This window comes from Chanodichthys erythropterus, chromosome 8 (genome assembly GCF_024489055.1).
Source record: "Chanodichthys erythropterus isolate Z2021 chromosome 8, ASM2448905v1, whole genome shotgun sequence".
In the NCBI taxonomy this organism is placed as follows: Eukaryota; Metazoa; Chordata; class Actinopteri; order Cypriniformes; family Xenocyprididae; genus Chanodichthys; species Chanodichthys erythropterus.
In genome coordinates, this window is record NC_090228.1 from 30816541 (window position 1) to 30960719 (window position 144179).

A 144179-nucleotide genomic window follows, 5' to 3' on the forward strand; every position below is an offset into this window, starting at 1 on the left:
CTAGTGGGCTATGGCTAACACTAGGTGATTACGCTGGTGGATTGCTAGTAATAAATCGTTCCGTTTAGTAATACTATGCAATAGGTTAAGTAATCTAGTGAAAAACAAGAAAGTTATATTATGTGAATAGGAATAAAGAGAAGGATTTAGGATAAACTCCACGAAGCTCCGAGCGTAGGTCAGACAGCAGGCAGGCAGCAGCGTTGACTCCAGTCTTCAGTGTTCAGTGACACAGTTTCACTATCGCAGTCACAGTATTTGTTGTGATACCATGTAAACTTAATGAAACTAATGTTGATGCCACATTTTGGAATATCATTTGTAATATATTTATTTGTATTTCCTAAAGTACCTGATCGTAAGCATATGGTGTTTATCTAATGCGTGCTTAACGACGCCATTTGACCAGCGCAATTTTATTGTAACTGCGTCATCAGTTTATATCACTGTGTTGCAAATGTAAAACAACATTTATAAGAACCGTGACTTATATATGCAAAGATGTATATCTTATTTCAACAATGTTATATAATATTGTAACATATATTGTATTTCTACCTTTTTATATTTGTAGGAAACCGCACACACACAGAGACCCATATTTGTATACTTCTGTCAACCGGATTAAAGTTTTTTTCTTTGGACCTCTGGACTGTTGCACCTCTTTTTAATGGAAGAGCATGGCTGGAAAGTGAAAGCCAGTTTAACGTACACAATATCTGTCACAAGGTGCTTCGACAGATTGGAGTTGCTATTTATCGCAGTAGATAGGACCTTTGAACCAGAAAGATACACCTTACATTTGACTAAAAGGTTCTTGTCTTTATGCTCAACTAAAGTGAAATAATGAGCATATTTCCGCTTTGAGAAACTCGTCTTGCTCTCGCCTTGACTCGCCATGACTGCCGGACATACTTGAATAAACGGAAATACGCCCACAGTGCGTCTTCATGTTTACAGTGGTTTGCATCCACCAATCCTACTACAATGCGTCGCTGCTGTAAACAGGTTAGGCTGTAGGCTACACTTCAGCCAAAATTAATTAATTTAAAAAAGTAACGTACAACGCACCTTACGGTAACAGAGTTAATTTATTTAAAAAGTAATGCGTTACAGTATTAGTTACTGTCAAAAGTAACTGCGTTACTGCTTTGAAATTCAGTATGCTGTCTTGGAGAAAAAAACAGGGTGTTGGGAAGAAAACAGAAAAGAAAATATCTGGAGCTGAATTGAATATCGCACCAATTTTGTTATTGGCTGTTATGTGGTGTGGGGCTAAGCTTCTGATTAGTATTTCTAACTCTAATAAGAGCTAAACCTCTGATCTAAATGAACAACTTTGACACCTAAACTTTCTCTTTATCTTATCGAGATTGTGGTCAGTCCTTAAAAGGCGAGTGGACAAGCAGGTCTTTGTGATCAGGTCTGAGCACTAATAAAGCAAGAATGGATCAGTCAGGATTTGACCCAGACGCTGATATCCAGCATGCCGGTGTGAATTGAAGAGGTTATGAAGAAGCAGGATCAACACTGTAAATATTGATGATCATGTTTTTGCCAATAAAAGCCTTTACAACTTACAAAGTGCTTATTGTTTTCTAGTATAGAAACATGAGGAAAAAATAATCAACAACTACAAAAAAGGTTTAAGAAAGAACATAAATGTTGTTCATGTATGTTGAACGTTAAGAAGCTCTCCAGGCCGTGTTGAATAAAACTAGAAACTTTCATCATGTAAGTGTCTTCATTGAGAAATAATAATACTCAGTTTTCCACCACAAAGAAAGAAGTAGATATTATATATAGATATCCAGCATTTGTTGTGTGTGATTCGGCTGAAGAAAGGTTTGTTTTAAGCTTTTAAAATATTTGAATCAATTCAAACTGTTCAGGCATTAACTGTTCGTTTTATCGAGAATCGTTAAATAAATGTTTGATTATTGAATGTAACAATGTTTTATCTAACATTTATTTGATGTGCTAAAAACATATGCATTTATATGATGCATTTATATGATGTGCAACATAACATTTATTGATGTGCTAAAAAATAATTGAACATTTTATTTTGTGAGTAAAGCTCATCCACACAGAATACATACAGAGTAACAAAAAAGACGCATCTCATTCTCTCTCTATATCGTGAATCAGATGATCATAAACATAAATTCTGTCACTGGCATGTAGTGATGAGAGAAACTGATCTTTTGAAGTTCAAGAGTCAACTGAATCAATCGAATGATTCAATCACAGAATGATTCACTGTTTGAAAGCGCTCGAATCTTCTTAAACACCAACGACTCCTGCTGGTCAAACTGTGTAAATACAACGAGAACAAACAGACGTGTACAATGATAACTTATGCAAAACAATTACTTATTTTTCACGAAAGAGTAATCTAGTAAATGTAATCTACAAATAAATAAATCTAGCGTAAATGTCTTAATATAAAGTTACTATGTAATTTATTGTATTAGTTTTGTAGTGCTAGTTTTGAGTGTTTTTAGTCTAATCAGATCGTCTCGGTTACAAAGGTAACCCTCGTTCCCCGAAGGAGGGAACGGAGACGTACGTCGGACAGACCGACGAATAGGAATCTCGCTAGAGAGGCCAATCTACTTCGAGTGTAACTAAAACGAGCCAATGCACATTGGCATGCAATCATATGCATCAGCTGCTCGCCTCGCAGCGCGGGTATATAATGAGCAGCAGGTGCGTTGCATCTTCAGGTTTTCGCTGAGGAGCCGAACCGGATAGGCGGCAGCATCAGCGGGGTACAGCGACTGTGGCGACGGGACGTACGTCTCCGTTCCCTCCTTCAGGGAACGAGGGTTACCTTTGTAACCGAGACGTTCCCATTCAGTCGGTCACGTTCGACGTACGTCGGACAGACCGACGAATAGGAATCCCTACCAAAGCGCCACAGGAGCTGCCCCCTTCCAGCACTCTGTTGTAAGCCACCTGAACCCCCTTGCCTGAGGATGGTGGGACAGGGCTAACACAGAGAGAGTCGATCACTGCTGTTCCCCAAAACCCATTCAGTGAGACTATTGGATAACGCTGGGAAAGCGTACCCTTTCGCTGGGAAAGGAACGCTGCGGAAGCCACATCCTTCCCCGAAGGAGTTATGTGGAGAAGTACATATGGACTAACCCTGTAGGGCTGTGCTACATATGGAAGAGCTGGGGTGACTCTAACCCAATGAAGGGTAGGTTCTCCCAGAGGGAAAGACACGGGCTTCGTTTAGGAGCAACCGTGGAACCAACCATATGGGATCCCCGTAGGGTCACACATATGGAACCCAGCCTAAACCCGGTTCTCAAGGATACAACGGAGTATAGGCCAGGCGCCAGACGCTCCGCCACGTCGGCTGCCAAAGGGATATCGGAGGACTCGACAGGGTCTGCCTTGTAGGGACTCTCTGGAGAAAAGAAGCGCATGTAGCGCAGCAAGCCGACACTAAGCCGGGGCCTCTCCGTGCCTCTGACCTGTGGCGAGAACACGGGAGGAGACCGGCTCAACACGAAGGCTATAGTATCTAGCGAACGTGTAGGTGTCGCCCAGCCCGCAGCTCTACAAATGTCTGTCAGCGAGGCGCCACGAGCCAGCGCCCAGGAGGATGCGACACCTCTCGTGGAGTGAGCATGCAACCTGAGCGGGCAGGGCACGCCCTGAGCTTGGTAAGTCAGGGCGATGGCATCCACTATCCAGTGGGCCATCCTCTGCTTGGAGACAGCCTTTCCTTCTGCTGGCCTCCATAACAGACAAAGAGCTGGTCTGAGGTCCTGAGGCTTTGGGTTCTGTCTATGTACAGTCGCAAAGCGCGAACTGGACAGAGTAAAGCCAGGGCTGGGTCTGCCTCCTCCGAGGGCAGCGCTTGCAGGCTCACCACCTGGTCCCTGAAGGGAGTGGTAGGAACCTTGGGCACATAGCCAGGCCGGGGTCTTAGTACCACGTGGCTATCACCCGGCCCGAACTCCAGGCACGATTCGTCGACCGAAAATGACTGCAGGTCCCCTACCCTCTTGATGGAGGCCAATGCAACCAGCAGCAAAGTCTTCATAAACAGAATCTTTAAGTCTGCCGATTGCAAAGGCTCAAAGGGAGCAATCTGAAGTGCTCTTAGCACCAGAGCGAGGTCCCAAGAGGGTATGGAGGGGGGACGAGGAGGATTTAACCGTCTCGCCCCCCTAAGGAACCTGACGACCAGGTCGTGCTGACCAACAGATTTGCCATCTATGTGGTCTTGGTAAGCGGAGATAGCAGCAGTATGGACTTTGAGGGTGGAGGGGGACAGCCTACGCTCCAACCCTTGCTGCAAGAAGGAAAGCACAACTCCAATCAAGCATCTTCGGGGGTCTTCTCAGCGAGAAGAGCACCACTCGACGAACAGGTTCCACTTCGAGGCGTAAGCACGTCTCGTAGACAGTGCACGTGCCGAAGCGATGGTGTTAAGTACCTCAGGGGGTAAGTCACCTAGAACCTCCGCGTCCCGTCAGGGACCAGACATGGAGTTTCCAGAGGTCTGGACGCGGGTGCCAAAGAGTGCCCCGTCTCTGAGAAAGCAGATCCTTCCTCAGAGGAATGGGCCAGGGAGGGGCTGTCGCGAGGACTGAGAGTTCTGGGAACCAGGTCCGGTTGGGCCAGTAGGGCGCAACTAAGAGGACCTGCTCCTCGTCCTCCATGACTTTGCACAGGGTCTGTGCAAGTAGGCTCACTGGGGGAAACGCATATTTGTGAAGGCCCCGGGGCCAGCTGAGTGCCAGTGCGTCTGTCCCGAGTGTTCCCTCGGACAGGGGGTAAAACAACTGGCAGTGGGAGGTTTCCGGTGAGGCAAACAGGTCTACCTGAGCCTCTCCGAACTCTCTCCAGATCAGCTGGACCACCTGGGGGTGGAGTCGCCACTCTCCTGGCAGCTCAGCTCGTGATAGCTCGTCGGCCACATGGCTGAGCAGACCAGGGACAAGAATGGCACGAAGCGACCTCAGATGCTTCTGACTCCAGAGGAGGAGATGGCGGGCGAGTTGCGACCTGCGACAGGAGCGTAGACCACCTTGACGGTTGATGTACGCAACGGTCGCAGTGTTGTCCGTACGGACCAGTACATGCTTGCCCCGTAGCGGCCCTTTGAGGCGGCTCAGAGCAAGACGTACTGCCAGCAACTCGAGGCAATTGATGTGCCAATGCAGATGGGGTCCCGTCCAAACCCCTGACACTGCATGCCCGTTGTACGTGGCACCCCAGCCGGTGGCAGAAGCATCTGTGAATACCACAGCATGCTGGGACACTTGTTCTAGGGGCACTCCTGCCCGGAGAAACAAAGGGTCGAACCACGGACTGAAGGCTTGGCGGCACTCCTGAGTGATTGGCACCCGGAACGTGCCGCGTTGCCACGCCCATCTCGGGACTCGGCCGTGAAGCCAGTGTTGAAGCAGTCTCATATGAAGCAGACCGAGCGGGGTTACTGCCGCCGCGGCCGCCATATGTCCCAGGAGCCTCTGAAAGAATATCAGTGGGACCGCTGTCCAGCCATTGAACGTATTCAGGCAGTTCAACACCGACTGAGCACGTTCCTCTGTGAGGCGTGCTATCTGTTCGACCGAATCCAGCTCCATACCGAGAAAAGAGATCCTCTGCACAGGGGAGAGTTTGCTCTTTTCCCAGTTGACCTGAAGACCCAACTGGCTGAGGTGACTGAGCACCAAGTCCCTGTGTTCGCACAACCGATCCCGAGACTGTGCTAGAATGAGCCAGTCGTCTAGATAGTTGAGAATGCGAACACCCTGTTCTCTCATGGGAACGAGGGCTCCCTCCACGACTACCGTGAAGACGCGGGGAGACAGGGCCAGCCCGAAGGGTAGGACTCTGTACTGATATGCTCGACCTTCGAACGCGAATCTCAGGAATGGCCTGTGTCGCGGAAGAATCGAAACGTGGAAGTACGCGTCCTTCAGGTCGATCGCTGCAAACCAATCTCGGGGACGGATGCACTCGAAAATGCGTTTCTGCGTGAGCATTTTGAACGGTAGCTTGTGGAGGCTCCGATTCAAAACTCGCAGGTCCAAGATCGGTCGTAACCTGCTGCTTTTCTTGGGTACAATGAAGTAGGGGCTGTAGAACCCCGACCTCAAATCGGCTGGAGGGACCGGCTCTATCGCGTCCTCCGCCAGTAGGACTGTGATCTCCGCACACAAAACAGGGGCAACGACATCTTTCACTGTAGTGAAGAGGACGTCCCTGAACTTGGGGGGAGCCGGGCGAGCTGAATCGCATAGCCGAGCCTGATGGTCCAAAGGAGCCAGCGAGACGGACTGGGGAGCGCTAACCAGGCTCGCAGAGACCGTACAAGCGGGACCAAAGGGACCAGCGGCGTACCCGCAGCAGGGCAGCGAGGTGGAACACAGGGACGCGGCTCGGGGGGCTCTCTTTGTGAGGGGCCCGAAGCGGCATCACAGTGTAGTAGGCAACACTTCCTGGTTCCACGGATGGACAGAGGGAGCAGTCGAGGCTTTGGCTGCCCGCTGCTCGCTGCTGTCCGCTGGCGACAGAAGAGGGGGATGAGAGTGGTGAGGTTTTTCTCCTCCCACTGCTCTCCAACCCTCTTCAGACCTGGAAATGGAGGAACTGCTCTTTTAAATTTGGGTACCACTGCCTCTTGGGTCAGTGGTGGAACAGAAACAAACCCAATAAAAGGATTTACCACCCGGCCCTCCTCCAGGGGTGGAAGAGCAGCCCCACCCATCTCTGGGTCGCCCGTCTCAGGGGTGATTCTCACCAACCACTTAAACAGCTGCAGAGACGGGAGGCGTCATCTCCCCGCAATGGACACAGCAGAGCCTGCTGGGCCGGAGTTTCTTGCAGGGGACGACACCCTTGGCGACGAGCAGACTGAGGGGCGGCCCAAGAGGAACTCAATGGTTTGTCATGGGAAGCTCCCTAATCCGCTACTAACTGAGGAGAACCGCTGGGCTCAGTCCTCGACAGTGTCACCGAAAAGGCCACCTCGTAAGATGGGAGCATTGAGAAAGCATTTAGCTTGACAACCTCTCGCACCTCACAAGGTAAGCCAGGGGGCACTTCTGGACCACTGAGGTGGATGTCGTCTGGCTGAGGGCCTGCGCCGTGACTTTGATCACGGTTAGTCAACAAGCGCAGCTCAACCCCAGCACAGAACTACCCTCATGCAAAAAGAGTGCCTTGGCCTCACATGCAGGGTGGGTGTGGTCTGTGTACAGCCACCCCATCCAAGAGGGTAGTGAGAGAGGAAAAACTTATGCAGATTTTGGCACTTTTGGCATTCCATATTTATGGCACCAATATACCCCCATACTGCCAAGTTTTCCATGCACATCTGGAAGACCCAGGAAAGCATGCCTGTAAACTCCGAATCTGAGTCAGCATAAGCACACACCATTACAGTGGGCAGCGTCACCCTCATTTCCAGAGCATAACAGCACTCTCTCCGATGCTGCAATCGACGTCTGTCCCTCAGCTGGAGCTCTGAATGAAATGCTAGGTTCCCCTATGAGAAGGACCAGCAATCCAATCCAGAAACTGCACAGCTTGCAATGCGCTAGAGAGGGAGGGGCCCTAGGGGGTTGGTTCCCCGAAGGAACCCCTCAACCTCATGTCACCCAAGCCATATCAGCAAAGTAGACCTCTTCTGGTGCACCAGAGAGGGCGCTACAATGGAGATTATGCAAGGGAACCGCGCATCTAGAGCGCCGAGCGAGCGCTGGGTTGCCGTGACAACCTGCGCTGCAGCCCGGCAGCTCGACGGCACACGACATGCAGAGGAGCAAGAGGTTTGCTCTCGTTGATCTCCACGATCTCCCAGAGTGTCGGGCAGACCCGCGGCTGTGCTTTTACACACAAGCTGCAGCTGGCCAACAACAGAGGGGACTCAAGCTTCCCGGAGAAAGAAGAGTCACGACCGGCGTGTCGACGTGATCATGTTCTCATATGAAAACATGAAACACCCGCGAACATCGTTTCAGCACGCGCCCAGACATGTGAAACAGTGATCGTGGCCGTCAGTGAGGACAGGAACGACCGCATCCAGAAAAACAAGTAGGATGTCATCTTTAAAAAGACGCAAATCTACTTCTGTAAGCTCTTTCAGGGACTTTACTCTTTTAAAAGTGCTGAAGCACGCAGAGGAACGGCCGCCGCAACACAGACAGGGATTGTGTGCAGCCTGTCGTGTGTTCTCTCTCTCTGTTTGAAGGCGCTCACTCTTACCAGCCGTAAAAACGGCTTTTCAGCGCTCAAGAGCGCACCATACCGGCCGTGAGAACAGCCTTCTGACGCTGTCAAACAGCTATTTGCTCAAAAACGGCAAACGAAACAAAAACAGAAAAAGAGAGGACTTCGACCCCGCTGCTGTGCTGTTCGCCTGCACTCGAAAAAAAAAGAGAAGTTCAACCAAAAAGCTTGACTCGTCTTCTAGCAGACACTCGCTTGCAGAGAACAGGAACAAACACCGTTCGGCTCCGAAGCGAAAAGCTGAAGATGCAACGCACCTGCTGCTCATTATATACCCGCGCTGCGAGGCGAGCAGCTGATGCATATGATTGCATGCCAATGTGCATTGGCTCGTTTTAGTTACACTCGAAGTAGATTGGCCTCTCTAGCGAGATTTCTATTCGTCGGTCTGTCCGACGTACGTCGAACGTGACCGACTGAATGGGAACATTTAAGTCCATTAACTTTCACTTTGACTCTCTCACCAGTGGACTGAACTACTGAACTAGATCAGATTGAGATGGACTCAGATTTAATTTTTGAATTAAAAAAAAAAAAAAAATATTTAAGTGTCCAAACAGGAAAAACTCCTGATGAAGCGACAGAGATCCACGTGACACACTATTATAAAGATGGCGTTTATTAAAAAGGAGAGTGAAGACGAGATGTCGTTTATTAAAGAGGAGAGTGAAGATGTGAAGATTGAAGAAACATTCAGAGTCAAACATGAAGAAACTGAGGAACAAACAGGTTGGTTTCATTCTCAAAGTTGAACTCAGTCATTTGATCCTTATTAAAATGTCTAGATCTACAGAAATTTCCTGCCGACTATCAAGTTTATGGTCAACGAATGGCTTTTCTATGTTACGTGATAGTGTTTCCAATTCCAACACTAATTGAACTGTGTTGAACTGTGAAAACTGAAAGGTGACATCTTTGTTCAACTTTCTTTTCATAATATAAATAAATGCATAGCCTAGGCCCATTTGCTTAAATCCTGTAAGATCGTGAATAAAAATGAAAATATTAACATTAAAATCTAAAAATTAAAATTACTGGTAATAATTGGTTATGATGAAAGTTTTACTATCCTGTCCATCAAAATGATGGACAGTGCGAAAGCCGAACGCAACCTGTTTCTAACGTAACACAATCCACCGTGCCATCTGCAGATGCCAACTAAACTCTATCATGCAAAAAGGAAGCCATGTGTGAAGATGGTCCAGAAGCGCCGTCGTGTCCTGTGGGCCAAGGCTCATTTAAAATGGACTGTTTCAAAGTGGAAAAGTGTTCTATGGTCATACGAGTCCAAATTTGACATTCTTGTTGGAAATCACAGATGCCGTGTTCTCCAGGATAAAGAGGAGGGAGACCTTCCAGCGTTTTATCAGCATTCAGTTTAAAAGCCAGCATCCCTGATGGTATGGGGGTGCATAAGTGCATACGGTATGGACAGCTTGCATGTTTTGGAAGGCACTATGAATGCTTGAAGGTATATAAAGATTTTAGAGTAAAATAGGCATCGTCTGGAGGGGAGCATATTTCAAGGAAGGCCTTGTGTATTTCCTCAGAACAATGCAAAACCACATACTGCAGCTATTACAACTGCACAGCTTCGTTGTAGAAGAATCCAGGTGCTGAATTGGCCTGACTGCTGTCCAGATCTTTAACCTATAGAGAAAAATAACTCAAAGACGACCCTGAACTCTTCAGCAGCTGAAAAACTATATCAAGCAAGAATGGGACCAAATTTCAACACTAAAACTCCAGAAACTCATAACCTGATTTTGAAAAGAAGAGGAGATGCTACTCCATGGTAAACATGGCCCCATCCCAACTATTTTTAGATCTGTAGCAGGCATCACATTTGAAATTAGCACTTTTTGTGCATAAAATTTTAAAGTTTCTTAGTTTAAACATTCATGTTATCTATGTTGTATTATGAATAAAATGGCAAAGTACTGTGATAAGAAAGTCTTTTAGTTGAGTACACAGTTTTACCTGGAAATAAATCCTGTCCAAAGATAAGTGATCATCACTTATGCCAAGATTACACTACAGGATTTTAAGCTCGGGCTGTGATCAGGGGAAAATCAGTGAGTGATGGGCGCTCACCAATCTTTATGTGTGAACTACTCAATGACACGTCGCTGATGCCAGACGTACATCTAGCATGGTAAATATCTGGAGCTGTCAGCTGACCTGACATCCTGTGGGTGTCACATGTCGTGACACAACAGCCAATGAAATATACACTGATGTTTATGGAAGCAGCAATAACAATCCATTCAAACATAATTTTGCCTATGTTTATTTATATATAGTACATATACCTTGTGTAAGTAACACTCTATTGTTCTCCCAGTGCTGTATGTAGCCTATAAATCCAACTGACAGGACTCTCTGAACTGATGCACAAACTAACAATGCGGTGCCCATGTCATGTTATAGATTAAGATCAAGGTCATTATATAGGTTTTTAAATGACAAAACATTCACTTATAAATATTTGAGAATCAGAATTTCAGATAGTTGAAGGCATGGTGAGAAAAGCGATGGACTACATCTGTCATACAGTGTGGCTGCAGTGTGTCACGTGACAAGCATGATGCGTCGTTATGGAAAACGTTCTAATGGTCGCCTTAACTCTGGGAGGTCAGGCAGAATATTTTAAACTTATGTGTTAAAGGGTTCATCTAATTTAAATTTAATTTAATTCAGAATTTAATTTCTTCCCAATGTCCATTTTCAAATCAAGTTGTTGTCTGACTGTTGTTGGTTGTTGTCAAGTTATTGTCAGCTTGTGAAGTGTGTAACCTCCTGTTGCGGTTCTTTTACGAAGTGACTCCACAGCAGGTCATGTAGTCTGAACAGCACAGCGATCTGCCAACATTTAAAGTCCTGTGGTGTAAACTTGGCATTACCTGACATTCCAAAGTGTTTGAAGTTTCTGGCAGAGCCAGGAGATCCACATGCCCAGGAGTAGTTGGCCACGGAGAAGAGGCTGAGGAGGAACAGAGGGGCTGACGGGTGACAGCTGAGACTGGGCAGACGGACAGGCTGTGGTCTGACAGGCATTAGTTGATCTGAAGATGAAAAATCGGGTGGGTTTAGAATGGGGCAGGGAGTTATCCTCTTCAAATTCAAAGTAACTGTCCATAGAGTCCAACAGAACTCACTCAAAGTGGCGGCAGTGTGGACAGGGCTCCAATCCATTCCCTCAATGTCCACTAAATCTCCTACAGCAATGGATGTTGTTGCCGCCTCACACACCAGGTCTGACTCAGTGTGGTGTTTCATCTCCAGGGTGATTGCCAGTGCTGCCATCCTCACAGGCTCCACCATCGTGGCAGGCAGAAACTCCCCATCTGCAGTGGGTTCATCTCCGTGCCTTGGGGTAATGCTTGGCGGGAATATGAGTTCGGTGAAATGGACGCTGGTGAGAACAGAACAGTGAACAGTGAAATGACATGTGGCCAAGTATGGTGACCCATACTCAGAATTTGTGCTCTACATTTAACCCATCCAAGTGCACACACACACACACCATGAACACACACCCGGAGCAGTGGGCAGCCATTGCTGCGGCACCCGGGGAGCAGTTGGGGGTCTCACCTCAGTCGTGGTATTGAGGGTGGAGAGAGCGCTGGATATTCACTCCCCTCACCAACAATCCCTGTCGAACCTGAGACACGAACCCATGACCTTTGGGTTACAAGTCCGACTCTCTATCCATTAGGCCATGACTGCCCCCTGGACTGTGGATAGAGACTCTCCAGACAGCGTAGGATGGCCTCCCTCCATGTTCCTTCTGACAGGTCTGGAAAGGCTCTTGCGAGGTAATAGTTTGCTCCAGTTGGGCAAGTTGACAGAAATGCAGCGAATATTCCATCAGTGAAAGCCAGTAATAAACACAGTCACTGGCCACTTTGGCTGGTTGAATTTTATATTTAATATAGGTCTATACATTTTTCATTTGTAGTCTTTTAAAAATGCATCTGAAATAATAAACAAAGTATAATAGTGTTGTCAAAAACATATTTTTGATATCTGAAATGCTTCTAATACTCGTTTCCCGCAGAACAGATACGCAATACCAGCTGCACTTTCTTGCTCTCATCTCTCCGACCCACTTGATTCATTTGCTCTGGATGAATATTGTTGGTGCTAATTTCAGCATATGTTGCGCAGATTGCACTTAAATTGTCTTATTCCCACAGATTTTGTATTCTCACCCAAAGTGCATGCACAGTATAATGGGTCCATGCATCAGGTCTTAAAGTTACAGCAGCCCTAATATAGCTGCCAAATTATGGAGATATTGGAATCATGAGATAATAACAGAAATTAATCGATCAAAAAGTTGCTTAAGCTGAACAATGACTTTCTTCTAGAGGTTCTGTACAGCCAAAACAATCTTTGTTGCATTCATTTTTTATTATTACTGTAAAGCTGCTTTGAAACAATCCATATTGTAAAAAACACTATGTAAATGAAGGTAACTTGACTTAAGTCGACATACTTGTTCTTGGTTTCGATGCCTTAAATGTATTAATATCTTGATGTCTGTTTTTATGTGCCATTAAGCTAAGGTTAACTTGTATTTGTCCCTTATAAATCTGATGGCACTGAAAGTGGAGAATGAAGAACTAATTGAAATGAAAGAGAAAGATCGTTATGGGAAACATTATATCATAACTGGAGAAAAATATTTTAGTTGCTCACAGACTAAAAGCATTTCCTCAGAAAAAAATCACTCAAACTTTTAACTGGAAAACGACACATGAAAGTTCACAACGGAGCAAAGTCATTAGATGTAATCAGTGTGGAAAGAGTTTCTCAAAAAATCATAGCCTTAAAAGGCATGTAAAAATTCACACTGGAGGGAAGCCTTTTACCTGCCAGCAGTGTGGAAAGAGCTTCAAGGATAAAGGACACCTTAAAGGCCACATGAGGACTCACACTGGAGAGAAGCCTTTCACCTGCCAACAGTGTGGAAAGAGCTTTGCTGAAAAAGGACACCTTAGATCCCACATGAGTATTCACTCTGGAGAGAAGCCTTACACCTGCAAACTGTGTGGAAAGAACTTCACTGATAAAGGAAACCTTCAGGTCCACATGAGAATTCACACTGGAGAGAAGGCGTTCACGTGTGATCAGTGTGGAAAGAGTTTCACTCAAAAAATACATCTTAATGGCCACATGAGAATTCACACTGGAGAGAAACCTTTCACCTGCAAATTGTGTGGAAAGAGCTTTACTGATATTGGAATCCTTAAAGTTCACATGAGAATTCACACTGGAGAGAAGCCCTTCCCCTGCCAAGAGTGTGGAATGAATTTCACTCAAAAAGGAAATCTTAAAGTCCACATGAGAATTCACACTGGAGAGGAGCTTTTCAGCTGCCAACAGTGTGGGAAGAGCTTCACAACAGAAATAAACCTTGGGTATCACATGAACATTCACACTGGAGAGAAGCCATTCACATGTGATCAGTGTGGAAAGAGTTTCAAACATAAAGTAACCCTAATGGCCACTTGAGAATTCACTCATGAAGTGTTGAAAATTTTTCAGTTTAAACTTACACCTAAAATGTGCCAGAACACATCAAGCCGAAGCTGACGAACTAGTAGCGACGAAAGCAGACTGCGGGGTTGGCTCACGGTGGCAGCGCCTGTGTCCAAAGTTGGCCTGACACACCAAACCAACGCTAGACAGCCGACGGCCATGTAGCACGTCCATTATGCACCTGCGTAAGATGAAATGCCTTTCCGTACCAGCAGGTGGCAGTAGCTGAACAGCCAAACAGAATGATCAGATGAACCGACGCTGATTCAACATGCCGAATCAGCTGAAAACAAGCAGATGAAGACCAACTTCAGCCGACGGTGCGGAACACACTGAGAAAACTGAGTCGGCCGACGAAAAAAAGCTGCCCGACGGCAGACCGTCGGCTTGGTGTGTTCCTGCCTTAAGGTGCCAGTGTGTTCTGCTGGATTTTTTTGTTTCACATAGCAGCAAAATCGACTCAAAATAATCTGGCATTTATGGTCATAGAGATAAAAGATGTAATACTTCATGTGAAAATGTAAAGGGTCTTCATTTAAGTCCGCTTACAATCTAAACAAAACATTGTGCTATTGTAAAATAAAGAAAAACAGTAAATAAACGAAGATCAGCAAACAGATAACCAACTTAAATAAACAGGGGTGTGTTTCCCAAAGCAAACTATGGTCACAAGTTCCATCGTTACCAATACAGTTCAGTGGGACTTATGACCATGGTTCACCAACAATGCTTTCGGGAAACGCACCCCAGATCGTCAGAAGAGGGCCATGCCAAAATAACAAACTAAAAAAGGTCTTCCTAGAAAGATAAATTCCCTAACAAAAGAAAACAAAATTAAAGTCTGTTATCTTAATTCTCTCCCATAAACAGAAGAAAAAATTAGGAGTGGGTAAACCCAAATCTCCCTACACGGTTTAACAGTTCAAAACTCGCACAGAGTCATGGAAACATCGTTGAACTTACAAAACGGATTTTATAGATAAACATTTGCTCAACAGCAATTACAGGTGCTGGTCATATAATTAGAATATCGTGAAAAAGTTCATTTTTTTATTGTAAATTATTTTTAAAAATGAAACTTTCATATATTCTAGATTCCCTACATGTAAAGTAAAACATTTCAAAAGTTTTTTTTTTTTTTTTTTTTTTTTAATTTGATGATTAGAGCGTACAGCTAATGAAAGTCCAAAATCCAGTATCTCAAAATATTAGAATATTTCCTAAGATGGATGGATTTTCAAAACAGAAAAGTTCAAGCTCTTTAAAGTAATGCACTCAATACTTGATTGGCAGCACATATTACAGCAAATGACTTGCTCCTAGCACAAATTACAGCATCAGTGAAGTGTGGCATGGAAGTGATCAGCCTGTGGCACTGCTGAGGCACTATTGAGCCTTCAGATCATCTGTATATTGTTGGATCGACTGTTTCTCATCTTTCTCTTGAAAATATCCCATAGATTTAGGGGTCAGGCATGTTGGCTGGCCAATAAAACACAGTAATATCATGGTCAGCAAACCACTTGGAAGTGGTTTTTGCACTGTGGGCAGGTGCTAAAGTCCTGCTGGAAAAGGAAATCAGCATCTCCATAAAGCTTGTCAGCAGATGGAAGCATAAAGTGCTCCAAAATCTCCTGGAAGATGGCTGCATTGACTTTGCACTTGATAAAACACAATGGACCAACACCAGCAGATGTCACGGCCCCCGAAATCATTACTAACTTCAGAAACTTCCCACTAGACTTCAAGCAGTCTTCCTTCAGACTCTGGGACCATGATTTCAACATGAAATGCAAAATTTACTTTTATCTGAAAAGAGGACTTTCGACCACTGTTCACTGTCCAGTTCTTGTTCTCCTTAGCCCAGGTAAGATGCTTTTGACGTTGTTTCTGTTTCAAAAGTGGCTTGGTAGTCCTTTTCCTGAAGATGTCTGAGTGTGGTGACTCTTGATGCGCTGACTCCGGCTTCATTCGACTCATTGTGAAGCTCTCCCAAGTGTCTGAATCGGCTTTACTTGACAGTATTCTCAAGCGTGTGGTCATCCCTGTTGCTTGTTCACCTTTGCCTACCCAATTTCTTCCTTCTAGTCAACTTTGCATTTAATATGCTTTGATACATCACTCTGTAAACAGCCACCACATTCAGTAATGACCATCTGTGACTTACTCTCTTTGTGGAGGGTGTCAATGATTGTCTCCTGGACCATTGCCATGTCAGCAGTCTTCCCCATTAGTGTGGTTTCAAAGAACAAGAGATACCTGGAATTTATAATGTAGGGATGGTCATTTAATGAAACTCAAATGTAAATATTCTAATATTTTGAGATACTGGATTTTGGACTTTCATTAGCTGTACGCTCTAATCAACAAATTTAAAAAAAAAAAAAAAAACTTTTGAAATGTTTTACTTTACATGTAGGGAATCTAGTATAAATGAAAGTTTCATTTTTAAAAATAATTTACAATAAAAAAATGAACTTTTCCACGATATTCTAATCATATTATCAGCACCTGTAAAACAACACTCTGGGATAGCAGAAAAGGGACTCCTCCTGAACTCTCTAGAGAAACCACACTCCCATTAATTACTGTGGGATCAGCTGTGGATGGTTAGGAGTCCTGCATGACAAAGAGAAAGAGAGAGGGCAAAAAACATTTCACCAACACAACATACACAATAGCAAGTACGTCACTGGGCGTAATAAGGATCAAAGTACACAACGCATAATCAAGAAAGATAATAACAATGCAGAAACTCCACCCTCTTACAACATATACCAGGAACTGACTGATTGATTATTTCACAGCTTTCAGTCTTTTTTGACTTCTGAGATGTTTGTTTCTGAACATACAGAAGATCTTTGTGATTCTCATGGTTATTTGTTTTTGAAACCATTGTTCAGAAAGTGAAAGTAAAGTTTGCAGATTGCTGGAGCTCAAGCTGTGAATATGGATTTACTACATGTATCTGTAGAAGAACTTTCTTGTCCTGTGTGTCATGAAGTCTTCAAGGATCCTGTTCTTCTGTCATGTAGTCACAGTTTCTGTAAAGAGTGTTTTCAACAGTTCTGGACAACCAAGAGTAATCAGGAGAGTCCTGTCTGCAGGAGATTGTCAAGACATGAACCTCCATGTAATCTTGTGTTAAAAAACTTGTGTGAGTCGTTCCTGAAGGAGAGAAATGACAGGGGTTCATCAGGATCTGAGGAGATCTGCAGTTTACACAGTGAGAAACTCAAACTCTTCTGTCTGGAGGACAAACAGCCTGCGTGTGTAGTGTGCTTTACTTAAAAAAAACATGTCAATCACACATTCAGACCCATCAGCGAAGCTGCTCTCTTTTTCAAGGTAAAACAGTGTCATGGTTTGATGGGTTTTATGTTGCCTGGATGGTGACTGTATCTCATGGCGATGTCTGTAAAAGTACATTTGCTTGGCTCCTCTGTGATGAAACTCGTGCGTTCAGGTGATGAATTATTCACGGTGGTGGAGCGAGTCTGTGGTACGAACCTGTAAATGTGCAGACATTTTGGATGGGAGGTTATTTAAACATTTATACACAAATAAGGAATTTTTAAACTGATCCTGAATTGAACTGGAAGCCAATGGAGCGCATGTAAAATGGGAGTGACATGATTGTATTTATGACTATTCTTTAGAAATTTGGCTGCAGCATTTTGCACCAGTTGAAGTCAAGCAACCTGTGTCTTTGAGATACCGTAGAGCAGAGAATTGCAGTAGTACAACCGCATAGTTATAAAATCGTGGATAACTATCTCAAGAGACTTTTCAGATAAAAAAATGTTTATTTTAGCAAGTGAGCAAGCTTAAAAAACTTGAAGCAACAACAGTGGAGACATGTTTTTCTAATGTTAGCTGGCTACCTAAGAGAACACCAAGATCACGTACACAGTTTGAATTAAAAGCAGACAGGTTACCCAGGGCGGTATTATTAAACTAGAATTTATCAGACCAAAAACAATAATCTCCATCTTGGAGTCATTGAGAGGTAAAAAGTTATTGGCTAGCCAGAGTTTAACCTCGTCGAGACAGGAAAATAGAGTATTTAAAGCAGAAGCTACTTCAGGACGTGAAAAAAAAAGATGCTGTATTTTTAACGCAATTTATTTATTTGAAATTAACATGTTTTTTTTGTTTTTTTTTACACATTATATCTGTCTTTATTTATATAGCACAATATTATACAACTGTAGTTTACCCAATGTGCTATCTAAAAGAATGCCTTTCTTTATCTCTGTATTAGGTTGGAGTTGAAAGTTTATTATGTATAGTGTCCATGAACAAATTTGCATTTTAATTTCACACATAAAAGTGCAATAGATCCTGTGCAAATCCAGAGCAAATAATTAGGTTAAACACAAAAAAGGTAAGAAAACAGTTTCTCCTCTGCCATAGTTGCCATATTCAAATTCTATTCAAGCAACACCTTGGCATAAATGTAATTGAAATTTGCATGGCTAATGGGGCAAAGAATAGTTAGGAATTTAAACCAACTTCCAAATAAATTGAATAAATAAACAAAAAATTACTAATTATAATAAATGTAATCATATTTTTTAAAAGGGCAGATTTATTTGGCTCTTACACATCACGTTCAGTTTTATATATTTTTATTTTGTTAAATACTAGGAGGAGCTCAATACAGCTGTAACGAGGTGAGGTGAGTGATCTGCTCCTGTCTCTGGTCTCTCTGGTTCTGATCCAAAGCCACTGCAGTTCTGACTCCTGAATGTTCTTCCAGAGTCGAGATCTCAGAGCCGGATCCACAGATGGCTTCTGGAGCTTTGATTCATGTGCCGTGTTACTTGGGCAACCTGCCGTTCAGAGTCTGGAAGAAGATGCAGGACATCGTCCAAAACAGTGAGTCTGGAGATGATATCTGCTGTTACACATATTGCAAGAACTATTGCACAATTTTAGCATTGTGTGTTAAGTATCCAAATGATCTACTACATTTGTCAAAATGATTAGTAATGCATCTGTTGCACTAAATGCATCTGTTGAAACCACATATGCAAATTTTACTCCTCTCAACAATGCTAAAAAATAAATGTGTGAGAGCCAGGTGCTGATGGCCAGTTGGCTGTATCCAGAACACTGAGATCATTAAGTATTTCACTTTCAAACGAGAGGTGCTTCTCCATGTTGTTGATCATACTTTGTAGGAAATGCTTTGTATTGATTGGTGTGAGCTTTGGACTCCATGGGAACCGATCCAAAATGTCCCTGTAAGTACCTCCTCTGGTTTCTCTTCTGGGGTGTCTTTGAATGATGCCAGCGCTCCAGAAGCTGGTCTGCTCTCAAGAATGTGATTGAATGGGCCTGGAGTTGCTGAGACAAGTTTGCATGTTCAGACAACATCGTACATGAGTCCAAGGTCACACAGGTATTCCTTGCTTTGCATACGACATGCCAGGACTCTGTAAGTTTGTCTCTCTTGGCTGTTTCTTCTTTGGTTTCCTGCAGCATTTTTGAAGTGCCTGTTGAGCATTACGTACGACCTCCACCCAGCTTTTACAGAATGGAAGCTTGCTGGTCACCCATAAAACTCTGCCAATTTTCCTGACTTAAGCCCACTTTATGCTCTGCTTCCAGAAGCTCCCATGAATTTTTATTGGACTGACTGTAGAGATTGTGGATCTGAATACAGCATCTGTCTCAGCCAACACAGTCTCTGACACAGCTCTCACCAAATTTCCAAGTAAATCCTGTCCACCCTTTTCAGTAAGCACCTGGAGCCGTATTCACAAAACATCTTAAGGCTAAAAGTAGCTCTTAACTTGCCGATTTAGGAGAAACTCTTAAAAATAATGGGCGTGTCAGTCCTAATTTTAGGAGTCCTACATTTTTGCTCTAAGAGTATTTCACAAAGCATTTTAGCGCTAAAAGTAGCTCCTAAATCTGTGAAATGTTAGGAGTAGTCAAGATGACTCCTAAATCACTAAGACCAAATCACAAAACAGTCCTAATCCACCCAAAGACACTGATTAGAAAGAATGTTAGAATGTGTTTCTCCCAAACTTTGTTTATAAAACATCATTTGTCGCTTGAATTCTGCATTCTGTTGAGATGCAGACATCCAAGAGGTGGACAATTAACTGTATATACTAGTATAATTAGTGACACTTAGCCTACACTTTAAAAACTTTACGGCAAAATTTTATTTTGACTATGGCAACATTTTTATTTAAAAAAAAAATTATTTGAATAGGGCAACATTTGTATTTTAAAACTTTTATTTTAATGTGGAAACATGACACCTCATTCTACAATATTTCTATGATTACATCACTGACTCCTCCCCCATCAGCCAATCGCTGTGTGTAAACTCCATAGCAACAAAGTCAACCCCGCCCTTACTCTTAGCTTAAGACTTCAGTCTATTCCTTAGTAAAAGTTTGTCTCAGCAGCTTTGTGAATAGGTTTTAAGAGAAAACTCTTAGCTAAGAACTTTTACTGCTATTTAGGAGAACTCTTAGTGGTAAGATAAAATGTTTTGTGAATACGGCCCCAGGGCTATTTCATGTGCCCTGGATGTCTCATGTCGTCATATCTTGTTCCTCAAAGAAGCCAGAAATGTTGATATGTTTGCTTTTGAGGACTGGATCACCCACTCCTCAGATATGGACACTCTTTTTTCTGAGGATGCCAGTTGATTTTGTTGTGCTTCAAACAGCACAACCTGGAAGTAAACAAAACCATAAATAATTAGCATCATCATACAAGCAGCAGCAGCGTAGCAGATCTATTCCGCAAAGACCAACATTGTTTTACCCATTACCATGCCAAGCACTCAGAGTTGTCATGACAGAATTATAGTAGTAACAACGTTTCAGCTCATCTCATTGTGATTCTTTGGTATGAACTCTCCTTAAGGGTGCGTTCACACTTGTAGTTTGCTTCGTTTGGGTCATTTGGTCCGGACCAAAAAAGAAAAAAATTAGTCCTGGTCCGATTAGATTGGCAATTTTATCACTGAACCAAAAGATACTGAACCTAAAGGCATAGGGATTCATTCACAACCTGATGGGATTTATGATGTATTGCTTTTTTTAAGACGGAACTTGCCGAACATGAAAAACAATGCTGTGTGATGAGATAAATGCGCTCGTTGTTTGTGCGTAGCCTGCATATGATGGTATTTTGGCAAGCTGGGAACTCGTGAAGAGCTTATAAAATGTCTAAAGGAGTCAAAACCATGGCGGGAATCCCTCGGTCACACACATGATCTGCCTTGAGGAGACTCGCGTCTGATGCATGTTATGGGCAAACGTGAAACTATGACAAGAAAAACCGGTATGCGTGAGGATTCTGTCCTTTTTAGGGTCTCATCTTCCTGTTTTTGGTTCGTTTACATGTCTTTGGTCCGTGTTGCGTTCATATATCATTCGAACCGCACCAGAGTTCATTTGGAAGCGGACCGAGACCCATCTTTTCAGCAGTCTCGGTCTGCTTGTTTGGTGCGCACCAGGGTTCGGATGGCAGCGTTCACACATGCTCAAATGAACCGCACTAACCGAGCAATCGCACCAGAGTTCATTTTAATCATATCAAACATGACAAGTGTGAACGCACCATAAAAGCTCCCCAAACACACCTCAACACTGTTTCAAAAATATTGCTTCCAGCGCTCCCTGAAGTGAGACGCTACCGTGCAATTACCATTTTTAGTTCCTCCATTTCTAGCGTGAAGAACATTTTAATAATTTAGCAATAGGTTCTTCTTGTTATCATAATACTATTAAAGAACCTTTAATTTTTAAGGTGGAACAGTTACAGTTATACAGTAGCTCTCTACAGTTCTGTTTAGTTTTGTTTTTTTGCCAGAATGAAAGCATGTTCATTATGTCTCAACAGCGCCTGTGATTCTGGATCTAAACACTGCAAATCCATTTCTTGTCCTGTCTGATGTAGCGTCTGGACCAATCAGCCACACAATTATTCATGGTATTCAATGAATTACCCATAAACTCACTCTCACTATCAAAGTTCTCTGAACTCATCCCCCTAAAACTGCAACCAACATCCCAAGTGTAGCTAGCACACAGGCACAACTAGGTGTCCTGTTACAGTTATATGGTACTTTTATGATCCATAAGAATGCTGTAGAGACTAGTGACTCATCCTTCCTGAGAAGGACAAATAAACTCTCTTAATCCTACGTATTCTCTATATAACCACTTGGGAAATGTATAAACATGTATCCAAGTTTCCCATCTCATGACTTTCCTTTTATAGGCTTTATTCTATGTATTAATTCTCTCTTTTGAACTATTTTGGTATTAATGTTCCATAGTTGCAAATGTATAGTTGACTGAGATCACATTGGCAGCATGTTTGGTATCTACGGACTCCAACTTTAATTTCCTATTTGGTAATTTATGTTACATGTTACTAACTCTGTGACACATTAGTATTATAAGAATTTAGAGGGTTCTTTTCTCATTCATCCAATCCAGTGTCTTATGCTAATATCTTGCTACAGAACAAAGACTCGTAAAACTTCCCTCCGAGGGGGCAACTCCTTATTGGCTCAGACACCTTAAGAGGGTGTGACCTCTTCACCTCTTATATTCATGGATCACAAGATAAAACCTCTCTCTTCCTGCTCTTCCTCCTCTTCTTCTCTTTTGCTGATGAATGCTGACGTCAAGATGCTTTAAGAAGCTAGAAGCTTCTAAGGAACCCCAAGCTTGTGCCAGGCCTCGGCCTAGACCTTCCATTCACCAAAGATCCTCTGAATCCAGCCGGTTCTCTTTCGTCAAGAAAATATCAGCAAAGATTCAACAGGAGCCTCCACAAATTGCATCAGGACAGTTTTAATTCAACTTGGAGAGACATGCAAGTATCAAACTTAGTCTCATTATCGGATACATTGAGTATCCTTACCCCTTTTAAAGAAGGGCCTGTTAAAACTAAACTGATGGTTTGCTCAAGGCTGTTGATCTGCTGAATGTCCAACAATGCTGTAACTTCTTGCTTCCTGTACTCTGCTTTCTCTCTCTCTCTTGGTAAACTGTATGCATGTATGTGTGTGAATGTTAGAGTAGTTTAAGTGTTTAGTCTAGTTAATAAAGTCTTGTTCATGTCACACGTAAGGTTGTCCGTGTTTTGCGCTCATGTACGGGAGTCCCTATTCATGTCGGTCCTGACTACAGGCTTTTAGTAGAATAAGATTGTTATTTCCTATAACCTGGAAATGAACATTTCTTAGTTAATAAACAATTAACACTGTGTGTTCATTGAACAACAGGTTAATTGATTGTAATATTAATTTTATTACATTAAGTTAATTTTATTGACTGATTAAAATATTAATAATTAATTATAACTAGTTATGATTAATTATTCATATTTATTTTGAGCTAATTTGCTACAAATGGTGGAGAATTCGGGGCATGAATAAACAAAGGTTATGAGCTTAAACCACTGTCAATTTAAAAGTGTGCATTTGATAATTCCAGTCAGAATATGTCAGACGATGCGCATTTTGGTCACTAATTGCTGGCTTGTTAGATGCTGATAAAGTGATGGCTTGAATTGACATCTCTACTGTAACTGAAAGAGTCTACTCTTGACACATTTTAGCATATGTTCAAATGGTATCAGTGTAAAGTTAATCTGATTTTAGCGAAGAAATCCTAATCTCAGTATTAGAGCGTAAGCCTGTGTTGACGAAGGAATCTCAGCTCAGCGGCATGTAAACTGTACCAGAATTGATTATTCTGCTTTGGTTGGAGAAATACCAATTGCAGTATTGCTTAACCTGTTTCTGATGAATGAATCTCAGTACAGTGTTATATAAATGTAGATTTGGGTAATGCTCCACTGTTATAGTTAAGATTGATGTCATTCATCTAAACTTTGCCTGCACCTACAAGCATAGCTATCTTTTGACCAAAACTGTGTTTCACTCGCTGAAAGGAATATCAGTATTCATGCACAAGACGGACTTAACTATATATGCTTAAACAAGCTTTGACTTACAGCAAACTGTGTAATTACCCTTTAAACAAGTACAAGACGTTGTTTAAAGTAGAGAGAAGAGTTTACATGAGTAAAATTTGCAAATGGCAAAACATATTTGCATTTTACTGAATGTAAAATCAAGTTTTTGAAAATCTGAAAGTATAAGCGTCACATTTTAACTCTATACGTAACTTGTTTGAAATGAGCAGACAGTCTCAATAAACTGTTTGAATTGCTCAGATGTGCATTGGTTCCCATGACAACGACTTGTCACAGGAAGTGCTAACTCATCACCCTGTGATGCCATATTGTAAACAAACCAGGCTAGGTGGCTAAGCTAACCTCACCTAACAGCCCTGCACCTCAGGCTAAGCTAAATAATAGCTTCTACAGTTAGTGGTTAGCATCATTTATGTGAAGCCTTTAACTACAGCTTGTGTGTATGCAGTGTGAACTGATCTAAACCCATTCTGCTGTTTTAGTCACTTCTTTAAATCTTTTTATTGATTTTAATTATAATAGCAGTCAGCTATTAATTTTTACTAGTATTATTTCTTTCATCTTTGTGATTTACTTACATCTTCCTTTTTTTCTTCTGTGGTTTAATTTCCCAATATAACCACAAGCAACTAGACATACTCTCCTTCTTGATTTTGTTTATTTACAACAGTTGCTTCAATTTTATGAGCCAGTTACAAAGGAATCTGAATGATTGCTATGGCATAATTTTGAGCACCACTAATAAGCACAATCTAATAGGAAAGCTCTCCTCTTCCTCTCTCTTTCTCTTTTCCATTTGTTCAGAGGTCAAGCCTGTTGTGAGCCATCAGTAAGAAATACTAAGAAATAATTTGACCACAAGAACCATCTTAAGTCATTTATTAAACCTAGCTGTATTTTATACACCTGGCTGCTCACTGTGCCTTTAGCCCTAAATTCTGTTTGATCTTGCAGTAGTCTCTTGCCCTTACTCTCACCACAAGCGTGCCTAAATGTTGCAGATGCTCAGCCTAACTGCCCAGATGGCAGACCAAAAGGACTGGCTATGTGTCGTGAGGAACACCCTCCTAACCAGTGCTGCTGAGCAATTACGGCACCAGAGCCAAAAGCAACTGGACAAAGATGGAAGAGAAGTAAAGGCAGATGACTCAAACCAGAGGTGTGATCACAATGATCTGACTGAAGTCAACTTTTTCTTGGCCCACATCCTCGCTGTTTTGAAACAGGAGGTGGACAACCTCAAACTCCAGATCACAGAGACTCACAAGGAGCTGATGCATGCTAAAAGCCACATAGACCAGCTAGAGATGGAGGCTCGGGACAGACACAAGGACCTGACAGAATAGAGACACAGAAGAAAAGAGAACTGAGACTCTCTTACCTGCAGCAAACAGAACCACTGCAGGAGAAACGTCTCACTTCACCGCATGGAGTCAGCAGAAGAACCTCCCCCAGCCAAGCACAGAGGTACAGAGGGGGAGGCCAAAGCCTTCTGCTTGACACCTTATCAGCCATTTTCCTGAAATCCTCTGCAGCTGCAGAAGGAGAAGGATTAATTCAGACAGACCCAGGTACCAGACCTACCACAGGGAGAAGCCAGGGATGGGAGCATCCTCTTCCTGCAGACACAGCAGGATCTCCAACAGCAGGCAGCACAAGGACGACTGGACACGCCTGCATCGGACCTGCAGGAGCTTCTAACGCTAGTAAGATAGCTCCTTGAACAGTTCTTACCTGAGGAGTACTCAGAAGTAGAAGCTTCTGACCACTCACACAACACCAGCTCAGAGACCTGAGCTTGTCTACTGTCTACATCAACCGCAATGGAACGACCACCACTCCAAGAGACACATACAACCAGAGCCCATCACAGCCTTCCAGCCTTGTGTGCCAGTGGTGTGTCTGATCTCTCTACACCTTCAACGTCGTTCGCTGTTGTCCATAGAAAGAACAACAACGATCGAAAGGGGGGGATGTAGCGTCTGGACCAATCAGCCACACAATTATTCATGGTATTCAATGAATTACCCATAAACTCACTCTCACTATCAAAGTTCTCTGAACTCATCCCCCTAAAACTGCAACCAACATCCCAAGTGTAGCTAGCACACAGGCACAACTAGGTGTCCTGTTACAGTTATATGGTACTTTTATGATCCATAAGAATGCTGTAGAGACTAGTGACTCATCCTTCCTGAGAAGGACAAATAAACTCTCTTAATCCTACGTATTCTCTATATAACCACTTGGGAAATGTATAAACATGTATCCAAGTTTCCCATCTCATGACTTTCCTTTTATAGGCTTTATTCTATGTATTAATTCTCTCTTTTGAACTATTTTGGTATTAATGTTCCATAGTTGCAAATGTATAGTTGACTGAGATCACATTGGCAGCATGTTTGGTATCTACGGACTCCAACTTTCATTTCCTATTTGGTAATTTATGTCACATGTTACTAACTCTGTGACACATTAGTATTATAAGAATCTAGAAGGTTATTCTCTCATTCATCCAATCCAGTGTCTTATGCTAATATCTTGCTACAGAACAAAGACTCGTAAAACTTCCCTCCGAGGGGGCAACTCCTTATTGGCTCAGACACCTTAAGAGGGTGTGACCTCTTCACCTCTTATATTCATGGATCACAAGATAAAACCTCTCTCTTCCTGCTCTTCCTCCTCTTCTTCTCTTTTGCTGATGAATGCTGACGTCAAGATGCTTTAAGAAGCTAGAAGCTTCTAAGGAACCCCAAGCTTGTGCCAGGCCTCGGCCTAGACCTTCCATTCACCAAAGATCCTCTGAATCCAGCCGGTTCTCTTTCGTCAAGAAAATATCAGCAAAGATTCAACAGGAGCCTCCACAAATTGCATCAGGACAGTTTTAATTCAACTTGGAGAGACATGCAAGTATCAAACTTAGTCTCATTATCGGATACATTGAGTATCCTTACCCCTTTTAAAGAAGGGCGTGTTAGAACTAAACTGATGGTTTGCTCAAGGCTGTTGATCTGCTGAATGTCCAACAATGCTGTAACTTCTTGCTTCCTGTACTCTGCTTTAGCTCTCTCTCTTGGTAAACTGTATGCATGTATGTGTGTGAATGTTAGAGTAGTTTAAGTGTTTAGTCTAGTTAATAAAGTCTTGTTCATGTCACACGTAAGGTTGTCCGTGTTTTGCGCTCATGTACGGGAGTCCCTATTCATGTCGGTCCTGACTACAGGCTTTTAGTAGAATAAGATTGTTATTTCCTATAACCTGGAAATGAACATTTCTTAGTTAATAAACAATTAACACTGTGTGTTCATTGAACAACAGGTTAATTGATTGTAATATTAATTTTATTACATTAAGTTAATTTTATTGACTGATTAAAATATTAATAATTAATTATAACTAGTTATGATTAATTATTCATATTTATTTTGAGCTAATTTGCTACACTGATGATCTGGCTAGTCTGAGAGACAGTGAGAACAAACAACCACTTCCTGATAATCCAGAGAGATTTGACCATTATTCCTGTGTTCTGGGTTCAGAGGGGTTTAATTCAGGAACACATTGCTGGGATGTGGAGGTTAAAGGCTGTTCACGCTGGGGTCTTGGAGTAACTACAGCAACAAACCAAAGGAAGGGACGTGATTTCTTTAACACCAATGCCTGGAGTGTGCAGTACAACGTGTTTACAAAGTCTGGCTTTCCTGTTAAACAGAAGCTTGATTGTGTGAGAGTTGATCTGGACTATGACAGAGGAACGCTGTCATTCTCTGATCCTGTAACTAACACACATCTACACACATTCACAACCACCTTCACTCACACAGTTTTTCCTTTCTTTTGCTGTAATGACACATTTACCTGTCTGAGGATTTTACCAGTTAAACTGACTGTAATAGCAGAAAATCACTGATGTATCTAATCCTGCTGATGAAAACAGTTATGTAAAAATATGAGTTAAAATCTGCAAAGGGTTAATAATGGAACAACAGATAAAAATTACAATAAAAACAAATCTATGCATGAAATCCAGTCATTTTCTGGTTAAAAAAAAATAAATTGATTTTCAAAAGTCAACAAATTTGCATCAGCTGAACGTAACATTTTTGATATGTCAGTCTCTGGGTAACGTAATTTAAGCCATGAAATAATCTTAATTTTGTAAAATAAGTATAATGAGATTAAAATGTGAGTGAACAAGAAATAAAGAAAGATTGAGACAATGTAACAAAAGTTTATTATAATATGTAAACCATATATTTTATTATTCATATGAGCAAAATTCAAATTATTGCTTGGAAATAGCACTTCAGAAGTTAGTCATTTATCATTAAAATAAGAAAAAAGAGGGAGTTCATCACTTGCAGGATCATAAAGTTTATCATCTTCTTCAGCCGGCAGCTGCTATCATAACAAAACATTCTCTCCCCAGCCCAGTGCTCTTCCTCCTGTCATGACGCAATCCACCACACATTACAGTATTATTGCGAATATCTCACACATGTGACCAAAAAACAAATAAGGTTCTTTTTCAGTGGATGATGGATAAGCAGGTGCACATGCATGTTGTGAGCTTAAAAAATTAGAGTTCAATCTTTTCAGAATGTCATCCTCCTCATCAACAATGCAATAGATGAGAGTATTCACCTGATTTCCCTCTGTAGACGAATATGGAGGAACAGTTTCTATCCAGCAGCCATCAGAATGTTAAATGGGTCAAACATTCATTGACCCTGACATCATTCTAATATACCTTATACATTCATATACATTCAGTCTTACACCACAGTCACTGATGACACTATATAACTATATTGTTATATTGCACCTATTATATATTTCGCTGTTTGTATATTTGTAATTTATGTGTTTCTTCTACTTATGTACGTATATTTTATTCCTTTCTTTTAATGGCATTCATGGTGGAAAGCAAAGTAAGTTTTTATTGTACTGGGAGCTGTGCATGTGACAGTAAAGACTTTGGACTTTGAACTTTATCTTGTCCCAGCACCTGACTCAGAATGTGTGGCGCAATGTCATTAATGCCAGAGCTCAGAGAAGCCTCCGCAGACAGTGCTGCCTGTCTATTTCTGTATGTCATTTTGTCTCTTAACTATATATTTCAGTGTGGTCCATCTGTTTTTGTTTATTTGTCTTTTTTAATGTTGTTTGTCTCTTTTTACCTGTAATTTCGCAATCATTCTACTAAATGGCATGTCAGAACTGTTGGGTCTTTTAACGACAGATAGTGAATCTCTGCATAGTTTCACTTCCTTGTTGTTTGTCTCTTGAAAAACTGGTACTGGTTTACAGGTTTACGTTTAGAAGAAAAAAACCTTCCCTCAGGTCTCTATGAAAGGAGCTTCAGAACTTCTGATCAAGACGCCAGTTCAGGGGAGGAACAAGAAACATCGGCACGGTTACATGGTTAGTAAATACTACTTCATAAAATATTTATAGATATAGATTTAAATGAAATGTATACATTCAAATCGATTCAAGACTTATCAGACAGCTTTGAGACTGCGCATATCTGTTTTAAGGTTGTTAAAAACTTTTAAATTTAAATTTACAAAACATAACTTTCTGATGTTTCATACGTCTCTCGGCTCAGGTGACTGTATCTTTGTTTATATGAACATTCATCTCACAACCTTTATTTCAACTAATTCAGTTGTGAAGGTATATTTTCATAATTTTGCCTGTCTACAGTCAAGTCACCTTTATTTATATAGTGCTTTTTACAATGCAGATTGTGTCAAAGCAGCTTTACAGTGATAACTGTATAGTTTTGACTGCGTAGCAGCTCTTAAAGAATAGTGTCAATGCAGGCATATCAAAGCACTGTTGATTATCAAATGTGAAATGTAACATACAGTAACATTCTGTGTCAGAATTTCTCAAAATATCTAGCATACACAATAATACTTAAGAGTTCTAAAAAAGGCTTTTAGAACTCTTTAATACGCATAAATGCTCCGATTTTGTTGAAAAAATGAGAAATCAGGTGATCTTGACTATGTATTATTGATGACATAATCATAATGTACTAATCTGATTTACTGATCTCATGCAGTATTTAATATTTTATTATATAAGTGATATTTTATTAATTTTGCTGTCACGGTTGATGAATCCACTGTCTCATTCTGGTGTCTGTGTGTTTGTGTGGGTGTGTCTGGTTGATTGTTTCGTGTGGGCGTTGCCGCTGATTGTTTGATCAGCGGCAGCTGTGTGCAATTACCATATACCTATTTTACGCCTTGTCTTTCGTCTCGTGTTTGTCAGATCGTTGTTTGGAGTGCTGGTGTTGTGTCCTGTGCTCTCTCGTGTTTGTTTGTTCCCCGGAGTGGATTATCTCGTCGTTGTTTCCTGTTCCTGTTCTTCGTTGGACTCTCATGTTGGATTGCACTCACGGACTCACGGGCTCACGGCACCTTCTCACCTCACCACTGGATTCCCGCTGCCCATCGAAGTCCCTGCGTCACCACTCTCCTGCTGTTGTCTTCTTCGTTTGCTGACATACTCTGGTGTGAAGCTCTATAAAGAGAGTAACTTGCAATTGCATCTGTCATTCTTTCCGTGACATTTTGCATTGTTCATTATAGTAGCTTGAGATCCAGAAGTGTTGTGAGAATTATTATTTTTTTTAAATTAACTTTTCAGGCACATAAATCTCAGCAATGGTGACAATAAACAACAAAAAAAAAAACGTTATGCCACAATTCATTCTGGGAACCAGTAAAGTACAAAACTGCCTTTTCTGGCCCCAAATGCCCCACTGCTTTACATGTTGTGCAGCTCAAACTTGATTTTTCCATTACAAGCCAGGGGTAGTAGGTCTGTCTATCTCTGAATTGAGCTTCTGTTCAGTTGTGCATACCATTTCTGACCTGTCGCTACATGTCCCAAACTCTTTTCCATTGCAAGCACTCTCCTCTCCCTCCAAATACAACCTGCAGTTTACCTCCTCTTGCTGTTGAACCTGGCTAGCTGGTGCTGTGGGGTGCATTTCCCAAAAGCAACTATAGTTGCAAGTTCTGTCATTACCAACAGAGATCAATGGAACTTGTGACAATATTTGGCTAACAATGTTTTTGAGAAATGCCCCCCTGCTCGGTTAACTGTGCCAGTAACCTCTTGCACCTTAACTCTCTTTGACATTTTGCTGTGCACAATTCTGATCTCTACTTCCAATTTTTTGGCTTTTTTCTGCATATGTGATGTTCACAGTGTTTTCTCTACTTGATTCCCATTTATAAAGAGAACAATCTAAACAAGTGTTTCCCAACCACATTCCTGGAGACCCCCCAACACTGCACATTTTGCTTGTCTCCCTAATCAAACAAACCTGATTCAGACCAGCAGCTTATTAGTAGAGACTCCAAGACCTGAAATGCATGTGTGTGCAGTGTTGGGGACCTCCAGGAACATGTTTGGGACACACCGATATAAACTAATAAAGAATGTGAAATTTGCTTGCAAATTTTCACATGAATTATATAAACTCAGCAAAAAAAAGAAACGTCCTCTGACTTTCAACTGTTTTTACTTTCAGTAAACTTAATGTGTAAATATTTGTATGAACACTAAAAGAGTCAACACCATAAGACATAAACTAAAAATGTTTGACAATGTGTCCCTGAATGAAGGGAGGCTCAAAATCAAAAGTACCAGTCAGTATCTGGTGTGGCCACCAGCTGCTTGAAGTACTGCAATGCATCTCCTCCTCATGGACTGGACCAGATTTGTCAGTTCTTGCTGTGAGATGTTACCCCACTCTTCCACCAAGGCACCTGCAAGTTCCTGGACATTTCTGGGGGGAATGGCCCTAGCCCTCACCCTGCGATCCAACAGGTCCCAGACGTGCTCAATGGGATTGAGATCCGGGCTCTTCGCTGGCCATGGCAGAACATTGACATTGCTGTCATGCAGAAACTCACGCACAGAACGAGCAGTATGGCTGGTGGCATTGCCCTGCTGGAGGATCATGTCCGGATGAGCATGCATAAAGGGTACCACAGGAGGGAGGAGGATGTCTTCCCTGTACCGCAAGGCATTGAGATGTGATATACCGCCCCAGACCATGACGGACCCCCCACCTCCAAATCGATCCCGCTCCAGGGTACAGGCCTCGGTGTAACGCTCATTCCTTCGACGATAAACACGAATCCGTCCATCTCCCCTGGTGAGACAAAACCGTGACTCATCAGTGAAGAGCACTTTTTGCCACTCCTGTCTGGTCCAGTGAAGGTGGGTTTGTGCCCATAGGCGGCGTTGTTGCTGGTGATGTCTGGTAAGGACCTGCCTTACAACAGGCCTACAAGCCCTCAGTCCAGCCTCTCTCAGCCTATTGCGGACAGTCTGAGCACTGATGGAGGGATTGTGTGTTCCTGGTGTGACTCGGGCATCCTGTACCTGTCACGCAGGTGTGATATTCAGATGTACCGATCCTGTGCAGGTGTTGTTACACGTGGTCTTCCACTGCGAGGATGATCAGCTGTCCTTCCTGTCTCCCTGTAGCGCTGTCTCAGGCGTCTCACAGTGCGGACATGGCAATTTATTGCCCTAGCCACATCAGCAGTCCTCATGCCTCCCTGCAGCATGCCTAATGCACGTTCACGCAGATGAGCAGGGACCCTGGGCATCTTTCTTTGGGTGTTTTTCACAGTCGGTAGACAAGTCTCTTTAGTGTCCTGCGTTTTTAGAACTGTGACCTTAAATGCCTACTTTTTGTAAGCTGTTAAGGTCTTAACGACCATTCCACAGGTGCATGTTAATTAATTGATTATGGTTAATTGAACTTGCATGGAAAACATTGTTTAAACCCCTTACAATGAAGATCTGTAAAGTTATTTGGATTTTTACAACATTATTGTTGAAATGCACAGTCCTGAAAAACGGACGTTTCTTTTTTTGCTGAGTATATATTATTTTAATTCTATGTTATTACTTTCATTATTAAATCATGTGAGGTACCAGATTAGAGGTCCACATGTTAAGAGTGAACTACTTCAGATCTTTCTTTTTTTTTTTCTGCAGCTGTTAATCAGTGAAGGGCGATGGCGTCTGTTGAAGAACTGCTTGAGAAATCACTGAATGAACTGGTAAAAGCTGAACTGAAGAAGTTTCAGTGGCACTTGAAGAATGATCATGATTGTATATCACAGTGTGAAATGGAGAATGCAGATAGGTTAAAAACTGTGGATAAGATGGTGGCTTGTTTTGGCCGAAAAGAAGCTGTGAAGATCACAGTGGAGATCCTGAGGAAGATGAACCAGAATAATCTGGCTGAGCAGCTGGAGAACAATCACAAGCAAGGTAACGTTTAATTCACTGTGACTGTGATGGTTTGACTATTTGCTTTGCTGATGTGTTTGTGTGAGTAATGTATCACAGTGAATGATGCTCTCTCTCTCTCTCTCTCTCTCTCTCTCTCTCATACACACACAGTACTACAGGTTGATGGCAGTATGAAGGCATCTATCTCTGTTGGAGCTGATTCAAAACAGAGCTTGGGTAAATTATAATCACTGCCTGTACATGGAAACAAGAGAAAATATAGCAGTAAGCAGCAGATACAGGGCCATGCCAAACTTTTAATGACTGAGCAGCATGGCTTAAACATGATCTGAGTTAAATGGTATTAGGAATGGTAATAGGAATAAAAAAATAAATTAAAAAAAGTTATTCAGAAATTTTAAAATGTAAACCAAATTTTTAGGGATGAGCGATATACCATCAACTGGCAGTGATTTTGGATTATCTCTATTGTGGTTACACTTATGTGAAATTTTAGTGCTGTGCCTTCATGAAGGTTTATTGCATGAGTTTTTATGCCTAACAAGTAATTTTTAAACCGTTCAAGCGCAATAAGCTGTGAATAAGAACTTTATTCAATACTCTCGCTCTGTCTGAGAGCTGAGATCATTTTTACTTGTAGTATTAGGCTAGTACTTTTGCTGGGATATCAAAATTCATGTTGAAAAGTATGAAATTTCAATGGTATCAAAAATCATAACCTTATTTCAAGCTGAAATAACTATATTTAGAACTATATATCATTAGCATGAAATAAAATTACTAAAATGATTATGATATATATGATATAGGTATTCATGTGACTTGACATGAGTCAAGGTATATTCATGACCATACATGTTGTCAATTTAAGCATAATCTGTGTAAGATTGTGCATGTAAAGTCAAGTAAAATCAAGTCACCTTTATTTATACAGCGCTTTTTACAATGCAGATTGTGTCAAAGCAGCTTTACAGTGATAACTGGTATATAACTTTGGCTGCACAGCAGCTCTTAAAGAAAAGGGTGTCAGTATCCATCTTAAGTAAATTCAGTATTGATTCATTCCGATGTAAGAAACAATAGTTATTAATTTAGTTAATTTATCTATAACACTGTTGAAGTATGAGAGTGATTAATTTCAATGTAGTAAAAGCACAGAGTTCAAGTTATCACATATGTGCGGTTGTTATGTTTTTGGTAATAGAAATCAAAGACCAGGTTAGAATTTATCTAAAGATTTTATTACAATTTTATTAAAATTGATAACTTACTCTTTGCTGACTTTTTTCCTCTTTCTCAAAGGCTCAGCTGCAAATCATAGTAAGGCTGCTCTTCATGAGATTAGCTTCCGTCTGAAGAACAAATTAAAACTGGACTACACACGGATATTGGTTGGTAATTCACAGACGGGTCATCAGAAAAACCTGAACAATATCTACACTGATTTATATGTGGTGGAGAATGAGACTGGAGGGAGAGTGAATGAACACGAGGTGATACAGATCGAATTGAATCTCAAACAATTTGATGCGAAAGACACACCGATCCAATGCAATAACATTTTCAGAGTCCATAATGGTCAACAAAACAGAAAGGTGCTAATGATGGGGATCGCAGGGGTGGGAAAAACAGTCTCTGTCAATAAATTTATCCTTGACTGGGCTGAAGGAAAAGAAAATCAGGATATATCCTTCATTTTTCCTCTGCCGTTCCGTGAGCTAAACCTGATTACAGAGAACTGCAGTCTAATGGGACTGCTTCACAAATACTTCTTTAGTGGTACTGAAGAGCTGGCCTCGATTCCTGAAGATGATGGTAAAGTCTTGTTCATCTTTGATGGGCTGGATGAATGTCGCTTCCCTTTGAGATTTAAAGAGGGTGACATAATTACAGATGTTCACAAAATAACAACAGTAAGTAAGATAATAACAGACCTTATCAAGAGACATCTGGTTCCCTCTGCTCTCATCTGGATCACATCCAGACCAGCAGCAGCCAGTCTGATACCCCGAAACTACCTTGATCAAGTGACAGAGGTGCGCGGATTTAATGATGAGCAGAAAGAGCAATACTTTAATAGAAACAGCAGTTCTGAGGTTGCTGGAAACATCATCCGTCATATGAGGAAATCCAAGAGCCTGTACATCATGTGCCACATCCCTGTCTTCTGCTGGATCTCTCTCACTGTTCTTCAGCCTCTACTGGCTCAAAAGAGTAATGAAAAAACTCCCACAACTCTCACAGGGTTGTACACAAGCTTCTTAATTTCTCACCTGCAACAGATGAAAGAAAAATACTGTTATGATCCTGAACCTAAAGCCAATACAATGTCTTTTGATCAGATAATATTGATGCTTGGGAAACTGGCCTTTCAACAGCTGGAGAAAGGACATCTGATTTTCTACAAAGAAGATCTTGAGGAATGTGGACTAGATGTCAGTGAAGGGTTGGTGTTCTCTGGGTTATGCACTCAAATCTTTCAGGAGGAAAAGGCTTTTGCAGTAAGAAGTGTTTTCAGCTTTGTACATCTCAGTGTCCAGGAATTCCTTGCTGCTCTTTATGTGTTTTTGATTTGCAAAGACAAGAAAATGAACCCATTTCTTGAATCCTGGAGAGAAAAACTTAAATGGTATTTCTCCAAAAAGTCACAGTTTCAGCTTCATAAAGCTGCAGTCAACAAGGCTTTACAAAGCGAGAATGGACACCTGGACCTTTTCCTCCGGTTCCTTCTGGGTCTCTCACTGGAGTCCAATCAGAGTGACCTGAAGGAACTACTACCAAAACTGGAACTCAAAACAGAGAATGTTGAAGACACTGTTGAGTATATCAATAAGAAAATAAAGAAGGAGAAATCAGTAGAGAGGACCATCAATCTCTTCTACTGTCTGAGTGAAATGAAAGATGACTTTGTGGAGGAAATTCAGGAGAATCTGAGCTCAGGAAATCTTTCAGCACAGTATCTCTCCTCTGCTCAGTGGTCTCGTCTGGTGTTTGTGCTCCAGATGTCAGAAGAGACTCAAGAGATGTTTGAACTGCAGAAATACAGAAGATCTGATGAGGCACTGATGAGACTGATGCCAGTGATCAAAAATACTAGAAGAGCACTGTAAGAGTCTTCTTTGCATTCATTTATATATACTGTTAGTCATTTTAATTAGGCCTTGATTTTACTTGTTGGCAAAGAGTGTTCAGAAAAATGTACATAAATGTGTGTGATGATGTATAAAAATTGTTTTGAAGTTTTATGAAAAGAAAATTGTTTTAGCTTTGAGTACATCACTACAGTTACTCCAGACTATAAACGCATTACTGTTGTTGTTGTTGTTGTTGTTGTTGTTTGTTTTGTTCTCTACACAGGCTACAGTGCTGTAATCTCACTGCTCAGTCCTGTGAAAGTTTGTCTTCAGTTTTACAATCCTCAAACTCTGTTCTGATAGAGCTGGACCTGAGTAACAATGACCTGCAGGATTCTGGAGTGAAGCTTCTTTCTGAAGGACTGAAGAGTCCAAACTGTAAACTGGAGATACTGAGGTAAATGATTTTCCATAAAATAATCTGGGCTGCAAAATGTTTGCAAATGCAAATGTTACATTTTCTTTTTTTTGTGATTAACTTTTTATTATAATTTTAGCCGCATCATAAACATTATGACAGATTCAATAAACTATATACAAACAGATGCCATGAAAATTACCAAATGTTGCATTTTCAAATACATTTATTTATACACAAATTTTTTGGCCATAATAACAATAATGTAAACAGAGAGCAGGGCTCAACGCTAAGGCCAGTGGTTTATTTTTACTTGCCCTGCCAAAATTTTCACTGGCTCACAACAAAAAAAAATAATAATAAAGTAAAAGACAAGAAAATGGACCTATAAAATAAGCATAGTTATTGTTTTTGTTGTCTTTGTTACATTTAACCTCAATAAATAGGGTTATGACACCAAAAGCTACAAGATTAACTCACTTATATTTTAAATATTGTTAGGCAAATAAACAGTAAGGAATAAAATAGTAACAAATAATCAAATTACAAGTAATAGCACAAATAAATACAACAGAACAAACATACATGAAATAATGGTGCTTTTCAAGTTTTTCATGTAGGTTTAAACAGGAGATTTTCAGGTACAGAAATTGTAATCTAATGTATAACTATATAACTACAGAATAGATTAAACTTTATTAAAGTTAATCAGTCAAGAGCAGTTACAGATGCATAAAAATGTTTTTAATGTTGAAAATATAAAATGTTAAATATTTAATATTAATATTTGAAATAATTTCAAAAATGAAGACACTTTAAATGTGAAATTAAACCCGCCAGTAGGTGGCAGCGAATCACTGTTAATGAGTGAATCATTGAGATTCAACCGTTTCAAACATTCTGGGAAAGAATGTCTACATAGGTATTCCATTGTATTGTTCATTGTGTTTTTCCCTTTAGTTAAATCACATTTAATGATTGTTGTGTTATAAATGTCTCTCAAATTGTGTTCTCATTCTATACCCCATGTGCATAATATGTGGAGATATATTAGCTAATGAGTCAATGAGCTATGAGCTAATTGAGTCAACAATTGGTTCAACAGCAACTGTTGAAAGCCTCCACGCAGCTGCACTGAGAGCAAAGCTGTAACTAACAAGATAGGCCTGATTTATCTTTCTCATGAAACTTAAACTGATCGTGCACTACTGTCTTCCAATATTTCTTCAGCAAAAAAATGTTGACTTCTCGCATGTCTCCCTCATAACAGTTCTCTATTCTTTTCTTCTCTTTGCCTCTCTGGCTGTCATACAGGAAACAGAAAAACCTATCAAAATAATAGTCCCTTAGAGAAAATGCCTCACTTTAAAGATTTCTACATCAGATGGACTTTTTCTTGAGTATCAACTTCAAGGACTTTATTGACCTAAGACTGTTTTGAAATTCAAGTAGTGTTTCGTAAATATATATTGGAATGCTGGACATAGCTAAGCCCAGTGTAGAGCCTACACACAACTTTTTTATATCCAGGTAGAGCAACTGGCCGCTAGTGTCTAGTTACAATGTAGAAATACTTTGTTCATGTTCTTAAATTGATTTCTACTTTACTAAAATATAAATGTTAATACATCACTACATTTAGGAAAATAAATGAATAATTCGGTATTACTCAATTTTTGCATTTGCACAGATGCTTTTGTTACTGAAACTGAAAAAACAAAAACAACAACAACAACAACAAAACTCCACAAAGCAAACTGCACAGGTCACTGTATGAAAGCCAATGTAATTATATGTGGACTGTTGCTGTGTTTGCAGGTTGTCTGGATGTATGGTGACAGAGAAAGGCTGTGATTATTTGTCTTCAGCTCTGAGTTCAAACCCCTCACACCTGAGAGAGCTGGATCTGAGCTACAATCACCCAGGAGATTCAGGAGTCAAGCTGCTCTCTGAAAAACTGGACAAACTCAAGTATGTTGAGCATGAAGAGGCGTGTGTGTGTGTGTGTGTGTGTGTGTGTGTGTGTGTGTGTGTGTGTGTGTGTGTGTGTGTGTGTGTGTTTACTGATTGTATCAGATGTGCCAAATGTGAGACTGTGTGTGTGTGTGTTTTCTAGTGTGGATCATGGAGGAGAATTCCGAATTATAGCAGGACTACACAAATGTAAGTATATATATATATATATACACACACACACACACACACACACACACACACACACACACACACCTTTAGTGATTTTTATTGTGTTATAAATGTCAGTCTTCTTGGTTTCAGATGCCTGTGATCTAACACAGGAGCCAAACTCTTACACACACACCTACACAAATGTTTGTTTCACCATATTAGTTAGGACGTTGCATTGACTTCCACTGATTTTATATTAGTTTAATGATATTTTCTATTGCCTAACCCAACCCCTACCCCTTAGTCACCCATCACAGAAACATGTGCAAAACACTAGCTTTAAATAAAAACATGTTTTGGTTGATTTATAAGTCTTTTTAACTAGCAAAGACCAGTAAAAATGTCCCCACAATTCAGTATGTCACTATAAAAGTGAGGACATTTGGCCCCTACAATTATAGCCAAACTTGAACACTCACAGACACACAGCTTTAGTGATTATTGTTGTGTTATAAATGTCTTTGTTCTTGTGTTCTGGATCAAAACACAGCAAATATTCATCTCATTTTGTCTAAGAAGAACAGAAAGGTGACATTTGTGAAGGAGAAGCAGTCATATCCTGATCATCCAGAGAGATTTGATTTGCGTCATCAGGTTCTGTGTAGAGAGAGTCTGTCTGGACGCTGTTACTGGGAAGCTGAATGGATTGGAGATGCTGATATATCAGTGACATATAAAGGAATCAGCAGGAAAGGAAGGAATGTAAACTGTTGTTTTGGATTCAATGAAAACTCCTGGAGTCTGAACTGCTCTAATTCCGAATTCACTGTCTGCCACAATAGTAAGGAAACCAAGTGTGTCCCTTCAGGCTCCTCAAACAGAGTTGGAGTGTATGTGGACGTGTCAGCCGGCATTCTGTCTTTCTACAGCGTCTCTGGCACACACACACTCACGCACTTACACACATCCACCTTCACATTCACTGAACCTCTCTATGCTGGATTTGGAGTTTCTGATAATTCCTCAGTGTCTCTGTGTGAGATTTAAAAGCCTGTGAGCAAGAACAGAGAAATCACACACACCTGACTGAAAAAAAAAAAAACACTCTATTTACTGTTTACTCTCAATTACATAGCATGCTTTATATCTGCATGCACTCAGGCTAGGTTTTTGTCTATTTACTCTTAGTGACTGTGTAATTATGTGAAGGGGGTTTGTTCTTTAGTTAAAGATCCAGAATTGTGTATAATATAACGTGTATGTTTTTATTATTATTGAATTGTCTAGTCTCATAAGAGTAGTGCAGCTTGATGGTACGTTCAAGCTAGTAATGGAAGAAATTGAGCTTTACAAATCTCTGAATGAACTAAATCAATAGCTTTTTTTATATGATTGTTTTCAAGGCACTCATATTTTGGGTCACTTTTATAATGTAGGTTCAGTTTTAATAAACATGCATGTATAACATGGGTGGGGAATGTTGATCCTGGTTTAGCTCCAACCATAATTAAACACACCTGAAACTAATGTGAAAGCTCTCAAAAGCAAACATTACATTAATAAATGAACAGTCGTTTTGTAAATGTCATATGATGCAGATGTGTTTTTGTAACATTTGCACTGACTTGGCCAGTAAATGTTGCCAGGGCAATGGTGTTTTGAGCACTTTCAAACAGTGACTCATCTTACAAAGCAATTTGTTCCGTTGATTTAGAATAAAAAAAATTGTAATGTTTCTCGTAATACACTTAGATACACCGTGGGATTACAAATTTAAGAATCTGTTCAAGATCTACTGCACTGCAAAAAATGATTCCGCATTTTAGTTTGTTCAATGTAATTTTGTAAGTTGATACAACTTGTAGTTTCTGAATTTGTTCGTTCAACTTAACATGTTAGGTTTTTACTATCTCAACTAGTCTGTAAGTTCACTGAACTAGAGTATGTGTCGCCTCAATTTAAAAACATATGCTGAACCATTAAGGTATAAGTTCTCATTATTTATCGCGAGATCACATGAAGCGCGAAAAAGGTCTCGTTCGTTCATCGGCATTGCTGGCATAGACTGGCAGCTGGAGAGTTTGTCGGCACGCGGCAGATTTATCTTCCAAGCTATGCAATATCGCGTTCATTATCCCAGATGAATCGCCTTCGATCTACGGCTCTGTCTATTAAATGCCGCTCCATTTGAAAGCAGGTGATGGCGATTTAGCGGTAATCACGGAACCGGCTTTACTGACTAGATGGGCATGATCATATCGTTAGATATAACGCCCAGCCCTAACAAGAAGCATGTGCTGTCATGTTTTTGGAAACATGCGATGGAGAAAACTATTTAATAAATAAAATGGTATGAAACACTAGCAATGATTCATAAAACTGAGCTGAAACCACTGAAATCACTTGGATTACTTTAAGGATGTGTTTTCTGGACCTTGAAAGTGCTAGTTGCGTAGGCTGTCAAAGGAGGGACAGAAAGCTCACAAATTTCATTAAGGGTGCTTTCACATTAGCACTTTTGGTGCGCACCCGGGTTCAATTGACGTCAGAGTTCGGTACGTTTGGATGATGTGAACACGGTCTTCTGAACTCGGGTGCGCACCCACGAACCGTACCCGAGTCCGCTTAAAAAGGGTGGTCTGGGGTGCGGTTCAAGTGAACTCCGGTACGGTTCGCTTCTGATATGAATGCAAACGTACCAAATTGCGGAAGTGAACCGCTATTAACGCCGTATTATTTGATAAAAATGTGAGTTTGTGTGTGTTTCACTCACTTTCCCGATGAGCGTGAGTCACGTGCTGCAAACAGAGAGCTGTAGCGTAGCTTTTCTCATTTCTGCTCGTCTTCAGCATTGTACATTCGCGGCAGATAGACGCAAGAGCCGTTATGAACAAAACCAACGGTTCAAAAACAAAAATATAAAAGTGAGGAGAGCAACGTTATGCATTTTGCCGCCTTCTCCTCTGCCATCGTTACTAAGCAACGTAGTAAACAGCTACTGGTTTGATGACGCAAACGAACCGTGGGTCGGACCCAAATAATATAATGTGAACACAGTCCAGTGGGCGCAGGGGGAGGGGGGAGCAATCGAACTCGGGTTCGGCCCAGGCAATCGAACCAAGTGTGAAAGCACCCTAAAAGTATCTTAATTCGCCTTCCAACAAAGGCAAGTCTTAATGGGTATTGGATGGCATGAGAGTGATCAATTAACAATGGTATTACCATTTTTTGTGTGAACTGAGACTTTTTTTTTTTATACATGAATACACTTTCCATGCATTTTCACCATTAAAATGTATGAAATTGCAATACCTTTTTATTTGACAGATTGTTTTATTTTGAAATTAAATTATTTTTCTGTAATGTATAATGTAGTTTTGAGTTTGTATTTGAAAATATTCAGAATTGTTTCGAATTTCTACTAAGAGAAGTTTACGCTATATTTTACAGTTAAAAAGTTTTTACAAAAAAATTCATTGTAATCCTTTGAATGTTAACTGAGTTTGCCCTTAACAGTTATTGAATTGTAAGGGAAAATAAAATCGTTTGTATGGAAAAATCTAATTATTTGGTTGAATATGCTGTTGCAAGTTGAGAGAAAATTTTAGTTGAATGAACATAAATTTTAGTACAGATAACTTGAAAATTTAAGTTATCGTATTTCAACTAATCTTTACAAGTCCAGGTTAGTTGAAATAAGTTGTTGGGCCAACTATTTTAACTGTGTCAACTAAATTTTTTAAGTTGAACATACTTAGTAGATTAAGTCAATAAAACTTAACTGAGTCAAAGCAAAAAGATAACTAAAAAATATAAGTTGAGTGAACAAATTTTTTTTTACAGTGCATGTAATATCTCTATGTGCCATGAATGGTTTGGTTATGTAATGTCATCAAAAGACTGCATTATCTTACACTTCATTGACTCTTCATATCAGCAATATTTACAGATCATACAACCCTGATCTTATTTACTTAAATACTCGATCTGTAACCTGTGTGTTGTTCCCAATTTTCTGGTATGTTTACAATTTGTTACGGAGCTCTCTTTGCAAGTTTGGCGGAGAGAAGATTTGTGTTGTATGATAATGGGTGATGTTCGTATGAATTATAGATGCTTTTTTTCTGATCATTCTCAGACATATCAAGACAGAAAAAAAGTCATTTTATTTTGTCTCAACAATTCTTCCTGCTGTAATGAATGACTACTAGCTCATTCAGTGTTCAGTCAGGTGGTCCCTGTGTTAATTTTTCCAGCTGGAATGTTAAATGTTTAAACACAATTAAACACAGCAAAGTGTTGTCACATTTAGAACATTTAGATACACATACAGTATTGGCTTTTTGCAGGAGACCTACTGATCATGCCCCACTAACACTTTCTTACCAGTTTTAAGATAGGATGTTTAGCTCCAGATGCTGGAGATTTAATCCCCTGCTTCTATTTAATAAGAAGTTTTATGATTTGTTAAAAAACAATTACATATCTTTTTGGAGTTAAACTCCATTCCTGAAACTTCACCTTCCTTAACTTGGGAAGCTATGAAAGCATATGCTCTAGGTCAAATTATTTCTTACTCAGCTGGTGTAAAGAGACAACGAAGAAAGAAACTTGAATAATTATCTCTTGAAAATCTTCAGCTAGACTCAAATTATGCAACTTCTTCAGATCCAGGAACTTACAAGAAGAGACTCAAATTTCAAACTGACTTTAATATGTTATCAATTTACCAGGCTGAGAAGTTATTGCTGAAAGCTGAACATACATTTTTGAACACAGTGACAAGCCAAGTAAACTCGTAGCTCTTCAGTTAAAAGAAAGTCAGCTCAAAAATGTATTTAACAGATTAGGTCTTCTGACTGCAATTTGATTACTGATCCATTAAGTATTACCACACATTTTAAGGACCATTACTCTTTGCTTTTATGAGTAGATCTCTTATGGAATGTTTTATTTCAACCGTTGCTCATACCTTTCATTTCAGATGCAATGAGAGAAGAGTTAGATACACATTTTTCCACAGAAGAGATAGTGCAAGCTATCCAGAGCATGCAGAATGGCAAGACTCGACAGGTTCCCTGACAATTTTTTTTTTAAGGTTTTCTCTCAAATCCTTAAAACCCCACTCCTTAACATGCTATTTGACTCCATTGACAAGGGCTGCCTGCCTTTAACTCTGTCAGTCTTGTATGTCTTTGATCTTAGAAAAAGACAAAGATTCACTTGATTGTGGCTCTTACAGGCCAGTCAGTCTTTTAAATGTGGATGTAAAGATATTGGCTAAAATGCTTGCAAAACATCTAGGGCCTGTTTTACCTACTATCATAAACAATGACCAAACTTGTTTTATTAAATAATAGATTATTAATAGATTATTTTTTCATAATATAAGAAGAGCATTGAATATCATTTATTCTTCAAACTCACAAAGCCTTCGATCAGGTATAATGGGATAACCTCTACTAAGTTGGTTTTGGTAACATTCAACATATTGGTAACGTATCCTAGAATAAACTTTTTTATTCCCTTTTAATATTTGTGGTCCATCCCAATGGAGTATCTTCTTCTAACTTCCTCTTTAAATGTGGTACAAGACAAGGCTGCCCACTTTTGCCTTTGCTTTTTGCGAAACCTTGGCAATAGCCAATTGCACTGAGCAGGCCTGTTCACAAAATTTCATTATACACTGATGATGTATTGTTTTATTTTTCAGACCTGGCTGTTCCTTTGCCTGAAATTTTGAGAATTATAAACTCCTTTAGTAACTTCTCTGGTTATAAATTGAATATTAACAAAAAAGTGAGCAATATCCAATAAATTTCCCAATTTCCAATTTACCAGCAGGTGCTTCAGTGTTAAAAGTTGCTCTTCATAGTTTATATATTTAGGAGTAATAATTAAACACACGTGCTTAAATCTTTTCAAGGTCAACTTTACTGCACTCAGTAGAAGCCGTCCAGTAGAAGTGGTGAGTGAGTGGTCAGATGGGCAGCTGGAGGAGTGGCCAGGTGGATGGCTGGATCGAGGCGATCTGTGACTTGTGAAGGCATAAACTTACTCTCCTCGAATATGTCTGGAATATAAGGCCAAATTCCACTGCACTTGAATCCAGCTTGAATATTCTTTGGTGTAGCTGCAGATGAAAATGTTATCCTCGCTGACCTGGTATGTCATACATTGTCATGTTCTTTTCTGGATTCATTCTCATCCAGCAATCACTTGCACTGTTTACCATCCTCGTGAGTGGGCCATATACACTCCTTTTAAGGGGTTGGTGTTTATAACTCTGACATTCCACCTGAAAGTGTTATTATATTGTAAACTGCTTTAGTTTTAAGTAATATCCATCCATCTTTTGGCAGAGAGGGATGGTGAACTTTTAGAATGCTGAGCAGGGCTGATAATGTAACCAGAGAAATGCCAAACTCAATGGTCCAGTCAGCAAGATTAAACATTAAGTCATCTATAGCTGTGCATGACTCTGTATGATTCATTTCCTCCCCATCAGATGCAAATCTATCTTTTAGAATCTGCTTATTCTGTCCAAAGGTGAGTTTGGAAATAGAGGTAGTTGTTCATTTATTAATGGGAAGAATTGAACTGAGAGAAAGAATTAAAGAGGGCTTAATAAAAGAATGGCAGAGAGGGTAGAAAATGTAATTATGGGTAGACAATATTCTATACAACCTGAAGTTAGTAAAAGATGTTTCTGTCCTTTTTTGTCCCTTAGGGACTCAGTTAAATTGTGTAGACTGAGGTTGGGGCACTGTGGGTTAAACTACTCTTTGTACATTGTAGGATTTCTGGCTTGTGTGAATGTGGGAGTCTTAAGACAGTAGGGCATGATTTCCTGGAATGTAGAAAGTATGGAGCAGAAAGAAAGGTATTCTTTTTAAACTTGCAGGATTTTGAGTTTGGGCTTTTTCTGTTACATATTTGTTTCGACACATTGACAAGCATAAACTGATCTCCAAGGCAGTTCTTGCATGATACAGGACTGTATATAAGAATTTAGTTCAAACATTGACCTGTGGAGGGCAGTAATTCTCTTCACGGCATCTACACTTCTGGAATTCTACAAGAAGAAGAAGAAGAACACAGAACCAGGAAGCAGGAATTACATGAGTTCAGGGAAAGTGAAACTGAAGTGTAGTTGATCTGTTGTGTGTTCGTGTCTCTGTGTTCATGCAGTAAAATGGCAGAAGCCAGATTTTCTCAGGATGAGTTCATGTGTTCAGTGTGTCTGGATCTCCTGAAGGATCCAGTGACCACTTCCTGTGGACACAGTTACTGTAAGATATGTATTACTGGCTTCTGGGATCAGGAGGATCAGAAGAGAGTCTACAGCTGCCCTCAGTGCAGACAGACCTTCTGTCCAAGACCTGCTTTAGCTAAAAACACCATGCTGGCTGAAGTGGTGGAGAAACTGAAGAAGATTAAACTTCCTGCTGACTGTTACGCTGGAGCTGGAGATGTGCAGTGTGACGTCTGTACTGGAAGAAAACTCAAAGCCATCAAGTTCTGTCTGGTGTGTCTGGAGTCTTACTGTCAGAATCACCTTGAACAACATGAGAGTTGGTTTAAAGGAAAGAGACACAATCTGACTGAAGCCACTGGACGACTGCAGGAGATGATCTGCCCGACACATGACATGATCCTTGAGGTTTTCTGTCGCACTGACCAGAAGTGTATATGTGTGCTTTGTATGGATGAACATAAAAACCACGACACTGTATCAGCTGCAGCACAGAGGACAGAGAAACAGGTATGAAATATCATCTAGACACTGATGAAATAATGTTGACATTATTCATATTTTCACCCATATGATCAGGTAACATCATTCACACTGCAGATGTTTAAAGGTGCCCTAGAATTGAAAATTGAATTGACCTCGGGATAGTTAAATAATTAGAGTTCAGCACATGAAAATGACATACAGTGAGTCTCAAACACCATTGTTTCCTCCTTCTTATGTTAATTTGATATGTGCAAAAGACCTCTGAAGAACAAGTGAATCTCAACATAACACCGACTGTGGCACAACAGTTGAGATCTTTAATATGTACATCCCCCAATATTTGCATATGCCAGCCCATGTTCAAGGCATTAGACAAGCCAGTATTAATGTCTGGATCTGTGCACAGCTGAATCATCAGACTTTATACAGGTAATCAAGCAAGGACAATAGCGAGAAATGGCAGATGGAGCAATAATAACTGACATGATGCTAATGTTGCTAATGTACTGTTAAATGTGGTTAAAGTTGCTATCATTTATTACTGTATTCACGGAGATAAGAGCCGTCATTATTTTCATTATTAAACACTTGCAGTCTGTATTAGGGGTGTCCTCGATGGATTTACATAGTCGAATCCGATTCGAATCAGATTGCCTATATTCGACTGATAGTCGAATCATATATGTTGGAGGGGGGGGGGATTTGAGCTTGAAAAACAGCAGTCCACTAGAGAGTGCGCACGGACTTTGAAAGGGCCGCGCGCTGAACTGTGCACGAGATGGAGCGGGACACGGAAAATGAAGTAGGCCTAAGGCCTATAGCCTACCCGCGGGCGCGGCTTAAGACAACTTTTATTTTCTTTCACGCACAGCACAGAGAAACGTCTTTCTAATAAACCGACCAAACTGCCTGTCAAGTGATAGACGAAACTGACAATGATTTTATCTTTTTTAAACAAATGAAAGGCAATGTGGATAAACATTCACAGCCACGATGTACAGAACACCACACAAAGATATAGAAGAAAACGAATAAAAACATTTTGGATCAATAAACCTTAAAATATATATAAAAATAACTGCAGAAAATTACATCAAAATCAAATTACATCGGCTAAACTGTCTGTGCAAGCAAGCTTTAACTCTACAGTGCAACACTGATGCACCAAAAAATTAAATTCATTTAATAAAAAAAAATTATATATATATATTTTTTTATCAAACATTAATTTACAGAATTGAATTAGAACAGAAATATGATCGAGTCAAACTGCAAAATGCCTGAAGTGCAGGGGAACATATATTCAAAACACAAGCCACAAATAATTAAATTAGATAACCCAGAGTGATCAATAAATAAATTAAAGAAATTATTAAAATAACGAAAGTATAGCTAGAATTGTCAACTTTGTCTTTTTAACTGCAGAGACAATAAACGCTGAACTGGATTGGCAGTCTTTTTAGCTAAACATTCAAAAATCTAATTACATCCGTCTAAAATAGTTTGAAATCATTTGTAGCTACCCTACCTGATTGAGAGAGAAAAATCCAGTCTTTCACGCGATCTGCCTGTGTCCGCTTGAGTCTTTTCAAAAAGTGCACTATAGTCAGCTCATTGGCCGGCAGAAGCACGCCGCAGTGTTTGTTGTTGTTGAGTTCTAGGACATGAGCTGTTGGCACAACTTGCATCATACGTTTTTTTGATCATCTTTTACCATTTCAAAGTGCATCCAATTGTACACTTTATCCCAGACATTGTTAAAGATTTAATCCCTGCCGCAAAGATGCTCCTCTGCCGGGCACGGATGACGGAAGTGAAACTTAAATCGGTCACAGGGGTGGTTGGATTTATTCACGCACATTAAAAATATTTATTAAAAGCTTCTTTCTTTTCACATTTTTATTTATGGTATTAACATAATAGGCTGTATGTTAACCTATTGGGAAAGAACCGGTATGTCTATGTAAAATCAATCAGATATTGAGCACTCCCATATCTCGTCTCATAACACCTCTGCGACGATTCGACTGTGAGATTGGTAGTCGAATCAGGCTCCTCCTATCGAAGATTAGAATCGTCGACTATTCAGGGTCACCCTTAGTCTGTATAATTCATAAATACAACTTCATTCTTTATAAATCTCTTCAACAGTGTATAATGTTAGCTTTAGCCCGTTAGCTGCAGCATACTATCAAACTCATTCAGAATCAAATGTAAACATCCAAATAAATACTATACTTATGCGATTAGACATGCTGCATGACGAACACTTTGTAAAGATCCATTTTGGGGGTTATATTAGCTGTGTTAACTTTGTTTATGCGATGTATTATAGAGTCTTGAGCTTGGGGGCGGGAGCGTGAAGATTTAAAGGGGACACGCGCTGAATAGGCGCATTTTTAATTATGCCCCAAAATAGGCAGTTAAAAAATTGAATAATAAAAAAATCTATGGGGTATTTTGAGCTGAAACTTCACAGACACATTCAGGGGACACCTTAGACTTATATTACATCTTGTGAAATAGTTTTCTAGGGCACCTTTAACAGCATCTGTGCTCCACATTGAACTTAACAGAAAATTTTTTGAAATGCACCGTAAACATTTATCAACACAAACGTCTTTACAAAAAATCTCTTCACATGATGATAGTATAATGTGACATTTGCTGTTATTGGTTTGTGCTGCAGAAGCAGCTGAAGAAGACACAGAAGTCATTCCAGCAGAGGATCCAGCAGAGAGAGAAAGATCTTCAGCAGCTGAGAGAGGCTGTGGAGTCTCATAAGGTGAGTCTGGAGAAGAAGAGAAGTTTGAGAAGTCTCAGTCAGGACTCACTGAAGCCACTGTGTGATTGTGATGTGTGTCCTAACAGCGCTCTGCACAGACAGCAGTGGAGGACAGTGAGAGGATCTTCACTGAGCTCATCCGCTCCATCGAGAGAAGCTGCTCTGAGGCCACACAGCGGATCAGAGATCAGGAAAAGACTGCAGTGAGTCGAGCTGAAGGACGACTGGAGCGACTGGAGCAGGAGATCAATGATCTGAGGAGGAGAAACGCTGAGCTGGAGCAGCTTTCACACACACAGGATCACATCCATTTCCTGCAGGTAAGAGAGATCTAGAAGAACAGGATCATAGTGGACTTGAGCAAGAGACTCACAGAGAAAATTTTAATGAGAGCAGAATGAGCCTTTGACTGAAGTGTTGATCTGTGTGTTCAGTTATTATATAATCAGTCATTCTCATCTAATAATCTTCTTTTGAAAGAGATGCACTTACAAATGCAGTTCAGGTCAGGAAATCTGATTAAGAAAAACTCCTTCTGTATGATATATTTAGCTGCCAAACTCCACTAGCGCAACCAACTGTTTAAAACTTCAAACAGATTTAAGTCTTTCTGATTTCTTAAAAAATGGTAAAATCAGTGGGCGTGATGGTACCAATTTTGAGTAATGATCACCATTGTTGCCTCAGATGATCTTCAGACCTTAAATTTAGATGTATTTTCATAATTATTTGCCTTAACACATAGATGAGTTTGACCATGAAGACCGCAAACATGAAGCGAGGCTGTATATTAGCAATGCTTCAACATACCGAAACTGCACAAAACGTCTTGGGTTACGAGTGTAACCCTTGTTCCCTGAGTAAGGGAACGAGACGCTACGTCATTGACGTGATGGGAATCCTCTGCATTTTTGTGTTCGTGAAGCACTATTGTATCCAACCAATGAGAGAACGTGACGTCAGAGGCGGGCGACGTCGCGGACCGGAACCTATAAAGCATGCCCAGAAACAAAGAACGCTAGCTTCTGTGATATGTCTGAAGTAAGCGCTCCAGGCATGCTGGAGGTACGGCAACGTGACGTAGCGTCTCGTTCCCTTACTCAGGGAACAAGGGTTACACTCGTAACCCAAGACGTTCCCTTTCGTGGGAACTATCGACGCTACGTCATTGACGTGATGGGAACGCTGTCCCCACTACGCCGTGCCTCCGAGTGCCTGGCTGCTATCTTGTAACACCAAAGCACCCGGAGTACTACTCACATTAAGATTATAAAATCTGATGAAGGTGTGCTGGGATGACCATCCAGCAGCACCACAAATATCCGCCAAGGAAACTCCTGACATGTGAGCTCTTGAAGCAGCCATACCTCTAGTTGAGTGTGCCCTAACATCCAAGGGGCATGGACGCCCCAGAGCTTTATACGATAATGAGATGGCCTCAACCACCCATTTACTCATCCTCTGCTTGGACGCTGGGCCCCCTCGACTCGGGGACCCATAACATACAAATAGTTGGTCTGATTTTCTCCACAGGGCAGCTCTGTGAACATAAGCGTCCAACGCCCTCACAGGACACAGCAGATTAAGTTTTTCCTGATCCGGATCAGTAAACGGAGGGGGATAAAAAGCCTCCAGAACGATAGGACCTGGGACCCTAGTGGGGACCTTAGGAATGTAACCAGGCCTTGTATGTAGAAAGGCCTTAACCATCCCTGGTGCAAACTCTAAACATGATGGTGAAACCGAAAGAGCTTGAAGGTCACCTATCCTTTTCAAGGATGAGATGGCCAGTAAAAACACAGTCTTCAATGTGAGCATTTTATCTGACACATCTTCCAAAGGTTCAAAGGGCGCCTCAGCCAACCCTTGTAACACGATGGCTAAGTCCCAGGTCAGAGATTTTGGGCGTACTGAAGGCCTCAGCCTCAGTGCGCCACGAAGGAAGCGAACAACTAAGGGGTCTCGACCTACCGAGACACCACCCATAGGAACATGATAGGCTGAAATCGCAGCCACATACACTTTTAATGTGGAGTGAGTTAAGCCTTCTGAAAGCTTTTCTTGGAGGAATTGAAGCACATAGCTGACAGATGAGTGGACCGGGTCCACCCTATGATGGCTACACCATGTAGCGAAAACCTTCCACTTATACATATAAAGCTTCCTTGTAGATGGAGCTCTGGACTGAAGGATGGTCTCCACAACCTCGGTTGGGAGACCAGATTCTATGAGCCTTGCCCCCTCAGGGGCCAGGCCCACAGTTTCCACATTTCTGGACGGGGATGTAAAACCATGCCGCCCGCTTGGGACAGGAGATCCTGTCTGACTGGAAGCTCCAGAGGAGAGCCGTGAAGAAGCGAAACTAGGTCCGCGAACCATATTCTTGTTGGCCAGAAAGGAGCCACCAATATCAGGTCTACCCCTTCCTGACGGACTTTGTCCAGAACTCCCGGGAGCAGAGAGACTGGGGGAAAAGCATACAGACGTCGCCTCGGCCACGTCTGTATCATGGCATCCAACCCCAGAGGAGCTGGGTGCCTCAGAGAGTACCACAGAGGGCATTTAGTTGACTCCTCTGTGGCAAAGAGATCGACTTCCGCTCGACCGAATGTTTTCCATATGAGCTCCACTACCTCTGAGTGAAGCTTCCATTCCCCCGGACTCGCGCTCTGCCTCGACAGAGCGTCCGCCCCCATATTCAAATACCCCGGAATATACGACGCCTTTAGCGAGAGTAATTTCCCCTGGGTCCACAGGAGGATGTGACTGACCAGTTTGCATAGTGGCCGAGACCGCAGTCCCCCTTGGTGATTTATGTAGGAGACCACCGTAGTGTTGTCTGTCTGAACCAACACATGGTGGCCCCTCAGGTCGGGAGGAAGTGCTTCAGAGCCTGAAACACTGCCAGCATCTCCAGCCGATTTATGTGCCAGGAGAGCTGGTGTACCTCCCAGTGACCTTGAGCTGAGCGACCACTCATGATCGCTCCCCAGCCCGTGAGGGACGCATCTGTCGTAAGCATTACGCGACGACATGAAGTTCCCAACACGGGTCCCTGGGACAGGAACCAAGGCTTTTTCCACATGACCAGAGCACGAAGGCACCGCCGCGTGACTTTGATCATGCGAAAAGGATTTCCCCTCGGAGAAAACCCCTTGGTCCTGAGCCACCACTGTAAGGGTCTCATGTGCAGAAGGCCAAAAGTAACAACGTTGGACGCAGCTGCCATCAGACCCAACAGTCTCTGAAACTGTTTTACAGTGAGTGACCGGCCTAACTTCACCCCATTCACGGCCCCGAGAATGGAAGTCACACGAGCGGGAGTCAATTGCGCCCGCATCGTGATGGAATCCCAGATTACCCCAAGATAGTTGGCAACCTGACTCGGAACCAGCACACTTTTCTTGGCGTTGAGCCTCAGCCCAAGCTTCTTCATGTGCGACAACACAACATCTCGATGTTGAGCTGCCAGACGTTCTGTTTGAGCTAAAATCAACCAATCGTCGATATAGTTCAGCACGCGGATGCCTTGGAGTCTCAGCGGAGCCAAGGCTGCATCCACGCACTTCGTGAACGTGCGGGGTGATAGTGATAGGCCGAAGGGAAGAACCTTGTATTGGTATGCTTCGCCCCCGAAAGCAAACCTGAGGAACTTCCTGTGAGAAGGATGGATGGAAATGTGAAAATATGCGTCCTTTAGATCTATCGCCACAAACCAGTCCTCGGATCTGATCTGTGGAATAATCTGTTTGAGTGTAAGCATCTTGAACTTCAACTTCTTTACAGATCGATTTAGTATACGAAGATCTATGATCGGACGCAACCCCCCATTCCTTCTTTGGAAAAATGAAGTAGCGGCTGTAAAAGCCCGACATTTTGCTGGGAGAGGGAACCCGTTCTATAGCCCCTTTTTGCAAAAGCGTCGTAACCTCCTGTTCCATTACCAGAGACTGCTCTGGAGCTACCACTGTGTGAATCACTCCACTGAACCTGGGCGGAAGAGAACCGAACTGAATTCTGTAACCCTGTTCTACCATGAGCAGCACCCATTTCGAAATATTCGGAAGAAGTTTCCATTCCCCCAAAAATTCTACTAAGGGAACCAGCCTCTCGAGACTGGTCTCTGGTGTTTTTTGAGCACTTGGCTCGTTTATCTGGCGCGGCGCACCGGCAGATAAGCGAATCATGTGCTGGCCGACCCTCCTCGAAGGATCGACGGGGACTGCTGCGCCCTGTCGCACACTGGGTGGCAGGGTTGGCAGAACAGCCCCCTGAGGGCACCGATGGGGAACGATAGATGTTAATCGTCGAACCCCTTCGGAGGGGACTGCCCTCAGAAACCCTGACCCATGACCGTCAGGATTTCTTTTGGGAAGCCTTCCGGGAAATAATGACGGTCCTCAGATCCGCCCTACCCCCAGAAGGCTTCTGCTGTACAGCGCGCACCGGTCCCCAAGCTTTCCGCGGGGAGCACGGGCGGCCACACTAGCTTTCTGCTGGGACCTGTATCCCGAGGAGCCGGCTATCGGCTGAGGCTGCTCCCGCCCAGCAGCCTCAGGGGATGAGATTTCCGGGGAAGGAATCTTTGGAACGCCGCTTTCTGTTTTTCGCCTCCTCGAACCTGTCGACGACAGTAGCAACTGCGTCACCGAACAGGCCCTCGGAGGAAAGCGGCGCATCCATAAGGATATGTTTGTCTTTATCCTTAATATCTGCGAGATTGAGCCACAGATGTCTCTCCGTGGCCACCATGGCTGCCATAGAACGGCCTACTGACTTGGCCGTCTCCTTGGTGGCACGGAGAGCTAAATCTGCGGCTTTTCTCAACTCCTGAATTGTATCAAAAGTCGCTTCCCCAGACTCCTCAATCTCCCCCAGCAGATCAGCTTGGTATGCCTGCAGTATAGACATTGTGTGCAGACATGCCGCAGCCTGACCCGCTGCCGAATAAGCCTTGCCCACCAAACTCGATGTTTGTTTTAGTGGTTTGGTGGGCAACGTCGGGGATTTCAGGGACGATGCAGACTCGGGCGAGAGATAGCTCGCAAGCGTCTCCTCAACCCGAGGCATCGCCCCATAACCGTGCTGCTTCAGCCCCGTAATATTACTATACATTGTCGTTTGTGGGCTGAAGACACGGTACTGCACGGGTCTATTCCACGACCTCGACACCTCGGTGTGGAGGTCGGGAAAGAACGGCAGTCCCCGACGCTGGGGTAGTGACCTATCTGGGAGGAAGCGTTCATCTAACTTGCTTTTTATTTTAGGAACGCTCTCCTCCGCGGGCCAGCTTATTTTCAGTTTTTCTACTGCCCGGGTCACTACCTCCATAAGCTCCTCATGGGCTGGAGATGAGGATGACGGTCCCTCATCACCACCCTCGACACCTTCAACATCAACCTCCTCGGAGGAAGATATATTCAGTGTCGGTGCCTCCCTTTGCGGGGAAGAAACCGCAGCGCGTGCTTCCACCACCAAAGGAGAGACACTAGATCTAGCAGGTAAGGGAAGCGATAAGGCAGAGCCCATCTCTCCCCCCTCTGCTAGATCCATCTGTGAACCCCACGAGTGCAGCCTTCGCTGTGCCTCGGCAGCAGCGGGACCAGACCCGCGGGGAACACTCGCCGCGGCGCCCTCCTCAAAGAGCGCCCGGCGTGAGCGCAGCGCCCTGAGAGTGAGCCGCTCACAGTGCACACAGACAGCCCCCTCAAGAGCTGCCTGTGCGTGCTCAACTCCCAGGCATTTCACACACATCTCGTGTGTATCTCCCTCCACGATGAATCGCGGACAAGGAGGTGCACACTTAGTGAAACGCTGGCCTTTCTCCGTCATTTTATATATATATATGTCTATGCTTATTTCACTTGTTTGGAAACTATTGTCCTCAGACAAAGAGATCACTTTCTGGCGAGATGATAGACAGACAACAATAAATAAGACAGACAAGATACAAATAGCGCTTACTGAAGACAACAGAAGCTAGCGTTCTTTGTTTCTGGGCATGCTTTATAGGCTCCGGTCCGCGACGTCGCCCGCCTCTGACGTCACGTTCTCTCATTGGTTGGATACAATAGTGCTTCACGAACACAAAAATGCAGAGGATTCCCATCACGTCAATGACGTAGCGTCGATAGTTCCCACGAAAGGGAACTTGACCTTGTGAATTTCAGAGCCACTATTTGGTAAAAAGTTGCTTTTACAAGTCTGCAATGTGACCATTTTGACCCCCTTCCCACAACTTATAGATTCAAAACTTAAAGGGGTAGTTCACCTAAAAATGAAAATTACCCCATGAATTACTCACCCTCAAGCCATTCTAGGTTTATATGACTATCTTCTTTCAGACAAATACGATCTGAGTTATATTAAATAATGTCCTGGCTCTCCTAAGCTTTATAATGGCAGTTAATAGAGGATGAGATTTTGAAGCCCAAAAACAGACGTCATATAAAAATCCTCCGACATTTCTCTTTAAAATGTTAGGGTTAGGGTTAGGCTTCTAAATTTGTGACCAGTGTTATGTTTTAATCTACAGTGGGTACGGAAAGTATCCAGACCCCCTTAAATTTTTCACTCTTTGTTATATTGCAGCCATTTGCTAAATTCATTTGTTCATTTTTTTTCCTCATTAATGTACACACAGCACCCCATATTGACAGAAAAACACAGAATTATTGACATGTTTGCAGATTTATTAAAAAAGAAATATCACATGGTCCTAAGTATTCAGACCCTTTGCTCAGTATTTAGTAGAAGCACCCTTTTGATCTAATACAGCCATGAGTCTTTTTGGGAAAGATGCAACAAGTTTTTCACACCTGGATTTGGGGATTCTCTGCCATTCCTCCTTGCAGATCTTCTCCAGTTCTGTCAGGCTGGATGGTAAATGTTGGTGGACAGCCATTTTTAGGTCTCTCCAGAGATGCTCAATTGGGTTTAACTCAGGGCTCTGGCTGGGCCATTCAAGAACAGTTATGGAGTTGTTGTGAAGCCACTCCTTCATTTTTTTAGCTGTGTGCTTAAGGTCATTGTCTTGTTGGAAGGACTCTGGAGAAGGAAGCACTCTGGAGAAGGTTTTCGTCCAGGATATCCCTGTACTTGGCCACATTCATCTTTCCCTCGATTGCAACCAGTCGTCCTGTCCCTGCAGCTGAAAAACACCCCCACAGCATGATGCTGCCACCACCATTCTTCACTGTTGGGACTGTATTGGACAGGTGATGAGCAGTGCCTGGTTTCCTCCACACATACCGTTTAGAATTAAGGCCAAAGAGTTCTATCTTGGTCTCATCAGACCAGAGAATCTCTCTGGAAAATCTGCCATAAAGCCCCGACTGGTGGAGAGTTGCAGTGATGGTTCACTTTCTACAACTTTCTCCCATCTCCCGACTGCATCTCTGGAGCTCAGCCACAGTGCTCTTTGGGTTCTTCTTTACCTCTCTCACCAAGGCTCTTCTCCCCCGATAGCTCAGTTTGGCCGGACGGCCAGCTCTAGGAAGGGTTCTGGTCGTCCCAAATGTCTTCCATTTAAGGATTATGGAGGCCACTGTGCTCTTAGGAACCTTAAGAGCAGCAGAATTTTTTTGTAAGCTTGGCCAGATCTGTGCCTTGCCACAATTCTGTCTCTGAGCTCTTCAGGCAGTTCCTTTGACCTCATGATTCTCATTTGCTCTGACGTGCACTGTGAGCTGTAAGGTCTTATAATGACAGGTGTGTGGCTTTCCTAATCAAGTCCAATCAGTATAATCAAACACAGATGGACTCAAATGAAGGTGTAGAACCATCTCAAGGATGATCAGAAGAAATGGACAGCACCTGAGTTAAATATATGAGTGTCACAGCAAAGGGTCTGAATACTTAGGACCATGTGATATTTCAGTTTTTCTTTTTTAATAAATCTGCAAAAATGTCAACAATTCTGTGTTTTTCTGTCAAAATGGGGTGCTGTGTGTACATTAATGAGGAAAAAAATGAACTTAAATGATTTTAGCAAATGGCTGCAATATAACAACGAGTGAAAAATTTAAGGGGGTCTGAATACTTTCCATACCCACTGTATCCTCTGCTCTTCTGTGTTCATCAGCGTGTCATGTGTCAGGTCAGAGTTCACTCTTTTACTTTAAATCAATGCATACGGCTGTCTGTCAGAAATGAGAGCTTTAGGGTAGGTTATACCAGGAAGACTCTAATGCCACGCCATCCATTTAATGCTTGACACCTGGAGTTTATAAGCACTGAATTCTCTGTTTTACATTCGCAGTTGATGACGCTGATGTTCCCTTCCCAGCATAGGTAAAAGCTTGCTTAAATATTAGCCTGACTTTATCGTAGTCCATTAAATTAACTGACATTTTAATATTAAAGTTAAGCTTCGGTGAACGATTGTGTATAAGATTGTATGGAAAAATCACACAGAGATCATTTGACTGTCCTACTACTACATAATTTTTTAAACTTATTTTAATGAGGAAAACGTGATATGCCACAGTGGTACTTTTAAATCCATCATTTCAGCATATTCCAATGTTCATTGAGCTAATCATCAGATGCAAGGTTATTGCTATTGGAGAGCAAAATCTTGCTTTTCACTTTTCAGAAGTAAACAGGTCCTCTCCTCGTGAATTTCGTCTTCGAATTTTGCCCCAGCAATTACTTTCTTTGAGGAATCTCCATGCTACTATCAAAGACACGGATAATAATCTTCATTAGCATTACAGTGTCATTACTACATCAGCTATTTCATCTCAGTGATACATACTTTTATCACTTTATCTTTGATGTTGACTGCGTGGAAAACTTTACTCTTTAGTCCTCTTTTCACACAAACCAATGTAAATTTTATGTCATAAGCAGGGATGTAGTGCAGTTGACAGCTCTTGTTGTGCAAAGTGAGCATTTTACATTTATTCTTTTTGCAGACGATTTTATCAAAACTGACTTACAAGTAAGAAGCGATTCATCGTAAAGAGGCAAATAGACACAAGAAGTGCTCACAATACAGGTTTCAGCCATTGCTTAGAGTAGCAAAAGCTAGAATTTGGAGGGATTAAAGGAAGTGAAAGCATAGATTTTTTTTTATGATGAGGTGAAGTGCTCTCGAAAGAGATGAGTTTTCTACTGTCTTTTGAATATAGCCAGGGATTCTGCATTCCAGATGAAGATGGGGAGATCATTCCACCAGCATGGAGCAGTGATCGAAAATGTTCTGGAGATCGATTTTGTGCCTCTTTGTGAAGGTACCATGAGCCTTTGCTCATTTCATGAGTGTAGGCTTCTGGTATGAGTGTAGACTCGTAAGAGTGAGTGGAAATAGGAGGGTGCTGAGACTGTGGTAGATCTGCAAGCAAGCGGCAATGCCTTGAACTTGATGTGAACAGCAAGTAATAGCTAGTGCAGAGAGATGGATTGTGCATCCTTCGCCTCAGCTCTGCCCCCATAGGATGTGAGGGGAGGATGCAAGGAAAGAAAACGAGGATGGAGAAATCTAAGGAAGTGTTATTTGTATATTGGAATGTTCTTGATCACTCGAGTGTCACTTTTAAAGCGTCATCAGCTGCGCTCGAGGGATCTGCCCTTATGTTTGGTTATTTAAAAAAATCATAATAAATATTATTAATGCAAGATGTCCCATTGAAATATGTAAGATGTAAAGTTTATCTAGTAAAGAATACAATTAAATTATTGTTGATAGATGTGACAGGGAGGAGAATTTATACGTGCATCAGGTAACAGGTTTCTCGATGAGAAAGACTTCCGCAAAGGATACATCTGTGTATCCTCACTCATATCTCCTCAGGAAGCTTCCTCGCTCCACATTCCTCACCTCCTTCTGGTGCAAGTAGAGAATTGAGATGTCCTACAAGATAGCTGAGCTTGATCGGTTTCTGGGTCATAGGATGGAGGACGGAGGAGCGAGGAAACAAGGAGGGATATTGAGACGCACCTGAAAAGAGGTGTGACGTGGGCCCTTTTGGGCTGATTAAAGATTCTGAATTCTGATTCTGAATCATTTGTAGAGGTTTTATTGTGCATAATGGCAATCCAGCCAGAAGAGCATTGCAGTAATCAAGCCTAGAAATGACAATGGCCTGGACGAGAAGTTGTGTTGTAAGATCAGTTAGGAAAGTGATGTTGTGTAGTACAAATTTGCATGACCCAGCTGTCTTTGTAATGTGTTCTTTGAAGGTCATTTGGTCATCAAAGATTACTCCAAGATTACCATGTTCCTGTATGATGGGACCCAGTGATGAAGTGGAGAACAAGAGAGGTCCAAGAACTGAACCCTGAGAAACTCCTGTGATCAGTTGATGTGCTTTGGATACCTCCCCTCTCCAAGCAACCCTGAAAGACCTACCTGTGAGATAGGACTCAAACCAGTGGAGTGAAGTTCCTGTGATGCCCAGTGATGAGAGGGTGGACAGAAGGATCTGATGATTCACAGTGTCGAAGGCAGCAGACAGATCCAGGAGAATGAGGACTGAAGATTTGGAATCAGTCTTCGCAATCCACAGGGATTCAGTGACCGACGGTAGTGCAGTCTCGGTTCAGTGGCCACTCTGGCTCTTGATGTCCAGCTGTTTATTCTGTAAAAGGAGAGATAGTACCTGGTTGAAAACAACCCATTCAAGTGTTTTGTTTTTTTTTTGCTATGAATGGTAGGAGAGAGAAATGTCTGCAACTGTCTACAAGTGATGGGTTTAATGTGTTTTTTTTGAGCAATGAGGGTTACCCGAGCCTGCTTGAAGGCGGTAGGGGAAATGCCAGTGTAGAGAGATGTTGTGGTTTGTTTATATGTAAGGTTAATCTACGGCTTTATGATTCACCGAAGTTAGGCTGGAATCGCGAATTGGCTCAGCATTATGAAATTGGCATGTTCTAATTAAATTATTTCTACGCTGAGCGAAAATTATTCAACAGCAGCCCTAATTTAATTCCGTACTCAATCTGACCCATTTAACATAAAGATTGCATCCCAAACCTCACCCGTAATAGCAACATGGAACCATAACATTTACTTAAATTGTCTATGAATAGAGAAAGCGTGAATCTGAATGTCTAACATCCAGTGTTGGGCACGTTACTTAAAAAATTTAGGGGAGACTGGGTATGGTTGTAACACTTTTTTTTCAGCACCTAAAACTACCTTTTTTTTTTTAGGCTACACGTCTGAAACTTTTAGGCAAAGTACCCACATTTGTCTACTACAAATGGCAACAATTTAAATTTATTCAACTATGTCACAGACTTTGTGAGATGATGACAAATACAAGGTGGTCCATTGTTACAACCTACCCCACTACTGGGGTAGGTTGTAACAGGTAGACAAAATGCACAAAAACTAAGGGTACTCCAAGTGATATGCCACAACAACAGTTTTATTTTAAATGAATGGCTGCAACAATAAAATATGTGTGAATATGGGGAGTGTATGAGCATATTGTGTGTTTTTGTGCATGCACACGTGTACGTTTGTGTGTGCATGTCTGTACGTGCGCATTCATATGGGGGTGTCTGTGTATGTGTGTGTGTGAGTGAGAGCAAATTAACATAAACATATTTATCCCCACTCCACAGAACAAACAAATGAAATGCATTCTTTATCAGTCACTATGGTGACAAGAACAAACAAATTAAATGCATACTTAAGTCACAATGGTGACAAGAACAAACAAATTAAATGCATTGTTAATCAGAGCATGGGCGTAGGTTTGGTCTCAGCTTTGGTGGGGACACCCCCCCGGAATTCTTTTGTTGTAAGATACCAGTGCTTTAATGGTGATTTCCATTTTTATATCAGACTGTTGGCAATACAGAATATCACAATACAGAAGTGAATCTACTTCATCTCATTATATTGTATCCTGAGTCAGGATTCCTGACCCCGATATACCATCCTGTACTGTCCCTAAAGAGCTAGTATAACTGTATAATCTCAAAAATGCACTCTCAAAAAATAAAAATAAAAACCTGAGACTGTGTAATGCTGCACAACCAAACGTTTTATTAACAGAAATTATTATGTACATTAGTATTTACACTAACAAAAAATACTCTGCCACAAGGAACTATTGTTGAACTATTAACTCTTGTTGAACTATATAACATTGATAAGTATAACAAAAATAAAAAATAGTGCATTAGATTAAACTGGGAAGGGTCATAACACTTGCATATTGTTGTCCTAGATTTACTGCTTCTATTGTTCTCAATTGTAAGTCGCTTTGAATAAAAGTGTCTGCTAAATGAATAAATGTAATTGTAAATCTGTTGTGGTTTGTTGCTGTCTAATTAATTTTGTAGTGTATCCTATGGCTAGCAAGTTTAACTCTCCTACCAGATAGTGTTATTGGATATTATCAATTAAATAATGATTCATTATATTTGAATAACCAACAGTGTTAACTTTTGCCTTTTAACATTGCCAACACGTTTTTCCAGCACGTGTCTAGCAATGTCAGTTCTTCATTAAACTGTGGGTGGTTTCCCTTTTATTTCTCTGCATGTAGGGTAGGCTATACTCACAAATACATTACATAAATGTCTCAGATCCACCGTTTATGTTGACTGCAAGATTCTAAGTTAAGGTACAGGCTAATTGACATTCAGTTACTTACGCTAACGTAGCATTCTATCATCCTGGGTAACACATACTATCACCAGTTAATAATATTTTCCACAGTAGAATCTGCATTTGAAAGCCTGGTCAGTCACTACTGCTAGTTTATATGTGTGGCTAGCTAGTTATTTTGCCTACTTACACTCTGTCTCTGCTTTATGAAAAAGCTTCTTATGTCCCCTTTCTTCTTCTTAGGGACAAAAAAACGGAATATTAAAATGTTTTTACTCTGGCCTTTGTATGTGGCAGAGAGACAGCCCTGGTAACTTACCATTGGCGTCGTCAACATGCGCATGCGCACACACACACACACACCACCCACCACCCGCTCGCTGCTAGTGCAAGCACAAAAGTAGTCCCGGCCCGCGCGTGTAGCCTGTCAGATACCTCGCCTCCAATCAAATTACGGCGTTTCTTGTACTGTCGTCGTCCTGGCCGTTAGAATCGATCCAAAAAGCAGTACAAAGATCCAAATAGCAGTTCAAAGGAGCTTGCTAAATATTGGTGGGGACAAATTTGTCATCTCAAAATATTGATAGGGACTAGTACCTAGCGTCCCCCCCCTAAACCTACGCCCATGAATCAGAGTCACAATGGTGACAAATAAAATTGGTCAGGCCTGGAGTGCATGCCTGGTGGGCCCAAAAGCTACATAAAACACACTTGACCCACGCATCTTTGGATCTTGAATTTCTGAATGGTTCCATGCAGACGACACAGAAATCTTCCTCTTCTGAAGAGGAGTTTTCAGCTTTCACCCTTTTCCCGGCAGGTTTTTTTACCTTCTTGTTTTTGCTTTTCTCACTCCCCAAGATTTTTTTTCTGATGTTTTTCCCTTTTTGACGCTCCTCCTCTTCCAATGCCAGCTTCACTGGTGTATCAATGAGGATTTCCGAGCGCCTCTTCTTCCTACCCCTACCTGTCTCTTTCCTTGGGCCTGCTTTTGGAAATGGCCTAATGAGTGATGGACTGAACGACTGACCTACGATGGACCCTGAGGTGCTCGGCATCTCATCAGAGTGCAGGTGGACAGCATGAGTGGCTGGAGAGGAGCCGGGCGGCAGGTGAGTTGGAGAGGAACCGGGCAGCAGGTGAGCTGGAGAGGAGCCGGGCTACAGGTAAGGAGGAGAGGAGCCGGGCAGCAGGTGAGCTGGAGAGGAGCCGGGTGGCAGGTAAGGAGGAGAGGAGCCAGGTAGCAGGTGAGCTGGAGAGGAGCCGGGTGACAGGTGAGATGGAGAGGAGTTCTGTTGAAGAGCCCCAGATGGATCAGGACGATCTGTGACCTGGGAAGGCGCAAAGTCACAGTCCTGAAAAATTTTACAATTGTATGGCCATATGCCTGTACACTGGAAGCCGGGCTGTATGTTTTTCTGTGTTGCGGCTGTAGGCAGGGCGATCCTCACAATGCCTGGAATGTCGTAAATACTCATACCTACTTTTACCTGGATTTCCCCTCATCCAGTCATCGCTCGCCGAACTCGCCATCCTTTTAAACGGACCAAACACACTACGATCAAGTGGTTGGAGTTTATGGCTGCAATGTGGTGGGAACATAAGTAGTACAATTCCATGGCCTTTGCAAAAATTAACAGCTCTCACAGAGATGACCTTTGTATGCTTCACAAAGTGAATGAGGAATGATAGGAAATCCTCTTCCTGCATCCAGCCTGATGAATTAGCACTTCCTGCACTCCCCAATGGCCCGCTCTGAACAAAGTGATCTTTAAAATTCTTACGAGGGAACACAAAGAATGGAGGAATGGTATTCCCCAGAGCTTGCACAGCATATGCAACTGAAACAAGTGTGTCCCTCTCCCCCGATATCATGGCACCAACCTGCTTCATACCCCGGCGTGCTACGACTCGGGATGGTGCCTGGACAGTTGTCATGCCGGTTTCGTCGACATTCCATATGTCACTGCCATCAAACCCATTTTTATCAATCACCTTCCCCAGTCGACTGAAGAAGAGTTCCACATTAGCACGATTAAAACTGGTAGCTCTTGAAAGGCTACTTGCCTGTGGACTCCTCACTGAAAGTCTGGGCTTCCGCTTCATAAACGAGCTAAACCAATCAGGCCCCGCCATTTTCTTTCCATTCCCAGGTTTGTGGATGCTGTATGTTGAATTCCACCGCGAGTTGATTGACAAACTTTCTGACCTAAAAGAAATCATAACATGATGTCCAAGTAGGGACACACATTTTTTTAGAAATTGTCTAAATGTATGTGTTGGTATTTATTTAACTTTTACCTGATTTTAAATATTTTATTCATCATTCACAAACATTAAATTGAGTTTGCATGAAAGGTCTAATACACATTAAGAGGTCTTGAATCTTGCCTTTTCTACCCTGTTCTCAAGATGCTTATCCATCATGCTCATCTCACGTGGAGTTAGCCCATAGTATATATCGGCTGCCTGGCTTATATACTGTGACAAAGTCTCCTCCTGCTCCCTGGTGAAGACCTGGTGAGGACTGTAGTATCATACACGAGGAAGGTCCCTCGATCCCTGGTCTTTCAGTTCTTTATATTTCTGCCAATATCTGTTCAAGGTTACATGGCAGATTCCATGGGATTTTGCCACTGCCCTAACAGACTTTCCTTTCCTAACTTCCTCTGCTGCTCTTTTTAAAATACTGGCATCGACTCCACGATCTGTTTTTCTCACCCAAGTTCTAGGCATTCTGTAAAATTATTAAAATCACAAAAATGTTCTTACTTTTAAAACACGTGTTACAACCTACCCTGCCACTGTCACCCATTGTTTAGCTAGCTGTATTAGCATGGTGCTTTGAAATTGGCAGGAGGTTGATACATGATTCTTTACTAGAGAAACTACAGTTTGACCTGATATAACTCATACAACATCTACAATGGTAGAAGTACTAAACAAAATATTATCTTGTTATTTTTTTTTACTTTCTTACCTCAGAATTAGATTTTCTGCTGTAGCTTCAGGAGAGATAGGAACACAGACTGGAAAACCTCCATGTGGGATCGTAAAGGAAGCCTGATGAGACTGAAACTGTCACATGACTCCTATCTTATCCCTGATTTGTGGAATTGGTAGCGTTACAACTCTCCCCATGTTACAACTATACTTCATTCACTTCATTAAGTTTTGTTTTATAGAAAGCCTCTCTTTAAAGTGAATTTCATTTTGTAAAAATTGTGTCTTAATTTTAATCAATGTTTCATCAACCAGTTGCCTGGATTTAATAAATAAGAAGCAAATATAGCAGACAATATAATCATGGATGCGCGGGCGCGATCACTGGCACGTGAACTGGAGCGCGACTTATAGGCTAAATGAACCAAAACTCAGCGTATAGGCTGCTTGCCTAGCAGACATGAGAAATATATCTATAGAAAGCTTGATATATCTACATTAAAACGGAATAATTAAAAATGAAAAGAGTAGGCCTGGGACGGTTACCGCATTACCACAATACCACGGTCACGTGACGCCTACCGCGGATCTAAACCTGTAACCGTCATCAATGCACAAAAAAAATAAAAAATAAAAAAAAAACATTGGCCTGCACATCTGAATGCCTTCGGCAGAAGTCAAATGAGCCATTTTAATCTAGATTAATTCCAAAATTACAGTGAGATTAATCTAGATTAAAAAATGTGCACCTCTAATAGGCTAATAGCATTCCATTTGTATTGACTATTAGGCCTAGAGTACCTGTGTAATGTCTTGTAGCCTATATATTGAATTTCATTTCATTTTACTAAAGCATAAAATACAGGCGGATGAGTCATGAGAAAGCCAAAAAAGCAGGACCTCAGTTTTTAATTGCACGTGCTTATTCTGCTTAACACAATTCTCTCACGTGGTTGCGCAGCCTACAATTGCGCATTTAAGCTACAATTCGAAACATGGCAGAGAGGGCTAACTTGGTGGCAAAGCCAAATGTCACGTCGCCAATATGGCCACATTTTGGCTTTGAACCTGATGAAAAAGGACTTCCAGGCAATTTTAATGAGCCCATTTGTAGAATTTGCTACAAAAAGATTCCGGTATCACGTTCAAATACGTCCAACCTGAGGACGCATCTTCGAATCCATCATCCGGCAACATTTGCTGCCCTTGGGAGCACAACAAGTGCTTCGTCTGAAGATCGGCCCACAACCTCAGGCCAGGGACGACAGCTGGGCATCGCAGACTTGTTTGCTAAAGGGACTAAGTACCAACGCGACAGCCATCAGTGGCGAATCCTGATGGATAGTGTGACTCGCCTCCTAGTGGAGGAAAAGTTCCCATTTAACTTAGTCGAGAAGCCAGCCTTTAAGGCGATGCTACAGGCCTTCGACAAACAATATGTCCCCCCTGACAGAAAATACTTTTCAAAAAAGGCAGTACCAGAGAAGTATATGAAAATGAAGGACAGTTTGACATGCGAGTTAAAGGACGCTGACCATTTTTCTATCACAACAGATATGTGGTCAAGCGTTAATATGATGCCCTATATGAGCGTGACAATTCATTACCTGAACACCAACTGGGAGCTGAAGTCAAGGTGTTTGGAGACATCCTTCATGCCAGAAAGTCACACAAGTGATAACCTCTCCGAGGCTCTGCGATCAGCTCTTAAAGAATGGTCTCTGGATGAGAAGAGGTTGGCTTGTGTCACTAGTGATAACGGAGCAAACATTGTGGCTGCAGTTAGAAAACTTGGATGGGGATGGCTACCATGCTTCGGCCACAACCTCCATTTAGCCATCACTAACTCCATGAACGCAGAAAAAGAACGCACTTCCCGGGCCATGGGTTTGTGTCGAACGCTTGTGAACGCTTTCTCCCATAGCTGCCAAAAGAAACAATGGCTTCAGAAAGAACAAACTGAGCTGGACCTGCCTCAGCACTCCTTAGTACTGGTAAGTTTGAACTCTCTTCCAACTCTGTTTTTGGAAAGATTGACTACAAATAGGCTAGGCCTGCGAGATTTAATTCAATATAATCAATAAATAATCTATTGTAGGCAATTAAACATTTAAGTATGTGATTCTGAAATTCCATTTTCATTAAAAGGCCATCGAAAAAGATATCCAGGCTTACAATCATGGCAGTGTGTGACACTGTTAAATTAAATAGCATTCATTAAATTATAGCCTTGTACCACACTGAGACCAAAGCGCACACGAGACATAGGCCTATAAATTAATATAAATATGTAAAAATCTATAATATATATAAATATTATTTATATCATATATTTTTACATATTTATATTAACTTAGCCTATATCTCGTGTGTGCTTTGGTCTCAGTGTGGTTCAAGGCTATAATTTAACGAATGCTATTTAATTTAACAAAGTGTCGCTGCTCACAATACCGTCATTGTTTTTTTTTTAACTTATAAATATTATTTATATTTATCTTATTTATAAATCTTATTTATATTTATCTTATTTATAAGTAAAAAACAACCACAATATTGTGAGCAGCGGGTTGCGGTTTACCGCAATACCGCGGGAATTTATTGCTTTTCAACCGCGGTAAGAAAAATTCAATACCGTCCCAGGCCTAGAAAAGAGTCTACTCTGATTATGTAATCCGTATGAAATGAACATTAACTCTCTAGGCACTCTAGGCCGCTGACTGGTCCCCACAATGTAGGTGATCTCAGTTTTATATTACATTGTGGGGACATTTGGTTTTCATAACTTTGCTAGCTTTTGCAGAGTTCTGTAGCTAGCTAAGGTAGATGGTAATGCATTATCAAGTATCATCCTCCTGAAATACTGAAGTTTCTCAATCTTTATCCTTGTTCTATTTATTTTGAGTATTTCTTTTACTTATGTTCATGCTGATCTGGTTATTTTCTGTAGGGGGTCTCTCAGTGTGTTCTGATGGTTAGTTGGAGAAGACTTGTAGCAAGTTCTAGCAAGTGCGGGAGTCATGCCCAAGAATATTGAATTTTCAGAACTTTTGCTCTTTCCGAGTCTTTCTGTTAGAACCTAAATTCTATTTCTATTTACCTGACCTAACTGCCTTCCATCATAATGCAGTGGTTTTGAATCCTCTTAACTGCAGATGCAACTCCTCTCTACATAGGACGAAATCTAATACTAAAATGTGATTGTTCTTTTAGGAATTCCAGTTAAGAAAAGCTTGGTGGGTATCAATTCAAATTTCTTTTTGGGGGTAGCCTCCACCCCTGCCTTTATCTTCAGGCAAGATCAGCCCTATCTGCATACCCAGGATGTGGACCAAGGACGGGGTCTACACCAGAGAACTTTTCTATACAACTAAAGAGTCTTTCTGGTAGAAATGAGAACTTTAGCATTGGTTCTACAGGTCTGGCCAATCACTGCTTGACACCTGGAGTATATAAGCCCTGAATTCTCTTTCGCATTCGCTGTTGATGATGCTGACGTTCCTCTCCATCCTCCCCTCCGCCACCAGGTTGGCCCTGTTCATCCATCAGGGTAGGCTCCGCCCCTATCTTCATCTTCAGGAAGGATCAGCCCTATCTGCATAGACAGGATTTGCACCAAGAACTTTTCTGTACAACTAAACATTGTAGCTCACTACAATCTGTTAATACCTTATGGAATAAAAAACACAAAAACATTCACCTGCCCTCTGAGTCTTTCTAGTAGAAGCTAATTATTTTAGTTTTAAAGTTTTAAATATGGATATTTTTCTTACACAATGCATCACTTTGCTTCAGAAGGCCTTTATTGACCCCTCAGAGCCATGTTTTTTATGATGGATGGTTGCACTTTTTTGGGCTTCAAAATCCTCTATTTACTGCCATTATAAAGCTTAGGAGAGCCAGGACATTATTTAATGTAACTCTGATTGCATTCGTCTGAAAGAAGACAGTCATATACACCTAGGATGGCGTGAGGGCGAGTAAATCATGGGGTAATTTTCATTTTTGGGTGAACTAACCCTTCAAACAGCAACGTTTCTAAGCATTGATATGATACTTTTGTATATTAATTATTTTTACTACTCTCACTGCAGTGACACATACAGTATACATTTGTTGTAGGAACAACATTAACATTTGTTAGCAATGATAGTTTCACAGGTTACGAATGCACAGTACCCAACTCTAAACTCATTTACATTAAATTGGTTGTGCAGTTTACTGTCTATTGAGACTTTTAGTTGAACATTTCTCTCTCCCAACCACTTCCTAGGAAATGTTGGATTATTTCCTTCAATAATACAAAAATATTGTTACTTAACTTGCAAATAATGCAAGTAGCCTATTATTTTTTCAATAAAGCGTAAGCTGCTTTACTAAAAGTTAAAGAAGCCCAATTCCCAACTATTATATTAATTTATTTAGTACTACTACTTCACATTCTTAGTAAATTCATGTAACGAAAACAAAAAACATAAAATATTAATACCTTTTCATCACACAAATATGAATTGAGCAAACAAATTCTGATAATAAAACAAATGCATTAATGATATTCCCATTACGTTTTAAAAAGGTGATGATCTTTGATTTCTGTTTTCTGTAGAGTTTCCAGTCTCTCTCAGCTCCTCCTGAATCTACAGACGTAAATGACAATCCCTTCAGTTCTCTCTCCTCTTTTGATGGCGTGAGAGAATCTGTCCTTCAGCTGAGAGACAAACTGGAGGATTTCTGCCAAGAGGAGCTCAGGAAGATCTCTGACAGAGGTAAAGTCCTGGAGATTAATCTGCTCTCAGAAATGATCCTCCATCATCTCATATCATGTAGAAGATCATATTAGAAATGTGTTAGGAACGGATGTAGGGATCATTTTCTCTTGACATGATAATCAAACTCTTCATGTCTGTTGATTTCCACAGTCACTTTCACCAACATTGTTCCCAGGACTAGGAATGACTTCCTACAATGTAAGTCACAAAGAAAACAATTAGAAAAACTCACTGAGTGTGTTCATGTTCTTCCTGTAGAAGGAGAAAGAAAACATGACAGAAGAGATTTATAGTTGATCATGTAAATGATGATTTGAACAGGATATTCGGTAAAGTATGGAGACACTGCTGATATACTGAACATGAAGAGTTCAGATACATTAAAACATCAGACAGATTGATAATTCCTGATTGTGATGTGTTTTATCTCCATCAGATTCCCATCGGCTTACTCTGGATCCGAACACAGCACATAAACTTCTCCATCTGTCTGAGAGGAACAGAGTGATTATTTACTCTGACACAGATCAGTCGTATCCTGATCATCCAGACAGATTTGATGTTTATGCTCAGGTGTTGTGTAGAGAGAGTGTGTGTGGACGCTGTTACTGGGAGGTTGAGTGGAGTGGAGATACTGGTGTGTTAATATCAGTGTCATATAAGAGCATCAGCAGGAAGGGACGGGGTAATGAGTGTGTGTTTGGATGTAATGATCAGTCCTGGAGTTTGATCTGCTCTCCCTCCAGATACTCATTCAGACACAATGACATAGAGACTAAACTCTCTGTAAAGCCCATCAGACGCAGTAGAGTAGGAGTGTATGTGGATCACAGTGCAGGAACTCTGTCCTTCTACAGCGTCTACAGAGACACAATGAGCCTCATCCACACATTCCAGACCACATTCACTCACACACTCTATCCTGGGTTTAGGGTTTGTTATACTGGATCATCAGTGAAATTGTGTTGATGAATCAGAAATAGATTCTAGAGAGATTCTCTCTGCCCATAATGCTTTCATTTATTCATTACTTTAAGTCTCCATTCCTAGGAGGAAAAAAAAAAGGTGCATTCTGCTTTATAAAAGCAAAAATATTATTTCAATGGGAAAAGCATTTTTGCAGTGTAAATATTGTATTATATTGAATGTACACTGAAAAAAGTGCAAATGGCTTCTATTATTGAAGAACTTTTTATACTTGATCCGACTCAATAAATTTACTTTTCTGCATTGTCATTTGTCTAATGTAAATGGGTATAGTTGTCTTGAAGTAAAACTAAGTTTGTTTTGGTGTCATTTAAACGAATTGCTTTAAATCAAATTACAATTTTATGACAACGTGACTACTGATGTCATGAAGTTTGGATCGGCCACCATCTTGTTTTGTTGCATGGAAACTGCACGATGGACTGCACAATTTCCACAATATTGGTGAGTATTGATATTGATAAACACTTATATGATATTAAAGTAGAGTTCAATGCATTAATGCATGTGTTTTGTTGAATTTTTGTTTTATTTTAAAGGTTGGTCAGAGTTATCGGATATTTCAAGTGTAGCTATAAGTAAATGATGGATAGCCATTAATAGATACTTTAGTTATAGATCATTTGTGGGGTATTAATTACATGATTTATTTGGGTTTTGCATCAAGAATCACAGGGCGGCTGCCTCAATCAAATATTGTGCCGCCTTCAGCTGTCAACAAAACTCAGACAGGCAGTCATGACTCGCATGCTCAGATTAGGCCTGTCGCGATAATTAAATAATCCAAAATATATATCAGTATCACATGATCCTTCAGAAATTTTAAAATAATGATTCAAGTTGTCTAAAGCCATTTCACAGCTTTTTGTGAGGGACAGAAGAAAATTTTGCATCGTTAAATTAAAGCACACAGAAACTCATCTGCAGCTGTCAATCATTCTCCATTCAGTATTAAAATAGCGAGTCATGTTTGGTTATGATACAGCATGGTAAAACTCTTTACAATATAATATATTTCCATTATAATACTTGATATCAAGACAAAGGGCTATGGATTTGCATAAAATGACTTTATCTTGCTGGAAACTTTATCTTGCTGAAAGTCATGGTATTAGATGCATTTGAATGGAATTGTTAGTCCCAAGGGTTCTCAAATTGTTCTCTGCTTACTCCCAGGTGTCCCTAGTTTATAAAGAGTGAGTAGTTGTAAAATGGGTACAAAGTTAGCAAACGTTTGGGAACCACTGAGTCTCTCACTTTCTCTGTGATTTTGTGTCTTTCAGATTGGCCAGAAAGATGAAGCACTGAGAGAATGACTCAGGCTACGCATGTAACCAAGGTTCCCTGACAAGGGAAACAAGACACTGTGTCCGAAGACACTTTGGGGGGAATGCCTTGGTGTGAGAATGTCTGTACGAGTAAAAACGCGACAAAGACATTGGCCTGCGACAGCCCGTGACTTCACTCAAGTGTGACAGTGAATATAAAAGGAGCACCTGGAGTACACATCATCAGCGTTTAGTCTGAAGGTGACTTGACCAGGTATAACCAAGGCATGGCAGTGTTACTCTTCACAGGAAACCATGGTTACATGCATAACTGAAAGCCAATTCCTTCACTCAGGTCAACACGGACTGTCAGTGACACTGTTCCCAAAGGCCTAAAACCCAGGCTCATGTCCAAGCAAAAATAAGCAGGGCAGAGCTCAGGTCTGGTAACACTAACCTGAATGATAAGTATTACCTTTAAGGGAATACGGTCATAGAAAACACGAGTTCCATCACCTTGTCACTATACTAGCAGGATCTGGTTCAACCCGTGATGACCCCAGGTGAGCTAATGAGATGTTCCCTCTGCCTGACTCGAAGTCAGCGTCTCTGCCTGAGATGGGTCAAAGGACAGTTTACAGAGTCTTCAACAACGACGTACCTCCCATTGAAGGATTGATCGCGAACGTATCCTCAATGGGAGGCATCGATGCATATCTGTGCTCACGCAATCCCTCCACATTTGTGTAATTCAAATCCTGAAAGGGATAAATGCGTGCTGAATATTGTTTTTTCCAAGACCTCTCAACCTCAGCATGGAGGTCCAGAAGAAATGGAAGACTCGGTAGAACCCGGCGGTTATGGCCAGCCAAGAAATGCTCATCTAATCTACCGCGAGCAATCTCTGGGTTTTCGGGCTTTCACAGAACCTCTGTGTCACGCGTTCCATAACCCCCAGTAGCTCATTGTATGCAGGGCAGACAGGCTGCGTAGGTTCCATAAAAACATCTTTGCCCTCCACAGTCACATCCTGCTCTTCCTGGCTCAAAGCCAGAAGAGCCCTATCCTCCAGATCGGATGATTCTAATGAAAGAACGGCTCAGCGCTTGCTGTGTACTCACAGTCAAGGCTAATGTCATTGTTGCTTACACTGTTGATGTTAAACTATTTTTCAGTTAATAGATGTTACACTGCATGATTTATCAACACCATTTTAAGCTTTTCAGTGTTTTCTGTTACATTCCTAAATTTAATGCAAGATAATTTGAAATGTCTGAGTGACAATTTTACTGTAGCAAATGGAATTGATGTATAGATTTATTTATTTATTTATTTTACAAAATACATTGTTGAAGGTTTTATTATTGAATTAAATCAAATGAATTCTTCCTCAAAAGTTTATAGAATGTTGAGTGGAAATTCTGGTTTCTGTGAGTTTGTTGGAAGATTGCACTAAATAAATAGTTAAATGTTTGATTCCAGAGTGTAAAAGGCTTCATTTTTCAGACAGAAATTCAGGGATATTTCATGTTATGCATCATTTTGTTTTGTATTTATTTGGATATTTAATTTCTAAAAATGTGAAAAATTAAGTTAATCCAAATAAATAATGATCATTTTTAATGTGATGCTAATTTAAAAAAATCTCTTTGGTTGAATGAGTATTTTTACTTTCAATTGATTGATTAATTGTAAGAAGTTGAAGTATTTTTTTACTTTGATCCAACAACTCTTTTTTTTTTTCTTTTTTTTTTTCTCGGTGTACTTCAAAGGAAAATAAAAAAAGATGTTCTTCCAACAGAAGAAAGATCTTTTTTGCCAATTAATGAAAGTGAACATGTACAGCTTTAATCAGTGAACCATATTCCTTTATACTGCATAAATGTATTTTAAAAGAAATTGCTCATATAAAAGAACATTACTAATAAGATCAAAGACAGACTGTATAGAGTAAAAAACATGTTTGTAAATAATTTTCCAATAAAGGACATCTGAGAGCTTAATAGCTTGTTTATATTAGTCACATTTCCACACATATTCCACACTTTTCATTTTAATAAAGATAATCTAGATTTAAGATTTCATTAGATTTCATTAAAATTTAGAAGAATTGATTTTAAACCATTTTAATTTAAATTCCCTATCCAGAGAGTCACTGTAATCCTTTACAAGTCCTTTTAATATAATGCACTTTAATCAAACAAAGTTGAAATATGATTTTAAGCCTTCATATTCTGGGGAAAACTGAGATGGATATTTGATAAGAATTCAGTTTTACTTCCACACATTTAAAATTTTGATCTACAAATTTTTAATAGGTTTGAAATATTTTATCCAATCTTTTATAAAATGAAGATCAAGATACTTGACTTTATCATTGATGGAGAGAATCACAAATGCTCTGTAGTTGGTATTATAATTGTGATCACTTCACACTTGCTTACACTTACAAATGAATCCTTTATATTTATCTCATTTTAATGTGTTTTCTGTATGTGATTTTTTTTTTTTTTTTATTTCGTGTGAACAGGACTTTGATTTTGATATCATGATGTCATAAATATGCGCCGAGCTCCTGCATCTGTATTTCTGCTGAAGAAAGGTTTGTGTTTTTAATTATTTCAAGTGTTTAAATCAATACAGCCCGTTCAGACAGTTACATAGAGAACTGTGAAATGAGTGGATAATTTATGAATAAAACATTGTAATTAATATAATGGCATTAATGAACAATTTTTATGAGTAACAGAACAGTCTCTTTTTCATCAGTTTATCATTATGAATTCAGTCGCTAGCCAGGTTTGCATCCAAGTATTTGTGTCTGCAGGAAAAAAAGTTTTCTCTGTAGTTCAAATGTATATTAACCCAATGTGTTCATATTATTAAACTAACTAAAATTATTTTCTAACTGCTGGTATTTGTCAAATAAGATGCGATACCCTAACATCTCAAACATCATTCATTCTTATTCTTGTAATTTTGTCTAACAAAATTTTAAGTTGAGATAGCTAATTGCAACAATATATGTATGTATATAATATGTGTGCGTGTATATTATATAATATATATATATATATATATATATATATATAATTTATTTATTTTATTTTTTATGATTATTATTATTATTATTATTTTTTTTTTTTTACAGTGTATGAATTCTGAATAGGCAGTTGTTTCTCTAATTTTAAGAATAATAGGTTTATAACCAAGTATTAAAAGATTCGACATTAAGCCTTGTCATGTGTTTATCCTTCGGACATGTAAATCAGTCATTGACTCATCCTTACATTATAATGTGAGATTAGATTATTTTTTTTTAGTCTAAATAAAATGTTGAGAATAAACTTAGAGAATAAAGTGACTTTGAGTGTTGCTGTGCAGCTGTGCGCTGTGGTTCTGCTGCGATCTGCTGAAATTGAACAAAAACAGTCAATATTGTGAGTGACATTAAAATACACTAGTTTATTGAACTGACATTTTCAATCGTGATGGTATTCAGCACTCTTGATCATGTGATGTTGCTAAACTCTGTCATGTGGTATAAGAGAGGCTCATGACCTCAACAACGCAAGTACATTATATATTATGTAATAGTATCCACTACCAATCATCATTTATACTGTGTAATAAAAAAGTTGTCCAGTTATTTTTTTGTTATTGATGTTTTAATCAGGCTACTTGTCCTGTCGGGCAAGTAGTGTTATATATAATGTATAATAAACTTTTAGTTTTTAAGTGGATGAGGAATATACAGCGTCTTGAAAATCTCTGCTGATCGTCAAAAGTTAAAGTGGGGCGTCTGTCAAATTAAGGAAGACTGTTGGAGTTTCACTGACAAAATGAGGTTCATTCTTGGACTTCAGAGCTTCAGCAAGAGGTTTGTTCTTGCGTGTCAAGCAGGTTCAGTTGAGCTGATCAATGTTTAAATGTGAATAAAAGCCTAAATCAAATACGTTCATCACATAAAGCAGTTCAGTCTCTTCAGAACATTTGGACTAAACTGCTCAATATGGATTAGTTTTACAATTTCCTGATTAACTTTTTGAAGTGTTATGTCGTAGTTGCGCATGATCAATGGAGCGACAGAAAGCTCTCAGATTTCATCAAAAATATCTTCATTTGTGTTCCGAAGATGAACAAATGTCTTACAGCTTTGGAATGGCATGAGAGTTAGTAATTCATGACAGAATTTTCATTTTGGGGTGAATTAACTCTCACTTTGACTACTACTGAACTACTGAACTAGATCTGTTTGAGACTTAATCAGAGATTATAATTTGAATGTGTTTTTCTTTCTGTTTATTATTTTCATCTTAAACATGACAGTGTCCGAACACACAGAGAAACTCCTGGTCAAGTGACACACTAAAAAAGATGGCGGTTATTAAAGAGGAGATTGAACATGTGAAGATTGAAGTCAAACATGAAGAAACTGAGGAACAAACAGGTTGGTTTCATTCTCAAAGCTGAACTCAGTCATTTGATCCTTATTAAAATATCCAGCTCTACAGAAATGTGATAATTTTGAAGAGTCACCATTTTATATTCTATTCATATTTGTATTAAATTCCATAGCATGTTTAATGAAATCTTATGCATCTTATGCAATAGTCTTTCTATGGTCCACACATCTGTATGTATTGACATGAAAAGTTCATTTGCAAAAACAGAACTCCGTTTTTATTAATTTTGTATAAATCATGTTTTATTATTGTGCATTCAAAGTATTACCAATCAAACTGCAGTTTAAGTAATAATACTTCAAATAAAATCAGGTAATTTACAAGATTAAAGTTCATTGAAAATATATTTTTTATATGTTAAAAGTTTTTTTTATTATTATTATTATTACCAAAATTAGACAACTCCAACAGTTGTTTTTTTGGCAAAAGCAAATGTTTCAGAGTTTAGATAAGATGCAGGTTAATCTTTGTAATCTCCTCAGCTGACAAACTTTATTGTTGTGATTACACCCAGGGAGCTTTTCCTCACCACTTTAATGTGCTGCTTTAGCAAGGATCTGTGAAAAGCTTCAGCTTCTGTTTTCCTTTTACACCCTGAAGAAGATATCACAGATTCATCGAGCTCGTCGAAATTATGCATCCTTATACATTTTATACTGGTTATAACAATTTATGAAGAGCGCCTCTAAATTAGGACGGCATATGTTCTTCAGCATTGTTACATCTGAACACAATCCACCACCTCTCATTTTCTTGTCTTGTCTCGTCTTGTTTTCCTTTGTAGACTGCAACCTTAAAGTTGTGTTCACAGGTTTTGTGTTACTTCCACATAAATTACATTTTTGGAAATGGGTTTAATGTAGTATGAGTATATGGGTTCTTTTCCAGAAAAAAAAAGTCCAGTTGCTGATCACGTGTAAGAAGGAAAAACGTCCGGTTCTGATTCCCCAAACAGAGCTTTTCTGTTAAAAGAACATGTTTTACTTAATCTTTGCAATCTGGCAACTATGTGCACATACTCTCTCTACACTGCGGAAGAAGCGCGGATGATCTTCAAACACATACGTAAGCTGGAGTTTTTTTTATTTTAGATTTTCTGCTTGAATGACACTTTCATTTAGTCGGTCTGTGTTCCTTCACAAGCCGCTTGCGCTGTTTGCTGCGACTAAATCTGTGATCAAAGTACAGGCTGATATCCTGAACTAAGAAAAAGGGATATGTAGAATTGAACAAGTGTTACTGCTAACAGTGAAATGGAAATGCAGCCTGTTACCTTGATTGATTTGCTATCTTGAGAGTAAAGTTTTGTTAGGTTGTGAAGAAATACAAAACTGAGAATCACTGGCATAACAATACAATAATGTCTCTCAGGGGAAGCAGGGGGAAAAGCAGAGGACCTAATACTGAGCCCTGTGGTACTCCATAATTGTGATTTATAATAATAATATTTTATATATTTTAGGCATAAATGGCAAATTTGAAATGAGTCAATAATAAACTTCTGGGGTTAATTCATATTTGTCTTTCTTTGCCTTAGACCTGATGGCACTGAAAGAGGAGAGTCAAGAACTGAATGAAATGGAAGAGAGGGACAAGTATGAGAATCATCATGATCTTATTACTGGAGTAAAGACATTTAGTTGTTCACAGACTGAAAATATGTCACAAAAAAGAGCAAAGGGACATGATCTCACCTGTGAACAGTGTGGAAAAAGTTTCAACAGAAAAGGATATCTTAATGTTCACATGAGAATTCACACTGGAGAGAAGCCTTACACCTGCCCTCAGTGTGGAAAGAGTTTCAATGAAAAAGGAAACCTTACAAAACACATGAGAATACACACTGGAGAGAAGCCTTTCACCTGCCAGCAGTGTGGAAAGAGTTACATTCATAAAGCGCAACTTAAAAAACACATGAACATTCACACCAGAGGGAAGCCGTTCACATGTGGTCAGTGTGGAAAGAGATTCACTCATAAAGGACACTTCAGAAAGCACATGAATACTCACACCAGAGAGCCTTTAACCTGCCAACAGTGTGGGAAGTGTTTCACTCATAAAGGAAACCTTACAAAACACATGAAAGTTCACACTGGAGAGAAACCTTACATATGCCCTCAGTGTGGAAAGAGCTTCACTGAAAAAGGAAACCTTAAAAAACACATCAACATTCACACCGGAGAGATCCATTATCTTGTGATCAGTGTGGGAAGTGTGTCAGATGTGAAGGAAACCTTAATTCACACATGAAGATTTACATTTAAATGTAATCAGTGTAATAAGAATTCCTTGCCATTACATGTTCAGATACTCTTGAGAAGTCATGTGATGTGAGACCCCATTTTTGTTCTTTGTGTGGGAAGTGTTTAAAATGGCACTAGAAATTATGTACATTGTGTGAAAGTTAGACTACGATCATGCCGCAACTGAATTTGGTCTAAATTTTATTGCCCAGCCTTACGAAAAAGAAGAATACTTCAAGTTCATTTTATGTTTTTATATTTATTATATTTTTGTTAAAGTATATTTTTAAGTAAACTTTAAGTAGTAAATATATTAATGGCAATGCTGCTTGGAACTAAATTGGCCCAAATTTACTATTTAAAAAGTATACATTTAAAGCTGCAGTCTGTAACTTTTTTTTGGTTAAAAATGATCCAAAATCAATTATTGAGCAAGTACATATCCAGGCAGTGTTCAAAACGATCTCCTTACCTTGGCCAAATTCTCCCGCACTGAGGAGCCATGCCAATGCACAACCAACGTAAAGAAGATAACTCTGAAAATAACTGCAATTTCAAGGTTCAAACAGAGATGGCGACAAAGAGGTAAAACGTACGGACTGCAGCTTTAAGTGTACTATAAGTGTAACAATAGTAAGTGCATAACTAGCTCACAACTACGTTTCTCATCTGTACTGCATCTGTTCTACTAGTGAACCTATAAGTACACAGTAGTTTGAGACCATCAACACCCCCAAAGCTTTACAGTCCTACTTCTGTCCAATAACATTAGGCAGTTTTGATTTATATGATGTTTAATGTTTGATAATCGTGTTATTTTACATTTGTGTGAGCAATCACTTGTTTCTGCTAAGAAATGATGCTTCAGTGAGCGTTGCAGGAGTAGCTATGGACTAAGTAAAAGTAAAGTTGGCGAGTGAAGTATATAAAATTGTTGACAACGAGTCTTTAAAGGCAAAATCGGATGTGTGGAGAAAGTGTGGTGTAATATGAGATCAGGAAATAACATCATAAGCGGCTTTGCGGCTAGCAAAACATGCCATAAAGTTTTGTATTTTTTCTTGTACTTTTTTTTTCATTAATAGGTCTATAGTTATCAGGTTCCATAGCCTATTTAGGTGCCGATGGTAGGCTACTTGAATGGCGCAAAAACAAATCGCACTTTAGCCTATTCATGACGCTGTTGTGATGTTGCGAGAGGTGCGAGATAAAAAATAAAGCACTTTAATTGGAATGATTTTAGTGTGTGTGATTAATCGTGGGCACGGATCGGGTAACGGGCCAAATATTAACGGGTCTGGGCGGGTGCGGATTTAACCCTTTAAAACCGCACGTATCATATTTGATACACGAGTTTCTAAGACATATATTGAATCAGTGAGAGCAATACTTTCTTTGAAAACCTGTTGTATCTATTTTGATATGTGTATTCTGCCATCTTGTGGAATTTCACTGTACTGCAGGCAGTAGAGGGGTGAATTTTTAGCTTTTCAAAATGGCGGCTGTGATTGGATCAAGCCAGATGCTTTCGGCAGGAAAATAAAGGCTAATTTCAAGTTGTTAAGGTAAAAAATAATATTGGATTGCGCCTGATATAATTAATTTAACACTTTCTGAATTGAAATAATGCATAATTACTTAATAATTTAATCGTTAAATTACAAGTAAATCGTGTTGGAAATTGTGTATCAAATTTGATACTGCAGGTATTAATGGTGCTTTATGTCTAAACAGTAATGTCAAATTGTAGTAACGTTATCTACTTTATGACTACCACAATGCAAACACACACAATATTGGGATGATTCAATTAATGGCAATTAATGACTGAAATGCCATATTAAAATATATATTGTGTTAAAAATGCACATATTAAATTTGAAACTGCAGGTATAAGGTTCTTTATCCCTGAATAGTCGTGTTACATTTTTTTTTAATGTAATCTACAATATGCCTACCACAATGTCATCTTACAATACATTTAGGTTATTTTTACAGTAACAATTCCTCTAAAATTATAATCAATATGCTGGAATCATACATTTTTTATGTGTATTTTTAGATGTCAAAAAGATTAGAGGAAGAAGAGAGAAAAAAAAGCATCTTCAAAATGTAATCGACATAATAATGGATGGCAATTCAAGTGACCTAGAGCAGTTAGAGGAAGAGGAGGAGGAGGAGGATGATGAGGAATGGATTCCTCAGGCCATGCATGATGATGGAAGTTCAGACAGCAGTGATGAGGAAGATTATCAAGTCGAAAGTGTAGTCCAGAGCAGCATAGAAGTTGAGGTCCCAACAACACAGGACACATTCAAAAAGCAGTCGGTGAAGGATAATGCAAAAAAGAAAGAATACAGATGGAGAAAAAAACAATTTCAACCTCCATCTGTCGATTTCATTGCATCTGATGAGGAAGGGACAGAAGACAGGTGTAACTGGACTCCATACATGTATTTCAAACAGTTTCTCACTGATGAAATGCTACAGGAAACGGCAGAACAAACAAATCTGTACAGCGTACAAAAAGAGGGCAAGTCAGTAAACACAACTGCCAAAGAGATAGAGAAAGTTCTAGGCATGTACATGCATATGGGGTTAGTACAGATGTCCTGTGTGAGAGCATATTGGGAGATGGAGACAAAGCTTCCTGCAGTTTGTGATGTAATGTCTCGAGATCGGTTTCTGAAATTGCTCACACTGATTCACTTTCAGGACAATTTCAGTGTTTCTGATGATGCAAAGAAAGATAAACTGTGGAAGCTTAGGCCATGGTTACAAAACCTGCGAGAACAGTTTCTTTGCATACCTCCTGAAGAATGTCATGCAGTAGATGAAATTATGGTGCCATTCAAGGGAAAATCTCATCTACGTGTCTACATGCCTGCAAAACCACACAAATGGGGTTTCAAGATGTGGGGACGTGCAGGACAAAGTGTCTTTCTTTATGACTTTGATGTTTGTCAAGGTGCAGAACATCAAGACAGAGAAAAATCAGAAGTGGGTGTTACAGGAGAAGTTGTGCTGAAAATGACATCAATACTTCCAGCAGGAAAAAAATCACAAGGTCTTTGCAGACAATTACTTTACATCAGTTCCCCTGGTGCAGCACCTAAAGGAGAGAGAAATCCACTACATTGGCACAATCCGGATGAACAGGATGGCCAACTGCACCATGATGGATGAAAGGGAAATGAAGAAACATGGAAGAGGGTCAATGGACTTCAGAGTGAACCAGGACAACAACATCATTGTAAGATGGTTTGACAACAAAGCAGTGAACCTGATTTCTTCATTTGTGGGTATTGAACCTGTGGAAAATGTGAAACGCTGGGATCGCAAATCCAAAACTCACATAATGGTTCCCAGACCAGCCATCGTTGAAGCATATAACAAGTTCATGGGAGGCGTCGATCTCCTTGATATGCTGTCTGCACTTTACAAATTCAGCTTCAGATCCCGAAGATGGTACATGTACATCTGGTGGCACACTGTTACAGTGGCAGTCATCAATGCGTGGAACCTCTACAGAAGAGACCAGAAGATGCTAGACCCCAAGATGAAAACCATGGCTCTGCGAAGGTTTCAAGCTTTGGTTGGTACTTCACTCACAAGTGCTGGAAAGGCTAAAAAGGTTGGCCAACCACTATCCTGTCCAGAAGCAGCTCCATCAGCACCCCGTAAAAGGTCAAGCTGCAGTGTGCCCCCGGATGTCAGAAGGGATGCCATGGATCATTTTCCAACATGGGAAACCCGACAAAGATGCAAGATACATGTGTACTGTGAGAAGTGTAAGGTGCATCTTTGCCTGAACAAAGACAGAAACTGCTTTCGTGACTACCACAAAGTGAAATAAAAGGACTGGAAAAAAGATCTATGTAAAAAGTAAAAAAAAAGAGAGAAAAACTGCCTAAAATGTTCTCTGTTTTCAAACTGTTAAAGGCATAATAGATTTTTTGTATCTAAAATCTACACTGTTGTAAGCAAAACGTTCCCAAAAAGCCTGATGTATCAAATGTGATACAAAAAATATATCATAAACAAAATGAGTTGGCAATTTTTTATTTTTTTTATTTTGATTCAAGGCTTAATAAACATCTAATTTCCAAAAATATATAATTTTCTGCCATTTTTTTAACGTGTCAGGCTTTAAAGGGTTAATTTTGATATTATCACGGGTGACGGGTCGGATCTGGTGCTGAACTTTGCGGGTATGGGCGGGGGCGGGTCTCCAAAAATGGACCCGTGCAGGACTCTGTTATGCGTATGCTTATTACATCTGACCAACATCTAACCAACAACAACTCAAGAAAAAGATTGCAGACAAACTTTAAGTTGGGTTGAAAAAGCCTAGTCAGAATGTTTGAATATTTTCAGTTTGAAAGTTTAAGTTTAGTAGTTACATATAATGCCCTTTAATCAAACAAAGTTGAAATTTTATTTATTGCCAATATATTTTGGGGAAAAACTGAGATGAAATAAGATGGATATATTATGATTAATTTATTAATTAGTGAATTTCAACCACAGATTTAATTTTGATCTACAGATTAGTTTATAAATATTTAAAAATTCTTTCCAATCTTTTAAGATGACTTTATCTTTGATTGAGAAAATCACACTTGCTTACATTTACATATAAATGAATCCTTATCTTATTATTTGAATGTTTTTTCCTGTGTGTCGATATTATTCTAATATCCTGTAACGGGACTTTTATTTTGGTGTGGCGGCGTGACGTCATAAGACTGCGCCAAGCTCCTGCATCTGTTGTGATCCTGCTGAAGAAAGGTTTGTGTTTTTACGCTTTTAAAGTGTTTAAATCAATATAAGCCGTTTGTACAAGTATACAGAATTATATTCAGAAATTAATGAACTGATTCTGAATGTAACATGGTAATGTATATAATAGCATTCATGAACATATTTTATTTGTGAGTAAAGTCTAATTTCGCTCTTTATCGTCAATCAGTTTATCGCAAAAATGAATTCATGAATTCGTTTAGCGCCTCAAAATATTGATGGAAATAGGGATGTGCAACGATTAATTGTTAGCAAAATAAAGGTCTGTTTACGTAATATATGTGTGTGTTCTGTTTTTATAATAGTTATGTATATATTTACATGTATATAACACATACATGTATATATTTAAGAAAAATTTTAAATTTATATATATTTAAACATGCATGTATTTCTTAAATTTATACATGTATGTGTATGTGTCTGTGTTTATATATAAATAATTATTATAAACAGAACACACACATATATTACATAAACACAGACTTTTATTTTGCTAACGATTAATCGTGATTAATTTTTATCACGATTTCTCTCGTGTCCACACAATATTTTATTCCATTTAGCTTTAGCACATGAATACTATATTGATAGCCTGACGTGGTCATACTCAATTCTAGTTCGAATATGAGTCTGATACTGCTCCATTGGGCTTTGATTATGGGGGCGTATTTCAACCGATCCAGGAAAGACCTCAATTGGATAGACCTACAACCAATCAGAGCTACAGAGTAAGTGACGTATGTTGAGCGACGCATAGTTGTCAACAGAACTCTTCTTAGCGACCATCGGGGCCAGCTGATAAATGAAACTTTTGCCGAATCCCGTAGGAAGGATGGCAAAGACATCTTTCCCATCGACAAATGCCTTGATCGCGGTCCTCTGTTCCTCTTTTAAAATTAATGCGCTGTCGATATCTTCTATAACGGACGCGATGGCGGAATCTACACATCTCAGTTCTTCAACAGCCATCATTGTTGTAAACTAATTGATCTTTTGCAAAGACTCGTCCCCCTTAGTTACTGTTGCTTTGTCCGACAAGCCGTGGCGCTGTCACGCCACACAGAGTGAAAAACACATCGCGGAGCAAAGAAGAAACTGACAACACATCGACAGACGAGACAGAGCAGGTTACTTATGATATTAAACAAAGTCCCAGCTTTCAAACTGTGTAGTTATTAAAAAAATTCAAACAATAAAAACCGTTTTGTGGCTCTTTAATGTGTTGTGACCATGATCGTGACAGATTGCTGTAGCGCCTCAGCTCAAGCGGCTCGTTAAACGATCATCTCTTCCTACTAGTCCATTTATAGCATCAAATAAACATGAATGAACATGAGAATGAATGTTGTTTCAAACGCGGAAAGACATCAATATGCACAATTTTTCAAGTTTAACTCCACCGATGTTAATCTTCTAACTCCTGACTGCTTTGTTGGACAAAATGGCGGATGCGGCGTTCTGATTGGTTAGATCGCTTGTCAATCAAACTCCACAAGCGCTCTTTGATGACGTGGGTGGTTACGTAACCGCAGATAGCCTGTCCATCATTGATTAAAGCCCGCCCTGGCAATTTGATTGGCTCGGCCTTCTGGGAGCCGAGCATAATTACTCCACAATGGATCGAGTCCAGACCGAACTTCCCGTCCAAAAAATGTTGTGGGCGGGGTTCGGGCTGGCACCCAGGCTACTATATTGATACTTAAAAGGTTTAATTGGTTTGAAAACACTTTTTGTGGAGAAAAGAGGCTTTAACGCAAATTATTGTTGTCACGTGAAAGTATTTGCCTATATGCAGAGTTTGTTCGTGCTGTTGCTCCTGTTGAAGCACCGTTTCTCTGTAGTTCAAAGTTAACAGTTTTTTCTAACTGTTGGTATTTAAGAATAAGATGCGTCACCCTAACATCTCAAACATCATGCATCCTTATTTAGTCATTTTGTTTAATATTATCTTTTAGGCTATACATCTTACTTTGAAATTAAAATGTTAAGTTTCATTAAGTGACAACATTGATATTTGAGTTATCTCAAGTTAAATCCAGGAAAGTTATTCTAACGAAAAGTTCTTAGGTTACGATTTTGCAATTTTATTTTTACAGATTAGGCACTTGATTCTCACTTTTTTAAAACAACATGGCCTATAATCAAGCATTAAAAGGCTTTAAATAATTTAAATAATTAAAAGGCTGTTTAATAAAATTAATTTATAATATATAGCCTGCTATACTGTTATAAAGAGCTCACTGATTTACATTTCTGGCCATATAAATAACAGTTGTATCAAATTGCTGCCATACGGGCCATAAAAGCCTGGTAATCAAATATATGACAAAACACAAATATCTATGCAATGACATCACACAATGCGTCTAGGCCCAAAATCAACAGGAATTTAGAAAATGATAAGCTTTTCCAAATACTGCAGAGTTTGCTCGACTTTGATTAAATTCTGTGATTGTGGAATGCTGAAGGGACTGGTTCATACAATTTATGTTCTCTTATGTTAACTTAATTTATTTCTAGTGCTAGTTTTGAGTGTTTTTTGTTTGTTTGTTTGTTTGTTTTTTTCCCTTATCAGGTCATTTCTTATCAGGTCCATTAACTCTCACTCTGACTCTCTCACCAGTGTACTGAACTACTGAACTAGATCTGATTGAGTCACACTCAGACATTTAGTATGGATTTATTTTTCTTTCTGTTAATTTTTTCTTATCTAAAACAGGACAAAGTATTCAAACACACAGAGAAACTCCCGGTGAAGCGACTGAGTTCCACGTGACCCACTATTATAAAGATGGAGTTTATTAAAGAGGAGAGTGAAGAACTGAAGATTGAAGAAACATTCAGAGTCAAACATGAAGAAACTGAGGAACAAACAGGTTGGTTTTATTCTCACAGCTGAACTCTGAAGTCAATTTGATCCTAATTCTATATCCAGCTCTACAGAATCTAACTGTATTTTTGAAGAATCACTAAGAGTAATTTTGTATTCTGTTCCATAGCATGTTGAATGAAATCTTATGTATCATAGAAATTGACTTTCTATGGTCCCCACCCCAAGTTTGACATATTAATATGCCTATTACAGTAATAGTTCACCCCAAAATTAAAATTGTCATCATTTACTCACCCTCATGTCAATTCAAACCTGTAAGACTTTTGGTTATCTTCAAAACACAAATGAAGATATTTAAATTGAAATCTACAAGCTTTTTGTTGCTCTGTTGACAGCTACACAACAACCACTTTGACCCTTCTAAAGTTCATAAAGAGATTGTAAAACTAATCCACATGAATTGAATGAAAGAACAGACACAATCATAATATGATGAACAGATTGAATTTAGACATTTATTCACAAATAAACATTCATCAACTCACATCTGTTGTGATAAACATAAGCTCAAGCATTTTCGCTTAATGTGTAAGAACCAATGAGGTTCATTCTTGTGTTACGCAGCATGTTTAAGCTTCAGCAAGAGCCAGTGAGGTTCATTCTCGTGTTTGAGTAGCTTGGTGAGTATAGAGTCTAACATACATTTTGGTAATTTATCAAATTTAGACAATTTTTCCTCTCCTGTAGCAATAAATTAATGGAATTTTTCCTCAGGGATACTACAATGCACTGTCTGATGCGATACTGTAGTAGATGGTTGCATGGTTATAATTTTCTCTCTAATATTATCAGTCTTGTAAGTAAAGAAGTTCATAAAGTTATTACTGCTGTGCTGTTTGAAAACATCTGTAGTTAAAGCTTTATTTCTCGTTAATTTAGCCACTGCATCAAATTAATACCTAGGGTTGTGTTTGTTTTCTCCTAAGAGAGTCAGAATAAGCAGATCTAGCAGTTTTTAAGGCCCTTCTGTATGCAATGATGCTTTCTTTTCATGAAATGCGAAACCTCAATCTGCTTTCTTGCAGCTGCACTTTTTCGGGCTGCTCTCTTAACCCGAGTGTGCTTGTTGTACCACGGCGTTGGACTATTTTCCTTCATTTTCTTCGAACGCAAAGGAACAACTGTTTCTAAATTGCTGGAAATGCGAGAGCCAATAGTTTGTTGTAATATCGAGCCGGGGTGTCCAATCCTGCACCAACCCCAATTAAATACATCTGAACCAGCTAATCAAGGTTTTACTAGGCATACTAGAAACTTCCAGGCAGGTCTGTTGAGGCAAGTTGGAGCTAAACTCTGCAGGACAGTGGCCCTCCAGGACCAAGTTTGGACACTTCTGTTCTAAACTAACTGGTATGCCGAGGAGATTAAACTCATCAGGAAGATTATTTAGAAAGCAATCTTTAGTGGTAGAAAAGAATGTGAGGAGTTAACAAGAGGTTTTGATATTGCATTTAACACTTATTTTAATAGCTTTGTGCACAATTAGAGTCGCATGATTCTGCATAAATTGAGAATCGCAATATTTTTGTTTAAAATGGAGATTGTGATTCCCCAATGATTCTGAAGATACAAACATTAGACAGCTAAACAAAATAACATGTAATTTTCTACACATGTAATTTTCTGACAAAATGGTCGTTGCTTCAGGCTTTTTAAAAAATACATAAATTTAAATGGAGTCAATGTCTCATTCATGAAGACTTTTTGGTTATTAGATATATTAGTGTTTGTGAATGAATCTCCGGAATAAATTATTTTCTTGAATGAAGGATTCACTGACAAACACTTTTTTTGCCACCTCCTGGCATAACAAAATTAGCAATACATACCAGTGTCAAAACACTTTCTAAAAGGTTATTTTCTCTATTTTCTATCGCTACCATATAGATCTGTTTTCATTCCCAAACTATAGGCCTATAGACTTGTATCCCAGTACACATTTGTCTGGTTATTTAAATGATCGTAATGCATAAATAACGATAATGTGCTGATTCACTTCACTTCGGAACACAGTGAGTGTTTACATTGGATGGCTAACCCTCTCATTCATTAACATGGGCAGCGACAAAATATATGCTGCTCATGCTTCGCCGATGCTTTTAACGTGAAACAATCAAGGTAATAGATGCAGAATCGCTGTCATTTAGAAATAAGATTCCATGGGTGTTTAAATCAAGAACACAATTTTTTTTTTACGATTAATCATGCAGCTCTAGTATCTATAACATGCATTTCGATGTTTTATTACTTTGTTGGTTTTTATGTTTGTTGCTTTGTTTCATTAAACTGGGCTAAACTTGTATTTGTCTTTTTTGCCTTAGACCTGATGGCATTGAAAGAGGAGAGTCAAGAACTGAATGAAGTTGAAAAGAAAGACCAGTACGAGAATGTTATTACTGAAGAAAAGTCAATTGGTTGCTCACAGACTGAAAAGACTTCACGAAAAAGAGAAATTTTCACCTGCCAACAGTGTGGAAAACGTTTTGGCAGAAAAGGACGTCTCAAATTCCACATGAGAATTCACACTGGAGAGAAGCCTTACACCTGCCAACAGTGTGGAAAGAGCTTCACTCAAAAAGGACATCTTATGAGCCACATGAGGATCCACACTGGAGAGAAACCTTTCACCTGCCAACAGTGTGGGATGAGTTTCACTAAAAAAGAATATCTTAAAGGCCACATGAGAATTCACACTGGAGAGCAGCCTTACACATGCCCTCAATGCGGAAAGAGTTTTACACAAAAAGCAACTTTTAATAACCATGTGAAAATTCACACTGGAGAGAAGCCTTTCACCTGCAAACTGTGTGGAAAGAGTTTCAATCGAAAAGCAAACCTTAATAACCATGTGAGAACTCATACTGGAGAGCAGCCTTTCACATGCCCTCAATGTGGGAAGAGTTTTACATATAAAACAACTTTTAATGCCCACATGAGAATTCATACTGGAGAGCAGCCTTACACATGCTCTCAGTGTGGAAGGAGCTTTAGACAAAGAGCAACTTTTAATGTCCACATGAGAGTTCACACTGGAGAGAAGCCTTTCACATGCCCTCTGTGTGGAAAGAGTTTCACTGAAAAAGTAACCCTTAACAGGCACATGAGAACTCACACTGGAGAAAAGCCTTACATATGCTCTCTGTGTGGAAAGAGTTTCACTGAAAAAGGAAACCTGAAAAAACACATGAACATTCACACCGGAGAGAAGCCTTACATCTGAACAACAGTCTCGGAAGAGCTTCACAACAGAAATAAACCTTAGGAATCACATGATCAGTCACACTAGAGAGAAGCTGTTCACATGTGATCAGTGTGGAAAGAGTTTCACTCGGAAAGGAACACTTAATTCCCACATGAAGATTCACAATTAATTGTGATCAATGTGAATAAAATAGTCTTTACATTACATAAAATAGCCTTGACATTACTTTTGCCATTACATTACGAATGGACTTATTGCGCTGGTGGCAACCTATCACAGTACAACACTTTGAATTCATTGAGCTCTTGAGAGCAGCCATTCTTCCACAAATATTTGTAGAAGCAGTCTGCATGCCTAGGTGCTTGATTTTACACACTTGTGGCAATGGAAGTGATTGAAACACCTGAACTCAATGATTTGGAGGGGTGTCCCAATACTTTTGGCAATATAATGTATGTATTTGTGTGAAATTTAGGTGTAGTAGATTTAAGTTCGTAGTGGGGAAGGAAGTGGTCAGGGACGACGAACAACTGCTGACTGAGTCTTTATTGAATATCAACAGAAGGACTGTGCAACGCACAACAACGAAAATAAACAATCCACAAAGGGCTTCACTCCAGGTTCGGCATACGCTATCCACAAGGGCTTCTCTCCAAGTTTGGTTTACACCATCCACAAGGGCTTCACTCCACGAACCTCGACTCGACTCAGTCAACAGTTCCCCTCTCTCTCACACGCTCCTGCTTCTCACGGCGTTTTAACCTGTCTCTGCGCCAATCACTGGAATGAGAAACATGATTTGTATCCAACCCACTCACTTACCAAGCGTCTCCCGCTATTCTCTCCGGTTGCAGACCTCGCTGAACCACGCCCCCCTCGCCACATACCCCCACCGCCCGACTCAGGCCAGGGTCATCTAGATAGGCAGCCGCATATGCAGCATGGGGCCGGAGAATTTTATCCATGAGTCGCTGAAAGGTGGCCGGTGCCCCGAACAGCCCGAACGGAAGCGTAACAAATTGGTGTAATCCGAACGGCGTCGTGAAAGCTGTCTTTTCTTTGGATAAAGGCGACAAGGGGATCCGCCAGTACCCTTTCGTTAAGTCCAGTGTCGAATAAAATCGAGCCGCACCTAGCCGGTCAAGCAATTCGTCCACCCGCGGCATTGGATACGCGTCGAATTTCGACACTGCATTCACCCTGTGATAGTCCACGCAGAAACGAACCGAGCCGTCGGTCTTAGGAACCAAAACTGTCGGGCTCGCCCAGTTACTGCTGGACTCTTCTATTACTCCCATTTTCAGCATTGCCTCTAATTCATCCTGAACTACCTTTTTTTTGTGTTCAGATAACCTATACGGCCGGCTGCGAACAACCACGCCCGGCTCCGTCTCGACATGGTGCTGAATGAGGTTGGTACGTCCCGGCAGGGGAGAGAACACGTCTGCAAATTCCTTTTGCAATTTGGATAAATCAGTGAGCTGGGAGGGCGAGAGGTGATCTCCTCCCGGGACCAGAGCGAGAGATTGAGTTTTTACATTTGCCTCTGGTCCGAGATCATCCTCCCCACTAATCACCGTTGCCAGCATCACTGATTCTGCCTCATTCCATTTTTTTAGGAGGTTGAGGTGATAGATTTGACGTGCCCCCCTCCTGTCGGACCGTACCACCTCGTAATCGAGCTCGCCGACTTGCCGTGTGACCTCAAAGGGTCCTTGCCACTTTGCAAGTAATTTCGAACTGGAAGTAGGGAGCAATACAAGCACTTTTTCCCCCGGTGCGAATTTACGTAGGTTAGACCGTCTGTTATACAGTTGGCTCTGTCTGTGCTGGGCCTGTAACAAATTCTCCATTGATAGCCGCCCCAGAGTGTGGAGTTTTGATCGCAAGTCCAGCACATACTGAATTTCATTTTTGGCCTGAGATGGTCCATCCTCCCAAGTTTCCCTGAGGACATCCAGCACCCCACGGGGCTTGCGCCCAAAGAGAAGCTTGAAGGGGGAAAACCCCGTGGAGGCTTGCGGGACCTCTCGCACTGCGAATAACAGAGGTTCTAACCACTTATCCCAATTTTTGGCGTCCTCTTGAACAAACTTACGAATCATGGATTTAAGCGTGCGATTAAAACGTTCGACCAGCCCGTCCGTTTGTGGGTGAAAGACGCTGGTACGAACCGATTTAATGCCCAATAATTCGTACAGTTCGCGTAACGTGCGTGACATAAACGCCGTGCCTTGATCAGTGAGGATTTCTTTTGGAATCCCCACTCGGGAGATTAAGCGAAACAGTGCATCCGCAACACTTTTAGCAGAAATGTTGCGGAGAGCCACTGCTTCAGGATATCGTGTTGCATAATCAACAATGACTAATGCAAAGCGATGTCCCCTTGCTGATCGTTCTAATGGCCCGATGAGGTCCATACCAATTCTCTCGAAGGGGACCTGCATTAATGGAAGTGGGCGCAATGGCGCTTTTGGGGTGGCCGGTGGGTTCACCAACTGGCATTCACGTCACGCGCACCACCTGCGTACATTCTCGTGAATGCCCGGCCAGAAAAACCGGGTCATGAGACGATTTAGTGTCGCTGCCTGTCCCAAATGCCCCGCCATTGGATTAAAATGAGCCGCGTGGAAAAGCATTTCCCTGCGGCTCTTTGGCACTAATAACTGGGTTGTATCTTCTTTTGTCTGAGTGTCTTGGGTCACTCGATACAACCTATCTTTTATAATCGCGAAATATGGGTAAGCAAGCGGACGTCCAGGCTGGAGAGGCTGACCATCAATCATCGAGACCCTATCAAATGCATTTTTTAATGTCTCATCCTGAGACTGCTCCAGGGGAAAATCATCGCGTTCCGGAAGAATTAGTCTTCCGGCTTCACTCAGATCCCCTGCAGCAGAACTCTCCGGTCTCTGATCAGTCTCTCCCACCTGTACTCGCGCTTACTCACCCCGTGTTCTTTTCCCCCAAGAGGCATCCGAGCAAAGACATCCCAATAATTGTTTAAACGCGGGCCAATCCGTCCCCAAAATTATCGGATGCCGGAGGTGCGGGTTAACTGCTACCTCAACACTATGCTTTTGTCCCCTAAATTTAATTATGACGGACATTACGGGATATTTTACCACATCCCCGTGCACGCACCGAACCCCAACCATGCGGCCTGTATCCAATGCCCCAGACGAAATCAGGCTTTGATGGAGAGAGGTTTGGTTACAGCCCGAGTCCACCAAAGCCTGATAGGTACCCCCCTTGATACTCACAGGTATTTGGTACCCGCCAGCCTGACCAGGGGCGGCCTGAGGATCGTCGGGGACCCGGATCACCGTCCCGACCTCCATAACCGGACATTTATCCACAAAATGATCCGGATCCCCGCACCGCCAACAGGCCGGCCCAGACCTGCCCGCCGCTCCAGTTGCAGAGAGTGGGCTGAATACATGGCGCGGAGAGAGGGGAGAAGCAGGAGCGGGGTCCGTCCCGGCAGCAGGGAGTCCCGCCCCCCTGGATGGCTGATTCCAGCGACGTGGGGCGGTGGCACTGGACCCACTCGGCCACCTGTGCTTCTCCTGAGAGGAGCGGGACCAGCCTCATCGACCACTGGTCCCGCGGCCATTTACACGCCTCCGCGGATCTCTCGAAGAGGTCTAAGAACACCTCTGGATCATCCAGTGGACCCATCTTATTTAAGGGCAGGTGGACAGGCACAGCGGGCGGTTCGGTGGGCTCCCGGGGAACCTCCCGGTCAATCCAGCTCCGGAACGCCTCGCGGTCCTCCTGCTGGGTCTGTAGAATGGCTTGGAAACACCGCTCCTGGTCGCCTCTTAACTCCAGCAGGGCCTGTTGTTGTTCGCGGTGCAGGACCGCGAGGGACGCGATGATGTCCGCAAATGTGGCGGAGGACGAAGATTGCATGGCAACGTGCTCACCGACTTCCTTCCCGGGTTTCGGCACCAGTGTAGTAGATTTAAGTTCGTAGTGGGGAAGGAAGTGGTCAGGGACGACGAACAACTGCTGACTGAGTCTTTATTGAATATCAACAGAAGGACTGTGCAACGCACAACAACGAAAATAAACAATCCACAAAGGGCTTCACTCCAGGTTCGGCATACGCTATCCACAAGGGCTTCTCTCCAAGTTTGGTTTACTCTATCCACAAGGGCTTCACTCCACGAACCTCGACTCAGTCAACAGTTCCCCTCTCTCTCACACACTCCTGCTTCTCACAGCGTTTTAACCTGTCTCCGCGCCAATCACTGGAATGAGAAACAGGTGTTCGTGATTTGTATCCAACCCACTCACTTACCAAGCGTCTCCCGCTATTCTCTCCGGTTGCAGACCTCGCTGAACCACGCCCCCCTCGCCACATTAGGCTACACTCAAAAATAACAGGATCACATGCAGTGGGTCTGAGGTCACTCTTCGGCTAGAACTAGACTCACATACAGCCCTTGACAGAAGCCAGTGATTATAGTTTATAAAGTTATAAATATGGACATTTTTCCTACAAGACCAAAAGGCCTTTATTAACCCCCTGAAGTGTACATGTTTGGCCTTAATGATAATTTAAGTTGGGGTTAGAATTAGGCATTTTGTCTGTGTACCCGAGTTTGGGTACAACTGCAGTAGCACTAGATCATTTGAGTGTTTAAAAAAAAAATTCTGCTGATGTGTACATTACTGCTCTAATTGAAACATAATCATACAATTGTATGAAGAAATCACAGGGATAGTTCACCCAAATATGAAAAGTCTGACAATACATATTATGACAACAACATAGTCTATATTGGTTCAGTAGGAGGGGTAAATCCTGTCCAAAAAATGATTAAAGCATTGATTTTAATTTACTGAAGTAATGTCTGGGAAGTATCCATCTGTACTTGTTTTTTGGCAATGTAATGTTTCTTCTTTTTTTTTTTTCTTATTTTACTTCTGTTCATAATTGATGTGTAACTATAAATAAATTATTGAATAAATTGTTTAAAAAATAGCATCCTCAACAAACAAATAAGAATTACCTTGGTTAAATCTTTATAAAAAAAATTTTTATAAAAATATACACATTTTAATAACAGATGTTTAATAAAATGGTTAGGAATCATATTTGTTTCAAGTACTTTTTATAAGAAGGGGTGTGGACTCCAAATGTCTAGAAACTGCCCTCGAAAACTACAATGTAAATAAAATATTATACATAGAATTAGATCAAATTTATAATGCAATTAAATAATAGAATGCAAAATTAATTATTTCATTCAGTGAGGAAAATGTATAAGTTGTCAATCTGGACTTGAATATGGCTGCAATTGGGACTCATTTGGTGATATCTAGAAGCTGGTTCCAGCTAGCAGTCTCATCGCTGATCCTAGGTGTTTCTAACTTATTAATTAGTCAAAAGTAATTAGTTAATGCAGCTTAACCACCTCACACAAGAGTTTGTCACACAATCTGCTTTTAATTTCACATCTGCAATCTCAAACTGCTTCGATCTCAAGCGAGTGGCCACTTCAGCTACCCACAAATCAGGTAACCAATTGGACCTCATCTACACACGCTGTGGCTCCACCAACAATGCACTGGTTACTCCACTACACACCTCAGACCACTTTCTCATCACTTTTACACTCAACCTGTCCCCTAACTCAACACAAACTTCATCACACGTTACTTTTCGGCAAAACCTACGCTCTCTCTCCCCATCTCAACTATCCTCTTTGGTCTCATCCACACTTCCTCTCTCCAACCAGTTCTCATCACTGGACACTAACAATGCTACTGACACTCTTTGCACCACTCTAACATTTGGTAACACTTTAGAATAACTCACGCTATGAAGCATTAGTTAAGCATTAGTAAATAGTTAATTCATCATTTATAAAACATTAATAGACAGTAGTAAGCCATTTATAAATACAGCTATAAATGCTTTGTTCTTGATTTATAAGCATATCTATAATGTGTTTAATAATTGTATTTTCATACTTTATTAATGATCAATTTATCATTTCTAAATTATGTATTACATTATTCACAAACCAGTAATTTAGGAGTTGTCAGTGGTTCATAAGATCATTTAGGAAGTGTAAGTAAATGATTAATACAATATTTAAATGTACATTTATGCATCTTATTATTTAGACGTATAGTATTAGTTACTCAGTGTGTTAATAAATGCTTTATTAACATATTCCTAATGTCAAAACTACCTCGGTACTAACTTTAAAACATTAGAGAACAGCAGTGCAGAAGATCACTGAACCGTTAAATCTCATTTATAAAAGCTTTACAAAGCATAAATAGTCCTCACTTTAGATGAGCTCACAAAAATAGTTAACTGACTACTTCTAAATGTTTTATAACTACCTGAATTAATCATGAATTGCAGTAGGAATATGTGTTAATAAAACATTTACTAACACACTAAGTAACTATTACTATGTGTCTAAATAATAAGATGTATAAATGAATGTTTAAATAGTTTATTAATCATTTACTTACACTTACTAAATGAACTACTGACAACTCCTAAATAACTGGTTTGTAAATAATGTAATACTTAATTTAGAAATGATACATTGATTATTAATAAAGTATGAAAATACAATTATTAAACACATTATAGATATGCTTATAAATCAAGAATAAAGCAATTATAGCTGTATTTATAAACTACTTACTAATGTCTATTAATGCTTTATAAGTGATGAAATAACTATTAACTAATGCTTAACTAATGCTTCATAGCGTGCAGTTATTATGAAGTGTTACCTAACATTTTGCTTAGATGACTTCTGCCCCCTTTTAACCAGACCAGCCCGCGCCACCCCCTCTGCACCCTGGCTCTCTGATGCTCTTCGTGAGAATCGGTCGAGACTCAGGGCTGCAGAGAGGAAGTGGCGCAAATCTAAAGATCCTACTGACCTTAGCTTATATCAGTCACTCCTTTCTTCTTTCTCTACTGATGTCTCCAATGCTAAAACCACATACTATCACACTAAAATTAACAATTCGACTGATTCCCGCACACTTTTCAAAACCTTTTCTTCTCTTCTTAGCCCTCCTCCCCTCCCTCCCACATCAGCTCTTACAGCTAATGACTTTGCCACATTCTTCACACATAAAATAACAACCATCAGCGGCCAATTCTCCACACCACACACGGACAATAACATCTTAACGGAAAACGCACAAACCCTCTCCTCCTTCTCCATGCTATCTGAGGCAGATGTTTCCAAACTCATCCTCTACAATCACCCTACTACCTATCCGCTCGACCCTATCCCCACTCATCTTCTTCAGACCATCTCCTCCTCAATTCTACCTGCACTCACTCACATTATCAATTCCTCCCTTCACACTGGAACATTTCCCACAGCTTTTAAGCAGGCTAGGATTACCCCACTGCTTAAAAAACACACTCTGAATCCAGCACTTTTAGAAAACTACAGACCAGAATCCCCTCTTCCTTTCATTGCCAAGACATTGGAGAGAGTTGTTTTCAACCAACTGTCTACTTATCTCACACAGAACAACCTCCTTGATGACCACCAGTCTGGCTTCAAGAGTGGCCACTCAACTGAGACTGCCCTGCTCTCAGTCACTGAAGCCCTGAGACTGGCACGAGCGACTTCAAAATCATCAGTACTCATCTTGCTGGATCTGTCTGCTGCTTTCGACACCGTTAACCACCAGATCCTCCTGTCAACACTCATGTCGAAGGGCATCTCGGGAACCACACTCCAGTGGTTCGAGTCTTACCTCTCAGGTAGGTCCTTCAGGGTATCTTGGAGAGGTGAGGTGTCTAATGCCGAGTTTAGACTGCACGATTTTAGCCCCGATTTTGGCTCGCCGACAGGTTTTGAGAAATCGCCGACAAATGCCTGAAATCACAGGCAAATCGGTGCTCGTTCACGCGAGTGACAATCACGCAGTGTGAATGAGCAAAGACGTGATCTGAGAGAATCGCCGACAAGTCGCCGACACCCGTGAGATATTTGGCATGCTAAATATCTGGACCTGTCGGCGATTCAAAATCCTGCAGTGTGAAAAGTGTTCTGACTGAAAACTACATCGGCGATGACTGACAGCCAATGAGAGAGCAAGATACAGAGCAGCGTGGAGTTCGGGGAGGAGTTATAGACCACAACATCAGCAAGCATGGCTTCATTCACATAAACATTACAATTCTATCAAACAGAAACAAAGCACAAACATTTGCTTGACCATCCGCAACTGCAGCACATTGAAAAGTTATGTATTTAGCTCCAACTGTCATTGCGGAACACACAATCCTTGTACTTTGCGTCTCCCCAAACATTTCCTCCATATTCTTCTTTTCTTTGTATTGTTTAGCTAGGGAGCTGATTGAGACGCAGGGCCAGTCTCACGTGAGAACTCTGGTCTTGCGCGCGTTGTTTCCTTGTCAGGTCTCGCGCGTGTTTGGTTGTGAAACGTAGTTTGCGTGCCAGACAGAGTTGTCGGCGATTCTTCCTATTGTAAAGTCATGCAGTGTGAAACCTTCTGTCGCCGATCCATTGTGCAGTATGAATGCAGCAGCGACTGAATGCTGGCCGAGATAGTCATGCAGTGTGAAAAGAACAGTGACCCGACTACTTTGAAAATCGTGCAGTCTGAACTCGGCATAAGTCGCATCATCTTGCTATTGGGGTACCTCAGGGCTCAGTGCTTGGACCACTTCTCTTCTCCATCTACACGTCATCACTAGGATCGGTCATTCAGGATCATGGTTTCTCCTATCACTGTTATGCTGATGACACACAACTCTACCTCTCATTCCAACCAGATGATCCGACGGTTGCTGGTCGCATCGCAGCCTGCCTGACAGCCATTTCTGCCTGGATGAAGGACCACCACCTTCAACTCAACTTTGCAAAAACGGAACTACTGGTGGTCTGTGCCAACCCAACACTTCATCATAACCTTTCAATTCAACTTGGGTCGTCAACCATTACTCCTTCCAGGACAGCCAGGAACCTTGGAGTGGTGATGGATGATTGTTTAAGCTTCACAGATCATGTTGCTACAACGGCCCGGTCCTGCAGATTTGCCTTGTACAACATCAGGAAGATTAGACCCTTCCTATCGGAGCATTCCACACAAATTCTTGTCCAAGCTCTTGTTCTATCCAGACTGGACTACTGTAATGCTCTCTTGGCTGGCCTTCCAGCATGCACTATCAAGCCTCTTCAACTGATCCAGAATGCTGCAGCAAGACTGGTCTTCAACGAGCCGAAGAGAGCGCACGTCACTCCTCTCTTCGTCAGTCTGCACTGGCTGCCAGTAGCTGCTCGCATCCAATTCAAGGCTCTGATGTTTGCCTACAGAACGACCGCTGGCTCTGCACCGCCATACCTTAATTCGCTACTTCAGACTTACGCGCCCTCCAGAAACCTGCGTTCTGCAAGTGAACGGCGTCTTGTGGTGCCATCACAAAGGGGCACAAAATCACTCCCGCGAACCTTCTCCTGGTCTATTCCTGGCTGGTAGAATGACCTGCCGCGCTCTATCCGAGCAGCTGAATCTTTAGCCACTTTCAAAAAAATGCTAAAGACGTATCTTTTTCGTCAGCACTTGACCCAGTAATAGTAGCACTTACCTCGATTTCTATATCCATCTATTTGTGTATTTAAAAAAATAAATAAATAAAAAAATCCTTGCTATGAGCACTTTACTGTCATAACTGTGAATTCACACAGCACTTACATACTGTTGTTCTCATGTTGACTTGATTGATTCTACTGTTCTCATTTGTAAGTCGCTTTGGATAAAAGCGTCTGCTAAATGACTAAATGTAAATGTCAAACCTCTAATCAAAAAAAAAATACATTTTAAATTATTTGCCTTGTAATAATGCATCCCCTGGATATTAACCATCTTAGAAAATTAATCATGAAGTGATGCTTAGGGATGAGATTTCTTCTGTAAAGTTCTTTAAACAGTGTGTGGTGTTCACAATCAAATGCTTTGGATCAGGGAAGGGCAACTTCGGTCATGCAGAGTTTAGTTCTTGTAATCCTGAAGACCTTGATGAGGTGGATCATTTGTGTATAATTAGGGTTGAAGCTAAACTCTGCAGGGCTGTGGCTCTCCAGGGACTAAGTTTGAGACCGCTGGATTAGCTTTCAAGTAACCCTGAAGACATTAAATAGCTGGTTCAGGTGTGTTTGATATGGGTTGGAGCTAAACTCTGCGGGACAGTGGCCCTCCAGGATCATTTTACTAGTTATGTATTTCATCACTGAGGATACAACATACATTACTTGGTGACACGCGGCCTGGTCAGTTCACCCTCCGCCAGTTTCCTCCACCTATCCCTCCAGTGGGTCTGCCCATTTTGTCCTGCCTGTCCCAAAGCCCAGACCACCAAAGAAGATGACCGACGTGAAGCCCAAACCGCCAAAGAAAATGGCCGCCACGAAGCTCAAGCAGCAACAGATAATAGCAGCTGCCGCGCCAGAGCCACAGAACAAAGTGGCCATCACGAATCATAAGCCGCCAATGAAGATGGCCACACCAGAGCCACTAAACAAAATGGTCCCACCAAGCCTAAACCCTCACCAGAAAAGGACCAATGGCTCATTGACTTTTGGAGTGAACCTGTCGCTCCAGTTCTCCGAGCCCACTCCAAGTCTCCAAGAGTCCGCTCCAGTTCTCCATGAGCCCGCTCCAGTTCTCCAAGAGCTTTCTCTAGTTCTCCACGAGCCTGCTCCAGTTCTCCAATAGCCCGCTCCAGTTCTCCTGAGCCCGCTCCAAGTCTCTAAGTGTCCGCTCCAAGTCTCCAAGAGCCCGCTCAAGTTCAAGAGTCCGCTCCAGTTCTCCAAGGAGAAACAGGAGATCAATGATCTGAGGAGGAGAGACGCTGAGCTGGAGCAGCTTTCACACACACAGGATCACATCCATTTCCTGCATGTAAGAGATCTAGAAGAACAGGATCATAGTGGACTTGAGCAAGAGACTCACAGAGAAACATTTCATGAGAGCAGAATGAGCTGTTGACTGAAGTGTTGATCTGTGTGTTCGGTTATTATATAATCATCAGTCAGAGGGTGTACTCACACTAGGAATGGTTGCATTCAACACTCACCCTCCCAACACTCACATTGCACTTAATGTTCCGGGCCGGAGCATATATGTCATATACGATGAAACTTTTTGTATGGAAGTAAACAGGAAGAAAGGCACTTTTGTTAAGACAATAGATTTCTCATTCATGCCATGCAGTGATTTTCACTTGCACGTATCAGAGTCATTATTACGAAGGCAGCTGATATTAACAGAGGAATTTGCAAACTACAATACTTATTCATCAATAAGGTGAGAACCAAACCTGTTATAAACCCAACTACACTCAAATTAATACATTAACTGAAAAGCGTACTATCCAAGTGGTAAAAAAGATGCTTGCCATCGTAATGATGACAGTAGTCCACACAAAAGTAGTAGCTGTCCCATACTCTTGCATGGTTCGCACTCACAGTACATGCATACCTGAATGTCAACATTGATCTGTTACATTTATGTTTTTGCCAGATGTTTGATCATCAAGTGTTTTCCTAGAAAGTTCACATATAGTGTAAGTGTCAAACGCTGGAACTTGTAGCTCTAACATGATCTAAAGATCAACAAGAGTTGCACAAATCTGACAGTAGTGCCGGTTATCTACAGATGTAAATGACGATCCCTTCAGTTCTCTCTCCTCTTTTGATGTCTTGAGAGAATCTGTCCTTCAGCTGAGAGACAAACTGGAGGATTTCTGCAAAGAGGAGCTCAAGAAGATCTCTGACAGAGGTAAAGTCCTGGAGATTCATCTTGCTCTTTCATGATCCTCCATCATCTCATATCATGTAGAAGATTATATTAGAAATGTCAGGAACGGATGCAGGGATCATTTTTCTCTGGACATGATAATCACACTCTTCATGTCTGTTGATTTCCACAGGCATTTTCCCCAACATTGTTCCCAGGACTAGGAATGACTTCGTACAATGTAAGTCACTAAGAAAACAAGCAGAAAAACTCACTGAGTGTGTTCATGTTTTTCCTGTAGAAGGAGAAAGAAAACATGACTGAAGAGTTTTATAGCTGATCATGTAAATGATGATTTGCACAGGATATCTGGTAAACTGTACTGAGACACTGCTGATATATTGAACATGAAGAGTTCAGATACATTAAAAGATCAGATTCATAATTCCTGATTGTGATGTGTTTATCTCCATTAGATTCCCATTGGCTCACTCTGGATCTGAAAACAGTGAATAAATGCCTCCATCTGTCTGAGAGGAACAGATTGATTACTGGCACAAACACAGAGCAGTCGTATTCTGATCCTCCAGACAGATTTGATCATTGGGAGCAGATGTTGTATAGAGAGAGTGTGTGTGGACGCTGTTACTAATAATGAGTGTGTGTTTGAATGTAATGATCAGTCCTGGAGTTTGGAGTGCTCTTCCTCCAGTTACTCATTCATGCACAAGTATCTGAGCTCTTTTGGCCCGAAACCAGAGTATTCCCCCCAGGTTGTGGTAAAAGTAGATAGAACTAGAAGTGAGGAGATGGGGCGGAGGAGGGATGCTGATAAACTCTGAGACAAACAGAGGTAATTCTGCTGTATATATTATCTGGTCATTGGTTGATTGATTAACTGAATGCTCTCCATGTGCGCTAATTAGGTTCATTAACTGAACCTGCTCCTCCTGAACTTTGTTAATAAAACATCATTAAGAAATGTCTAAATTAAGTGCACTCTGCTTTAAACAAGCAAAAATATCTGTAAAATAATCTTATTTCCATAGGAAAAGCATTTTTTGCAGTATTGTTCAATGGAAATTAAAAGTGTTTTCTTTATCTTTCCAAGTTTCAACAAATAAATTAGACTTGAACTTGGTTTGTTTTTAGCAAGACTATGATAACTTACAATATCCTCTAGCCACTATTTGACCTTTCTTTACTGGAAATTGAAAAATGGTATTTTAGCAGTTATAAAAGGAAATATTCAGTAAAAGGTAAAGTGCAATATCTTAGTAATACTTATGAAACTGCGATGTAGAATTAGAAATATCTCAGCATCTTTTTTCTTTAGTTTATCAATTTGTCCACTGATTATATAATGATTTGCAACCAAAAATCCACAGCAAACTTTAATCCATTCTTATCAATTTCTTTTGTTTTTCAGTACTTTGATCTTGACACCTATATCCTTATTATTTATTATTCTCAGGTTAGGTAAAGTAAGTGGTTTGGCCTAATTTATAAGCATTTTAAATGACTTATGTGGACAATACCATCTGATGTTTTCTTTTGAATTTTCTTTGAAGCTTTTATTAATTTCCCACAAATTGCACATATTGTGAATCATTTTCTCAAAACACTACACACAAAATTCAAAAGTTCATACATCCAACCAAAACTTTAATATATGAGGAAAGACTTTCACAGATATTTTGTTTACACAAATCACTGAAATTTGTCAAATTATCAAATGCATGTTATGTTTTCAATTAGCCTCAAAATGAAATACGCTTGATTAATACAATGCAGGAAATGCAGTTTTCCCAAATGTTTATTCATTTATCACATTATGTGACAGGGAAAATATAAAAGGGAATGTATAGAGAAATAAAGTGTACAAAAGAAAGGGAAAACAAGAGGTGTAAGCGTAAAGGTGGTGGTGTGGGTAGAGGAAGGGGTGTAATGAGATGGAAAAGAAGAGTATAACATATAGAAGGAGATCATATATGAGTAGAGAGGAGAAAGTAAAAGAGGATAGGCGAAGAGCAAGAGGAGAAACTGTAAGAAGATCTTTTTTTAATAAGAAATTGTTAACCTGCTATGCACTTTAAAAGAAATTCAAAGTGGTATAATGTCATATTTAACTACACATATAAACAAATTTTATAAATATCTATAGTTTTAAAGTTGTTGAGATTGTTGAAAAACTTAGAATATCATCAAAAAGTTGATTTATTTCACTAATTCTATTCAAAAAGTGAAACTTGTATATTATATTCATTCATTACACACAGACTGATACATTTCAAATGTTTATTTCTTTTAATTTTGATGATTATAACTGACAACTAAGGAAAATCCCAAATTCAGTATCTCAGAAAATTAGAATATTGTGAAAAGGTTCAATATTGAAGACACCTGGTGCCACACTCTAATCAGCTAATTAACTCAAAACACCTGCAAAGGCCTTTAAATGGTCTCTCAGTCTAGTTCTGTAGGCTACACAATCATGGGGAAGACTGCTGACTTGACAGTTGTCCAAAAGACGACCATTGACACCTTGCACAAGGAGGGCAAGACACAAAAGGTCATTGCAAAAGAGGCTGGCTGTTCACAGAGCTCTGTGTCCAAGCACATTAATAGAGGGGCGAAGGGAAGGAAAAGATGTGGTAGAAAAAAGTGTACAAGCAATAGGGATAACCGCACCCTGGAGAGGATTGTGAAACAAAACCCATTCAAAAATGTGGGGGAGATTCACAAAGAGTGGACTGCAGCTGGAGTCAGTGCTTCAAGAACCACTACGCACAGATGTATGCAAGACATGGGTTTCAGCTGTCGCATTCCTTGTGTCAAGCCACTCTTGAACAACAGACAGTGTCAGAAGCGTCTCAAAGACAAAAAGGACTGGACTGCTGCTGAGTGGTCCAAAGTTTTGTTTTCTGATGAAAGTAAATTTTGCATTTCCTTTGGAAATCAGGGTCCCAGAGTCTGGAGGAAGAGAGGAGAGGCACACAATCCACGTTGCTTGAGGTCCAGTGTAAAGTTTCCACAGTCAGTGATGGTTTGGGGTGCCATGTCATCTGCTGGTGTTGGTCCACTGTGTTTTCTGAGGTCCAAGGTCAACGCAGCCGTATACCAGGAAGTTTTAGAGCACTTCATGCTTCCTGCTGCTGACCAACTTTATGGAGATGCAGATTTCATTTTCCAACAGGACTTGGCACCTGCACACCGTGCCAAAGCTACCAGTACCTGGTTTAAGGACCATGGTATCCCTGTTCTTAATTGGCCAGCAAACTCGCCTGACCTTAACCCCATTGAAAATCTAAGAGGAAGATGCGATATGCCAGACCCAACAATGCAGAAGTGCTGAAGGCCACTATCAGAGCAACCTGGGCTCTCATAACACCTGAGCAGTGCCACAGACTGATCGACTCCATGCCACGCCGCATTGCTGCAGTAATTCAGGCAAAAGGAGCCCCAACTAAGTATTGAGTGCTGTACATGCTCATACTTTTTATGTTCATACTTTTCAGTTGGCCAAGATTTCTAAAAATCCTTTCTTTGTATTGCTCTTAAGTAATATTCTAATTTTCTGAGATACTGAATTGGGGATTTTCTTTAGTTATCAGTTATAATCATCAAAATTAAAAGAAACATTTGAAATTTATCAGTCTGTGTGTAATGAATGAGTATAATATACAAGTTTCACTTTTTTGAATGGGATTAGTGAAATAAATAAACTTTTTGATGATATTCTTATTATATGAACAGCACCTGTATATTCTCAAATGTCAGGGTGGCACAACTGCAAATATTTTATAATCAACTGACAGGGTAATAACGTTAAGCCTGATACTGTTATGCTACATCCAGAGGTCACCAATAGATCAATGTGTCAGAGTGAGAAGGGTTGTAGATATCTCTCAAATACTGATAAAACAGCTGATTTTAAGTATGGGCAGATATACAGTATGTTTACAAATATTTGGTTGTAACACCTGACAAAAATGAAAAAAAAAATAAACAATTTTTTTAAAATATGTAACAACTTGTTTAAACACATTGTTCAAGAATTTAAAAAAAATACCTTACTATAAACATTAAAACATTACAATAAACATGTATTTTTGTTAGTGTATTTGTACATCTACAGCTGAAAGTGTTCATTAAAGAATACATATAATGTTAGTATTTACTAGGAAAAAAAATGTAGTGCTTTATTTTACAGTAAAGTTGAACTGTTTGGCTGATGTATGAGTGTGTTTAGATCACCATGTTAACTGTTTGAGAGTATGAATGACAGTATTCACAAAGCTTTGCTGATGTCCTGAGATTTGACACAATAATTGGTAATTGCTATTGATTTCTTTCAACTCAGCTAAAAACAAGAGTGGAGCATGTTAATCAGGACTCAAGTCCTTCTGCTTTTGTCACACTTCAAAGAAAACCCTGAAGCACTCATTATTCATGCTGAAATAAGTTATATACAGTGCTCTGTAATTATAACATTTTGTTGTGGGGTGTATTTTCTTTTTATTTCTTATAGGAGTCAGCAACAGTGGCTGATGTGGAAAAAGTTTGACAATTCCAGACCCTCCAAGATTAATTGATTTGCAGCTTCAATTTCATGTTACTACAACTTCAATCTGGTGTACCAGGATGAGGCATTCTGCACACCTGAGTTCAGATGTATATGTTAACGCTACTTAAATAAATAGGTCATCCAAAAATTTAATTCCTGTCATTTATTCATCTTTTGTGCTCAGCAGAAGAAAGAAATTCCTACAGGTTTGGAACAACTCGATGATGAGTAAATGACTTCCCCAAAACTTTATAACATTTGAATTGTGTAGCAAATGCTTCTTTTAACTAGTTTAATTAAATTCTGTCAATTATCCTAAAGCTTCTGCTTTTTTTTCCTGCCTGATCTTTGTGCAGATGTTTTGTTGGAATCAGTCCACCCACTGGGACCAAGACAGCCACAACACAGGAGGAAAAAATGGAAAGGTCTCGGAGAAGAGGAATAACAGTCAATCCTCATGCCTTCCTTGTAGGCTAATGGACTTTGAGTGGTTAAGCATGCAAGTTTACTAATGTATCAAAAGCACAACTACAGCAGGAGATGTCTGTAGGTATGACCAGCCCCAGAATTCAGAGTAGAAAGGGTTTGAATCCAGTGGAAGAGAAGGTGGTCAGCGAAGCTATGTCGGGGAAACCAGAACACTGTGATGCTACAGATAGTGTACACCTAAACCTACAGGAAAAGAAACTGCAGACTTTTTGGATAAACTCAAGGATGCAAACCCAAGAGCTGCCATTCTCTTTGAAGCTCCAAAACACTGCAAGGACTTTGTCCCTATAGCTCTTAAAGATGGCTGTCCTACACCATTAGGAGGACTTTATGAAGCGGAGACTGTTAGTTTGACCACAGTGAGCTTCTTGACAAATGTGATAATGTTTGAGGATTTATCGGTCACAGATGCTCAGTGTGGAGAAGGGAGTTGAAGGGAGTTCATGCAAGAGATATTTACAGACCAGGACTTTTTCTTGCAGCACAGCTTACAGATGAGCCTCCCCTGACTGCCAGACAGACAACAGAGGTATGGAATATTGTTTTCTACAATATAGGACTACACTGAAGAACTACTGTAATGCATATGCCACAGGTATGTTTCTCAGTTTGAAATCCTTGTAGGATGGTATGGGGAAATATTGCTCCATCCTTGTGTGATGAAAAAATTCTCTCACCTTTATAGATACTCACCCATCGACCTTTGCTGGTGTGTCCACCTCTGCTGCCAGAATTGCACATGATGGTACGGAAACCTTCATGTCTTGACGTTGTGTAATACAGTAAACTCCAGGTTAGATGTTTTGACTACTGGAGATCAACCATATGTGTGACATGAAAATACTCCCACCTTTACAGATATTACAGACCACCTGTTGTCAGAATCTTCTTTCTTTTTTTTTCTTTGGGCTTTTTCTATTAGAAGAATAGATCAACTAGATTTCTAATAATGTACCTACTCATGTAAAAAAAATGTTTTCTAATTAGTGAATACTTGTTTTGTCAGTTGCTGCACTCATGAAAGAACTGTACAGACCATGAAAGACTAAAGCGGAGTCTGCCACTGTCCTAACATCTTCACCTTTAAAAAGGCATATTAGAGGCAAAAGGACAGGCAAACAACAAACATCAAGAAAAAAGACCAATAAAAAGACCCAATCTTAGGGAAAAAAACACACCAAAAAGAGTGTTTGTTTGGAAGATGAGAAAGATGCTGAATGCCTCTACTCCATTGAATGGTTTTCATTAAGTAGCGGGAATGGATTCGATGTGAAGTGTGTGAAAAATGGGCCAACACTGATCGTTCAAATCACAATGGAGATAGGTTTACTTGCATCCAAAATGCAATTGGAAAATGCATCCGATATTTTATGTAAAACGGTGCATCGGTTGCAGTGCATCTGTCCAGATGCACCTAATATCGTGATGGGGGACTTTAACCATTGTAAAATGGATAAATCACTTAGCCATTTTGATCAATATGTGGACTCCCCCACTAGATGTGGGAAATGTCTAGATCTTTGTTACGGGTCTATTAAAGGGGCATATAAGTCGTCATTGAGAGCTCCCTTGGGCCTGTCTGACCATCATGTTGTCTATCTGGCCCCCGTTTATAAATCTGTCCTCAAAAGGGAAAAGACTGAGATAAGAGTTGAGTCTGAGGACTCAATTCAAGAGCTGAGGGGGTGCTTTGACTGTACTGACTGGGATTTGTTTAAACAAGTGTGTACTGATTTAGATGACCTGACAGAAACTGTATCAAACTATATTGTTTTTTGTGAAGACTTGGTAATTCAAAAGAAAAGGTGTATAGTATTTCCAAATACCAGGCCTTGGATCACTACACAGGTTAGGAATGCAATTATGGTAAGGAATAGTTATTTTAAACATGGTGATAGTATTCGATATAGAGAGGCCCATAAACTAGTGAAAAAAGAAGTAAAATTAGCAAAATTGCAGTATAAGGATAAGATCTCACGTAGCCTGGGATGGAGTGTAGTCTATTATTGGAACTAAACAGAGGACAAAGGTATTATTTTACAAGGGAAACCCGACTATGAACTAGCAGAGAATTTTAACTCTTTTTTTACACGTTTTGATACTCATGATTTTACCGCTGAAGAGTTTGATTATCTTGGAAATCTAGAGAGTGTAGATAATGATAAATTTCAAATTTGTGAAGCTGATGTACGTAGATGCTTTAGCCAGATTGAGGTTAAGAAGAGTCCGGGTCCTGATCTTATTGGTGGCAGAATGTTGAGGACTTGTGCTGAGCAGCTTTCAGGGATATATTCATTTATTTTTAATAAATCCTTGAAACTTTCAAAAGTCCCTTGTCTCTGGAAAAATTCTATAGTAGTGCCAATTGCGAAAAAAAGAAATCCTCTTTCTCTTAATGATTTTAGGCCTGTTGCACTTACTTCCATGGTAATGATATCTTTTGAAAAATTTGTAAGGGGGAAGATTTTAGCTCTAACTTAGTCAGCTCTTGATCCTATGCAGTTTACTTATAAATCAGGTAGAGGAGTGGAAGATGCCACTTGTACCTTACTAAATATGATTTTAAAACATTTGGAAGGCACTAATAATCATGTACGTTTGCTCTTTGTTGATTTTTCCTCTGCTTTTAATTGTGTTCAGCCTCATATTTTGGCTGAGAAACTTATTGAACATTTTCATGTAGACTCAGGCATTGTGCGTTGGCTGGTGGATTTTTTAACTAACAGAGTCCAAAGAGTGCGTGTTAATGGTGTGTTGTCTAATGCGGTGTTATCGTCCACTGGTACACCTCAGGGTTGTGTTTTATCCCCTCTTTTGTTTTCCTTATACACTGATGATTGTCGGAGTGTTTTTGAAGGAAGACACATTATTAAATTCGCAGATGACTCTGTAATTGTGTCTCTTCTCAATGAGTCAGACGGGAATCATGGTTCAGTGGTTGATTATTTTATTCAATGGTGTGAGGATTCTTTTTTAAATATTAATGCTTCCAAAACCAAAGAGATGTCTATTGATTTTCGTAAGAAGAACTCTGTACCTGTGCTACCTGTTGTCATTAAGGGCCACCAGGTAGACGTGGTTAAACAGTATAAATATTTAGGGACTATAATTGATGACAAACTAAAATTTGAAGCAAATACTGATAGTATCAGAGGCAAAGCTCTTCAGCGTATGTATTTTTTGAGGAAACTTAGAACTTTTAATATGGATGTTTCTTTTATGAGAATGTTTTACTCCTGTTTCATTGAATCTGTGTTAAGTTTCTCTGTTATTTGCTGGTATGGTAATTTAAATGTTAGGAATCGGAGTAAGTTGATCAGTATCGTAAAAATGTGCAGTAAAATTGTTGGAGCTGATTTAAGGACCATTACCCAAATCTATGAACAGAGGGTGACAAGGAAGGGCCAGCTAGTCCTTTCTGACATTAACCATCCATTGTGTACTGAATTTCAACTGCTTCCATTGGGTCGGAGATTTAAACTCCCTCTGTGTAAAACCAACAGATACAAAAACTCTTTTATACCGGCTACCATTATGTTTTTAAATGAGTTATTATAAATGTGTGTTATCCAATGTGTATTGTGTTACTGTATATACATGTATGTTATCCAATGTGTATTGTGTTGCTGTATGGACATGTGTATACTGCTGTCTATAAAACGAATTACCTTTAAGGACAAAAAAAGATAAAGATAAAAAAGATACTTGTGAAACTATTATAGATTGAAAATGTCCCTATATGCTAAATACTACAAAAATATTTACATATCTGTTGTATTTATTGCTTTTTATTTATTAAAGTAAGATGTTTGAAATGTTTATTAGAGTAAAGTAAAAATAAACGCAAAATGGTATAACCTTTGCAGAAGTGGTTATTTTGAACAAGTTTTGACTGATATGTTACTCAGTATTATGTTTACATCACTATTAAAACAATACTTGCCTATTTTGATCGACTGTGAAAAATGTTGTAAGTTGACAATCGTTGGTTGTCAATATCATGTCGCTGCATAAATTCGCAAACATTAATTTATTGCACATTTATTGGAAAGTCTGAATTTATCAGAAGTCCGAATGTGCGAATATAAAACCAACTTTACCGAAGTACATCACTAGTGGGGTAAAAACCCTACTGGTGGCCTTTTGTTAGTCCAAGCATACGCCCTACCTAACTTAAGAGGCTGCTGCCAGTTTGTTTTGTTGAATTAGGCGTTGTCATTTTTAGGTGACTGAAGAATCATGCAAATTAAATGTAGCCTATTTTTTTTTTTTATTTCAATATTATGCTTACGCTTATTACGTCTGACAACAACTAGATAAAAAAAGATACTTTAGGTTGGGTTGAAAAAGCCTAGTCAGCATGTTTCAAGTAGTTTTTTTTTTTTGTTTTTGTTTTGTTTTTTGAAGTTTGAAGATTTTCAGTTTGAAAGTTTAAGTTTAGTAGTTATATATATATATAATGCACTTTAATCAAACAAAGTTAAAATTGTATTTATTGCCCTCATATTTTAGGAAAAACTGAATGGAAATAAGATGGATATATTATGACAAGGATTCAATTTCAACCACAGATTTAATTTTGATCTACAGATTTTTAATTAGTTGGAAATATTTAAAAATTCTTTCCAATCTTTTAAGCTCAAGATACTTGACTTTATCTTAGAAAATCACACTTGCTTACATTTGCATATAAATGAATCCCTCCCTATCTTATCAGTTGAATGTGTTTTCTGTTTTCCTATTATTCTACTATCCTGTAACGGGACTTTTATTTTGGTGTGGCGGCGTGACGTCAAAAGGTTGCGCCGAGCTCCTGCATCTGTTGTGTTCCTGCCGAAGAAAGGTTTGTGTTTTTACGCTTTTAAAGTGTTTAAATCAATATAAGCCGTTTGTACAATACAGAATTATACTCAGAAATGTATGAACTGATTCTGAATGCAACATGGAAATGTATATAATAGCATTCATGAACATATTTTATTTGTGAGTAAAGTACACATATAACAGAAAAGCTGCGTCGACATTTCGCTCCTCATATCGTCAATCAGTTTATCGTAAAAATTAATTCAGTCATTTAACGCTTCAAATTATTGATGGAAATGCCACAATTTCTCTCGTGTCCACACAATATTTTAATCCATTTAGCTTTAGCACATAAATACTATATTGATACTTGATCGATAGTTTGTTCGTGTTGTTGCTCCTGTTAAAGCACCGTTTCTCTGTAGTTAAAAGATAATTGTATCTGTTTTTTCCCCCTATATTTTCTAACTTTTAAGAATAAAACGTGTTACCCTAACATCTTTAACATCATTCATCCTTATTTAGTAATTTCGTTTAATATTATTTGTAGGCTATACTTCTTACTTTGAGTTATCTCAAGTTAAATCCAGGAAAGTTATTCTAACGAATAGTTCTTAGGTTAAGATTTTGCAATTTTTTTTTTTTTACAGAATAGGCAGTTGTTTCTCACTTTTTTAAAAAACAACATGGCCTATAATCAAGCATTAAAAGGCTTTATATAATTTAAATAAAAATTAAAAGGCTGTTTAATAAAATTAATTTACAATATTAAGACACTAGGGCTGTTAACAATCAAATTAAATAATTTCCACCGAAAAACTGCAACTGCGTCATGAGATATTTTAAACATTTTGAATACAAAATCACAAATGTTGTAAAGGATGATACTTCTAAATATGAAACTAAACTGCCAGTCGGTGGCGGCAGATGTCATTAATTCAAACGATTCATTCAAATGGCTGATTCATTTAAAAATGAGGCAGTTGTTTATAAATGTGTCATTGAATTCAATGTTGTGCAACATATCCTATGCCATCCCGCTTTACTCTCGTCACGTGATCAGTAAACTGTAGTTCCTGCTGCACTGTGTGTAGCTCATGCTGGATGAGCAGAGCAGACACTTAAAATAGTTTACAATCGAAGAGACCATTATTCAACTGAATTGAATGTTTTTTATTTCTATACACAAGCAAAATGACATTGGAGGTGGTGCCGTGGTGTGCACTATAATGTAATGTAAATGTAGCAGTGGCATATTTTATGGTACTTTCACCCTTATGCCCCAATATGGCGATATCGCGAGACAGCTTTTCACTTTGACGAGAGATCTTGTCACATTTTAAATATCGAGATCTCATCACACCCCTATAGTCTGCTATATAGTCATAAAGAGCTCATTGATTTACATTTCTGGCCATATAAATAACAGTTGTATCAAATTGCTGATATACGGGCCATAAAAGCCTGGTAATCAAATATATGACAAAACATAAATATCTAAATGTGTGTTGCAATGACATCACACGATGCGTTTAGGCCCAAAATCAACTGGAATTTAGAAAATGGTAAGCTTTTCCAAATATTGCAGATCGACAGTTTGTTCGACTTTGCATTAAATTCTGTGATCACAGAATTGTGGAATCCTGGAGGCACTGGTTCATATAACTTATTTCTAGTCCTCTTTTTGAGTGTTTTTTTTTTTCTTTTTCTTATCAGGTCATTTAAGTCCATTAATTCTCACTCTGCCTCTCTTACCAGTGTACTGAACTAATGAACTAGATCTGATTGAGTAACACTCAGAGATTAAGTTTGGATTTATTTTTCTTAATGTTAATTTTTTTAAAATCTAAAACAGGACAAAGTATCCAAACACACAGAAAACCTCCTGGTGAAGCGACTGAGATCCACGTGACCCACTATTATAAAGATGGAGTTTATTAAAGAGGAGAGTGAAGAACTGAAGATTGAAGAAACATTCAGAGTCAAACATGAAGAAACTGAGGAACAAACAGGTTGGTTTTATTCTCAAAGCTGAACTCTGAAGTCAATTTGATCCTAATTCTATATCCAGCTCTACAGAATCTAACTGTATTTTTGAAGAAAAACAGATTGAATTTAGACTTTTGTTCACAACTAATAATTCATCAACTAACATCAGTTGTGATAAAGTTGTAAGCTCAAGCGTTTTCGCTTGATGTGAAAGAACCAATGAGGTTCATTCTCATGTAACGCAACATGTTTAAGCTTCCGCAAGAACCAATGAGGTTCATTCTCATGTTACGCACCATGTTTAAGCTTCCGCAAGAACCAATGAGGTTCATTGTCATGTTACGCACCATGTTTAAGCTTCCACAAGAACCAATGAGGTTCATTCTCGTGTTACGCAGCACGTTTAAGCTTCCTCAAGAGGTTCATTCTCATGTTACACACCATGTTTAAGCTTCCGCAAGAACCAATGAGGTTCATTCTCATGTTATGCAACACGTTTAAGCATTCTCAAGAACAAATGAGGTTCATTGTTGTGTGTTACGCAGCTCGTTTGAGCTTCCTCAAGAACCAATGAGGTTCATTCTCGTGTTACGCAGCACGTTTGAGCTTCAGCAAGAACCAATGAGGTTCATTCTCATGTTACACAGCACGTTTGAGCTTCCTCAAGAACTAATGAGGTTCATTCTCGTGTTACGCAGCGCGTTTGAGCTTCCTCAAGAACCAATGAGGTTCATTCTCGTGTTACGCAGCGCGTTTGAGCTTCCTCAAGAACCAATGAGGTTCAATCTCATGTTACGCAGCACGTTTTAAGCTTCCTCAAGAACTAATGAGGTTCATTCTCATGTTACGCAGCACGTTTGAGCTTCCTCAAGAACTAATGAGGTTCATTCTCGTGTTACGCAACATGTTTAGGCTTCCTCAAGAACCAATGAGGTTCATTCTCATGTTACGCAACATGTTTAGGCTTCCTCAAGAACCAATGAGGTTCATTCTCATGTTATGCAGCACGTTTAAGCTTCCTCAAGAACTAATGAGGTTCATTCTCATGTTACGCAGCACGTTTGAGCTTCCTCAAGAACCAATGAGGTTCATTCTCGTGTTACGCAACATGTTTAGGCTTCCTCAAGAACCAGTGAGGTTCATTCTCGTGTTATGCAGCACGTTTGAGATTCCTCAAGAACCAATGAGGTTCATTCTCATGTTACGCACCATGCTTCAGCAAGAACCAATGAGGTTCATTCTCGTGTTACGCAACATGTTTAGGCTTCCTCAAGAACTAATGAGGTTCATTCTCATGTTACGCAGCACGTTTGAGCTTCCTCAAGAACTAATGAGGTTCATTCTCATGTTATGCAGTACGTTTAAGCTTCCTCAAGAACTAATGAGGTTCATTCTCATTTTACGCAGCACGTTTGAGCTTCCTCAAGAACCAATGAGGTTCATTGTCATGTTACGCACCATGTTTAAGCTTCCACAAGAACCAATGAGGTTCATTGTCATGTTACGCACCATGTTTAAGCTTCCACAAGAACCAATGAGGTTCATTCTCGTGTTACGCAGCATGTTTAAGCTTCCTCAAGAGGTTCATTCTCATGTTACACACCATGTTTAAGCTTCCGCAAGAACCAATGAGGTTCATTCTCATGTTATGCACCACGTTTAAGCATTCTCAAGAACCAATGAGGTTCATTGTTGTGTGTTACACAGCTCGTTTGAGCTTCCTCAAGAACCAATGAGGTTCATTCTCGTGTTACGCAGCACGTTTAAGCTTTCTCAACCAGTGAGGTTCCTTGTTGTTACACAGCACGTTTGAGCTTCCTCAAGAACCAATGAGGTTCAATCTCATGTTACGCAGCACGTTTAAGCTTCCTCAAGAACTAATGAGGTTCATTCTCATGTTACGCAGCACGTTTGAGCTTCCTCAAGAACTAATGAGGTTAATTCTCATGTTATGCACCACGTTTAAGCATTCTCAAGAACCAATGAGGTTCATTGTTGTTACACAGCTCGTTTGAGCTTCCTCAAGAACCAATGAGGTTCATTCTCGTGTTACGCAACATGTTTAGGCTTCCTCAAGAACCAGTGAGGTTCATTCTCGTGTTACGCAGCGCGTTTGAGCTTCCTCAAGAACTAATGAGGTTCATTCTCATGTTACGCAGCACGTTTGAGCTTCCTCAAGAACTAATGAGGTTCATTCTCATGTTATGCACCACCTTTAAGCATTCTCAAGAACTAATGAGGTTCATTGTTGTGTGTTACACAGCTCGTTTGAGCTTCAAGAACTAATGAGGTTCATTCTCGTGTTATGCAGCACGTTTGAGCTTCAGCAAGAACCAATGAGGTTCATTCTCATGTTACGCAGCACGTTTAAGCTTTCTCAAGAACCAGTGAGGTTCCTTGTTGTTACACAGCACGTTTGAGCTTCCTCAAGAACCAATGAGGTTCATTCTCATGTTATGCAGCACGTTTAAGCTTCCTCAAGAACTAATGAGGTTCATTCTCATGTTACGCAGCACGTTTGAGCTTCCTCAAGAACCAATGAGGTTCATTCTCGTGTTACGCAACGTTTAGGCTTCCTCAAGAACCAGTGAGGTTCATTCTCGTGTTATGCAGCACGTTTGAGATTCCTCAAGAACCAATGAGGTTCATTCTCATGTTACGCACCATGTTTAAGCTTCCGCAAGAACCAATGAGGTTCATTGTCATGTTACGCACCATGTTTAAGCTTCCACAAGAACCAATGAGGTTCATTCTTGTGTTACGCAGCATGTTTAAGCTTCCGCAAGAACCAATGAGGTCATTCTCGTGTTACGCAGCATGTTTAAGCTTCCTCAAGAGGTTCATTCTCATGTTACACACCATGTTTAAGCTTCCGCAAAAACCAATGAGGTTCATTCTCATGTTATGCACCACGTTTAAGCATTCTCAAGAACCAATGAGGTTCATTGTTGTGTGTTACACAGCTCGTTTGAGCTTCCTCAAGAACCAATGAGGTTCATTCTCGTGTTACGCAACATGTTTAGGCTTCCTCAAGAACCAGTGAGGTTCATTCTCGTGTTACGCAGCGCGTTTGAGCTTCCTCAAGAACCAATGAGGTTCATTCTCGTGTTATGCAGCACGTTTGAGCTTCAGCAAGAACCAATGAGGTTCATTCTCATGTTATGCAGCACGTTTAAGCTTCCTCAAGAACTAATGAGGTTCATTCTCATGTTACGCAGCACGTTTGAGCTTCCTCAAGAACTAATGAGGTTCATTCTCATGTTATGCACCACGTTTAAGCATTCTCAAGAACCAATGAGGTTCATTGTTGTGTGTTACACAGCTCGTTTGAGCTTCCTCAAGAACCAATGAGGTTCATTCTCGTGTTACGCAACATGGTTAGGCTTCCTCAAGAACCAGTGAGGTTCATTCTCGTGTTACGCAGCGCGTTTGAGCTTCCTCAAGAACCAGTGAGGTTCATTCTCGTGTTATGCAGCACGTTTGAGCTTCAGCAAGAACCAATGAGGTTCATTCTCATGTTATGCAGCACGTTTAAGCTTCCTCAAGAACTAATGAGGTTCATTCTCATGTTACGCAGCACGTTTGAGATTCCTCAAGAACTAATGAGGTTCATTGTCATGTTACGCACCATGTTTAAGCTTCCACAAGAACCAATGAGGTTCATTCTTGTGTTACGCAGCATGTTTAAGCTTCCGCAAGAACCAATGAGGTCATTCTCGTGTTACGCAGCATGTTTAAGCTTCCTCAAGAGGTTCATTCTCATGTTACACACCATGTTTAAGCTTCCGCAAAAACCAATGAGGTTCATTCTCATGTTATGCACCACGTTTAAGCATTCTCAAGAACCAATGAGGTTCATTGTTGTGTGTTACACAGCTCGTTTGAGCTTCCTCAAGAACCAATGAGGTTCATTCTCGTGTTACGCAACATGTTTAGGCTTCCTCAAGAACCAGTGAGGTTCATTCTCGTGTTACGCAGCGCGTTTGAGCTTCCTCAAGAACCAATGAGGTTCATTCTCGTGTTATGCAGCACGTTTGAGCTTCAGCAAGAACCAATGAGGTTCATTCTCATGTTATGCAGCACGTTTAAGCTTCCTCAAGAACTAATGAGGTTCATTCTCATGTTACGCAGCACGTTTGAGCTTCCTCAAGAGGTCTATTCTCGTGTTACGCATGAGGTTCATTCTCATGTTATGCAGCACGTTTAAAGCTTCAGCAAGAACCAATGAGGTTCATCATGTTATGCAGCACGTTTAAGCTTCCTCAAGAACTAATGAGGTTCATTCTCATGTTACGCAGCACGTTTGAGCTTCCTCAAGAACTAATGAGGTTCATTCTCATGTTATGCACCACGTTTAAGCATTCTCAAGAACCAATGAGGTTCATTGTTGTGTGTTACACAGCTCGTTTGAGCTTCCTCAAGAACCAATGAGGTTCATTCTCGTGTTACGCAACATGTTTAGGCTTCCTCAAGAACCAGTGAGGTTCATTCTCGTGTTACGCAGCGCGTTTGAGCTTCCTCAAGAACCAATGAGGTTCATTCTCGTGTTATGCAGCACGTTTGAGCTTCAGCAAGAACCAATGAGGTTCATTCTCATGTTATGCAGCACGTTTAAGCTTCCTCAAGAACTAATGAGGTTCATTCTCATGTTACGCAGCACGTTTGAGCTTCCTCAAGAACTAATGAGGTTCATTCTTGTGTTACGCAGCGCGTTTGAGCTTCCTCAAGAACCAGTGAGGTTCATTCTCGTGTTACGCAGCGCGTTTGAGCTTCCTCAAGAACTAATGAGGTTCATTCTCATGTTACGCAGCACGTTTGAGCTTCCTCAAGAACTAATGAGGTTCATTCTCATGTTATGCACCACGTTTAAGCATTCTCAAGAACCAATGAGGTTCATTGTTGTGTGTTACACAGCTCGTTTGAGCTTCTTCAAGAACTAATGAGGTTCATTCTCGTGTTATGCAGCACGTTTGAGCTTCAGCAAGAACCAATGAGGTTCATTCTCATGTTACGCAGCACGTTTGAGCTTCCTCAAGAACCAGTGAGGTTCATTCTCATGTTACGCACCATGTTTAAGCTTCCACAAGAACCAATGAGGTTCATTCTCGTGTTACGCAGCATGTTTAAGCTTCCGCAAGAACCAATGAGGTCATTCTCGTGTTACGCACCATGTTTAAGCTTCCACAAGAACCAATGAGGTTCATTGTCATGTTACGCACCATGTTTAAGCTTCCACAAGAACCAATGAGGTTCATTCTCGTGTTACGCAGCATGTTTAAGCTTCCGCAAGAACCAATGAGGTCATTCTCGTGTTACACACCATGTTTAAGCTTCCGCAAGAACCAATGAGGTTCATTCTCATGTTATGCACCACGTTTAAGCATTCTCAAAAACCAATGAGGTTCATTGTTGTGTGTTACACAGCTCGTTTAAGCTTCCTCAAGAACCAATGAGGTTCATTCTCGTGTTACGCAACATGTTTAGGCTTCCTCAAGAACCAGTGAGGTTCATTCTCGTGTTACGCAGCGCGTTTGAGCTTCCTCAAGAACTAATGAGGTTCATTCTCATGTTACGCAGCACGTTTGAGCTTCCTCAAGAACTAATGAGGTTCATTCTCATGTTATGCACCACGTTTAAGCATTCTCAAGAACCAATGAGGTTCATTCTCGTGTTATGCAGCACGTTTGAGCTTCAGCAAGAACCAATGAGGTTCATTCTCATGTTACGCAGCACGTTTAAGCTTTCCCAAGAACCAGTGAGGTTCCTTGTTGTTACACAGCACGTTTGAGCTTCCTCAAGAACCAATGAGGTTCATTCTCGTGTTATGCAGCACGTTTAAGCTTTCCCAAGAACCAGTGAGGTTCCTTGTGTTACGAAGCACGTTTGAGCTTCCTCAAAAACCAATGAGGTTCATTCTCGTGTTACGCAGCACGTTTGAGCTTCAGCAAGAACCAATGAGGTTCATTCTCGTGTTACGCAGCACGTTTGAGCTTCAGCAAGAACCAATGAGGTTCATTGTTGTGTTACACAGCTCGTTTGAGCTTCCTCAAAAACCAATGAGGTTCATTCTCGTGTTACGCAGCACGTTTAAGCTTTCTCAAGAACCAGTGAGGTTCATTCTCATGTTACACAGCATGTTTAAGCTTCAGCAAGAACCAGTGAGGTTCATTCTTGTTACACAGCACGTTTAAGCTTTCTCAAGAACCAGTGAGGTTCCTTGTTGTGTGTTACGCAGCACGTTTGAGCTTCAGCAAGAACCAATGAGGTTCATTCTCGTGTTACGCAGCACGTTTGAGCTTCAGCAAGAACCAATGAGGTTCATTGTTGTGTTACACAGCTCGTTTGAGCTTCCTCAAGAACCAATGAGGTTCATTCTCATGTTACGCAGCACGTTTAAGCTTCCTCAAGAACCAGTGAGGTTCCTTGTTGTGTTACGCAGCACGTTTGAGCTTCCTCATGAACCAATGAGGTTCATTCTCATGTTACACAGCATGTTTAAGCTTCAGCAAGAACCAGTGAGGTTCATTCTCATGTTACGCAGCATGTTTAAGCTTCAGCAAGAACCAGTGAGGTTCATTCTCGTGTTACGCAGCATGTTTGAGCTTCCTCAAGAATCAATGAGGTTCATTCTCGTGTTAGGCAGCACGTTTTAGCTTCCTCAAGAACCAATGAGGTTCATTCTCGTGTTACGCAGCACGTTTAGGCTTCCTCAAGAACCAGCGAGGTTCATTCTCATGTTACGCACCACGTTTAAGCATTCTCAAGAACCAATGAGGTTCATTGTTGTGTGTTACACAGCTCGTTTGAGCTTCCTCAAGAACCAATGAGGTTCATTCTCGTGTTACGCAACATGTTTAGGCTTCCTCAAGAACCAGTGAGGTTCATTCTCGTGTTACGCAGCGCGTTTGAGCTTCCTCAAGAACTAATGAGGTTCATTCTCATGTTACGCAGCACGTTTGAGCTTCCTCAAGAACTAATGAGGTTCATTCTCATGTTACGCAGCACGTTTGAGCTTCCTCAAGAACCAGTGAAGTTCCTTGTTGTGTGTTATGCACCACGTTTAAGCATTCTCAAGAACCAATGAGGTTCATTCTCGTGTTATGCAGCACGTTTGAGCTTCAGCAAGAACCAATGAGGTTCATTCTCGTGTTATGCAGCACGTTTAAGCTTTCCCAAGAACCAGTGAGGTTCCTTGTTGTTACACAGCACGTTTGAGCTTCCTCAAGAACCAATGAGGTTCATTCTCGTGTTATGCAGCACGTTTAAGCTTTCCCAAGAACCAGTGAGGTTCATTCTCGTGTTACGCAGCACGTTTGAGCTTCCTCAAGAACCAATGAGGTTCATTCTCGTGTTACGCAACATGTTTAGGCTTCCTCAAGAACCAGTGAGGTTCATTCTCGTGTTATGCAGCACGTTTGAGATTCCTCAAGAACCAATGAGGTTCATTGTCATGTTACGCACCATGTTTAAGCTTTCTCAAGAACCAGTGAGGTTCCTTGTTGTTACGCAGCACGTTTGAGATTCCTCAAGAACCAATGAGGTTCATTCTCATGTTACGCAGCACGTTTAAGCTTTCTCAAGAACCAGTGAGGTTCATTCTCGTGTTACGCAACATGTTTAGGCTTCCTCAAGAACAAATGAGGTTCATTCTCGTGTTACGCAACATGTTTAGGCTTCCTCAAGAACCAATGAGGTTCATTCTCATGTTATGCAGCACGTTTAAGCTTCCTCAAGAACTAATGAGGTTCATTCTCATGTTACGCAGCACGTTTGAGCTTCCTCAAGAACTGAGGTTCATTCTCATGTTACGCAGCACGTTTGAGCTTCCTCAAGAACCAATGAGGTTCATTCTCATGTTACGCAGCACGTTTAGGCTTCCTCAAGAACCAGTGAAGTTCCTTGTTGTGTGTTACGCGGCACGTTTGAGCTTCCTCAAGAACCAGTGAGGTTCATTCTCGTGTTATGCAGCACGTTTGAGATTCCTCAAGAACCAGTGAGGTTCCTTGTTGTGTTACGAAGCACGTTTGAGCTTCCTCAAGAACTAATGAGGTTCATTCTCATGTTACGCAACATGTTTAGGCTTCCTCAAGAACCAATGAGGTTCATTCTCGTGTTACGCAACATGTTTAGGCTTCCTCAAGAACCAGTGAGGTTCATTCTCGTGTTACACAACATGTTTAAGCTTCAGCAAGAACCAATGAGGTTCATTCTCGTGTTACGCAGCACGTTTGAGCTTCAGCAAGAACCAGTGAGGTTCATTCTCCTTTTACGCAGCACGTTTAAGCTTTCTCAAGAACCAGTGAGGTTCATTCTCATGTTACACAGCATGTTTAAGCTTCAGCAAGAACCAGTGAGGTTCATTCTTGTTACACAGCACGTTTAAGCTTTCTCAAGAACCAGTGAGGTTCCTTGTTGTGTGTTACGCAGCACGTTTGAGCTTCCTCAAAAACCAATGAGGTTCATTCTCATGTTACGCAACATGTTTAAGCTTCCTCAAGAACCAATGAGGTTCATTCTCATGTTACGCAACATGTTTAAGCTTCCTCAAGAACCAATGAGGTTCATTCTCGTGTTACGCAGCACGTTTGAGCTTCAGCAAGAACCAATGAGGTTCATTCTCGTGTTACGCAGCACGTTTGAGCTTCCTCAAGAACCAATGAGGTTCATTCTCATGTTTCGCAGCACGTTTAAGCTTCCTCAAGAACCAGTGAGGTTCCTTGTTGTGTTACGCAGCACGTTTGAGCTTTCTCAAGAACCAGTGAGGTTCATTCTCATGTTACACAGCATGTTTAAGCTTCAGCAAGAACCAGTGAGGTTCATTCTCATGTTACGCAGCATGTTTAAGCTTCAGCAAGAACCAGTGAGGTTCATTCTTGTGTGTTACACAGCACGTTTAAGCTTCCTCAAGAACCAGTGAGGTTCCTTGTTGTGTGTTACGCAGCACGTTTGAGCTTCCTCAAGAATCAATGAGGTTCATTCTCGTGTTAGGCAGCACGTTTTAGCTTCCTCAAGAACCAATGAGGTTCATTCTCGTGTTACACAGCACGTTTGAGATTCCTCAAGAACCAATGAGGTTCATTCTCATGTTACGCAGCACGTTTAAGCTTTCTCAAGAACCAGTGAGGTTCCTTGTTGCGTGTTACGCAGCACGTTTGAGCTTCCTCAAGAATCAATGAGGTTCATTCTCGTGTTAGGCAGCACGTTTTATCTTCCTCAAGAACCAATGAGGTTCATTCTCTTGTTATGCAGCACGTTTAAGCTTTCTCAAGAACCAGTGAGGTTCCTTGTTGTGTTACGAAGCACGTTTGAGCTTCCTCAAAAACCAATGAGGTTCATTCTCGTGTTACACATGTTTAAGCTTCAGGAAGAACCAATGAGGTTCATTCTCGTGTTACGCAGCACGTTTGAGCTTCAGCAAGAACCAATGAGGTTCATTCTCCTTTTACGCAGCACGTTTGAGCTTCCTCAAGAACCAACGAGGTTCATTCTCGTTTTACGCAGCACGTTTAAGCTTTCTCAAGAACCAGTGAGGTTCATTCTCATGTTACACAGCATGTTTAAGCTTCAGCAAGAACCAGTGAGGTTCCTTGTTGTGTGTTACGCAGCACGTTTGAGCTTCCTCAAGAATCAATGAGGTTCATTCTCGTGTTAGGCAGCACGTTTTAGCTTCTTCAAGAACCAATGAGGTTCATTCTCATGTTATGCAGCACGTTTAAGCTTTCTCAAGAACCAATGAGGTTCCTTGTTGTGTTACGAAGCACGTTTGAGCTTCCTCAAAAACCAATGAGGTTCATTCTCGTGTTACACAGCACGTTTGAGCTTTCTCAAGAACCAGTGAGGTTCATTATCGTGTTACACAGCATGTTTAAGCTTCTGCAAGAGCCAGTGAGGTTCATTCTCATGTTACGCAGCACATTTGAGCAGCTTGGTCAGTATAGAGTCTAACATACATTTATTGATTTTGATAATTTAGTTTGAAACATCTGAAGATAAAGCTTTATTTCTCGTTAATTTAGCCACTGCATCAAATTAATACCTAGGGTTGTGTTTGTTTTCTCCTAAGAGAGTCTGAATAAGTAGATCTAGCAGTTTGTAAGGCCCTTCTGTATGCAATGATGCTTGCTTTTCATGAAATGCGAAACCTCCAATCTGCTTTCTTGCAGCTGCACTTTTTCGGGCTGCTCTCTTAACCCGAGTGTGCTTGTTGTACCACGGCGTTGGACTATTTTCCTTCATTTTCTTTGAACGCAAAGGAACAACTGTTTCTAAAGTGCTGGACATGCGAGAGCCAATAGTTTGTTGTAATGTCGAGCCGGGCTGTCCAATCCTGCACCAACCCCAATTAAATACATCTGAACCAGCTAATCAAGGTCTTACTAGGCATACTAGAAACTTCCAGGCAGGTCTGTTGAGGCAAGTTGGAGCTAAACTTTGCAGGACAGTGGCCCTCCAGGACCAAGTTTGGACACTTCTGTTCTAAATTAACTGGTATGCCGAGGAGATTAAATTCATCAGGAAGATTATTTAGAAAACAATCTTTAGTGGCCAAGAATGTGAGTTAACAAGAGGTTTTGAGATTGCATTTAACACTTATCTTAATAGCTTTGTGCACAATAAGAGTTGCATGATTCTGGATAAATTGAGAATCGCAATATTTTTGTTTAAAATGGAGATTGTGATTCCCCAATGATTCTGAAGATACAAACATTAGACAGCTAAACAAAATAACATGTAATTTTTTAGAGGTTCTGACAAAATGGTCGTTGCTTCAGGCTATTTAAAAAATACATCAATTTAAATGGAGTCAATGTCTCATTCATGAAGACTTTTTGGTTATTAGATAAATTAAGATTTGTGAATGAATTTCTGAAATGAATGATTCTCTTGAATGAATGATTCAATGACAAACACTTTTTCTGCCGCCACCTGGCATAACAAAATAAGCAATGCATACCAGTGCCAAACAGGGGCATAAATCGCGGGGGGGACAGGGGGGTCAGGAACCCCCCCCTATCTGAGTGCTGCCCCCCCCCCCCCAAAAAAAAAATATATATAATTAATAACCACGCTAAGCATTGTACATAAATTATATAAAATTAAAATAATTATGTAAGTAGTGAAGCAATACAAACGAAAACGGGGTGTTTTAAGTTTAGAAACATTTTGAGTCACCCCTCCCTTGCCTCCCAGTGGTTTGGTCCACCGAGCACGTCACACTCGCGTGTGTGTAGATTCTGTAGAAGTCTGGCGGCGCCGGCGGGAGAGAACAGTTCTACAGACAGATGAGTTCCAGTAAGTCGGCTGTCAAGGCTATTTTATTCAAAAACATCGGATGAAGTGATTATTTCTCTTTAATGCTGACGGTGCTGAGTAATTAGTCATAACAACAAAAAAAGATGATAACTGATGATTTTTTCCCAGTGAGTCCGCTATTTTAGTGATGTTACCTAGCTTGTTTACCATAGCTTGTTGGATATTATAAGATAAGTCACCCACACCAACAACAATTAACACTGAAAAAATGTCAAATGTAATAAGGCTAATAGATTTTCTGTTGTGTGTTCGGTTATGCTCCGTGTGTATTCACAAAGACTAAAAGGGACTTTGGTATTCATCGTATTTTGGTGACTTGGTAAAAAAATAAAACATAAATAAAAAATAAATATATATAGATTTTGAAGAATATTTTGGCCAATTTAGTCAGTTTTTTCATTGAACCAAAGAGAAACAATGAGCATAATGGCAGACTCCATGCTACACTAATAATAGTAGGTTTTGCTACTATTTAGCTTAAACTGTGTAACATTAAATATATTCTTTATAAGTAAAATTTTGGCTGTGTTATTTGTGTCCCCTTCAAAAATTGCTCTTAATAAATTTTATGTTTATGAAATTTACGCCCCTGGTGCCAAAGCACTTTCTAAAAGGTGACTTGCTCTATTTTGATCGCTACCATATAGATCGGTTTTCATTTCCAAACTATAGGCCTAAACTTTTATCCCGGGACACTTTTAACCCGGGATACATAATACATGCTACTTACGCTCCGTTGATGCTTTTAACGTGAAAGAATCAAGGTAATAGATGCAGAATTGCTGTCATTTAGAAATAAGATGCATGGATGTTTCAATCAAGAATGCAATTGTTTTTTAACAATTAATCATGCAGCTCTAGTATCTAACATGCATGTTGTTGTTTTATTACTTTATGTTGGTTTTGATGTTTGTTGTTAAACTGGGCTAAACTTGTATTTGACTTTTTTTGCCTTAGACCTGATGGCATTGAAAGAGGAGAGTCAAGAACTGAATGAAGTAGAAAAGACAGACCAGTACGAGAATCTTATTACTGGAGAAAAGTCAATTGGTTGCTCACAGACTGAAAAGACTTCACGAAAAAGAGAAATTTTCACCTGCCAACAGTGTGGAAAACGTTTTGGCAGAAAAGGACGTCTAAAATTCCACATGAGAATTCACACTGGAGAGAAGCCTTACACCTGCCAAGAGTGTGGAATGAGTTTCAGTCAAAAAGTAATCTTTAAAAGGCATGTTAGAATTCACACTGAAGTGAAGTCTTTAACCTGCAAACTGTGTGGAAATAGTTTTACCAAAAATGGAAGCCTCAGAAGCCACATGAGAATTCACACTGGAGAGAGACCTTACACCTGCCAACAGTGTGGAAAGAGTTTCACTCAAAAAGGACATCTTATGAGCCACATGAGGATCCACACTGGAGAGAAACCTTTTACCTGCCAACAGTGTGGGATGAGTTTCACTCAAAAAGAATATCTTAAAGGCCACATGAAAATTCACACGGGAGAGAAGCCGTTCACATGTGATCAGTGTGGAAATAGTTTCAATCGAAAAGCAAGCCTTCAAAGCCACATGAGAATTCACACTGGAGAGCAGCCTTACACATGCCCTCAATGCGGAAAGAGTTTTACACACAAAGCAACTTTTAATAACCATGTGAAAATTCACACTGGAGAGAAGCCATTCACCTGCAAACTGTGTGGAAAGAGTTTCAATCGAAAAGTAAACCTTAATAACCATGTGAGAACTCATACTGGAGAGCAGCCTTTCACATGCCCTCAATGTGGGAAGGGTTTTACATATAAAACTACTTTTAATGCCCACATGAGAATTCATACTGGAGAGCAGCCTTACACATGCTCTCAGTGTGGAAGGAGCTTTAGACAAAGAGCAACTTTTAATGTCCACATGAGAACTCACACTGGAGAAAAGCCTTTCACATGCCCTCAGTGTGGAAAGAGCTTCGCTGAAAAAGGAAAGCTTAAAAAACACATGAACATTCACACCGGAGAGAAGCCTTTCATCTGCCAACAGTGTGGGAAGAGCTTCACAACAGAAATAAACCTTAGGGATCACATGATCAGTCACACTAGAGAGAAGCTGTTCACATGTGATCAGTGTGGAAAGAGTTTCACTCGGAAAGGAACACTTAATTCCCACATGAAGGTTCACAGTTAATTGTGCTCAATGTAAATAAAAGAATCTTTGCCATTACATTACATTATGAATGGACTTATTGCACAGGTGGCCACCTATCACGGCACAACACTTTGAATTCATTGAGCTCTTGAGAGCGACCCATTCTTTCACAAATATTTGTAGAAGCAGTCTGCATGCCTAGGTGCTTGATTTTACACACTTGTGGCAATGGAAGTGATTGGAACACCTGAACTCAATGATTTGGAGGGGTGTCCCAATACTTTTGGCAATATAATGTATGTATTTGTGTGAAATTTAGGCTACACTCAAAAATAACAGGATCACATGCAGTGGGTCTGAGGTCACTCTTCAGCTAGAACTAGACTCACATACAGCCCTTGACAGAAACCAGTGATTATAGTTTATAAAGTTATAAATACGGACATTTTTCCTACAAAACCAAAAGGCCTTTATTAACCCCCTGGAATGTTTGGCCTTAATGATAATTTAAGTCGGGGTTAGAATTAAATGAATTGAGCATTTTGTACCCGAGTTTGGGTATTAACTGCACTAGAGTATTTGAATGTTTTAAAAAAAATTCTGCTGATGTGTACATTACTGCTCTAATTGAAAAATAATTATAAAATTGTATGAAGAAATCACAGGGATAGTTCACCCAAATATGAACATTCTGTCAATACATATTATGATAATGACATAGTCTATATTGGTTCAGTAGGAGGGGTAAATCCTGTCCAAAAAACGATTAAAGCATTGATTTTAATTTACTGAAGTAATGTCTGGGAAGTGTCCATCTGTACTTGTTTTTTGGCAATGTAATGTCTCTTTTTTTCTCATTTTACTTATAGAATAGGTGAAACTGTTCATAATGGATGTGTAACTGTAAATAAATTATTTATTTGAAAAAAAAAAAAAATAGCATCCTCAACAAATAAGAATTATCTTGGTTAAATTTTTATAAAAAAATATTTTATAAAAATATACACATTTTAATAACAAATGTTTAATAAAATTGTTAGGAATCATATTTGTTTCAAGTGCTTTTTATTAGAAGGGGTGTGGACTCCAAATGTCTAGAAACTGCCCTGGAAATACTATAATGTAAATCAAATATTATACATAGAATAAGATAAACTTTATAATGCAATTAAATAATAGAGTGCAATATTCATTATTTCATTGGTGTGTATTTCACAGGTGTGTTTGATTAGGGTTGGAGCTAAACTGTGCAGGACAGTGGCCCTCCAGGACCTTTTTACTAGTTATGTATTTAATCATTGAGGATTTCTTAAAAATACTGTGTAAAATCTTGTCTTGCCTCGCTCTCATGAACTCAGTCTTGTGTCTCGTGTCATGAGCTAACCGTCTATCACACCCCTGGTAAACACCCACCATAATGGTGATTATGAACTTCAAATGAACCTTTCAACAAAACATGCATATAAAATTAAATTCAAGTTGTCACAGATTAAGAAGTCCAAAGAAGTCCCCCCCCCCCCTGCACCATGGTAAGGGAGAGGAGGTGGACGAGGAGCAGGCAAAGGGGTTGTTATAAGGAGGGCTGGTTGGCAGGAGATGCCAGGGAGGGACCAGAGGTGCAGAAGATGGTAAAAGCCAGAATAATGTGATGTGATAACAGGATGATACCCAGATGCCCAGCCTAGTGCCCCATGGTGGCGTTACCAGAGGAAGTAACCATGTTGGTCCAGAGTTTTATGCAACCATTGGGACGGATTCCCCGTCATCTGTCCCCATCCCCTGGGTATCCCCTGGGGATGGTACCCTGAGTCCAGATTGGAGAGTAGATGGATCCACACAACACTGATGGCATCAACAACCATGATGGAGCTGCCACGAAGACCCCCTGAGATGGAGGACCCCCAGCCTAGTCGAGGATGGCTCAGATAGTGACCTGTAGTGTTACTGAGTAACCAAGGAACTAATAAACGCATGATTTGGGCAGATCTTGCTTTACCTAGTAACAGAAGGTTTTGACATATGAAGAACCAATCATATTGAAGAATGTTTTATCATGCTCCTATCCTATATAAACTGTTGTATTCTTTTTGCTGGTGGGATTCTCTGTGATTGATACGAGGTCCTGGGGCATCAACTGGAGTTGCTGGTTATTGTGCAGTGCTGCAACTTAGACACTTGAAATCTATTTCCCAGGTTTAGTGTCGTAGGGGACAAGACGTTGTTCGACTGAGAGTGAGACTCTTAGGCGGGGTTGATTGCGGTCAGGTAATTATAACTCTTAGGCATCATATGCGGTCAGAGCAGTTACACTTGGGTGTCAACCTTTGCAGGCAGAGTGGGATTCACCTGAGGATAATTCTTGTAGGTGTCAGGGGCACCAGGTTGATTTAGGTCTGGTGCATAGGGGAAATCTACCACAGATGTAAGGGGCTCAGGCTCTGGTGGGCACATCCGCCAACTAAGCAAGCCAGGCAGTGGCAAGGAAGGAACTAATACAGCACATCCAGGTGTGTTGGAGCATAGTACAATATGAGGAATGAGGCTTTATGATGTTTAGGGAATGACAAACTGAAGTGTAGTTTGAACTATTGTGTGTTTCTGTCTCTGTATCGATGCAGTAAAATGGCAGAATCCAAATTTTCAGTGGATCAGAATGAGTTTATCTGTCCAGTGTGTCTGGATCTCCTGAAGGATACATATTGTAGATAATTCTAGTCAAGAACTATTTAAAAAACAAAACAGTTTTTCTTACAGTTTAAATCAATTAGAGCACTGCATAGATGTGATAATCAGGATATTACTGCAGTTATTAATGGTGTTGCCCTGATTCTCTGTAACTCTTATTCTTTGAGTCTGTCTGAGACTGACACCTAGTGGACATTTTATGATCAGTGACTTTTGCACACGGCACTCAAACACAGAACCAGGAAGCAGGAATTGCATGATTTCAGGGGAAAAGAAACTGAAGTGTTGTTGAGCTGTTGTGTGTTTGTGTCTCTGTATTCATGCAGTAAAATGGCAGAAGCCAGAATTTCTCTGGATGAGTTCACGTGTCCAGTGTGTCTGGATCTCCTGAAGGATCCGGTGGCCATTCCCTGTGGACACAGTTACTGTAAGAGCTGTATTACAGTCTGCTGGGATCAGGAGGATCAGATGAGAGTCTACAGCTGCCCTCAGTGCAGACAGACCTTCAGTCCAAGACCTGCTTTAGCTAAAAACACCATGCTGGCTGAAGTGGTGGAGAAACTGAAGAGAAAGAGAAAACGTCCTGCTGACTGTTACGCTGGAGCTGAAGATGTGCAGTGTGACGTCTGTACTGGAAGAAAACACAAAGCTGTCAAGTCCTGTCTGGTGTGTCTGGAGTCTTACTGTCAAACTCATTTTGACCGTCATGAGGAATTTCACTCACGTAAGCCACATAAAGTGACTGAAGCCACTGGACGACTGCAGGAGATGATCTGCGCGAAACACGACAAGATCCTTGAGGTTTTCTGCCACACTGATCAGAAGTTTATATGTCTGCTGTGTACGATGGATGAACATAAAAACCACAACACTGTATCAGCTGCAGCACAGAGGACAGAGAAACAGGTATGAACTATAATCTAGACCAGGGGTGCCCAACCCTGTTCCTGGAGATCTACCTACCTGCAAAGTTTAGCTCCAACCCTGATAAACCACACCTGAATCATATCTCCTGGAGCACTTCTTAATTACAGACAGGAGTGTTGAGCAGGGCTGGAGCTGAACTCTGCAGTAAGGTAGGTCTCCAGGAACAGGGTTGGGCACCCCTGGTCTAAACACTTATGAAATAATGCTGACACTATTTATATTGGCACCCATAAGATCAGGTAACATCATTCACACTGCAGACGTCAGCAGAAGTGAACAGGAGAACATTGAACTTGGTCAAATATACATTTATCAACACATACTTTATACGACAATAGTATAAAACATTTGCTGTTATTGGTTTGTCCTTTAGCACCAGCTTAAGGAGACGCAGAAGTCGTTCCAGCAGAGGATCCAGCAGAGAGAGAAAGATCTTCAGCAGCTGAGAGAGGCTGTGGAGTCTCATAAGGTGAGTCTGGAGAAGAAGAGAAGTTTGAGAAGTCTCAGTCAGGACTCACTGAAGCCACTGTGTGATTGTAATGTGTGTCCTAACAGCGCTCTGCACAGACAGCAGTGGAGGACACTGAGAGGATCTTCTCTGAGCTTATCCGCTCCATTGAGAGAAGCCGCTCTGAGGCCACACAGCGGATCAGAGATCAGGAAAAGACTGCAGTGAGTCGAGCTGAAGAACGACTGGAGCGACTGCAGCAGGAGATCAATGATCTGAGGAGGAGAGACGCTGAGCTGGAGCAGCTTTCACACACACAGGATCACATCCATTTCCTGCAGGTAACAAAGATCTAGAAGAACAGGATCATAGTGGACTTGAGCAAGAGACTCACAGAGAAACATTTTATGAGAGCAGAATGAGCCGTTGACTGAAGTGTTGATCTGTGTGTTCGGTTATTATGTATTCATTAGTCAGAAGGTGTACTTCCACTGGGAACGGTTGCCTTCAACTGAGCCCAAGTGTGACTGTCCCCCCTCCCCACACTCACATTGCACTTAATGTTCCGGGCCGGAGCATGCTTAGGTCATATACGATAAAACATTTGTATGGAAGAAAACAGGAAGAAAGGCACTTTTGTTAAGACAATATATTTACCATTTATGCCGTGCAGTGATGTTCACTTGCACGTATCAGAGTCATTATTACGAAGGCAGCTGACGTTAACGGAGGAATTTGCAGCTTTACTTGCAAACTACAAAACTTGTTCATCAATAAGGTGAGAACCAGACCTGTTATAAACCCAACTACACTCAAATTAATTACATTAACTGAAAAGTGTAATATCCAAGTGGTAATAAAGTTGCTTGCCACCGTAGTGATGACAGTAGTTCACACAAGAGTAGTAGTACTGTCCCGTACTCTTGCATGGTTCGCACTCACAGTGCATGCGTACCTGAATGTCCACATTGATCTTTTACATTTAAGTTTTTGCCAGATGTTTAACCATCAAGTGTTTTCCTTATAGTGTAAGTATAATGAATATGAGAAGAATGAAGCTGATGCTGTGAAAGTGCAGGGTTGAGGAGAGTCACTAAAGATCAAGAAGAGCTGCTCAAATCTGACAGTAGTGCAGGTTATTGTCTGAAGTGTGGAGGTGATGAGCTTTGATTTTCTTTTTTCTGTAGAGTTTCCAGTCTCTCTCAGCTCCTCCTGAATCTACAGACGTAAATGACAATTCCCTTCAGTTCTCTCTCCTCTTTTGATGTCGTGAGAGAATCTGTCCGTCAGCTGAGAGACAAACTGGAGGATTTCTACAAAGAGGAGCTCAAGAAGATCTCTGACAGAGGTAAAGTCCTGGAGATTCATCTGCTCTCAGAAATGATCCTCCATCATCTCATATCATGTAGATCATCATATTAGAAATGTCTTAGGAACGGATGCAGGGAACATGATAATCACACTCTTCATGTCTGTTGATTTCCACAGTCACTTTCACCAACATTGTTCCCAGGACCAGGAACGACTTCCTACGATGTAAGTAACTAAGAAAACAATTAGAAAAACTCACTGAGTGTGTTCATGTTCTCCCTGTAGAAGGAGAAAGAAAACATGACAGAAGAGTTTTATAGTTGATCATGTAAATGATCAGCTTACCAGGATGTCTGGTAAGACAAGTCCAGTCAAGTAATCTTAATTTATATAGCACTTCATTTATATAACGGACAGAGATTGTCTTGGCTTTACAGGAGCTCTAGGAAAAAGTACATTTTTGATTGAATTTTTGATTCCATTGTAAAAATCGATAATTATTAACTTGGGGGCTGCTTAAATTACACCTTTTTAACTGAAAACAGAAGACCCCTAATTTTTTCTTGCCATTCATTTATGTGTTTACTCTATAGGTAGCAGTTTTGAAGGCCTTTCTCTACGCAAACATGCTCTCTCTCCACAAAATGCGAAAAACCTCTAGTTTTCTTTTCTCCCAGCTGCTTCTTAAGGGCCCGAGTGTGTCTACTGTACCATGGCGTTGGACTGTTTTCTTTAATCTTTTTAAAGCGCAAAGGAGCAACTGTGTCTAAAGTGCTGGAAATGAGAGACTCAGTCGTTTCTGTTGCAACATTTCATTCGGAAAGATAAAGCAATCTTTAGTGTTAGAAGTGATGGTTCAACCATATTTGCAACCTTGGTTAAATGAAGAATACTTAAAACTAGATAATGATCTGAGATGTCATTGATCTGCTGCAGAATGTCAATGGCATCAATATCGATTCCATGTGACAATATTAGATCTAAAATATGATTATGACAATGAGTGGGTCCTGACACGTGATGTCTAACTCCAACAGAGTTTAGAATGTCTGTAAATGCCAATCCCAATGCATCTTTTTCATTATCTACATGGATATTAGAAAACCAGCAAATTCTTGGAGTTTACAGCAATACCTCCCCCTTTGCCTTTTAGATGAGGCTTGAGTTTATAACAGTAATTTTGGGGTTTGGACTCATTTAAAGTAATGTAATCATCTAGTTTTAGCCAGGTTTCTCTCAAACACAGCACATCTACATTATGGTCTGTAATCATATCATTTACAAAGAGTGATTTTGTAGAAAGGGATCTAATATTAAGCAACCCAATCTTTATCATTTGTTTATCTGTATCATATCTGCGTTTTATTTGCCAAACATCAATTCAATTTTTACCCTTAAATGGGTTTGAGAGTTTTTTTGTTTTTACTAATTCGGGGTACAGACACAGTCTCTATGTGATAATATCTAGGTGTAAGAGTTTCTATGTGTTGGGAATGATCTGACTTCTGTAACGTGAGGCAGCTAGCAGATGATCAGTTTAGCCAGTCTGTCTGCTTCCTGACCTGGGCCCCAGTTAGTCACGGTTTATCTTTAAGACTATGTGCCATATTACTAGAGAGAAGAGCAGCACCATCCCAGGAGGGATGAATACCATCTCTTTTCAACAGGTCAGGTCTGTCCCAAAATCTCTTCCAACTGTCTACCCTATATTATCAGACACTGCTGATATATTGAACATGAAGAGTTCAGATACATTAATTTGATCATGCCTGATTGTGATGTTTTATCTCCATCAGATTCCCATCAGCTCAATCTGGATCTGAACACAGTGAATAAACTCCTCCGTCTGTCTGAGAGGAACACAGTGATTTCCGTCACTGACACAGATCAGTTATATCCTGATCATCCAGACAGATTTGATTGTTATCAGCAGGTGTTGTGTAGAGAGAGTGTGAGTGATCGACGCTGTTACTGGGAGATTGAGTGGAGTGGGAAATATGTGTTTATATCAGTGTCATATAAGAGCATCCGCAGGAAGGGAGGGGGTCGTGAGTGTTTGTTTGGATCTAATGATCAGTCCTGGAGTTTGTATTGTACTCCCTTCAGTTGCACATTCATACACAATAAGATACAGACTAAACTCCCTGTAGAGTCCATCAGCACTAGAATAGGAGTGTATGTGGATCACAGTGCAGGAACTCTGTCCTTCTACAGCGTCTCTGGAGACACAATGATCCTCATCCACACAGTCCAGACCACATTCACTCAACCGCTCTATCCTGGGTTTACGGTTCCCATTGGATCCTCAGTGAAACTGTGTTGATAAATCAGAATACACTGCATTCTACCCATACACTGCAAACCCGAAGAGTACAAATAACTTATAAAGATTGAGTATGCTGCAATTAATGTCTGTTAAATCATTGATGCAACTTAAAACTATTACATTTTCTGAACGAGGAGTTTAATTAAATTTTGTGTATCTCAACATTTTTGAGTAAACCCTTAAACCACATAAATTATTATTTTTAAATTTACTCAGCAATATAAAGTGACGTCATCCATGTCACGTCGATGCCGATGTTACCACATAATCTACATTATCAGCAGAGTTCATTCAACATTAAAATTATTTGCAGCAAATTTCGGGTTCCAAGCATGCGTTGCGTTACACTCTGTGAGGGAGTTTTTTCAGGAAGTGTTTTTTTGTGTGCATGTTTTTGCACAAGATTAATACAGTTTTTGTTGTTATTTTGCTATTTAAATATGTTTCTGTAATGTTTAACAGTTTAACAGTTCATGCACATAAATAGTGATAGTCTCTTTGATGGTAACATTAACGCTCTAAAGATTAGGTGTTAGTTTATTCAGTATTTCAATTAAATTGTAATTACTGAATTTGTGTAGTATGAAAAAATTACTACTACAATCTACTAAAATACTCTTTGAGTTGTTTACTTAAATGTTTTGAGTAATTGAGTAATCTTATTGGGTTTTACAACCACTGCATCAAAATAATTGAAAAATAAGAAATATTACATTTGGTAAACAATAGTTTTAAGTACAGTGGACATAAACATTAAGTACAATACATTATTTTTTTTTAGTTTGACTTGTTACTTATAATTATTCATTACTTTAAAAATTTGAGAGGCTTTACTTAAATTCTTTCAAGGTAACTGTTGTCTACAATAATTTTGAGTACTCTGAACTTATAAGGTTTTACAGTATTATACTATTATTATTGCATTACATTAAGTCTTTCTACATTAAGTATTCAAAGTGTATTCTTATTCAAACAAGCAAAAATATCTGTAAAATCTTAATTCTACGGTAAAAGCTTTTTTTGCAATATTAATATTGTATTATATTGTATGTTTAATGGAAAGTAAAAAAAAAATGTTCTTTCTATGGCTTCCAATTAAAAGTTTATTTATAAATTATAATAATTGATGATGCTTTTTCATGAATAAAGGGGGGGGGGGGGGGGTAAAAATAAGGATTTTTAAGGATTAAATAAAAAGTATTCTTTCTATGGCTTCCAGATTTCAACAGTTAAAATTACAAGCTGTTTTTTTTTTTTTTTTTTGACGAACAGATTCAAATCTATTCTAAGGATACTTTATGTTTACACCACAACTATGTACTAAAAACTGTAACAGTCACTCTTTCCCTTTCTATCTGTGACACGAGTTGAATGTTTATTTGCATACATTCTCTCACTCGATTCATCCATGTAATTCATTTTGAGCAGTTAGAAAATAAAATGTTCAATAAAAGGCAAAGTGCATTATGTTAACTATAATAATTATGTAACTGTAGAAATATTAAGAGCTGAGTAAAGGAAGCAAGTATGCACGGACCCCCTGCAGTACCATCGCAAACCCCTGGTTGAAGACCCTTGATTTACACAAAAACAAGAGGCCTGAAAACGCAAACTTTTTTGCGAAACAATTGAATTTGTGAAACAATTTTTGTAGCAAATTAGCTCAAAGGGGAATATAATTAATTATAACTAGTTAATTGTACATATTTGGATCAGTTATAAGACTTAATCATTGTTGTGTTTTTTGTCAGATTGTGATTTACTCTTGTCATTCCTTAAGCCTGTGGACTGATTGTCTGATTGCTTTAATTATGATTGTGAGCACCTGTGGATTTATAGCGCTTTTTCCATATTACTACTGAGAGTGAATGAAATTGTTACACTGACAAAGGCAAAAATCCAAAACGTTTGTCATCTTATCTCCTGTGTACTTCAAATAAAGTTTTTTAAAGTGCAGACCATTTTTTTTCTAATTTTAAAATAAGGACATACAATTAATTTTAATCAAACAATACCCCAAAAAGTGGTATAAAATGTCTAAAAAATTATGATCTTACAAGAATTAGATGATTAATGTCAAATACAAATGTGATTCATTCAATACAAAAATATTTTAATATTTTAACTTTAATATCAAGTGTGAGTTGCTGCCTATGTAGAGTGATTCAAATCGCTCACTAACGAGTTTAAAATAGTTAAACATTCTTCCCAATCCTTTGTAATATGAATACTTGACTTTATCCTTGCTCGAGACAATCACAAATGCTCTGTAGTTGCTATTATATTTGTGATTACTTAACACTTGCTTACATTTACAGATAAATCAATCCTTTATCTTATCATTTGAATGTGTTTTCTGTATGTTCATTTCCATTATTTTTTTAGCAAGTGAACAGGACTTTTATTTTGGTGTGCTGATATGACGTCTTAAGTATGTGCCAAGCTCCTGCATCTGTTGTGATTCTGCTGAAGAAAGGTTTGTGGTTTTAATCATTTAAAGTGTTTAAATCCATACAACACGTTCATATAATTATATAGAGATCCTGGGAAGGAATTCATTATTTTTTTAATGTAATTTTGTAATGTAGCATTAATGAACAGTTTTTTTCTTCATACATGTCCATACATGAATAACAGAAAAGCTGGTCCCTTATCAAGAACAGTTTATCGTAAAAATTATGGATATAGCTGATAGAACTTTATCAACAAAATTTCTCCAGTGTCGACACAATTTTTTTCCTTCTAACTTTAGCAGATAAATTCTATATTAATACTTCAAATGTTACAAAAATTAGTTTGGAAAAAGTTTTTATCAAGAAAAACTTCATTAATGCAAATAAATGTGGTGTCACATAACATAATTAGTGTTCATGTCCATGTTCGTGGTGTTGCTCCTGTTAAAGCACAGTTTCTTTGTAATATTCAAAGATGCATTAATCTTTTATTGAAAAAACTTCTTGATTAGGCTACTACGGAAGCCCTGAACCGCATGGTGAAAAAAAAAAAAAAAAAAACTTGGTTGGGAGGAAAAAAAACCCCCCGAAAAGTTATCTCGTTATTTCAACATAATAAGTCGTTATAACGACATAATATCTCGTTATTTCAACATAATAAGTCGTTATAACGACATGATAATAACGAGATAAGTCGTTATAACGACATAATATTTGATTTGAACTATAATAAAACATAGAGATGCACTAGTCCAGGGGCCAAAAACGTTTTTAAGCGTTTTTTTTTTTTATTATTATTATTCTGGGCTTGCAAACAAACTGCTTTGTAATATTTTCCTAAAATTTCATCTGTGTATTTACGAAGTATGTAAGCAGGACTTAAACACACTGAATACAGACACAAAGAGAACAGACCCGCCAGCAGAGGAACTACTGTACCATGCACAAGCTCATTGTTCGCGAAAAATAGGGAGAATAATATAAATATTACAGTGGGATTGATATGAATATATCTCCGAAGGCAGCTGTTTTAAGAAAAGTTTTGATGGCTTTTCCTCTTATCTCCATATAAAGTAGTAATATTCATTCCGTCCGTCTGCTGATTTTGTTTTGTTATGTAGCATAATTTCACAAAGCTAAAGTCAGACCAGACCTAGTTTTTGCTGTTAATCTTGAAATTATTCAGTAATTTAAATTAAAAACAACTGCTCATGCTCATGTGCATAACATCTTTGACTATGATAAAAAATGCCTCTAATGTCCAAATGCTAGTGTTTGCCTGCAACCAGAATCAGAATCAGACGTTTTGCTTCTTATAAAAATTGAAATTGGCCATGATAAATCAAAATAGATGCTAATAAAAAATATTAAATAAAAAATAATTTTAAAAATCGAAGTCTTTTCACTGTAAAAAAAAAAAAACAATAAAACAATGCAGTTTTCTTGCAAATTAATTTGTTGTTCATATGTTTAATATTAATGTAACTATCAGCGCACTAAAGTTATTATAAGAAGAAGGTAATTTGGCCCACATATGGTTCATTTCTTTCCAGTCCGTCCCTCAAACTAAAATGAGTTTGACACCCCTACTGTAGATGCTATTTACACTAAGTGAAAATACCCATACATCCTATTTATACTACACTTTTAATATTATTAAACACTTGTTCACATTTTATTTCCACTTTTTGAACATTATTTTCATTTGATTGAAAATGTGTATGATGAGAAAATAGGAGTGAGCTCTATTATTGGGTGAGCTCGGCAAAATGCTGATTCAACCCCGCAGTGATCGCTGTAAAAGCCAAATCTGAAACCCTACATGTTATTGTTACGCCACTGAATACATTAAATTACAAATGTCCCTTTTTAAACTTGAGTGGCCCAACCAGACATTGGAACTATACTGTAAAGAGTGTTTGTCAACAAGGGACGCTATTTGCACTTACTGTAAATAGACACTCCGTGTCCTATTATTTCAATATATTAGCACCTATTTTGATTTTTATATCTTTAGAAAATATTACAAAGCAGTTTGTTTGCAAGCTCAGAATAATAATAAAAAAAATTCCTGCTTAAAAACATTTTTGGCCCCTGGACTAGTGCATCTCTATGTTTTATTATAGTTCAAATCAGATTGGACACCGGGCTGTACGTTTGACACCCCTGACATTTGCACTGTAAATTGTTTTATTTACTATGGTCTAATAAATTTAACCTCAATAAAGGTTAGCCTGGGATGAACGCAAATTCCCATGATAAACCTCTGGGATTTTGGAGCACCAAATTGTAACAGTAGTTCAACATAACTATTGCATTCTTTAATTGATTCCCTGTCTTATTCTGCCCTCTAGTGGGTAATATCGAACATGCTGCTAACCCTGCCCAATAAATACTTTTAATGTTATTAAACACTCGTTAAGCAGGTTATTTGCTGTGCTGAATAGCCGCTCACTATCGGCACTCGTTGATGGAGCACTAAGGTAGACTCGTGCTGCCTCTGCCAAAGTGGGAAACCGGCCTTTGTTCTTCTCCCAAAACACCAGCGGTTCAGAAGATCTTGGGATGACAGGCTCAGAGAGGTACAGATTCATCTCAGGTGCTGCCGAATCACTTTCGCTGTATGCATCACTGCCACTGGTGTCCTTGAGAATTTCCTCATGCATCTGCTGCAAAGAACTAGATGGAAGAGCTTTTGGTGTGGCCACAGTTCCTCCCATATTCTCTCCAGAGCTATGTCCCCGCCTCACTTGTACATCAAGCGCTTCACCGAGCAGTCTGTGTGCCTCTGGTTTGATTTGATCATCAAAATATCTATCCTTGTACCTGATTTTGAGGGGGAAAATAACCATCATTAGTAAATTATAGCCTTAAATTATACTATATTTAATTTAATACTTTCACATTAAGGTGACCAGATGAGATTGGCTGAAATTCGGGACGGGGATGCATGTCTGCGGTCTAGGGTGACGGGATGGGGGGCTTCTATGATATTAGACTACGTAGCCTATAATAAAAGATAATGAATTTCAAACCTGAACCAAACATATTTTATTCAAAGATCAACAGTCTGTCATTAGTCTTTAGTCTGCCACAAAAAAACAACATTAAAATCATGAACTCAAATGTCATGAAAAAAAAAAGAAAAAAAAAAAAAGACTGTTGTAAGTAACAGTGCATAAATCAGACCTTTCTGTGTAGCCTAACGCTAATAAGCTTAAACGAAAATAACGAAATAATTGTGTAGTGAAGTATTTTTGTATTTTTTATTTTTGTACACAGTGCTGCGAACAATCAATCACTCGTGTGCGTGCATCACTGTCCTCCTCGCGGCTGCAGCATCTTGCGCTCTCTTCATCAAGGCTTAAAACAAAAAGGGCATGCATACCTAAATTCGCGCCTAGCCACCTATGGTATTTTTTTAGAACTTAGAAAAAAGATGCTGCAGCCAGTGAGCAGCCGGCGGGGGCTGGCTGCAGGATGACTCAACTTCCGCAGACAGTTTTTAATGTTTATGAGACAATAACTACTCAAGATTTTGCTTTAGTATAATTTTCGGGACAATTAGGGCCAAATTCGGGATTCGGGACAACAGTTTAGATTTCGGGACTGTCCCGAATTTTTCGGGACGTCTGGTCACCCAATTTCACATACTATAACACATTTGTCACACTCAAAGCCTTTTTTTTGTTTTAACTTTATGTACAATACCATAATTATATGTAACCCTGCCTGTGTAAACCCAGCTAAAGTCTTTGATTTACTGTATAATATATCAAAAACATTCTGTGAAAAATAACTTTGATATCTTTAATATTGACTGAGTAAGACCATTTCAAAGATTAAAATCGTAGGGAAATTAATAAAAAAAAAAAAACTTTAATGCTGTTATCTCATGTGATCTCATTAGATTGAGATTTTATGATGGATTTCACAGACAGGGTCACATACTATATGAAATATAATCTAATATACATTATATCTACAAAATTGACTTACCTAGGATCAAAGACCACAACATATACAGGTTCCCTGTCAATGTTGGAGAACCTTCTTACAACAGCTTCGAGAAGTATTTGTTTCGACGTTTTTACTCCATGGTCCGAGTCAGAATCTTTCTCAAGGAGACGCTTCAGGGCACTGATGGATGGGATGACGTCAGCCGCGGATGATTTTAATGAGCTAATCTCTTTGGTCAACTCTTCAAAAGGTGCAGGGATGGAAACCATATTTTCAATTAATTTCCATTGTGTTGCATTGAGATTGGGGATGTCATAGTCAGCTGTGTATGCCATCAGAGCATGTTTTTGTTCCAGCAGAGAGTTGAGCATATAGTAAGAACTATTCCATCGTGTGTCGACGTCTTGCTGCAAACTTTTAGGAGACTGACCAAGTTGTTTTTGAATATCTCCTAAACGCGAGTAAGCTTGGGGCGAATGTTTGAAATGCCTAACAATGCGCCGGCCAATCGCCACAGCGTCACGTATAGCCCGCTGTGATAGAACTCCCTCATGAACCACTAAATGGAGAGTATGTGCCATGCACGGCACGCTGCGAAAACTGCAGTCCCTCATGGCCTTTGCTATATTCCTTGCATTATCGCGTAGCACGACATGCACCTTCTCTTCAGGTATGTCCCAAGCTTGCAACATGTCTTTGTATTTAGCGACTAAAGCCTCAGCAGTGTGTGCGCCAGGAAATTCTTGGGAGTGGAGAATCACTTGCTTCTTTTCAAAGTCTTCAGTTATCCACTGCGCTGTCAAACTTAGCATTGACATAGGGGATACGCTAGAGCTCCAAATATCAGTTGTGAAACTCACCTTAGTCACATTTTCGTGAAGGAGACTGTGTATGTGGCTGTAGACAATTTGATATAACTCTGTAAGAGTCAGGTTCGTCGTATTGAACGTTTTGGACAATACTCCTCCACGAGAGATTTCTTTAGAACATACACGGCAAATCGCAAATTTTTCATTGTTTCTCGCAACCTCATAGAAATTCCACACAGGTGACGACATGATATGAGAAGGAGTGGAGGAAGAGGATGAGAAAGAGATAGGTGTGATTATACTTGCAGTGCATACAGTTTATAATATTGACTCACCGTGTAAGATCTGAAAGCATTGATTTTGAGCACAGATAAAATGGTTTTGAGGCAATTGTTTGATTTTGCCAAAAGAGTCAGATGTTCTCTGATTTGATTTTGTGTTTAAGGTTTTTGAGAAAGTGGGTGATTGTTTAATTGAATGTATTTAAGCAATTCTGTAAGTTCCTTAAATATCACTCTGACTCCCTTATCAGTTCGCTGACTACTGAACAAAGGATCTGATTAAGATGCACCCAGAGATTTAGTTTGGATGTGTTTTTCTTTCTGTTAATTATTCTCAGCTTAATCATGACAGAGTGTCCAAACACACAGAAAAACTCCTGGTGAAGTGACTGAGATCCACGTGACACACTATTATAAAGATGGAGTTTATTAAAGAGGAGAGTGAAGACGTGAAGATTGAAGAATCATTCAGAGTCAAACATGAAGAAACTGAGGAACAAACAGGTTGGTTTCATTCTCAAATCTAAATTTTATCCTCATTAAAGTAAGCTCTAGGGAAATTAATGATATTCTTGAAGAATCGCTTGCTGTTCCATAGCTTGTTGAATGAAATGTCTTTCTATGGTCCCCACCTACACTGAGTTTGATGTATTGACATACATATTAAGTCCTAAACAGTGTCAGATTACCTTTTTATTTTTGTTACCATTATCATACCAGCCTTAGGCCATCCAATATGTAGTAGAATTTCTCTTCAGTAGAACAGTAAAGAGTAAATCTGAGAGTTAAAAAAAAAACAGGCAAAACAAAATGAACACCTGTGGTCACACTGCATGTTTAGAGTTTAGAGCGAGACTGTTGTAGGTTCTTTCTTTTGAATCCATTTTCAAATGTCCATGTTAAAACAAAACAATGCAATGCAACCTTGAAATTATGGAATGTTCATAGCCTTCATGTGTGCTTTCTATAGTGCAAATTTAAAGTGAAATTAGGGTGTGGGAGCATGCTTAAACAATCAAAAATGTGTATATCTCAGATTCGTGCTGCAGATGTAACGAATGGAGACTCAGGCAGCGATCCATATGCAGCATTTTATTAGAGTAGAGTGGTCGTACAGGCAGGGTCAAAACAGGAACAAACAGGAACAGTAAGGAATAGGCAGAATCGTAGTCAGGGAACAGGCAGTAGATCGAGGCAGGCGGATATCATACACAGAACGGTATACCAATGGCTGGAACGCCCCCTGCATCCTTACGCACCGAGGGGGCGGCCATCTTGCCCGTGGGCACTGGCAAAGCAGCCATATTGTCCATAGCATCCAGGGCGCTTGAGTCCATGGCAACCGGTGAGCTTGAGAGCGTTGCAACCGGCGAGCTTGAGAACGTTGCAACCGGCGACCTTGAGAGCGTTGCAGCCGGCGACCTTGAGAGCGTTGCAACAGGCGAGCTTGGGAGCGTTGCAACAGGAGAGCTTGAGAGCGTTGCACCAGGCGAGCTTGAGAGTGTTGCCACCAGCGAACTTGAGAGCGTTGCCACCGGCGAACTTGCGTGCGAAGCGTCCGGCAGGCTTGAGTGCGAAGCGACCACCGGCCTTGAGAGCGAAGCGGCCACCGGGTTTGAGAGCGAAGGCGGCCACCGGGCTTGAGAGTGAAGTGGCGGCGGAGACTCTGAGTGCGGAGAGCGAAGTGGCCACCGGGCTTGAGAGCGTAGCGGCCGGCGGAGGCTTAGGAATGCCAGCCGCTCGTGCTGAAATCAGCGGTGGATCAGTCACACTGGAACGCAACCCTCTCCGCTCCCGGACTGATCTAGAGACGTGACGTGATACTGGGCGATCAGCGGCGACGTGACTTTGCTCTGAGCGATCAGCGAAGGCGTGACGTTGCTCTGGGCGATCAGCAAAGGCGTGACGTTGCTCTGGGCGATCAGCAAAGGCGTGACGTTGCTCTGGGCGATCAGCAAAGGCGTGATGTTGCTCTGGGCGACCAGCGAAGGCGTGACGTTGCTCTGGGCGATCAGCGGAGACGTGACTAGGTTCAAGGTATGTAGTGCTGACCTGACTTGGTGTTGTTATAGTGGTGACCGCCATTTTGTGTATGTCATCTGGTGCGGCGGCCATTACACAACCAGACGAGGAGTCGCATTCCTCCGCGACACCCACACTAAATGGAGAGCAAATAGTCAATAAAGCAAAATCCATAAAGTTACTGAGTGATGAACGCGGTCCCTCTTGACGTAGTTTGTTCTGGAGTGGTTGGTTAATGCCATCACAGAAAAAGTCTACTAATGCACAGTCAGGCAGATCAGAATAGTAAGCAATGTCCAGATATTCACCAATATATTCCTCCAGGTAACGTGTACCCTGCGTACTCCACAGCAACAGTTGAGTAATGTCCATACCGTGCAGATGCTCTCCGGGGAAGCTGCTGGATCGTAGTGGCGGCGAAGTCTTCTGTAACAAATGGAGACTCAGGCAGGGATCCATATGCAGCATTTTACTAGAGTAGAGTGGTCGTACAGGCAGGGTCA

At 40.2% G+C, this 144179-nt stretch overlaps 6 protein-coding genes, 1 long non-coding RNA gene and 2 pseudogenes across 12 annotated transcripts; all 9 read left to right on the forward strand.

Annotated features, from left to right (window-relative positions):
* Positions 1-12033: 12033 nt before the first annotated feature.
* LOC137025135 (gastrula zinc finger protein XlCGF57.1-like) lies at positions 12034-13785 on the forward strand. The gene is made up of 2 exons (XM_067393167.1): positions 12034-12083; positions 13098-13785. Exons 1-2 carry the CDS (start codon positions 12034-12036, stop codon positions 13783-13785), a joined length of 738 nt encoding a protein of 245 aa, XP_067249268.1.
* A 2851-nt stretch (positions 13786-16636) lies between these two features.
* On the forward strand, positions 16637-22696 carry LOC137024778 (uncharacterized). The gene is made up of 3 exons (XR_010895750.1): positions 16637-18693; positions 21691-21780; positions 22319-22696. It is a non-coding gene; the product is annotated as an uncharacterized lncRNA (long non-coding RNA).
* Positions 22697-28824: 6128 nt separating this feature from the next.
* Positions 28825-42273, forward strand: LOC137024718 (NLR family CARD domain-containing protein 3-like). Of its 4 annotated transcripts, none has more exons than XM_067392563.1 (10): positions 28825-28891; positions 29113-29226; positions 30088-30329; positions 32842-33120; positions 33253-33318; positions 34405-36208; positions 36460-36633; positions 38413-38565; positions 38711-38757; positions 39272-42273. In XM_067392563.1, the coding sequence occupies exons 4-10, from the start codon at positions 32862-32864 to the stop codon at positions 39766-39768; spliced, it is 3000 nt and encodes a 999-aa protein (XP_067248664.1). In that variant the 5' UTR covers positions 28825-28891; positions 29113-29226; positions 30088-30329; positions 32842-32861; the 3' UTR covers positions 39769-42273. The 4 variants fall into 4 exon arrangements, with proteins under 4 accessions (XP_067248664.1, XP_067248667.1, XP_067248666.1 ...); XM_067392566.1 differs by having other exon boundaries at positions 39301-39433; XM_067392565.1 differs by having other exon boundaries at positions 38872-39331.
* Positions 42274-45827: 3554 nt separating this feature from the next.
* LOC137024737 (tripartite motif-containing protein 16-like) lies at positions 45828-73291 on the forward strand. 2 transcript variants are annotated; one of them, XM_067392590.1, is made up of 7 exons: positions 45828-46486; positions 49152-49247; positions 49334-49567; positions 69362-69521; positions 69675-69722; positions 69961-70955; positions 71795-73291. In XM_067392590.1, exons 1-6 carry the CDS (start codon positions 45917-45919, stop codon positions 70491-70493), a joined length of 1641 nt encoding a protein of 546 aa, XP_067248691.1. In that variant the 5' UTR covers positions 45828-45916; the 3' UTR covers positions 70494-70955; positions 71795-73291. The 2 variants fall into 2 exon arrangements, with proteins under 2 accessions (XP_067248691.1, XP_067248692.1); XM_067392591.1 differs by having other exon boundaries at positions 49346-49567.
* On the forward strand, positions 65754-68643 carry LOC137024261 (E3 SUMO-protein ligase ZBED1-like). The gene is made up of 2 exons (XM_067391589.1): positions 65754-66752; positions 68026-68643. Exons 1-2 carry the CDS (start codon positions 65754-65756, stop codon positions 68143-68145), a joined length of 1119 nt encoding a protein of 372 aa, XP_067247690.1. The 3' UTR covers positions 68146-68643.
* Positions 73292-77051: 3760 nt separating the features above from the next.
* LOC137025136 (zinc finger protein 585A-like) lies at positions 77052-89545 on the forward strand. Its single transcript, XM_067393168.1, has 7 exons — positions 77052-77310; positions 77783-78211; positions 78293-78468; positions 80562-81488; positions 81598-82284; positions 86086-86170; positions 88509-89545. The coding sequence occupies exons 1-7, from the start codon at positions 77253-77255 to the stop codon at positions 89405-89407; spliced, it is 3261 nt and encodes a 1086-aa protein (XP_067249269.1). The 5' UTR covers positions 77052-77252; the 3' UTR covers positions 89408-89545.
* Positions 89546-111042: 21497 nt separating this feature from the next.
* LOC137024739 (tripartite motif-containing protein 16-like) lies at positions 111043-135278 on the forward strand (annotated as a pseudogene).
* LOC137024744 (gastrula zinc finger protein XlCGF57.1-like) lies at positions 112784-127386 on the forward strand. 2 transcript variants are annotated; one of them, XM_067392605.1, is made up of 2 exons: positions 112784-113029; positions 125277-127386. In XM_067392605.1, the coding sequence occupies exons 1-2, from the start codon at positions 112945-112947 to the stop codon at positions 126491-126493; spliced, it is 1302 nt and encodes a 433-aa protein (XP_067248706.1). In that variant the 5' UTR covers positions 112784-112944; the 3' UTR covers positions 126494-127386. The 2 variants fall into 2 exon arrangements, with proteins under 2 accessions (XP_067248706.1, XP_067248707.1); XM_067392606.1 differs by lacking the exon at positions 112784-113029 and adding an exon at positions 124144-124298.
* Positions 135279-141804: 6526 nt separating the features above from the next.
* Positions 141805-144179, forward strand: part of LOC137024748 (gastrula zinc finger protein XlCGF57.1-like) — a 7491-nt pseudogene continuing 5116 nt past the window's right edge.

Excerpts from the sequence above, each read along its gene's own strand:
- LOC137025135 (XM_067393167.1), top strand. The coding sequence starts at position 12,034 with ATGGCCTCCCTCCATGTTCCTTCTGACAGGTCTGGAAAGGCTCTTGCG. Across the intron at positions 12,084-13,097 it reads TCTGGAAAGGCTCTTGCGAG|CCTTAAAAGGCATGTAAAAA; the intron begins GTAATAGTTTGC and ends AAAAAATCATAG.
- LOC137024718 (XM_067392563.1), top strand. The coding sequence starts at position 32,862 with ATGGCGTCTGTTGAAGAACTGCTTGAGAAATCACTGAATGAACTGGTA. Across the intron at positions 36,209-36,459 it reads AAAAATACTAGAAGAGCACT|GCTACAGTGCTGTAATCTCA; the intron begins GTAAGAGTCTTC and ends TTCTCTACACAG. Across the intron at positions 36,634-38,412 it reads TGTAAACTGGAGATACTGAG|GTTGTCTGGATGTATGGTGA; the intron begins GTAAATGATTTT and ends CTGTGTTTGCAG.
- LOC137024737 (XM_067392590.1), top strand. The coding sequence starts at position 45,917 with ATGGCAGAAGCCAGATTTTCTCAGGATGAGTTCATGTGTTCAGTGTGT. Across the intron at positions 49,248-49,333 it reads AGGCTGTGGAGTCTCATAAG|CGCTCTGCACAGACAGCAGT; the intron begins GTGAGTCTGGAG and ends GTGTCCTAACAG. Across the intron at positions 69,723-69,960 it reads TAGGAATGACTTCCTACAAT|ATTCCCATCGGCTTACTCTG; the intron begins GTAAGTCACAAA and ends TATCTCCATCAG.
- LOC137024261 (XM_067391589.1), top strand. The coding sequence starts at position 65,754 with ATGGCAGAGAGGGCTAACTTGGTGGCAAAGCCAAATGTCACGTCGCCA. Across the intron at positions 66,753-68,025 it reads CTCAGCACTCCTTAGTACTG|CCTCCACCCCTGCCTTTATC; the intron begins GTAAGTTTGAAC and ends TTTTGGGGGTAG.
- LOC137025136 (XM_067393168.1), top strand. The coding sequence starts at position 77,253 with ATGTGCACATACTCTCTCTACACTGCGGAAGAAGCGCGGATGATCTTC. Across the intron at positions 77,311-77,782 it reads GATGATCTTCAAACACATAC|ACCTGATGGCACTGAAAGAG; the intron begins GTAAGCTGGAGT and ends TCTTTGCCTTAG. Across the intron at positions 81,489-81,597 it reads AAGACAGAGAAAAATCAGAA|CACCTAAAGGAGAGAGAAAT; the intron begins GTGGGTGTTACA and ends CCCCTGGTGCAG.
- LOC137024744 (XM_067392605.1), top strand. The coding sequence starts at position 112,945 with ATGGAGTTTATTAAAGAGGAGAGTGAAGAACTGAAGATTGAAGAAACA. Across the intron at positions 113,030-125,276 it reads AGAAACTGAGGAACAAACAG|ACCTGATGGCATTGAAAGAG; the intron begins GTTGGTTTTATT and ends TTTTTGCCTTAG.